This window comes from Papilio machaon, chromosome 17 (genome assembly GCF_912999745.1).
Source record: "Papilio machaon chromosome 17, ilPapMach1.1, whole genome shotgun sequence".
Classification (NCBI taxonomy): domain Eukaryota; kingdom Metazoa; phylum Arthropoda; class Insecta; order Lepidoptera; family Papilionidae; genus Papilio; species Papilio machaon.
In genome coordinates, this window is record NC_060002.1 from 5,289,187 (window position 1) to 5,410,249 (window position 121,063).

At 34.8% G+C, this 121,063-nt stretch overlaps 6 protein-coding genes and 1 non-coding gene across 13 annotated transcripts; 3 read left to right on the forward strand and 4 right to left on the reverse strand.

Moving 5' to 3' along the window:
* The first annotated feature begins 50,712 nt into the window (after window positions 1-50,712).
* Window positions 50,713-51,548, forward strand: LOC123721884 (bombyxin C-1-like). Its single transcript, XM_045681957.1, has 2 exons — window positions 50,713-50,904; window positions 51,382-51,548. The coding sequence occupies exons 1-2, from the start codon at window positions 50,739-50,741 to the stop codon at window positions 51,546-51,548; spliced, it is 333 nt and encodes a 110-aa protein (XP_045537913.1). The 5' UTR covers window positions 50,713-50,738.
* Window positions 51,549-53,928: 2,380 nt separating this feature from the next.
* LOC106721490 lies at window positions 53,929-57,917 on the reverse strand. 2 transcript variants are annotated; one of them, XM_045681784.1, is made up of 4 exons: window positions 56,519-57,917; window positions 55,222-56,350; window positions 54,652-54,861; window positions 53,930-54,141 (listed from the first exon to the last, which is right to left on the reverse strand). In XM_045681784.1, the coding sequence occupies exons 1-4, from the start codon at window positions 57,733-57,735 to the stop codon at window positions 54,061-54,063; spliced, it is 2,637 nt and encodes an 878-aa protein (XP_045537740.1). In that variant the 5' UTR covers window positions 57,736-57,917; the 3' UTR covers window positions 53,930-54,060. The 2 variants fall into 2 exon arrangements, with proteins under 2 accessions (XP_045537739.1, XP_045537740.1); XM_045681783.1 differs by having other exon boundaries at window positions 53,929-54,141; window positions 55,222-57,917.
* Window positions 57,918-58,436: 519 nt separating this feature from the next.
* LOC106721696 (chromosome-associated kinesin KIF4) lies at window positions 58,437-64,665 on the forward strand. The gene is made up of 16 exons (XM_014516727.2): window positions 58,437-58,881; window positions 59,520-59,618; window positions 59,715-59,906; window positions 60,322-60,481; window positions 60,563-60,774; window positions 60,854-61,016; window positions 61,100-61,625; window positions 61,698-61,886; window positions 62,050-62,223; window positions 62,380-62,583; window positions 62,712-62,866; window positions 63,007-63,155; window positions 63,319-63,563; window positions 63,642-63,767; window positions 63,837-63,992; window positions 64,314-64,665. The coding sequence occupies exons 1-16, from the start codon at window positions 58,641-58,643 to the stop codon at window positions 64,569-64,571; spliced, it is 3,249 nt and encodes a 1,082-aa protein (XP_014372213.2). The 5' UTR covers window positions 58,437-58,640; the 3' UTR covers window positions 64,572-64,665.
* Window positions 64,649-68,478, reverse strand: LOC123721906 (uncharacterized PE-PGRS family protein PE_PGRS54-like). The gene is made up of 20 exons (XM_045682009.1): window positions 68,471-68,478; window positions 68,164-68,366; window positions 67,974-68,105; window positions 67,784-67,915; window positions 67,594-67,725; window positions 67,404-67,535; window positions 67,214-67,345; window positions 67,024-67,155; window positions 66,834-66,965; window positions 66,644-66,775; window positions 66,454-66,585; window positions 66,264-66,395; window positions 66,074-66,205; window positions 65,884-66,015; window positions 65,694-65,825; window positions 65,504-65,635; window positions 65,314-65,445; window positions 65,124-65,255; window positions 64,934-65,065; window positions 64,649-64,875 (listed from the first exon to the last, which is right to left on the reverse strand). The coding sequence occupies exons 1-20, from the start codon at window positions 68,476-68,478 to the stop codon at window positions 64,649-64,651; spliced, it is 2,682 nt and encodes an 893-aa protein (XP_045537965.1).
* Window positions 68,479-69,468: 990 nt separating this feature from the next.
* LOC106716315 (chromosome-associated kinesin KIF4) lies at window positions 69,469-81,371 on the reverse strand. Of its 4 annotated transcripts, none has more exons than XM_045681824.1 (19): window positions 80,847-81,371; window positions 80,663-80,764; window positions 80,226-80,417; window positions 79,751-79,910; window positions 79,450-79,661; window positions 79,198-79,360; window positions 78,593-79,118; window positions 78,312-78,500; window positions 78,056-78,229; window positions 77,609-77,812; window positions 76,814-76,968; window positions 76,280-76,428; window positions 75,680-75,924; window positions 75,298-75,423; window positions 74,500-74,688; window positions 73,636-73,866; window positions 71,258-71,313; window positions 69,880-69,961; window positions 69,469-69,514 (listed from the first exon to the last, which is right to left on the reverse strand). In XM_045681824.1, the coding sequence occupies exons 1-18, from the start codon at window positions 81,091-81,093 to the stop codon at window positions 69,886-69,888; spliced, it is 3,396 nt and encodes a 1,131-aa protein (XP_045537780.1). In that variant the 5' UTR covers window positions 81,094-81,371; the 3' UTR covers window positions 69,469-69,514; window positions 69,880-69,885. The 4 variants fall into 4 exon arrangements, 2 of the variants coding, with proteins under 2 accessions (XP_045537780.1, XP_045537779.1); XM_045681823.1 differs by lacking the exon at window positions 69,469-69,514 and adding an exon at window positions 70,902-71,184 and having other exon boundaries at window positions 69,918-69,961; XR_006756323.1 differs by lacking the exon at window positions 69,469-69,514 and adding an exon at window positions 72,113-73,594 and having other exon boundaries at window positions 69,943-69,961; window positions 73,788-73,866.
* Window positions 81,372-83,643: 2,272 nt separating this feature from the next.
* LOC106707277 (putative epidermal cell surface receptor) lies at window positions 83,644-119,857 on the forward strand. Of its 3 annotated transcripts, none has more exons than XM_045681814.1 (19): window positions 83,644-83,840; window positions 94,837-94,971; window positions 108,446-108,969; window positions 109,449-109,635; window positions 109,797-109,917; window positions 110,093-110,324; window positions 111,085-111,469; window positions 111,578-111,794; window positions 112,025-112,233; window positions 112,502-113,668; window positions 114,226-114,529; window positions 114,684-114,882; window positions 114,997-115,133; window positions 115,434-115,624; window positions 116,329-116,548; window positions 116,724-116,827; window positions 117,118-117,285; window positions 117,594-117,705; window positions 119,478-119,857. In XM_045681814.1, coding segments are annotated over exons 2-19 (4,599 nt in total). In that variant the 5' UTR covers window positions 83,644-83,840; window positions 94,837-94,850; the 3' UTR covers window positions 119,479-119,857. The 3 variants fall into 3 exon arrangements, with proteins under 3 accessions (XP_045537770.1, XP_045537771.1, XP_045537772.1); XM_045681815.1 differs by lacking the exons at window positions 83,644-83,840; window positions 94,837-94,971 and adding exons at window positions 104,512-104,581; window positions 105,594-105,662; XM_045681816.1 differs by lacking the exons at window positions 83,644-83,840; window positions 94,837-94,971 and adding an exon at window positions 106,482-106,566.
* On the reverse strand, window positions 116,041-116,111 carry Trnag-gcc. Its single transcript has one exon. It is a non-coding gene; the product is annotated as a tRNA-Gly (tRNA).
* Window positions 119,858-121,063: the final 1,206 nt, after the last annotated feature.

A 121,063-nucleotide genomic window follows, 5' to 3' on the forward strand; every position in this document is an offset into this window, starting at 1 on the left:
ATTTTTCTTATATTTATTTATCTTTATTTTTTTCGTAGAACTTTTGTAAATATCTTTGTTCTATTTGGTTTACTAACAATATTTTAAAGTTTGTGTCACGTTGGTAATTTTTTTTACCATTAATTGTTTGCAGCAAACTAAACTATAATTAAAGCAAAGCATTTAACTTGATTGATAAACGGCAAGGTGTGTCAATAGCGGCCTGTGTCACGTCGAGTGGTATCACAAACATGCCCTCTTGCCTTTGATCTGAGCCGCCGCTATATACGCCTATAGTCTTCCTTTGATGAAATTGTCTCGGATGCACTTTCGCCCGTAACATCGCTTTTCATGTTCAGCCTTTTATGTATTATTCATGAAACGGTTACCTCACCACGTAGATAGGTTTTTGTTTTCTTTTTATAGCTTTATATATTTTTCACGTTATGTTCACTTATTTTACTGCAATCTTTTAAAGATAACTAGTCTAACTTTGATGATGATTTTTTATCAAATTTTTTTAAAAATGAATAAATAAATTTTAATAATTATTGTTATAATAAGAAAAAAATATACATTTATAAATTATATACGTAATTCATAATATGGTCAATAACGTTCATTAATAGTTATTAATTAAAAATCAAAACTTCAAAAATATACTATAAAATCTATCTCCGTAGAAAACAACGCCATATTGCAATAACAGCAAATACCAAAGTACTCGTGGCGATTTTGGCATTTATTAAAGTGCACACAATGCGAGCCACTACAGCGCTGCGCTTCGCTTTTATTTTATTTTTAATATTAAACCCCCCGGCGGTCGATCTGAGCCACAGAGTATTGAACAATAGTAATTTATATATTTTTTTCTATGATAAGGAGGCAAACGAGCAGCGGGATCACCGACGAAGTGTTCAACGACGCCCATGGACATCTGCAATACCAGAGGAACTACAGATGCATTGCCTGCCTCAAAGGCCCTTATTACTTAAATGAATTAAACATACCGCAATAATTGTATGGCTTTCCGTGATTAATAACTGTCGCTTTCTATAAAAGCAGTATTTAATTGTGGACATAAATATTTTTAAATTATATTGGCAGAAGTTACGGATCTTCAATAAATAGAACCATGTCACATTTATCACCTAGAAAAATAATGTGGGGATTTATACCATCTTTCTTTCATACCAAGGTTTTGGAATCTTAGAAAGTCTTAAACGATAAGATTAAAAACATTTCTTACACCTACTACATACATGCTTTGATCTACATATGTTTTCACTCTATCTACATAAGTTTTTGTTTTTATCAAACTATAAAGGTAAATTAGTTCGTTAATTGTAAGGGCTCGATTTCCGCAACCCCACGACTAGCGCGTATTTAGCATGAATTTTAAATTAATTACTTGTCCTTGTGTCGCCTCTATCGATAGCTAGTCTGTGCGCTCAGTTACCGCGGAGCCTGCTAAAGTGCTCTCGACAGCTATTATTGAGATTCAGATGGCGGACTCTTCATCATGTCTTCTCTCAACAATCTGCTTACGTACGTTCCACTTTGACATTATAACCTGAAATACTTTATTTACGTATATACTATATCAAATATCGATGCCGTTGTCCCAGAGTCGTTATATGGTCACTAAAGAAGTCCTGTAGTGTAGATTATAATTATGCTTACTTCTCAATGACCTTATTTTGAATGTCACTCTTCTAGTTTTTTAACTATGTAAGCTTGCCCTACCGAACCCTTTAATAAGTGGGTGAAGACCCAGTGCGCTGGTGTACTTGGCAAACATTAGGTCACGTACAAATTGTTGGCTTTTGACAAGTTTTCCACGTGACACGATTGTTATCTGAGCGGTGCGGGGCGATTTCAACGATCGCGTGCGACCTGTATTGTTAATAGTGGTACAAGAGAGAAGCGATAAGCGGATGCTGAAAAAAAAATGCAATTTCTTAAGTAATATTTTAAAAAAAAATTTAACATCAATTCCTTTAATACGAATTGCCGTAATTACAAGATTTTAATAGTAGGTTACCGAATTATCTACTCAAAGTACTAACTAAAACTATATCTGAAAGCCATAAAGTCGAATTTAGTATACACATGTTCTCGCGGTTTCCACCAATGCATGATACTTCGTATTTACTTAATAAAAAAGTTGTGATACTAATAATAAAGGTGTAATTATTCATTAGGACTTGTCTAAATTAACGATGGTTTTTGAGGAATAGAAATAAGAGAAGAAAAATAAAAGCATATGATTAAGTCAATTATATTTCCATTTAAATAGTGTCAGATTGTTTCGTGTAACATTATGTATGTATTAATCAGTCCGTTAATATATTATATGCTCAATAATACATATATTTCTATGTAATACTCTAAAATGTTATAACTTGGACATCAGTCGATACTATCTAATAGCGCAAGCAATTATAAAGGTTGTGTAAAGTTTAATAGGGGCTAATGTCGTGCTTTACGTTGATTTATTCACGGAAAGCTTTTAATTTTTAAACGATTTGTAGTTAATGTGGACATAATGCTAACAAATAAAAATGTCATTCGTTTTCTGTTATTTACAATTCTAACGTCATTAAATTGTCGTTTCTAATAATTAGAAATTGTAAAAATTTAAAGTGTTAGTTCAACAGCTACAAGATCACTTAATCTCGTAGGAAATATACCTATATATATTATATTATAATTTCACTATTACAGTGGTATTAACAGTTGTAGATCCCGCAACAACAATTTTTGTTAGGTGAACGAATGGGCAGGGTCAACCGGTGCAATACCACGACCACACAGAACACAGGCGTGAAGTGAGAGCAATTCCGCGTTTCGTCTGATGAGTGTGGTGTCGGAGCCCTTATTTTAGTCCACGTTCCCTTCCCAACCTTTTCTTAAAAGGAAAGGATGGGAAGGTGGAGTGGATTTGACGGAGGAGGGGACGCACAGGATATATGTCGTTTTTTTGTGCGTCCGCTTCTCTGTCGATTAAAGGTAGGCAACGCATCTGCAATTGCGGATGTCTATGGGCAGCGGTCGCTTCGCTGTTTAGGCGGCCTCAGGTGACCGCTTGCTCGTTTGGCACCTTATGATATAAAAAAAAACAATGACTCATTTAACTATTACCGAATAGGAGGTACATACATTTTTTCACAGATAAAAAACTCTCATTAAATATTTTAAATCAACTTAAAAGACTATCTTTATGATACTTTATTACTTATATTCTGCGTGAAAAAGAGCTGAATAATTCTAAGAAATTAGCGAACTAAAAACTAATATCTATTTAGTTTTTAATTTAAAATTTTCCTAATGCTTTAAGAAAACTTTATAAGCTTTCGAAGCTTTATTGAAGACTACATTTTAACTTCAGATTGATATTCACATTTAAAATGTGCCAATTCCGTTCGGTGCAAAACATTAACTCCAGTATCGTAGTAAACATGGACAGGTGCCGGGTGCCAACAGTTTGGGGAGTAGTGCAACGGCTAATAGTTGAAAATTCAAAGTTGTGCTCAAACACGCCGAGCAAACACTACGCCATCTGGCGACGTTTGCCCAATACTTGCGCCATTCGCACCCCCGATTGTAACGCGACACACTCAATTACATCACCCGGTCTTGTCAATTCACGATTTTATAAATTGTATTACGGCACTTTGTGCTCAGTAACATAATTGTGAAATTTACTCAATTACGAAATATGTATCAAATACAAAAACCCGATCATTAAAATAAAAAAATAAATAATTGTTATGAATTAAATGTTTTACCACATTATTCAATCACAATTTTATCTAATATTTAAATTATAAAATTAATAAATTTTATCCATATTTATATAAATAACTCTAAATTTTATATCAATTGTCCTAATTTTGTAATCAATACGCGTAGTGCCCGGTTTAACTCGACCGTGTTACAGCAGTGCGTGTTTGGTTGCTTTACTTAACTTGCAAGGGAGAGAAGTAATTGACAGGTCCAAGGAGAGCCCGGTGCAAAAACATGGCGAATTTTTATTGCTGTCAAACCACTTGCGATTATCTAACAATGCTTATATAAATTAGTCATTCATTTGAGGCCACAATATTCAAAGTATAAACGCCCTATTATCATTATTGTATACTATAAGTCGTGATTATTTTCTAAATTTTTTAAACTATTTTCTCTGTTATGGTACTGTCAAGATTCAACACTTATTATTATACTCCAAAATGTTAGAGTTACATTAGTTAAAAAATTGTTGTTAAACGTCCAGAAGACTTTCTTATCGAAAGAATCGAAGAAAAACTTGCTTTTGGTCTGATGTCATGAAGTTAAAAGGTACAGACTATCACGAACTATCACTAACTTGAGACACTTTTTCATTAGACACTTCAGGAAAATTAAAAATAACTTACAGGTCAAGTGATTTATATATGTTAGGTTACTTTACCGTTTATTCTGGGTTAAAAACAAGTCATATTGTCAAAAGTGAAATAATTAAAAGCAGTGTAAATAGACCTTTCAATAAGCCGGTGTTTCGAGTGGCCCCAGGAGAAACGCGTGCGCCCCCTGGCGTGACTCGCGGCTCGCGGTGGACCCTTGAGTATACAGTTTGCTGCAACTACGCCCTCTACAACTAAATTGAATACTGAATTATTTAAAAGACTTTTTGGAGGCATATGTTTATGTTCTACAATAGTATAAATTGTATTTTGAGGCCAGTATTAGAATTTAAGTAAAATATTTAACTATAACACTAGCTGTCGCCCACGACTCCATCCGCTATGAATTAAAAAAACGTAATAAGTATATGTAATAAGTAATAAGCCTATGTGTTCTTTCAGACTATTTAATTGATCAACAAATTTAATCAAGATTCATTCAGCCGTTCCGGAGATACCTTCAAACAAACATCCATCCATCCATCCATCCATCTAAACTTTCGCATGTATATTATTACGAGTAGTAAGATTACAGAACAGTCTGACTGCTCAGTTAAAACTGGGGTGTGAAGCAGGCTTTGAGCTTTATTTTATAAAACTTCTATTACATACTGGTTTTACAAAATATTACCGTCATTTTTGAAGTCTTGGCTTAATTTTTATTTTCTTAAGTAGGCAAACAAATACATTAACCTTCGTAACTCAGAGTCGTGAATGGTAAATTGAGCATTTCTTAGTGTTGATATCGCATATTAAATTTCCATTAGAATTCCCTTAGTGGCTATTTCAAAACTTTGAATATCGCATTTTGTAGGCGTATCAACTCTTCCAAAATTATTTACTCGTATATACATTCAGAAAAAATATAAAATTATATGACATAAACAAAGTATTTTATAAATCAATGCATAATACTAATAAAGATCTTATTAACGATTCGTGGGGGCCGACATATGGCTGAAATAGCAGCTTGCATTTATTAAGTCTGTCTGTCAGTCAATTTGCAGTATTAGCCGTGTCCACGCTCGGGGCGACCTCTCTACGGAGGGATGAAAATCGGGTTACAGTCGTAATAAAAATCACTGCGTTATAAACGTCACTCATACTTATATTAATATAAATTTATTTTTCATAATTTTTTTGACAATATTTGCAACACTGTTAATCGTTTTGAATTAAATGAAGGTGAATTATTCTGAATCAAGACAAAAGACTATATTAGCTGTGACGTCAGACAACACAAAAATTCTTAATCGCTATGTTTTCTTCGGTTAAACAATTCCAAATTTAACTATGTTAGCAAATATTAACTCTTTAACTATTTATAGAGGGAGCAATTTTTCATTCATTTAAAATAATAGTACTAGTTATTTTTAATGAGTATTAAAAATCACAGTATTAGAATGAATCGTATGAAATTGAGTATGGTAAAATACGGTAAATATGAACGTGCATAGAGTATTTTCCAATTGTACGCTGACAGGCACCCCCAGGGTTGGTAAGCCGTAATACCGCGGGCGTTTAGGCGTCCATTGTTCCCGCCCCAATGTTTAGCGGCATTTGTGCACTCGAGCGGGCTTGTATGCGCCCGCGCACTGTTGTGATATAGATCATAATCGATTAAGTTATGCGTGAAATTCCGCTGTGTATTTTGAATTATACGCTCTAATTGATCTTTATAAAGATGAATGTTTAAATGATAGCAATTGATGTAAGAGTAAGACTTAAGTTATCACTCGAACGTTATAAATTTTAAGCACTAAAATCCTTTGTAACTTAAATTTTTAGCGGGAAAAAATATTATCACAACGCTTAAAGTTGCTTAGCGAATATAAGGAAGGAAACTACGTACTTTCGCTACAAAACTCTCGCAAAATAACTCACATGTTTCTTTTTATTTGATTCAATCGAACCTACACTCAACCAAAACATGTACTTTAACCACATTAAATACCACTTTACTTTTTTTGACCTGGTTTTAAGGTTATCTGCTTTTATCAAGGTAATCATTTTTCCGAGATACCTTTGCTATAATTAAGCCATCGATTACTTGATTAAAGTTTCCTTTATATTTCTTCCAAATATAAAATTCTCGTGTCAACAATGTTAGTTAACATACTCCTCCGAAACGGCCCGACTGATTTTTATGAAATTTAGTATGCATATTCAGTAGGTCTGAGAATCGGCTACTATCTAATATACTATATAATAAGTTTTTTTTAATTGCGTGGGTGACAGCTAGTATTCTATAACTTTATCATTATCAATTTCACAGCATCCAAACGAATCTATTCCAGAAAATAATTATTTCTTTTGTATCGAATTCATAGACACACATTAGTTGTCACACCCTCGCAACAAAATGTGTGTTAAACAGAAATACCCCAATAAAATGGCAATAATTTATTCAGCCGGATTGCAATAATCCGCGCCGCGTCGCCCCGTGCTCGATCCTGTGCGGACAATAAAAATCTCACCACTCGCGCCCTCAATGAGGGATATAAAGGTGCTTTTACAGTAGTATAATAAGGTATTTATAAAGAAATAATTAATAGTGAAAAAGTTCTTTAATTGTCATATTCAATCTTACTAATATTATAAATGCGAATATTTAGATGGATGGATGTTGTCTTGAAGAAATTTGACTCAGATTTAGGCCTAATTTTTGTCCTCTTTTCCTTCCCATCCTTTTCTTTATAGGAAATGATGGGAAGGGGAAGTGGATTTGGCGGAAGATGGGACGCATAGGAAGGAGAAATATCCTCTTTCTGTGCGTCCCCTTCTCCGTTAATTAAGGTAGGCAACGCATCTGCATTTGCGGATGTCTATGGGCAGCGGTCGCCTCGCTATTGCGGCGAATCAAGGTGGCCGTTTGCTCGTTTGCCACCTTATAATATAAAAAAAAAAAAAAAAACATAGTCTGGAAGAACACATAGGCTATTTATTTTAGTAAGTTTTCTAAAATTTTTTTAACTCAACGCGGCGACAGCTAGTTTGTAATATTAATAAGTGTGTGGGTTCGGATATGGCTACTTATTGGTTCTAACTTTTAAATGGTTAGACGTTTCTTTTTCCGTTCGATTGACCTAGGTCTGTAGGGCATCTGTCAGCAACATTTAGCAATATAGTCTAATGTTGGGAGGATTCTTCGTTATAAAAAACACTTTTAGTGTAGTGAAATATTTTTAACGTAGCACAATATCTTGTAATGGTTACATCTGACAAAAAGTTAAATAAAAATAAAGCATACATGTTAGTGTACAAGGATCTTTAAATCAGTGAGGGCGCCCTCTGGGGCGTCGCCGCGGACCGAAAACAACACGGTTTGTATTTATATGTAAACCATCACTTTGTCGAGCGATTAGTAGAGCATTGTGCAAGTGTTATAGTAATGTGGGGGTGCAGATCTACTCTTATATTGAGAAAATAGATTACTCCTTCAATAATAGAAAAAAATATCTGAATAAACAAATTACGGTAGCCGTTTTTTGGATTAACGTATTTTATGTTCAAAAAATTAACTCATTTTATTTTACCCGACTGAGTAGGAGGGTAATGTTTTTTTAACATCCCAATCAGAAACCATCAATCAAAACTACGGTTTCAAATAACGTGATCAATAATAAATGCGGTTAATTCATATTATACTTTAAATTTTTCGCTACCGATTGATCATAAACCTCTACGATGGTTCTACAAAACGCACTATTGCAAGCTGTAACCCTGTTCCCGTGACATTACGCACGACTGCGCCCACCTCGCAGCCTGCTAATGAGAGATAATCCCCTACCCTCACTTCCCCTTCCCCGTCGCATGTCCCCCACGCGTCCTCTCGCTGTGATTTCTGTCCCGCGATCTGCTGATTCCCCGTTTAATAATGGGGAAGGCGTTGGATACAATCATAACGTCATACAGATAAACTGTGCAATATATATCGTAGCATAATTATTCATTTTTGTTGATAAAAATTATTTGCCTACCTTCTACCAATTCATTCATTCAATTCAAGCATTCTTCTAACCAATAAACCAACAACCTTTACAATCTATCCCAGTTTATATCCGAATGAACTTGGATAGAATTTTGTTTTCAATTCTAAAACATTAAAAGATATATTTACGAATACAATGCATTATAAAATTTCTAACATGCATTCACATTAACTTAAATGCAAAAACTCTAGCATCTTTATTAATATACAGAGCATTGCATATTAAGTAGGTAGAACAAGCACGGAAGTAGCTTCTCTCGCGAAATTAACTTTCAAATATTAAAGTCGTCTTATGAAAAAGACTCCTTATGCTTGGATACCTAAAGGACTTAGATACCTACTTACGGCGCCGTCGCAATTTTTAATAGAAGGGAACATTTTATTTCAAAGAACCAAAATAGCTTGTGATACAAAAAACTAATAATGAACGTTAATCTATAAGACATAAGGTTGATTTTTCCATTTAGTAACTGTTCCTTGAACACAACAGTGTTTACAAATTTCTATAAATATATTTGCTTTCTATATACAAGTATTACGAGACGAATTATAAAATAGATGACTATCTTTTGCCGGCGTCTCCGTCTGCGCGTAATAAACAAAAAAAATTAATTAGTAGCCTATGTGTTCTTCCAAACTATGCTCTACATCTATGACATGTTCCAACAAGATGCGTTTAGTTGTTCTGAAGATTTTCACATTTATAATATTAGTAAGGTATGGAATGAAAAAGGAACATAAAAGCGATAACACACCGCATCAAAACTTTCTGTAACCATAAAATATCTTTCGATAATTTTCTTCAATCTAAATATTTACAGTATGTGGTCAAGTACCTACCCAAATTAGGGTGACTAGACTTTAATCAACCACGCTGGCCCAGTGCGGTTCGGTTAACTTCTCGCGTATCTTTGAATTTTATCGTAAATATGTGGAGGTTACCTTGAATAATATAATAATAATATGTGTTGAAGTTGTGTTCTATTTACAATTTTTTACAACTAACTTTTATTTTTGGTGTATTTGAAATATTTAGCTATTATATTATATTTAATTTTAAAATTATTCCTCCCGAGTAGGCTAGGCGACAGGCACGTGGCCGGTCTTAAAAAAATAAGCCAAAACTTTATGGTTTATAAAAACCATGTGTGCCGACCCCACGTAGGTGGGTTAAAGCCAGGGAGATGATGAGGAGGTTACCTTCACCTTAAGAACGTTGGATAAATCTACATATGAAATTCGAAAATTACATTAAAACATTACGTGGAACAAACCTGAACGAAACTAAGACGATAAGTGGACGTCAGCCCTGTCAGTTTGCCACAATGAAATACATATGTATGTATGTTTATTTGTCCGTACGTGTAACAGATGGGCGCGACAATATCAAGCAAACACAGACGCAAGTCGCTAGCTAGCCCGTGTCACGAGCGGGCCGACGGTTCGCGAATAAACTTTGTAAGTGTAACTAAAGACTAACTGTTACTCGCACAAACATACATTACCATATGTAATCGGAGAATACATTGAAAAAGTCAACATTCAATGGAACGCTTGTCTATATAATTTCACCTGAATACCTACGTCTAAATAGCGAAGCGATCCCTGCCCTTAGATATCCGCAATTGCAGATGCGCTGCCTACCTTTAATCGACAAAAGAGAGGACATATAGAAAGAAGATATATACCCTCCTATGCGTCCCCTCATCCGACTAACTGAAAACTTTTACACAACAAATTATAATTTCAGAAGATTCATCAGAGTTGTCAGTATTGAAAAATAAAAAGTAGAGAAACTAATGTGGAGCTAGATGCATCCCATAATATACAAAGCATACAATCTTGAATTGGTATTTGGCAACTCGCGAGATTTTAGATAAAGTTAATTGTTTTTTTTTTCAGATTGATATAGCTTCTCGTAGCTAGGTCACTCTACTAATCAATTACATTAAATAAAATCCTCAAAGTAATTTATATGCAACAACAACATAACTCACGTCCATAACCCAGAAGGGTAGGCAGAAAACATAGACCTCAATTGCTCTTAATACAACCCTTCTTGAGTACTACCTATATTACCAATGTGGACGGCATAAGTCTGTCTTGGACAACTTTATATGCAATGTATAATAATTATGGTGCAATACCAATACCATTATCAAATTGGGAAAAGATTGTTTTCGAATATTTCTTCACAATAGCATTTATCATGACCATAACTTATACCTCATTAATATCAGCTAAACCACAATTAATCATGGAAACAAGCCCATTGTGGTCTGTCGCGGCCGGTATTTAGGACGCACGTACACCTATACAAACATTTCTCGATGAATAATTTTAAAAAAATTTCACCCGAGTGATATATGAACGTTCGCGCGTGTGTGATGGCACAAGCGTTATACGAATCTAACTTTGTACACTGTGATCTCTAAACAGTTACATTGTATACATTGCTAAAGGTGTAAGAAACTATATAGACAAGTATACAATATAGTATACAATACAGACAAACAGAACTGCATCATTTAAACCAGTCTGTATAATTAATATTAAGTTTTATAAATACGAATAATTTTACGAGCAATTACCGCCCTAGGTTCAAGTGAAACGGTTTAATTTAAATACAACTCTACTTTTGTATAACAAGATTAATTAATTTATACAAAAAAAATATTTTACTATTGCTAAGATATCGATTATGCAATAAAGATAATCTTTCAGCAAATGATTTGCAAAACAATTTCATTGTAGCAAAACGTATATAGGAAGAGGGTCTTGTCGAATCAAAAAACGAAGCAATCGAGATTAAGGGAGGTCTCAGAGGAATACTGCGTTGTTTACACCGCATTTCATTACGTGAACGCCCCCAACTCTATCTTTGCGAATTTGTTAGACCATAAAAAATAAATAAACCTTTCTATAGCCCTAAAGTATTGAGCTTTGTTACAAGGATTGCAAATAATTAAAAAAAAAGTTACTTTCGTATCATTAGATACAAGATCGTTTTGGAGTAGCAACCTCAAAAGATCACCATGTATATTTATATCCAAAAATTAACAGATTAAAATAAATATCTCACACAGATATAGGTATAAATAAAATGCTAACATGTTCAAACTTCCCTTTTCATCTAGCCATTAAAGCTGTGAAACACAACATTACATACGTCACTAGATCAAAGATCAACTAATTATGGGAACATAATTTACGACAAAATTGCAACATTTCAATTACCATTTCCCATACAAACCATCACATTATCCACCCACGTACTGCAATTGAATGAAACAAATGACGTGCTAAACGCTACAATACGACAAACGCAACCTTCGACCGTTCCTAACATAAATCTCTCCAAATCCCGCGCGACGAATCTGTCGGAATCAACGAATCCACATATAAATATCCCCTTAATAAATACAAACGTGTAGGGGTGAGGCTGCATTCGAAATTCGCACAGAAACGAAATGACACAAGTTCCTTCCAAACTATTAAACTTTGTGCTGTTCTTGTGCTAGTTGTGTTGTTGCAATTTAACAGTTAAATGTGCGATTGTTATAATTTGTACGTTGGCACAATAGAGTTGGGCATTTGTCGCGTATGTCACCGGATTATTTTAGTGTTCATGTGGATTTTAAACACGGGTCTCCGCTGCGCCGGCGCGGTACTATTCTACTTTATTACACGCATTTAACAATGTAATTTATAATTTTATTACTTTGTTTTCGTATAATTACAGATGTTTATGTTGAAAATGAGTTAAATATTCAAATATTAATGCAACATCTAACAAACATTGCAAAATTGTAACATCAGTTAACATTAATATTTTAGTATAAAAGTTTTAATTTGTATTCAAAGATGGTTAATAAAATAAGAAATAATGACGATCATTGGGTACGTCATCATCTTAAACAAACCAGAGAAAATCATCTTAATGCAAACGGCAGACTTATACAAACAAAACAAATTAGATAATCTTTTTTCTTTTCTCATAGAAAAAGGTGGGAAGGGAAGAACTTGAATTTGGTCTGCGACTCACACAAACCCGAATTGAAAACGACGATAACTGGGTACAGTCAAGTGTTACACTAGATTGTTATGTCTATATGTACTATATGCCGCTCTATATACATATAATATATACTTCAATACATATATATTGAGTTTCTAATTGCGTTGGAATTGTGGTCGGCGGCCGCTCGATGCGGACGTAATTAATTGGAAACGGCCAGCGACTAGCGCGTGGACGTCACTTAATGTCATTAAATGCAATTATTATATTATCATTGAATTATTTATTAGTATATAGCAAGTATGTAGTCAACATAGGTAAAGACTAATTCACTAATCAATGAATACTAAGGAGGAAGTAATGACTGCACTATTAGAGTCGTTAAATAGTTAAGCAGTCCCTTAACGTAGATTACTCTCACTAAATCAATACTCAGAGACTACTAGTAATTACTAGACAACTTCGAATACAGCAGTAAATGTAGTAAAGCATTGACAGTGAATATTGAACGCCTTAATTTTAATCAAGCTTGACTTATCTAATAAAACATTTAAAGAAAGCGAAAAAATACGAATATTAAAAGACCATTATCTTATGCAGCGTTTTATTATTAAGTAAAAATGAAACATAAAAAGGCAAGGAATTCATTAAACGTATTTGTACAGAAGGACAAGCAATTATGGAGAAACGAGAACTGAACTAACACGACGCTAGATGGCGTTTTATTTCCCTCCCTTGTATTATTACAGGCATTAGTCCCATTTTATGTAATTAACCGTAAATTTCCTTTCTGTTGGTACGATTTTTTTTTCAGGGTTGGTAAAAATGTACCAAACGATAGTCGCAATTGCCACCAGCAGTTGTCTTTGTTTTGTTTGACCAATAAAGTGACGTAGAGTAATTATTTTATAGTTCTTTGATTCATTTATTGAATTGTCTCAATCTCTATCTGTTTTCTATCTCCGATAGACAGAAGGCGTAAAAGGAATCGAAATAAATACATTTTTAAATTAGTCGGGAATTTAGTGAGTACCTAAGCAATGTTAACCTTTTTTGAAATACTTTCTAACGTGATGTTTCATCATTGCATCTTGCTATTTAAATATTATAAATTTAAACATTTTAATAGATGGATGGATGTATGGATGTATAAATTTTTGTTACCACGTAACTCCAGAACAGCTGAAAGGCGGATCTATATCTGATATAGATAGACGATTATTATTATTATACTAGGACGCTAATTCAATTTCTTCTATACTCTCAATTCCACGCGGACAACGTCGCGGACAACTAATAGTTAATAGTTATATTATAACTTAGAAATAAAGAGGTTCCCGCGTGCGCTTTGAGATAGCGGAGACCTCGTGCCTATTGCTGCGGCCTACGGATTACAGCCCTTCTCTGAGGACCCTAAATTCACCAAGAATCCCTCACTTCGAGATACCGTTGCCTCGAAGAATTTAATTGTACATAGTTAAGAACTTTGCCATGAGAGAGGAAGTATTATATAACGTCATTACTACTATGTTAATCACAGTTATATATGTGTTTATTATATACGCGGGTGAAAATGAGTCTAAGTTTTTTTAATAAACAAATAGGTGGTCTTGAACTACATATATTATTAGATCTTTAAATCTAAGTTAAAACAAGTGAATTTACCAAAGCAAAGCAAAGTATATATACCAAAAATATTTATTTATAACTTAATACATAACATCTTCTAAAATGTCATTACTTTTATGTATTTATGTGACTCTTAAATATAATTTTAAATCTAGAATATTGATATCGACTTCCAAACTCTATAACAATGGATACTCGTAGTTAACATTATTGTAACGGTGTTTTTTTATCAGGACTGGCAGTGGTCTGTGACATTGAGTGTTTCAATCTAACACGTCGAAGTAAAGCGCACGTTTCCACGGGCGTCGGCACGCGCCTGCTCTATACCAAGCTAGTAATATCGCGCGGGTTTGCACGCGCACGCGCCTGTGTTTGTGACACGCGGCGCCTCGAGGGCGCAACCAGCGCTAATTCTGACGGAAATAAACAATCATAATGAGGGTGCGTGTATTGTTCAGTTCCGAAATCGTTTGCTCATTTTGTTTTTTTTATTATTATTTTAATCTAGGGTATGATGGTTAACTAGCCCAATAATTTTTATCCATTTTTGCTTATTCATAGTATTCTTAAGTAATTTGGCTCAAATTTAAGGATTGTAAAAGCAAACGAAAGATCTGATCTATCGTTTAGTGGGTGACCGTTCTGATTTTTGTAACGTAATTGAAAAAAAAGATTGGAAATTAAACAAATAATCATATTTGCGGATCAAACTTGAGGGTTTATTGGGTACGGCCTTTAATAATTGGATTGACTAATTCGTTTTTATCGGTTTAGCTTAAGTAAGATTGGCTTCGCACAAATAAGACAGAGTAATTGTTAAACATTCATATTTCACAAATATGAGATGATAAAAAAGCATGGTTCAAATTTCATCTGATAATAAATACGATAAAAAAAACAATTAAGTCATCGGACCCTTCACCATAAACATTCGCGCGCTTTTCCGTGTCTATGGTCCCTCCCCGATGTTTGCGCGGGAAGACTATCGACCATCGCTGATTGATACGGGCCGCAACAATTCTTGTTTGTTTTCAATTACACACGCCGCGATACCCAGTCTATCTACAAAGATATCTAAACAACCCTACAAATAGATAAAACAAAAAAGTAACGTTTAAATAAAAAGAAAAATATATAAATCCGTCATCAAGTTTTTGTATAAAATTGACATAGAATAAAAATAGACTCAAGAGTTCAAGATGAGTAATACTGTATGTAGTAAATTCTGTAATGATTCTCCTATTTTATAAATTGTAAAAAAGATTTAGCTATTGAAATATCCAATAAATAAAAACATTTTGAATCATATATTATTTTTGTTAATCGATATTGAAATTAATGTAAACGATACCTGACAAAAAACTGTTAAAAATAAATTAGTTTGTTTGTAATAAAATGTAAAAAAAAACACTTCCATATTCTTAATAACTTTGAAACACTAAACGTTGCCAAAAAGAACACTCTTACTTCGTTGTAATATATGAAATACAAGATCAGATTCAAGATATTGCATTGGTTAGAATTAACACCCTTCATACCCAAACTGTTGGCCTTCGGATTTCGATGTTGACTAAACGTATTGCCGAATTTGAATTTCGAATTTAGTTTTAAATGTGAAAATCTATATCTACGAGTATATATATAAAAGAAAGTCGTGTTAGTTACACTATTTATAACTCAAGAACGGCTGAATCGATTTGACTGAAAATTGGTAGGCAGGTAGCTTAGAACCAGGAAACGGACATAGGATAATTTTTACCCTGTTTTCTAGGTTGTTGTTGGTCTGTTAGTGTATTTTTTACTCCGCGCGGACGGAGTCGCGGGTAAAAGCTAGTATTATATAAAAGAAAGTCGTGTTAGTTACACTGTTTGTAACTCAAGATCTGTCGAACTGATTTAGCTGAAAATTGATGGCGAGGTAGCTTAGAACTAGGAGACGGACGTAGGAACTTTTTTATTTTGTGTGCATTTTTTTTTATTCTGCGCGGACGAAATCGCGGGTAAAAGCTAGTATAATATAAAAATAAAAACTATATAATATAAAAATAAAAACTATATTAATAAAACTCGTATCTAAAGACATGTAAAAGTATAACTTATATGAAAGATGTACCACGTCACTATATCAAAGAATACTATAAAAAAAATAGTGCGTATTGTCTTAGTATAGTAAATAACAACAAAGAAACTTTAAACTATTGGTGAAACTTTACAATATGATTATTTTAAAACTTTGTAATTCAAGCTATTGAACATTTGTCCGCTGACGAAAAAGCTCTCGAACAATCGACTGAAATGCAAAGAGGGAATTTTAACAAGTTACCCGAAGCTTTATTTGATTTATTTTCGCAGTACGCCCGCGGCACACCAACCAACTATTTTAATATTTTATTATGACCAGCCACTCGCTTCTAATAGCTTTCAATGGAAGGTTTTTATTTTAGTTAGTCGGTTCTCCTACTCTGATATTTTGGTTTATTTAAATCCTATAAGTTTTTTTTTGTTTTATAAAACAACATGTAAACAGTACAGGTAACTTTTATCAGACGAAAAAATTGAATAAGTTTGTAAAAAGTTTACTGGTTACTTTACAATTATTTTTTAATCTGTAACTCATTTGATTGTTATGCGTAACCCTGGGCAACCATTGACTTCACAATTTTAAGTTACTGTTTTTTTCGTCTACTCGTATTATAATGAGATGAAAGAGCTTTTATATAAGACGTATGCAATATATATTTTCACGTAGTTTCCAATTAAAGTAATTAAGGCGGGCGGCGTAAGGCGGGCGGGGTTCGTAGTCCGGACGGGGCGGCGTATCGCGAGCGCCTTATTTGAAACACAAATATTTGCGCTCGATGAAACTTTTCCAACGTCTCCGGGCCTTTATTAATATTTTATTATTTTGTCTTGTACCAACGTTTCGGGAGAATTTTCCCAACTTCCCTTGTTAGCGACTGCCGGTTCTAAAGCGATTATATTTTAAATTATTTTAATTAAAACATTGTGCAAACGTCTAACAACGGCCCGATTGCTACGAGTTTCATGGAATTTATAAAATATTTTAGTTTGGAAATTCTACAATTCAGAGTTGGTAGTTATTCGTGTTTGCTCATGAGGAATATTAATTAAGTAGTTCTATTTTAATTTCTGTTATTTTTTATAAGATTTCGAAGTGCTGATTTGCCCACATCTTGCTGAGACTGAAAGTTGAGAATGAAAAAAAACATTTGTAAAACTTTGAGGAATTCATTCTTTGAATGTTCTTCGTGGCACCAATCTGTACGATGTCAATGTTTCTAGGATAACCTATAAAATAATTTAAATTGTAAATAGCCTATTTGTTCGATCATAAACTCAATATAATTGTTGGTCTGCAAATATTTTGTCGCACTTAAGAGCCATCCAGGAAAAACAAGAAAATATTGACTCATTGAGCCGATGTTGTCCTTACAAATTTCTCCTTCAGATCGTTTTTATACTAAGGTGAGTTTCGTTTAGTGTATGTTGCCCATGATTTTAAATCTTTTAGGATACCTAAATATTTTTTTTTATTTTCTTCCCTAAAAATACCACTGCAATAAATAGTTTTTAGACGTAAGATTTAATAGTAATCGTCTTACTAGGTCTTTTGAATACTCAAATTAAGAGTTAAGATTATTGATGGACCGTTGCTTTAATTTTTTTTTATAAAAGCATTTGATAGCAATAGAATAGTTGTCAGAAAAATTATTCAATTTTGTAATTTGTTAAAAAATTTACAAAATATATTTTTTTAGAATATATTGTAGCTTTTTAAATTAGTTTTTTTTCCTTAATATTGTCCTTAAGAACCTGATCACTATGGTATACATATTTAAATGTAACCAACACCGTTTGTTCAGTCGATTAAAAATTGTTTACAGCTGTTGTCGCAAAACAGCGACACTGTGCTTTGAAATATTGCAAATATTGACTTCCTTGCTATTCTTAAGTCTAAAGAAAGGAAAACGTCGGAACTGTTATAGTTATGGATATTAAAAAAGGATTGCAAGATAAATGTAGTTGATTAAATTCTCTCTAACTAGAGTTTACAGATTTACAAATATTTTTTTACATGCCACAGATGTTCATCGATAGCGGAAACTCCTTGTATCACCCTATATCTCCATATTATATCTACAAGTCATATATTTCGTCGACGTAGAAGGAGACGCACAAAAAGATAATTTTCCTTTTGCTATGCGTCCTCTCCTCCATCAAATCCACTTCTTCCCATCCTTCCTTTATAAGAAATGTGTGGGAACGGAAAGAGGACTAAAATTAAGCTTCCAGCATAACACTCACAAGACGAAACGTGGAATTACTACCACTTCACGCCTGTCTTCTGTGTGGGCGTGGTTTTGCACCGGTCGAGCCAACACACTGGTGCACCAGATGTTGTTGTTACTGGCGTCTACCACACCTATGTTAATGTGATGAAATGACATATTATTCAACTTGAATATTTTTAGTAAAAAACTGAAAAATTATATATTAAAATATCTCAATCAAATATTCGAACTAAAATCTTATTATAACTTTTACCATTCAAACTATTAACTGATTCATGGAAACAAGTTTTCGTGATTTTAAAACAAATTTGAAGATTAAGTCGACAGCTTTAAAAGTTTCTCGTAGGGTGAAAATTTTCAGCAAAATTGACGAGAGATTTTATAGGTTCATATAAAATACATTGCATGTTTGATGCTGCTGCTGCAATTTAGCTTTACAAAATCCAAAAATATTATTTGTATAGATTATTACTTAACTGCTATTAATAGATAATTCCTCTTACAAAAAATACAGAATGATTTTACAAACTTCTAACGAAAAAATGCGCAAGGATTAACGTCAAACGCAACCATTTTAAGAGCAAAAAAAAATCGGCAATATTTGAACGACACGAATGTTGCTTTTATACAAATATATTACTGTTATAGAATATTAAATCCATATAAAATGTAGGCCATAATACCAAGTAATAAAGCCTAAAATCGCTTCATAGTTTCATAATACAGTAATTTAGCGGGCTGTCATTTTGCGCGCTTATTTTCGAGAGCACTCGATGTTGGTAACACTGACGTGGCAAAGACATCAAGTGATGCGGCCAGAATGCCAGATTTTCTTATAGAAGCTTTGTTGATATTCTGTTTGTTGTTGTTGATATGTGGATGACATAAATATAAAAAATATACATTTGTATCACAAAAAAAAATTAAATGGATTATTTTTTTTAGCCAATACCGTACTACAAGAGTAATTTTGTTAACGGTGTTATCATTTCTCTACGTCTAGTATTTATCTGGTTTGTTCTTTATTTACCTACAAATTTTCGATCCCTTCTAAATCTTTGACAATGTTATTACCTGAGATAGATTTACAGTTTGTTGACATTTCACAACCTAAGAAGTAAATTTATCTAATAAAGCTAAGGCACTTGGACAATGACAAAGTAAGAAAATAAAACTTAAAAATGGCGTTCCATAATAAGGGGCAGAAAATTAAAACGTGTCAAAATTGTATTTTTTTATAAATGAGATACGTACAAGTTCTCAATGGGAAGAGCGTTGTAATGATAACATGGCCTAATCTCCGAATAAATCAAATGCGTATAAATTTATGAGCCCGCTGAGCACATGAGCATATACGTAAATTATTATCAGCCAGCAACATGCGCTTTATAATCTGTGTATTTTTATATTACAAATTAATTACTTTTACAAATATTAATATAAAAAAATTAATCGTGAAACGTATAAATTTAGAATAAATTAAAATAAAAAGATTTTTATAACGAACTGGCAGCATACAAATTTAAAAAAGTATAAAAAATGTGTTTCATAGTTTGTATTGTGCTAGGAACACGTGACGTCGTGTCATATCACTGTACAATTTTTTTTCTTCTATTTATTAATCACAATTCTTGCTACCGGGCGACACATGTGTTATTATTCCATAGCCCATTCACCTTTCTTAGCGTGGACAATGGGACGGTCCACGGAACTATGGGACACGTATAATAGAAGACATTATGTTAGAAGTCGAATAACATGGAATGTTGTAAGAAATGTTCCGCGTTTATTCAATGCACTATTTCTGATGTAAAACAAACTGACATCGAATGTAAATACTATTGTTGGCCGTTGTCATCCGAAAAATGACATTCGAAATGGCTTTTTAATGGGGGACCTTTCTTTTTGTAGCACCGTGGAATTGAAACAAACATTTCCGTAGACTGTTCCTTTTTTTTTTCTTATGGTAATGTTGATAGTGATGGTAACATACAATTTTCATATTAATATTTGTTTATCTTGAATGAGATAAGAAATTTATCTTTAAAAAAAATAGCAATAAGGTTTATTGTGGATTTAAGTATGTTGAAATTATCCTGACCTTATCATCATCATCATCAACCTGCCCTTATCCCTATGGATGGTCGGCACAGTATGTACTACTCCTCCATTCATTTCTATCAGCTGTCATCTGAATTTACCTTCTTACGCATATCCCTTTTCACACAATCCATACATACTTTCTTTGGTCTTCTTCTACCTTTATAGCCATCCACATTCAATCTCATTACTTTTTTGTTTATATGAACATCATCCCTCCGCATATGTCCAAACCACGCTAACCTTCTGCTCCTCAATTTCTTAATAACTGGCGCTACTTTAAAACTTCCTCTGATATACTCATTCTTAACTTTATCTTTTTTTGTTACACCACACATCTTAGCATACGCATCTCAGCGACATGCAATCTTCTTTCATCCGAAACCTTGGTGGCCCAACATTCAGATCCGTACAATACGACATCCGTAACCTTATGATTTTCGTTTTAATTCTATAACTCTTCAGATTAGGAAAATTAGATTTAGTATATTTCTTTATACTTTAATATGTAAATATTTTTTCTATTTTACCTCAGTCCAAGTATGTTTAATGCAAGCAGAACCGTCTGTATGTCCGTTTATTCATGGTAGCACAAAATATGTCACGGTCTTTTGACCAACAAAGTTATGCGTGGAAGTATTTAAAGGAAACAACAATAATCCTTATGTTGTCAGTGTTAGAGTTCAAATTAATGTTAACAATATTTTTTTAATTTATTAGTGATTTGCATTAAGTATAAAAACGAAGCACGGTTTTGTCATAAGATGCTATGCTAATAAATTTTCATGTAATATTTACTAAGAATTTGAGGTAATCCTGTCTGAATCATAAGAAACGAAAATTTGACCAAAGTGACATAAAAGGACTTTATACTTCAATATTTCGTTAAACTTAACATATAGCCGGCATATAGCGTTTACCTGTGGATACGTCTGTACTTATTTACTGCTTTATGATTAAATATTGTAGTATTATGATATATATTATTACTTTATAACATTAGGTAACAGTGGTAGAGCCTACAATAAACGTCAGCCTGCTTTTACACGAATGAGCCGAGCCGGCTCGCCCGGTGCAACACCATGCCCACACAGAAGACTGATGAGTGTCCGTAGCGGAGGCCATATTTTAGTCCTCTTCCCTTTCCACCCGTTTAGTTCTTCGGATCGCAGGAATGAATAGGTATAGGAAATATTTCTGTGAGTCCTCTCCTCTATAGATTAAAGGTCGACAACGCATCTGCTAATGCGGATGTCTACTGGCAGCGTTCAATTTCCAATTTAGGAAATTTCTATGTCACATCTTTTACTTGCTCGTCTGTCACCTTATACTGCAAAAAATAATAAGGGAAAATTTTTATTAGAAGTGAAAAATGCAGCTTACTAAAAATTAGTTAGTTAAAGTTGCCCCTCCACCATTTAAATGCACAGATAAAAAGGGATAGAGCATTGCTATGAGAATTGTCATGCTTTATTATCAAATTAAAATTCATTGCATCAACAAAACCCACTTTTTCTACAAATAGAATGAGCCGTGACGCAAATACAAGTGCAGTAAACAAATTTCTAACATTACTTCAAACGTATTTGTATCATTTCCTTAAACTTCCTGTACCTTTAAAGCGTAACTGGGGAATTGGACACGCCCTAATCAAAATATATTACTCCGCAAAAACTGCCAATACGGATTTATGAAAAAAAAAGTGGTTTTGCGTGAAAGGTAATGGCATGATATGGTTCCGTACATTATCAGAAATAAAGTCTCTGAAATTATTAATGGACAAATTGCACAGAACTAAATCTTAGAGTATACTTCAGACAAAATATAAAAAATAATGTGCACATTTCTAAGCGTATGGATTATAGAAAAAAGTGAAAGTAATAGAATCGAGAATTTTCAAAACACTTAACTACTACTTCTACGCAACTACTTCTAAATACAGAAATAAATAATGGTTAATTCTTTATTACTAAAATATGAATAGTTACGACAGTAAACCTAAAAACAGGCCGTTCTCTAGACGTCACTGTTTTTTTTTAATTAATATATTATTCGCAAATCTATCTCTGGTCTAAAAGTTTTCCATTGCGGGACCCCAAAAATGGTATCGCAATTCGCACAATCAATCAAGCGATAAGCCAATAAACCTCAACGATGCGCTTTTGAATTGAAAATTCGATTTTTGAATTGAGCTATTGTTACTATGGCCAGCGGCGACGCGCGAATCTGCCTTGTCGGATTGCGCAATGAAAGGGCAAGCGGAAGTGATCGTACCCTGTCTCCTTGTCAATGGGCCGGGATGCGTTCAGGAACTATTGAGGTTGCCCGTCGCTGCACTGACTGTACGGTTGACAAAAGATTCAAAATTGTATACTTTCGCAAATCTTTTAACACGATAGTGATAGGTTTAGGAGCAAGATTTAAATCATTTTTACTCAGTGTTTCAGAGATAATAATTGTGTCTGTTAATTCCGTAATGTTTTTATATAAAAATAACCTAACTTAAATGATATGCCTACGGGTAGTTATATGCATTTTATAAAATTGTCTAATTCAAGATCACTGTCGATTTCTTTTACCGACCGTACATTTGCTAATGTCCACAAAGTATGAAACTGTATAAAAAGTTGAAAAGAATATATTGTACAACAATACAACGCCCCCTATTGAACAGAGGAAGCGGCGTGGTATCTTTGCGCCCGTATAAAAAAAAACGGGATCGTCAGAGCTATAAAATTAAACATACAATAAAAGGTGGATAGTAATAATGAAATATGTATTACACGGGTATAATGTTGTTAGCCCCCGTTTAGTGAATGAATGGATTCTTTGATGGTCCGTTTGACGTGTCCCTTTTGAAGGGAATTGTCCGTAAAATTGTTTGAGATAAGTGATTGATTTAAAATGTATCCTGAGTTCCTTTTATCATATTGATAATGATTATTTTACTAATTAAGAAAAATAAACGTTTAGGGCATTACCATAAAAAATCTTAAAATATATTTTATAGCTTAAACATACGTCAACCCTTTCATACCGTGACTCTAGCGCTCGGCGCGGATTTTTGACAAATCCTATTGAAACATTATTATGCGTAGACTTGCGAAATATGATCTTTAGCAATTAATAAATGAACATTTACCAAAAGCAGTGTGGTGATACATTTTTATGGTGAAACATAAACGTTATTGCAGGGGTTTACTTAACATTGTCTAACTATATTTTTGGAGTAAAACAGTTATAGTGTAATTATTAGTGTAATACCAATCTTCTCAAAAACAATTTTTTTTTTGTTATAACAAATATTAGGAAATGTCTAAAAGTTTTAAGGATATAAGTACGTCAAACCGTTGACTTCTACTAAGAAAATAAGGAGTGTTTCAGGAAGCGAAACTTAACACAACACAACACTTAAAAAGAATGAGTTTTATCTGAGAATTACACACAATAACTTTAATTTTAAAACCCTTCAAAATTAGAAAGCGGCTGCTTTCACCTTCAAAGTTCAAGTATTTACACAATATTGTCTTATACTAATTTATGTATAACTAAAGCATTTTCAACCTTATTTACTTTGAATAAGAACTTCGGATATGAGATGGAAAAGCATTAACTAATTTTAAAAAACGTATACGCTAAGAAGTAAAGCCGGTTCGTACTAATTAGTGTTAATCAAATAATGTCCTATCCGAATTAGAAACTAGTCGTTTCCGGCGTTTTATACGCAACTTATAATCATATTTCCTCTCAAGAATGTGTAACGTTGTTTTCTGGAATTAAATAAGCTTACTATTTAGGTTTTAAAGATAAACTCTAATACGATTTTGCATAAGTTCATTGATGAAAATTTTATCGTAAAATCGTACTATAATAAATTCGAATGTTTAGATGGATGTTTGTTTGAAGGTATCTCCGGAACGGCTCAACGGATCTTGGTGAAATTTGGCACAGATGTAGAACATAGTCTGGAAGAACACATAGGCAAGTTATTGCGTTTTCTATTAAATCCGTGCGATTATAAATTTTGATATCAACGGAAATTAATTAAGGATGTTTCTTTAAATTTGTAGACTAGCGATAACTCGCGACTTTGCCTTTATGTAATTTTTAATTAGCTATTTTTAAGGAATATTTTTTATGCGGTATTTACTTATCTGCTGCTCCTGCGCACAGGAAATCACAGACTTAGCGCTGACATTAATTTATGATTGATTGACGAGACTTAAAAAGATGAAAGATGTCCTCCGATAATACTTATAAAGTCTTGTACTGAGGGTGACCATTGTTCACAAAAATCACGGATTTTATAATTTCAATGGTAACAAACTTGGGAAACTAATATTTTAAACAATCTAACCAGGTTTTTTAGCTTTTAGTAGAATATATGTCACAACATTAAGAACACATTACTACTAGCTAACTAAGAATTAAATCTCGTCCACTCAGTTATCTAGTGTTTCACACGGAATTGTTCTTGAGTTTAGATTTTTGTCACTAAATCTGTACTAACTCTCCTCTATTGATGACTCTGATGGTAATTACTTTAAATTATCCCTTAACAAAAATAAGATGGCTACCTTCGCTTACCACTAACAACAAGGTAAATAGTGAAGCAACTGTTATCATTTGATAATGTCTCAGAGGCTGACAAGTTCTTGGAATATTTCCACTAATTACTCACACTCACATATCATATGCCACAAGCAGTCACACTGTATTTAATCTCTCTATTTATCCTTAAAAATGACAAATAATTTGTCATTTGCAATTAGAATCTAAATGTAATAATGTAAAGGTCTAAATTCACTTGCTAATACTAATTTCTATTAATAGAATTGAGTAATAAATTAGATTTTTATCTTCAAACAATTGAATAAGAAAATTCTTTATATCGCCCATTAATTAGTTTACAATTAACTCAACAATTTCACAATAAACAAAAATCTCTTCGCATTTAATTATGAGACATTTATTCGTAACAAATATTTACTTCTATAAACGTCGAGAAGTCAATGTTTGCCGGCAAAATAATGTCTAAGACTCGACAAATTAATTTAGATTGTTGTCTCAATTGACTGCTGATAAAGAATGACATCAGAGTAACGACAGACCATTAGTTTTCTTACCGTGGGCTTCTGAGACAAAAATCTCCGTTTAAAACATAATGTTATCACAGTTTTGTCAAAGACACACAGTGATGAGGATATGTTTTATACGAGTACAAAGATTTTGGTCTCAAAAACCCACGGTTAATAGTTACATGAAAATCTCACACGTCATTATTACTTATCGTGTACGAGTACCTCTAGTATGTATGCAAATATACAATTTAGAAGACTACCTAAACCGTATTAGACACCATTAATACAGTCCCTGAGACATTATACATCAGTACAATAAGAACAAAGGTACAGTAGGCCTAATGCACTCACTAACTGGAAAATAAATAAACACTAGATAACTATATTTAGTTAACTTAGCAATGGTGAAACAAAAATTATTTCACCACGCTAGTACAAACGTGGACGACTCATTAGTAGTTGATCCTGAAGACACGGCTTACAATCGACCATTAAGGAGGCTTAAACAAGCGCTAACCATTGGCGAAGTTTATTTCAATATGTAATTTTCCATAACATAATGTCCATGAGGTACGTTCGTGGAGTCTCGTAATGCGCTAACATTTCCAGCAAACATAATTATTGAAAGTCGCACGTTGAGGCACTGTTTGATCTAGCTCACGACCAATTACAGCCTCGTGGTGAAATTATGCCTTGCGTTATTGCCGTGAACATACATCCTGAGGACAGTGCGCTTACTGCATGGACATTCGCCTTGAGCTACGCAATTTGATTTCTACCTTCAATGACACAACAGCAAACGAACAAGCGAATCGCCTATTGAATACGACGATACATCAACACAGTAACTGTAAATAAGAACAGATGAGTTACGCTTAAATAATTTCCTTCAGCATAAGAACGTCAATCAATCATCAAAGAATGTTTGAACACAGAGACCCGCAGATTACTAGACGAGTGCCTAACCCTTGAGCCACCGACTTTTACGACTTTTTAATATATAGGTACATTTTTAATTCAGAACCTTGTGAAAATGCCTATGCTTTAAGAATACAGTCAGAAAACAAATGAACCTGCCTAACATTCCGTAAAAAAATAATCGAACGACGCTTCACTCTTCTGAAGTTACGAGTACATTGAAGCAAATACTAATTTTGTAAAAATACATTATTTTTACGACCATTTTAGTAGAGAACAAAAACAACATTTTCACAGTAAGTCTAATATAATATTCGACGACAAGACCGATCAATTACACGTATATCGCTAAACAAATATGTGTTAGGTTCGGTGTGTTACACGAATCTTTGCGGACACCAATTGAAAACTCAAACAGTGGACTCGCGCCTTTTGAAGATAATGCCTCGTTTGACTCGACTCGACCAACCACTGGACTATGATATTTGCTGAGCAGAAATGAAAAGTAAATACTCTTCTATTTTTTAAAACTGTTCAAATTTTTAAAAAAAAACTTTTTTTAATGTCACATGTTTTTGAACTCATCTAAATTTATTAACAATTGTTGTGATTTATCAACAAAGAAAACGAAATTAAATATTGTTCATTTTGAACATTCTCGCATTAGATTTTATTTGTTATACTCTTTTTAAAAATTATCATAAAAATTTTAGTTCATTCATTGGTTTTTAATGTTTAGATTAACATACATGAATAGATTTAAAATAGACATTTATGCTAGAAACTTGAATTATAAAAAAAAAACATTTCAATTATGTTTGCCGTATCGACAGCTATGGGTTAGTGTTTTATCCAGTTTGTGAACAAAGTAAACGCACCTTCACAAAAAAGGGTATCAGAGGGTCACATCACGGGCGAACTGATAATTTGTGCAGTCGTCTCACTCCGCTCATTAACACTTACCATGTCATCCGACTACATGTTATCGACTCTACCGAAAACTGATTCATGGATGTCATAAAAATGTAATTCAGTCAAAAAAAAGTAATTTAGTCAAACGTGAAATTCAATCAAGTCGATATATTTCATTTTAGTTAACATCACTACTGTGCTTGGTACATATGACCTAAGGAAGACTTTTTATAAATAACATCGTTTAATAGACTCTAATATTGATACTCTTACTCATTGACTATCCATTACTACGTTCTTTGCAGAGCAATTACAAATGTCAATTCAAAAACGGCAATGAATTACACATTCAAGTTTAACCGCAAACAATTCAGTCACAAAGTAAATACATCGTCTAGTTTTTGTAAATAAACACCTTACACAACACAATATTACCTAAAAGTCCTAGACGGTGCGAAACAAACATACAATTTCCCCTACCGCCCTAGTATAAACAGAACCGGCTAAGGATTATCAATTTCAGTGACAAATTACATAAGTAGCGTTTGTTAGTGAACCGAAAGCGCTTCAAATATAAATATTATGTTTATATATTGATAGAGTTGAGCGTTCGTCAAACACAGCCGTGTGCGGTGCCAATATTAACTCTAGTTATCAGGCCTCCGCTGAACCTGACTGCCAAGGTCATTGCCAGGGTTAACCGTTTACATTTACGGTGTCAATATTGAAAATCCTTTTTACGGAAACTGGCCACCTGTGAAATTGTGTAAGCCTCTAATGGACGCGTATATAGACACGATAGAAAAAAAACATTTAGCAAAAACAAACCGAAGATACTCTGTTCCGAGACACTTTAGTTTAGAGTATTATACGAGTATATACGCAGCATAAGTTTCAAATCAGATATATCCTGAAAGTTTGCTTATGCAAAACGCTGACAGTATGAAATACCATGACTTATCCGTTTTGTCTTCTAAATGTATTTTTATTGCATGTATAATATATGTCCTTCCAATCATTCCTCCTATTTATACCTCGTCTATTCTCCCTTCAATCTCATAAAAGGACTCGCATACTCGAATCTGTTTGTCTCTATTGAAAATAATATGATATTTTTGTGTCAAAATTTCTGCTCTGCGAATTTACTATAGTTAAACTATTGTCACATGTTGTTACTCAACCAGGTGATGTCAGCGGTGAACATATTTGGTCAGCGGGATTCCATAGTGCGCTGGCAGCTCACTCTATCTTGGGCTGTGCGTTCAGTCTCGGACGAACGCCGCGTCTATGTTTAGGACAGCCACGTCTTCTTATTCCTAACGGAATCTACTCCAGGGCTTAATAGATACTCAACTTTTAATAAACCTACCAATATTTCACTGTCCTAGAAATGACTTTTATGACATTTCATTAAAAAAAAAATTGATAAGCAATCAATAAGAAAATCCCAAATGTCGTCATCACGGCAAAAAAAATGATTGTAATCACGCAGTCTTCATACAGTTGTTCAAACAAGACACAGTTTTTTCATACGTTATTGCAGCAAGCGTTGGTCTATAATCATTGAGGTAACCGTAATTTAATTCCAATGAAATACCTTAAGTACTTTATAGCGAAAAATAGCGTCGTCAACTTATCTTGATATCAAATGACGCGAGGTACAAGACAATTTATAAATTAATGAAGTTAACAATCTTAAAGAGAGAAGTAACAAATAGATGGAGTTTGGAGTAACAAATGTTTTTTAAACCTTAAGCCTTAATATTAAAATTTTTAATAAAAACTTATAATTATTAAATATTATCCCAAATTATAAGAAGAAACATTTTAGCTGTTTTTAATCTGTTTTAGAGACAGTCTATCGGCAATCTGTGTGTTTAATACATTAAGGCAAACTCCTTGGATTACATTGGCGGTGTTACCAAATATTTTGTGTGCAAGCGGCGTGTGTGCGCTGTGTACATATTATATGTGTGTGTTCGCCTGTGTATTGAGTATACATTTAGCTAGGCCTAATACAACTCCTTTTAGATTTTATAATGATAAAACGAAAAATATTACAATCTTGAGATGATATTAGATAATTCATTAGTGTAACAATCGGATTGGTTAACCGTTAAGCATACCTAATACCATTTATCTTCGAAGGAATTAGTGAAGAAATATATAAGGTAGATTGAAGTATTCAATTGGGACTGGTTCTTTAAAAAAATGTTAACGTTAAAGTTCCTAATTATAATGAGTAATCTATTTTAGTAATTAAGATTTCCATATCAAATTTGCGAGGTATGCAAAAATATTATGAGATGAGATATAGTCTCTATGTTGTAGTTAATGAAACCATTTTCTTTTTTTTCTTTTATACAATATTTATAAAATAGTAAATATTGTACAGTCGAAATGTATCATGCTGTTGCTAACTGATCGTCTAAACACATTGTGATCGTTATCTATCCTGTCTTCATGTGTTTTCCCACCGCATTAACAGTAATATTCATTAACGTATCCATGCTAGATTGTGTGCCTTATCGTTATACACTAATTATGATTCACTGCAAAAGATAAATAAACGTCTAAATTACGCAAACTATATTAATCCTTAAGTCCTCATTTGCGTTGTTAGAGTACATTGTGGTCGAGACCTTTATAAAACAGGTCTCAGAAGAACAAACTCTTGCGCAGTGCGACTCCGCGTGCGCCGACCGCTCCGCAAACAAGATGGCGGCGATAACGCAACGGCCATCTTGGCTTTACGCAGATCGAGGTTACGACGCCACGTTGTAAATGTAAATTATGATTTTATGGTCTTGAAGTTTAATACTACACATTAGCAAGTTATTTATGGAAGGTTTAATTAATACTTTTGACGTGAGACAAATAACTTAGGCAATTCCATCAAGGTAGTCTATACTACCTACGATAATTAATTTCATGTTGTTCTCAACACACGTTAGAAAGATAAGATGGAATTGAAACTTCTTTCCAAGGGTGTCTGCTGCACTGGCGAATAGCACATCCTGTGTCGTAACTTTTTTGACTTTGTACAGTTATATCCGCAATCTAAACCGACGGTTTTAGTACTTTTTTATGGGCACCTACGAAGGTTCGTTCTATACTATATGATCTACTATATTCGAAGGAACAAGAAGTCCCTCTTTGTTGCTTTTTTACTCTCCCCGTGTACGCTTAAAATATTTTTAGCTGACATCGTCTCAAAAGAAATCTTCACTCTAAATTTACATACTAAAGGAATTTCTAAAAATGTTCTTTTACGATGCTGTTACACAATATATATCAATATATATATTGTGAGAGATATAAATACAGTAAGATATAGTCACGATAGGATCTTCGAACTTTCGAACTATAATATTATCTATAGCTTAATATTCTTACAACAGTCATCAGATGATTCAGGAAAGATTAGGGTAAAGTCTGTTTTTCTTTCAATGTAACAAAGTATAAAAATTGCAAAGGACAAACCGTGACTCAGAAAAGGCAAAGAAAAGCGTCACTATAGCAAAGATTTCGCAACACAAACAACTACAATTAATATTCAACATGATAACAATTGCTATCTTTAGTAGAAAAACAGGCTAATCCCGGCGTTGAGTGAGACAGAGAGTAAATTTGCTGTATCAACAATCAACTGCCACCTAACATTGGTACGTATGAGATAGGTTGGGAACATACGTAGCGATTGACATTAAGCTAGCATTTTTTTTCGAATAAAAGCATTTCTTGTGCTTGTTGATTACAAAATATTTTAATGTATTTGAGAATTTCACTAATTTTGTCGGAATTTGAATCTTAAAAATATAGAAAATAGCTATTCAAAAGAGGAACGCTGCCAGTATCTTCGGAACCTTGCCTAAAGGGATTCCTTTTAATAATATATTTTTAAGGATTTTACTTATTATATCGCATTAATATCAAATTTATTTTTAAATATATTTAGTGTACGTGTAAAATACAGAAAGACAAATGTGCTAATTAATCAAAATTATTATAAACACTGAATTCATTTTTATTTTTGTGCTTCCTTTAAATCTCACCCGCTGCGTGTGTCCCTGCCCTTATGGATAGTCACCCACCGCTTACACAGCAAATATTTCAACAAAGATACAGGGGCGCTCAACTCTAACTTTAACTACCCTAGTGTACACAGGGCTTTATGAGAGAAAGCGAATGATGCTTACTAATGTGTATTCTTATTGTTTTCAGGTAACTGGGATATTTGCATGCATCATACATTTCAAACACCTTACGCACTTATTTATATACAGTCAAACCAGGATAAGCGAGAATCCAAAGGACCGTGATATTTTTCTTGCTTGTTTCTCTCTTACCCGAGGTTCTCGTTTATGGAAGGCGTCCATCGAGACCTCTGACTCTCGCTTATCCAGGTTCGCCTGTATACACAATTTACAATTTAATAGTTTTTGAAAGCTACATAGCATTGTTCTTAGTAACTTAAATTCTCGCAAGTGATTACTTAGAGTCGGAAAAATATATAAGTATTTACTAATTTATTTATTTCTTATCTAGCACAATATAAGTAAATAAAAATTTAATAAAATGTTTTTCGTAACATATATGAAAATCGTCGGTCGGTGCCTCAGGGGTTAGGCACTTGATTTGTAATCTGCAGTAGGTACCTGGGTTCAAAACCCGCTATGTACCAATGTGATTTCGATTTACATATGTACATTTATCCGACAATTGTGATTCAACCTTCACATAGCGAAGAAATTCAAAGATGTGTAAAGTTTACGAACCTGCACCGAGCCAGCGTGGTTCACTACGGCCTAGTCAATCCCAACTTTGGGTAGCATACGAGTCCCTCAGTGGGGACTGTAGTGTGCTGATATGTTGTACTTCTTCCTAAGTGTAGGAGTACAGTTAAGGACTACCTACACTACGCCGACGGAGTGATTCTTTTATTTATGTACAAAAATTTAAATGAATAATATTACAGTATGTGTATTTAACAGTTTTATTTGTCTGTGGGCCGCTAGCAGACTAAAGTAAACACCGACGCTACCTGTGGCCGTTACACCAAAACAAAATTACATTTGCATACACTTTTAAGTTTGTACAATGGCGAATTTGCATATATTTACACAAGTGGGAAATTCGCCCGAATTCCAGTCGATAATCTATTTTAGCGTTATAATTTTAACGTTAAAATCTTACTAATATTATAAACTAGCTTTTACCCGCGACTCCGTTCGCGCGGAATAATAAATAGAAAACGGGGCAAAAATTATCCTATGTCCGTTTCCTGGTTGTAAGCTACCTGCCCACCAATTTTCAGTCAAATCGATTCAGCCGTTCTTGAGTTATAAATAGTGTAACTAACACAACTTTCTTTTATATATATAGATGCGAATGTTCAAATGTTTGTTACAAGCTTCCTCCAGAACTGCTGCATGAATCTCGCTGAAATTTGGTATAGATGAAGAACATAGTCTGAAAGAACACATATGATACAAATAAAGTTTTTTTTTTTTAATATCGCGCGATCGCAGTCGCAAACGGCTAGTTATATATAATTGAAAATTATGCGTGATGGAGGTCTTAATTCCTTCCCATCCTAATCTTATTAGGAAACGAATGCAAGAAGATATGGATTTGGTATAGGGTATAGGGTCTTTCTGTGCATCCCCACCTCCGTCGATTAAAAGTTGGCAACGCATCTTTAATTGTGGATATCTGTGGGCAACGGTCGCCTCGCTATTTAAGCGAATGTAGGTGGCAGCTTGCTCATTTGACACCTTATAATATTAAAAAAAAAGATAATTCTTATCTCCAGGAGACGAACATAAGATTATTTTATCCCGTTTCCTTTTGTTTCATTCCGGACGGAGTCGCAGACAAAAGCTAGTATAGATATAAGGTTCCCTGTATTCCCTAAACACACTAAGTCCAAATATGAATAACGTTTTCCTTAAAATATTAACTAGATGGTGGTGATGACGAAAATGGTGTTATCCATTTTCCCCCATGAATAAACAATGTTTAACCTTCTGTAGAGTTCTGTTCATTCGTTAATTCATTCAGTTCTGGCAAAATAACAAATTAAGATAAAACGGCCTCGTTTATCCGGACGTGTGTGATAGAAAACAAAAAGTGGGAACGTTGGTGCGGTGTGGCGTGGCCGTATGCCGTATTCGAGGCGACGGCACGAAGATTGCACTCTAATCGTGTCGAGCGTTGGTTTTCAAATATTAGTGTTTGTCAAAGAAATGAAGCCGCCGGAGCTCGCACTGTTTGTCCGTTTGTCCGGACCCCAGCGGATGGCTTTTAACTGGGACTCGACTATTTTTATACGCATATTAACCGAAGACTCTGAACACTTTTGCCAAAAATTGACACAATGTCTTCTTTTATCTATTTTTTTTTTTTTTTTAGATAGACAAGGTTAGTTTATATTTCGAAAGAAAGCATTTTAAATGAATTTATCTTGATTTAATAGAACAATACACAAATATACGATATTAAGTGTGGCCAAAATCGAAAAGTAACTACATAAATTGTTAAATGTAAAGAGATCAGAATAAAAAACATGATTATATCATGTAATCATGTTTTAACGTGTTTTTCAGGAAGTTTTTTTAATTAGAATGCAACTACTTATGCTTAAAGTTAAATTATTTGTGTTTTACAGTTAAGTGAACATAACTTAGGTAAACGGAGCAATCATAGCCCCATAAGGCAATTACTATCAGTTATTAACATTGTTTTTGTAAAAATTAAAATAAAATATAAAACTAAATTTCAATCCTACACATTCATATCATTTAAAAGTAATTAATTTAACAAAAATGTGCTCTATTAAGTTTTCTACAAACATTTGTCGAAGTTTAACAAACATTTTATTGCAAATGTTATTTCATCATGCAAGCTACACCAAAAATATATCTGAAACTTTCAACTACACGGAACAAGGCGGGCCAATTTCCCCGTAGCTCAAACCAGTCCCCCAATTAATCCGTTTGAAGGCAAGTTAAAAATCGTTTAAACGCTACCTGAGCGGGCGAGCGACCAATTGAATTATTAATGCAGCCTCCACAAACGGCGCGGGTACATATTTACTTGTCGCGTAAATAGATGCGCACACACCCAACACGCGTATTTTATACAGTACAATCAAAACTATTAGAGTATGCACAATAAAAACAAAACTACATAAAAATGTTTTGATTAATTTAACATAAGCAATGCAGTAAACTTTCTAAAAGTACATTTTAAATTGTGAAATTCGAAAATATTTTATTCTATGTGTATTCTATTCTACATATAATTCTGCACATTTATTAATTTTCATTAGAAGTAAATTGTAACTTTGGTCAAACATGAAATTACAATACAATTTAATTGTCTTTGATTTTTATTTTTTATTCGTAAGCCTAGTTAGTTCTTATGCTACGTCCACTACGTAGACGTCTACGACATAAGTCTACATTAGCTTTGAAATGTATTGAGATCTATATAATCTAAAGATAAAACGTGTAGTAAGTTCCATAAGAATCACAATATTTAATTGTGATACTTAAGTATCAAAATATTTAACTGCGATACTTATGTCAATAAAATATTTGAACTTTACCGATAAAAATATTCAAAAATGGAACAAAGAAACATGTCTATTTTTTGTTTATACACAACCTCGTTGCTGTACACAATACGTACAGTCAGCTTCATAAATATAGTGGCAGTCAAGATATCCAAATATATAGGAACACCTAAAGTGATCAATTATATAAGTACAACCAAAGTCATCAAATTAATTGAAGCATCCACTCTACTCAAAAACACCGGAGCGTTCACATCGTCATATATATGAGTACATTCAAAGTGCCCATAATTATAGTAACAGACATTGCGTCAATAGTAACGAAGCATCGAAAGTATGCAAAAATATCGTAACATTTGACAAAATTGAACTCTATCTCTATTTACTTAAAATACACTTTGAAATATACTACTTCTGTTAAATTCATTTGACATTTTATATCAAAACATTTTTTTGCTATTTACTTCAAGTTTACGTCCCGCATGACAGATAGGTACGAGATAGATAAGCAATATCAAATTTTAATTTGTCACCATATATGCCAGTTTGGCCTTACGGCTTAACTGCTCGCTGTAATACGCAGTTTTGGCGATTCGAATCCCAAAGTTATTTTTACATTTTTAAGGTTTTTAATTTTATTATCAAAGCGTTATATAAAATTGAACTTTATCGCAACAATTATTGGTTACTATTCGACATCTTTAAAAATTAAGGAACCACAATATTCCTTGTCCCTTTTTTTAACCGAGACGTCATTAGCATGTTTTTTTATTGTTCACGTTTATTATTGTAAGTTTCGTCATTAAATTCCGCGCGGACTAAGTCACTGGCGACATCGAATACGTGTAATAAATCTATGCTTGGAAAATTCTACTGCAACCGGACTGAAGATACCTAACAGTAAGAGAAAAATATTTTGATACAAATTGTCAATTAATTTAACAGAAGTTGTATAGATGGCCGAACCTAATCGTTATTAATTTTATTTAAATATTTAATACCCCAAAAATAAAAATTTAAAATTGTTTTTGTTAAGTAAAAAATATATTCTAAGTAAATTACTAGATTTTTCCTTTTCATTAAAAATAAATCAAGCCCTATACATATATTGATAATATTGAAAAATAAAAACCTTGTAAGCCTGGGATTCGAACCATTAAACTTACGTACTGCGGCGAAAATAGTAAAACACTGAAACTAGCACATATTGTGACAGAATAAAATTTGATATTACTTACTAGCTTTTACCCGCGACTTCGTCCGCGCGGAATAAAAAAAATGCTCACAAGATAAAAAGTTCCTATGTCCGTCTCCTAGTTCTAAGCTACCTCCCATCAATTTTCAGCTAAATCAGTTCGACCGAACTTGAGTTATAAACAGTGTAACTAACACGACTTTCTTTTATATATATAGATAGGTAGATTAGGTATCTGTCATGTATCGTAAATTTATAAATTTTAAGCGTTATAATAATAAGAAGAAAAATGTTGGGTTGTCCGATAAGTTCGTGCCCATTTTTAAGGGAAATTTTAAAGGCCCTTAAGTTTTGGCATACGCCTTTTAAATTATATTTGTTCGATTTTATAGCAAAAAGTCTTATGTATTTCGGCAAAAATTAAGTTAATCAGTTTTTATAAAACTGATAGAAAAGAACGAATCGTGTCCTATATGGCATTTGTCAAAATATGGCTGAAGTTAAACTTTTCAGTATGTATGTGTTATGTAAACATGTCATATGTTTTCAATAATTGTAATATATTCGGGTCTATTCTAAGATACCTACTGAAAATTGGAACGAACTTATTGGACAACCTATTATGTTGATACAAAGCGTCAAATGAATTTAACAGATGTAGTATATTTCAAAGTGTATCTTAAGTAAATAGAGATAGAGTTCAATTTTGTCAAATGTTACGATATTTTTGCATACTTTCGATGCTTCGTTACTATTGACGCTATGTCTGTTACTATAATTATGGGCACTTTGAATGTACTCATATATATGACGACGTGAACGCTTCGATCTTTTTGAGCAGAGTGGATGCTTCAATTAATTTGATGACTTTGGTTGTACTTATATAATTGATCACTTTAGGTGTTCCTATATATTTGGATATCTTGACTGCCACTATATTTATGAAGCTGACTGTACGTAAAAGGCCGTAGTTTTCCCGCTTGCGCGCGCCTCCCGTATCTGTGTGCGTTTGCTTGTATGTGTTCAGGGTTGGCCTTTTGCGACGAGGGGCCTGGGATTGTGGGGGAAGGGGGAACACCTTACTAGGAACCGTGGAGTCGCTCTCTCCAAGCGATGTATTTGCCAACATGTGCAATTAACAGCTCTTTATGAATATTCAACAAGACTATGACTAGAGATTTTTATATTATTCCCATGTGTTATTATACACGTAAAATTATTTTACCATCGATATTTTTTTTATTATGAATGTAAAAATACATAACAAGTCCCAAGTATCAGATGTAACTACGGATAGAGGGAAAAAGAAAAATTAAATGTCTTCTTACTGTAAATTTTTTTTTATTTCAACGGACGTTTAGCTTAAATGGCCAGTATTTTTTAATTTTAAAGAAAATTATATATCAGTGATGTTTATGTATTTAAATAACTAAAGCCAGTCCGATACTCTACGTATCCCGCGGAAAACTTTGATGGAAAGAGACGACATTGCGTTTAAAGAGAAAGCAACAACGGGGATGAGTCTTGCGCTTTCAATTTCGAAAAGTCTTTTATACCATCAATCGTATTTCAGACATTTTAAGTTCTATAATGTTGGAGATATAGTTGATAATCGTTTGGTATTTAGAGTACATGAGCATTGTGCGTGTTGTATTAAGGCAGAAGAGAGCGGACAACAAATATTGATTCCGCTCATGGTGTGAGAGGGGAGTGCGAGGTGCGCGGGCGGTGAGCGGCGGGCGGCGGGGGGCCCATAATTTGGACTAATTCCTGCGATGTTGACACAGGCTTGTCTGGCCGCCGCCGCACGGCTACGAACAACCTACTACCTTTCTTGTACCAACTTTTTAATAGTTGCCAAGTATACTGTTGAATATTTATTAGCGATGATGGCTTTTTAAATGCCTCGTTGTGCAATCTACAGCATTAATTATTACTCAAGTCGAGTACAAACACTTTAATCAAGTGTGCTCTTAATAAACTTGATATATGAATAAGTCAATGTGCAACAAGAATTGTTACAAATATTACATTCAAATAAAATTACAGGCTTAAAAATTTAGATGACAACATGTTCTTTTGTTTTAATTCAAACTTATTGTAGCTGTATCGTTACAGTACCTACTAGAAGTAATATTTGATATACTATTCGTTAACATAATATATATAAAAATACACAACAAGTCCCAATAGAGATATAAAATTTTTATTAAACATTGACAATATCCTGTTATGTGTAACATTTTTGGTATATACTTTAGTAAATATGCTTGTAAGTATATAAGAGAGACACGCCTTTAGAGTACCTTCACACGATCTGAAATGTTCTTTATAAAACTTAATTATTAATCATCTAGAAAATCAAACGTAAAATCGATATTAATATTAAATACAGAAGTAAATATGTCATAATGCAGTAAATCTTCCATTAACTATAGATTTGTAATAGATATGTACATCTCATATTAATGTTAAAAATGTAGTAAAAAAATTTAACAAAAAACAACACAAGTACGATTTGTGACTCGGAAATTGGAACTGGCCACATCACAGGAAAAAAATATAGAATAAAATTAAAAAACCAAAATATGTATGGATTTCTATTTATTTCTTTTGAGTGAGAATAGCATAAGGATTGTGTGAATCCGCTTTATTCGATCGAAGATTAGAAAACGAGACATCAGTAGCACCTTACGTGTGCTCACGAGTATGAATTATTCATGTATCTGAACATACATAGATTTAACATGAACAGTTTTATATGGTAAATAACTAAGTGTGATTCTTATGTTCGCCACGCCTCAGTAAATATTACAGTCAATAATTGTTATACTCACTCTAGTAGACCTTAGATTTTTTTATATCAGAAGGTGGAAAACGAATAGTGAAACGAACGCTGCCCATAGACATCCGCAATTGTAAATGGTCTACCATAGGCCTACCTTTAATCAACGGAGAAGGGAAAGAACAGAAAGAGGATATTTGCCCTTCATATCCCGTCCCCTCTTCCGCCAAATCCACTTTCCCTTCCCGTTTTTGCAAATTAATAGCTCCATATGTTTCTTGTCTCAAGTAACTTAAGTAAGATTTGAAGTCGGATAATAAATATATAAAGTAAAATAGTTTGCCGTCGTCCAATAGACAATCTGATTCCCAGAACATTGCGTTTCGTGACGACATACTGCTCAAACACGGTATAAGCGCTAGATCCGCGCCTACTATTACCAGGTCTCTGTTATTAACAAAATTATAAAAATATATTCAAAGTTATACAAGATACCTGCATGGTACAGGGTGGGTAGGTATAAAGCAAACAACGAGCATCCGCCACGTCGCTTATCTCACTGTACAAACTTGGTGCGGTCGTATCTTAAAATATTTCCATATACGTGGCTTAACGCAACCAATTTCTGAGAACACGATAACTGCTAAGGAAATTATTGTATACCAAATTTCCGTCATTATAACAAAAAACTTGAGAGGTGTCAAGGGACACTCGGATGGAACGAAGTTCCTTTCGATTAATTAGTGAAGGAACCAATGTTTATTCTATGAATAAAAAAATTAAGTCTTCACAAGAAGTACATTTTATTTCTATGAATTTTCGTTATATATTGTCACGTCGTTGCCATGGTGAAGTAGCGCTCATTCGTCGTTAACATACTTACTATAGCAAAAAGTGTCGTGACAACTTTTCGTAAGAATTTTTTCCGTCTAGCCCCCTTTCACAACGCGCGATAAGGAACTTCGTTCCAAATATTTGTAAAAAAAACAAAGGAAATTAACATAACCAATACGTACTCAGTCGCTGTCAGCTCATGATAGGTTCCCACCGAGGAGCTCAGAGTCTATCCAATTTAGGGATGACTAGGACATAGTCAACCATGCTATCCTAATGCGGGTTAGTTGACTTCACACGTATCTTTGAATTTCTTTGCCGATTTTTAAAACAAATTGGTCGAACCTGGACATTTTAGAGTTGAGATAGAACATTCTTAAATATCAAAAACCGAAAAAATCTGTTTCCGAAACTTACTGTGGATATAAAAAAGAACTTTCGAAAGTATATTTTTGATAACCATACACATATTTAACAAATTAAAAAATAATAAAATCCATTGTTTTAAATCCACATCTTAAATTTCAAGTCTTTATAATTCTTGTTATAAATATTTTAAAAAGTACAATAGTAAGGCCAGTTTAAAGTCACCTCTGAGCGTAGGCTATTGCACTTCAAAGATAGCCAAGTTTACTCAGCGATTAAATTATAAATAGCTACATATATGTTATATTTTTTATTTGTCCTATCGTCTTACGAGACTTCAAAGAGTTTCTGAGAAATACAATTATTCTTTGCAAAATAAAAATCCTTTTACGCAATATTCTTGTTAAAGAACGTTTTAAAAATGAATTAAATCAATGATAAGAATAGATTATGAATATTGTAAAGTTCATGTCGACCTAAACGATTTTTTTTTTTAAATAACGTCACAAAATTTCTTAAGCAAGCAATCTATCTTTAAATATTTAGCAGACATAACCAAACGTAAAACATAACATAAAAATAAACAAAACAAATCGCTTCAAAGGTTGTTATTGTTTTTAAATGACACATTTTACCGCGAAATACTTAAAGATTGTTGTGATTAACGTTGATTTGAACAACCAGAAAGAAATGTACCTAAACGTGAGACCAGTAAAAACGCCCCAAGCGGGACCCTACAGCCCCAACGAAATCGGCCCCTTACCGAGGATCATCCGAGATCTTCTGCAATATTAGCACCGCGGGCGATTCATTGCTATAAATAAAAAAAAAACTCACAACCTATAGGGCGTGTCAGTATAAATATGTAATGACTTTTTTCACAAAGCATTCGCCGCAAAATAGGGAATTCAACGTTTAATATGAAGAAAAAGTTAGGAAAGATATTATGAGATTACTCTAGCCATCTCTATAACCAGTATAATTTTTAAGTTTGAATTATTTAACCGGTTAGTTAACCTCAAAATAACTTTAGGTAAATATTATCTAACTTATAAAAATAAAGATTACCAGCGAGCAAATTTGACATTTTGGCAATTAAAGTATTTTATAAAAGTCGTAACACAAACTTATAAGAACACATAATTTAAATGCACGTTTTCATTATAATCTTGTAACCTACCACTATTATATAACAATTTATACTTTTCACTTACCCGAAACGTTCGATGTTAAATCAAAAGGCAAATTCGATGGAATTTCTTTTAAATGAACGCCGAAAGCGATGTATTTTCGACAATCGTAGGGCCGGGGCGGAACGCACTTCACCTTTATTTACTTTAATCACCCGTCGGCTCGCAAACACGGCCCGAATATCTGCTATATCCGCTCGACTCTCAATATTTTCCATCCACCTTTGTACCACATTTCAATCGCGTTTGCCCTATATACGTATTCCAATTTTGAAAAATTTAAAATGTTTCAAATTCCACACGAAAACTAGGCCGAAAAGAAACGAAAAAATTCACACAGACTACGTGAGTGCGTTTTAAAATTTAATGACATTTGTCGAATTCTACCAAACATTTTTTATATAAAATAATTGAACGCTTAATGTGGGTAGTAGAAATACATTTGAACAAAGATTACAAATAAAAAGAAGGGGAATTTCTAATTAATTTAATGTTAGAAACCTTTTCTGCTACCTCAAATATGAACATTGTCAGAGCTGGGCATTAACTCGTTAATCCGTTAATCGTTAATTAACGAAGTTAACATTTTCCTTAACGGATTAACTTTTAAGTTAAATTCAAAAAGTGTTAACGCTCTTGTTAACTTCCGTTAAATTCTACTTCCGTTAATTTAGTCCGTTAATTGTTACAATAGACACTTATTGACATGTTGTCATTTTATTTAAATTATGCAACAGGCTACATTCGTAAGTTCGGCTATGTTCGGCGATCGGCGGCGAGTCGAATGGTGAACGAGAACGAGAGAGAACGAGAACGAGCGAGTGTGATGCATGTTATACAAATACAATACACCGAGCGGCCGGGATAGACGTGATCAAAAGAGTACCACAGAATCCTTGTTAGAAAATAGTGACGATTTAAACAAACTTACCTCTATCAAATATTGCGAAGTTTAGGCGCTAGACACCTTCAAAGTTTATTAATTATTTCACATTTACACAAATATCTCGAAAAGTCTTTATTACATTTTATTCACATTCAAACTGGTTTTCATTTATTTAACATCACTTTTTTTAGAACAAGACTTTGTTATAAAATCAACATAAGGTTCGAAAACACTTTACTCTTAAAACAATAATTGTCATACGTGAGACGCAAAATCTATTAAAAAAAAAACTCTGCGTTGAATAGCAATCAAAATAATCGAGTGTGCATTACTCTTCAACATCGTACCTAAAATACAACTAAACTTTGTTGCAGACAAAAATATTTATTTTAATGTTGGAGTTTAAATACAACGAAAAATATAAAAAAAAATAGTTTATGGTTCATTTGAAAAAGCGTACAAATAGGATTTTTTTGTCATTGCGTAGATAAGAAACAAACAATGAAAAATAAATTTAAAAATTCGAAAGACGAAATGTGCACGCAATAAACGTTCCTCAAAAACAAAAGGGATTTAGGTGTTTATTACCGTCGTTTGTTTTTTTGGGGCTTCTTCATAGTCAACGAAAAATAATTTTAACAACAACAAAAATATGAACAAAGGATCAAATGGACAGCCGCACAGAGAATGCGATAACGAACTCGATGGATTTATGGCCCCAACCCTTCTGATGGTCGGGGATGCACGTGCGCTGCGCAAAGACAATAGCGAAGATAATTTGTTTGTTTACAAAAAAAAAAAGTATACGACAAAACGAGAAAGAATGAGGAATAAGATAAAATAATTATGTTAGTGAAATAATGTTAAACTGTGTTATACTAAATTTAATATATGAAATGTCGCCACAAGTGACCTTTACAAAAAGACATCGATTTTTTTACGTATATCAAAAGTTTATTTTAAAATTAATCGAATGTCGTTGAAAATAATTCAAAAAATATTCTTACTAATTAACTATAACGATTTTATAGGTGATAAGAAAGAGAGAAGACATCACCCGCGATCGGTTGTTTTCGTTATGTCGTGTAACTTATGCTCAATACACTGAGAGTAATTTAACTTGTTTTAACATATAACAATAGATCGGACGATAAATCATTAGATGATAGAAGTTATCGAAGGCATCTCAGTTGTATAGTCGATGCGTTGAGATGTATCACTGGATTGGTTATATAGTTTATTTATCAATGTTATAATAAGTTTCCTCTGATGTTAGAAGTTTTATTAATAAATCTATATTAATAAACAAAAAGTACGTAAAAAATGATGTCTGTTCGTGGGTCCTTAGCTAAAATAAAATAAAAAAATATTACCAAATTATACATAAAATTAAATGTCCAGTTGTTGGAGTATGAGCAAATGAATATCCGGGTGCTAATAGTAACAGATAAATGTAAATACTGCACAAAAGTTTTGATTGTTTTCTTTTCAATATTATCACATGTCTTCTTACAGTTTAATAGAAAATTTATGTTGTCTAAATTTAGTTAGCTCTCTAATTCCGTGACGTCGGATTGTCGATAAAAAATTGACTGAAAAAGTCAATTGTCCATCATTGTCAGTGTAGTATATAAGTATGTGTAACTAGTGCATGCTAATTTATGCACTAGTTACACATATTTCCTATTGTCTAAATTATATTTTAGTATATTATATAACTAAACTATAGATAGGATTAGCGATCGCCCGAGATTTCGTAAGCGCAGTAAAAAATAGCCTAAGTTCTATTGAAATTCTCGACAAAATCGGTCCATACGATTCGGAGATTATTCGTATGGCCATTTCCCGCTTGCGCCTTATACTCGTAATATAAACAAAAATTAACTTTAACTGTTAACTTTAACTTGCGTTAAATTTTCGTAAATTGAACGCTTTAACGATTAACGAAGTTAAATTTTTATTTAACGAATTAACGATTAACGAAGTTAACTTTTTGATTAACTGTGCCCACCTATGAACATTGTATTAAAAATGAAATATTTTTTAGTAAACAAGTTAGAAAATATCATAAAACAACCCTAGTTCCCAAATTACTTACTTGCTTCATAATACTTCCTATTAAATCGGTCGTTCGCGTCCGATACTAGCTTTGTTATAAGACTTAATTAAACTCGTTAAAAGTGACCAACCGGATCTATATTCGGGTAAAGCCGAAAATGAAATCGCCTTTAATTCCCCTGGCCCGGTATCACCGAAGTAATTCCGGAACGTTCCCACCGGCCATAAATAAAGGCCGCGACTGTGCAAACAAGACGGAAAGTGTGCAAACAACATAAAACACGGAATGATTGCAATTAAAAACGCATCGCGCGGTCACGTGGCACGACGCCATCTTGCCGCGTTCGCAGAACTGACATTAATGGTTCTCGCAAATTATACCTAGTTTTTTTTTTCTTTTCCACGTATGTATGAATTAAATCAGACTTTTTCATTTTATATTGATATATTAGAAGCATATTCCAAAAATTGCATCTTAATAGCACTTTATATAAACTGTACAGTGACAGTAAACAATCAGTATAGATTCACTTAGGCTCATACTGTCTACACTAAGGGGCGCCATTAGCGATCACCTTGAGAACTTCATTAACTGTCTCGATTTGAAATTAGAATTATTTGTAAAACTTAAACTCCTATAGTAATCAAACAAGGATATCTGGCTCGATGAGAGAGTCTTTGCTATGGCAGTTAGTTCCGTCAGATATATAAAACCTACATGGGCCATAAAATGGCATAAAAGAAAAAACATGTCATAACAGATACAGTGCGAAAAAGACCTTGTGACACTTTTTTGACATTGACAGGAGAGCGTTATATCTAGAAAGTTCTATGCAACAAAATATCGCGGCACATTTTGATCTTGTTTCTAACCGCGTATGTTTACATTACAAGGTTCGCCTGCTATTTTACTTAAGTATCGCTCGGGCACGTGCTGAGTTGGTACAAACTTAATCTGCTTACTGAACACTGAATAGTTACCGAGTACCCGCAACTAGTGTGTTTGTATATCGACTATGTTTTACATAAATCTTACAACTACCCTTAAGTTATTTTACCTTCGTCTTTGTTCTATGAAGTTAACCTATCTTGTTATACATATTTCTTATAAGAATTGACCATTTTATTCTTTCTTTAGTCTCTACCATAGCCTGACAACATAATCTATAATTACTTGTAGTTACGAGTATTGTTTATAATTTAAATTTATCACAATTAGTGAAGTGTACCGCATTTGTTTTCTTTTCTATATGATACCGAGGGATAGGCAAAAGTAAACGATGACCTACGCCCATGGACATCAGCAAAAAAAGAAAAACTGCAGATACGCTGTCGACTAAGGTGCGTGCTTACCTTCTACTTTGTATTAAAATTGAATCTTATATAAAGCTTTCTTAGATTCTATTTGTACTTTTCATTGATGACCGTAACAAAAATAACTAGTTAAATAACTTCAAAACTAGAAAGTTTCTTAAACGATTAGAGATTTCAATGAAATTGATACCGTGCTATATCTACGTATAAAATGTGTTACAAGCCCTCATATCGCGTTCCGATCATGTTAGGTACAAGGGCTCAGGGCTAAGGGCCGGGCGGAGGCAGATGCGTTCAACTCTTATTTACTTAGGCTGCGTTCGGTTTTATCGCCGCTATGCACGTCTAGGGGACGCCGTTTGATCGTTCCTTGACAGAATAATTGAATAGTCCGCAAATAAATTCAGCCAGTATTATCTTTTTATTTTATTTAAAATTATTCATTCTTAAAAAAAGTTTTTAGTAGTATTACTTTGTATATAACACCAAATAATAGAGCTGTAAACTATTTAATATCAAATCACTTTTTTGCACTTAATTTAGTTATCGACGTGTATATAACATTTTAAGCCTCTTATTTATTTAATAGCTATTGCCCGCGACTCCGTACTAACGGAATTAAAACAAATATTATAAGTAACCTATGTGCTCTTTTACACTATGTTCTACATCTATGCCAAAATTGCAAGGAGCAAGGGTGGACTTACCTATTGCCAACAGGGATCTTCAGGCAACCTAGTGATACAGGAAAAGCTAACATATCAATTTCTTTCTCTACAATTTTCCTACGTAACAGTAACGTTTTGGCTTCTTTCGAACGTTAAGGGCAGTCGTTGGCAGTGGTCACAACAACAGTAGTTAAGATACTTTCAGGAACGGATACTTTCTATCCGATAATTTTGTAGGGCATAAAATATTCTTCGCTGCTTTATCCAACTCTATAAAACTTAAATAAATCATTTTAAACCAACCACGACATCTGCCGTCAAATAAAGGAAAAGTTTAACTATGTGGTAGTAAAATTCGGTTTAAAGAAAAATTACCTAATTAATAGTAACAAATTAAAACATTCCATCACTTATGAATTGTTTAGCATTTTCAAACTGACAAAGCGCATGGCCAAATAACAATCCGAAAAAAGTTAGCCTACGCGGAGTTGTCCACAATTCTATTTGCGAAAGCAATTTCGCGAAATGCCACAATTTATTTAAAAATTACGCCCTTGTTTGTGTGGGCAAATATTGACGTGTTTGGCTTATGATAATGGCAACACTGAGCGGCAGGTAGACCAGCCGGCTAGCGACTGTATTATTTACCTGTACACATATTATTTAATGTTTACCGTCGCAATGTAAAGTTTACAATAATATAATATTTGTCAAGTATGCTCCTCTTTTAAAGTTAATGTTTACACCTAACATGTGTCTTTAATCAAAGGTAAATTTGGTGACTAAATATAAACAGCCTATCTAGATCATCTGGGTAATAATTTGGATAACGCGGAATCAACTTTCACTTTGCTGTTTTGACGAACAATTTAGGTAATTGAAAGAGTAATAAGTAAATAGTGGCGAGTCGTCTTAATCGATGCGAAGTGTTGACTCGTTACATTACTGAGAGCCGTCGGCAGCGAACCAAACAAACTCCTCAATCGAACGCAAAGACAAACTGCAAACAATATCATCATAGCATTTGTACTGAAACAACAAATTTGTAGCCAGCTTTAAATGCAAGCCCGACACGCGAGCACCGAGCAACGAGCACACACTCACTCTGTGTACAAAGACAATATGTAGGAGACTACTACGATCTTAAGCAAGGCGACAAAATGAATCTCCGCTCGCGACTGATACGGCCCAATTCAAACACAGTCAGCGCCATTTTGTTTTGACAAGCGGCTATCTCATTCCCGTCGCTCCACACAAATTTACACCCAATGTTCACCAGTTAAAATCTAAATTGGCGCAAATACGAGCGCTTGTAGGAACATCGGAAATTAAGGGAGGACCAGACACGATTTTGTTTGCAGTCTAACGTGGTCCCAGGACGAAGTTACAAATATTTGACGTGTCAATTTTGTTAATATTGACCGAGAATTGCGGTTAATATTCCCGGCCCGACCAAACTGACTGCGTGCTCAGTCACCCTTTAATTAAATGACTAAAACAGTCCCACTGTTAATTTATTAAGCGCGGTTCTCGAACATAACTTTACTTGAAGAGAAGAGTAGATCTCATTGTCATTTCGTAAAATTATTTATATACAATAAAATGAACTAAAAGAATCAAACAATTAATTGTGGATATACTTTTTGCAAACAATTGCAAATCGATAAAAAAGAAACAATGTAACAGCTTGTTAGGGCATATTGCTCGTTACCGCGCAGCTATTTATTTTCGAGTGGCAACATCGAAGAGTTCATAAACAAAAAAACACTTGGGCGACTGTTTTGAGAGACAACAATGCCGCGGCGCACTCCACGCGGAGTGTTAAGAGTGAGGTTTGGAGTAGGTGCTTACTTTTCGCGACGTAGGTATCTAGTAGGGGCTCTCGGCTCAGTATTTTCATTGTGTGCATTTAATTTTGAGTGCGCGAACTAGCTCGCTCTCCCGGGACGTATGTTTGCGAGGGTAATATTTGCTTCCGCTGTATAATTCAGCCGGCCGCCATATTTGCCAAAGAGCAATCATTTTAATATCGTCAGCTATCACATTAGGGCCGAGTGGGATACTCACTTTGTTGGATGGATTAATTTTTCAATTTTAATTAGATAGCTTTGAGGAAAAATTATTCTCGTATAATTCTACTCCATTCGTTTATTTGATTGAGTTCAACCAATGAATACATTATGACTTCTAAAGTAAATTAATGACTTTTCCCTTTAATCATACTATTTTTTTTACTTCCATTCAAGTTATAACAAACAAAATTGTTCTGATGCTTTCTTTATTATATAAAACGTTTTATTTCTTCACATGACGAGAAAAGAAATGGTTAGATTAAATCAAAGCACCTGACCTATTAGTTTACGGCTATTAAATGATTGCTTGCCCCCAAAACAGAAAGATTCATCATATTACCGTTTTATTTATTTTACAAAAATTTAGAAAACATAAGTAAAATTTTGTTAAATCAGTAGAATAAAAACCTGCAAGGTTTAAGTATACCCGTTGGACGCTTAGCTATTTTAAAATAAACAATTTACAGACTTCTTTTACTAAAGTTAATTTAAATAATTTCATATAATATGAACATAATGATGCCATGAAACAAAGGCCGATGTAGTTTTATACACGAAACAGTCGAGGAAAATGGATTAGATGAGGGAGAATGAGATAAGAATCGACAGACAACAGTGTCTCTATAGCATCTGTCATCAAAGTGCGTAATGTAAACGGCCAGACACGGTGGTATCGTAGATTCGTAGCACAGCAACCAACGGCTATGGTTTGTCAGTCAGTAACCGTGTCGTAGTCGTAGTGCGAAAGCAAAGTCCTGTTTTAGCTTGGTTCTTAGAACATGGGAAGTATCTGGCTATATTACTTATGGGAACTTATTCTTCCATTCAATTTAATAAAAATATTATTCCTGGAAATTAAGGTAACTAATATTTTTAGTACGTAACATAGCTAGATATTAAACAATCCATGTAAAACCAATAGTCTCTAATCTCTATCTTCCCCTTTGGTTTACTTTTATTTGAATATCAATTTGAGATTTCTTTCTAGTAACGCCATCTACATTTTAGCTTGCTAGTTGGTCTAGGTGTAATGTAGTGTTTTAATGAAAAGCATCACTAGATGTCAGGGCTGGTCACAAACAAAAACTTGAGAATATCACATCCTTGTTACATAGATGGCGCTTTTCCATATTGTTTATAATTTATTTCCGAAGAGCGCAAAAGCTCTGCCACTTTACATAACGAACATCTCATAAAAAATGCACTGATACGAAATAACAGGACTAACTTGGATGAATGGATAGATACAATCTAGATATAAAAAATTAAAAAAAATGCAAGCAACGGACAACAGTTAGAGACGGATTCAAAATATAAAAAAAGATCTAAATTGATAACTTCCGTATACTAAATGAGAGATTTGTTTGATGGACAGAAAATTATAAGAAATAAAACTATGCATTTATGAAATGTATTTTAATTTTCCTATTTATGAAAACGCTCACCTTATTAGAAGCTTGTTTATACCGAATGAGCTTTAGCCTGAAGACACACTGAGAGATGTTAAAGTTATAATAAACTAAATAAATTTTACGAAATGAAAAAAAAGATACAATATTTATGAATAAAGTCGCTTTCCGATTATTAACCTAACAATGTCTATAGTTTTTAAATTGTTAAAAATAAAACTTACCATAAACGGAAGGTCGTTTAAAGATTATGAAGATTTATAGAGTTTATATGAGATGTAATTTTAAGTGTCATATAGTTTTGCCTTACCAAAAATAAAACCTATATTTGTGAGAGTAAAAATCTTCCAAAATTAGTCCAAACTCTCGCTTACATGAAAGTATTGAAAACAAATCTTATAGCATACCATTCCTTATATGAATATATTCATTATCATATTTAGTTCCTGGAAGATTATCTTTGGAATCAAGGTCACATATCAGGTCGCATTAATCAAATACATGTTAAGAGCAGTGTTGAATATTTATCAGCACCCTCGCACATTCTCAGAGGGTATAAAAACAGTTGGGTTCACATCTCTAGACACATTTGATGAGGGTGAAGCTCAGAGAAAAGCTCAAAGGTAAGTTATATTAGTTTAATTACTAAATTAATTTCATTTTTAAATTTTTTTTTCGTTCTCTATTTTCTATAAGCGTGTTCATTGTATTTTATTGGTAGCCATACACGTACAAGCAGCTTTCGGTTGGATGCTTTTTAGCTGCGACTGAAACAGCGGTCCGTGTTTGGCGAAAGTTCGATCACCCATCACAGTCGGCAGCGGATACCGACCGCTTGATGCGGTCTATGTATTACGAGATATTTATTTAACTATTGTTTTCACTTAAAAAAATTGCTTATGGAAAAGCTTCTCTCTCGCTTGCTTAAAATACTAATCATATTTTCTTTGACAGATGATTAAGGTATTTATCGCGATAATCGCTACATCCTTGACGATGTCGTCATCATGGGGACATATTGGAGGTCAGATGTCCATGCAGGACATCAGAGATATGAAACCTCAGAAGTACTGCGGACCAGTCCTGTCGAAAGCTTTGGCGTTACTGTGCTACGCCGACAATGAAAAAGTTGGCAAACGTGCCGACCGCAATTCCATCTACAGTAAGTAGTGAAATTTTCATAAAAGCTTACTTAACAAATTGCTACTGAGATTTTTTCGTATGAACGTGAACTGTCCAAGCACAGGTAGCAGTGAATGTGTTAAAAGGGATAAAATGCATATCAAATTAAATAGGGAATCTGTTCTAATCTATAACCCGTCATAGAAATTTGAGGGGTAAAACAAAAACTTTAACAAAAGCTAAACTCATTCATCATTCACCGACTTGCCCGGCGAGTTTTCCTTCATTCGAAAATATCGCAGTGGCATGAAACATGTTAAATAATATGACCACACTCTGTGTCCTTTAATTCTTACAAACACAGTTCCTTAATGCAAATTTAATAAGAGAAATCTACACTAAGCCTATGTAAGTAGATAAGTAATCTTCGTTGGCAAGTTCTTTCTTTAAAAATTAATTTTTATTGGATTAAATCGAATAACCATTGGAAAATAAATTACAATTTTTACCTTTTCAGATGCAATTTTGCCTCCACTTTACAAAGAGGAAGACATACCTTACTGGCCCTGGCTGTCAGCTGAAAAGGCTAGAAGTATGGGATTAGCGTCGCGCGGGAAACGTTTCGTAGTCGACGAATGTTGCTTCAAAGCTTGCAGTATCGATGAACTCATGTCATATTGTTAAATTAAATACATTTTGATATTTAAAATGCAAATCGATATTTACACGAGCTAACTGTGGGTTTTAACTGTAATGCCACATTTATTGACGCATATAAAAAATATAGTTATCCCTTACATTATCATTGAAAGAAAAGAGACAGTATATGTTACAAATGTCATGTGATTCGTAACCCCCAGTAACACGTTCACTGCTACAGACTCGCCTTGTGTTTATGTTCGAGTGGCATTGAATGTGTTATATGCTTTTCACATTGTTATTGATCTTTATTTAATTTTAATTACTGTGAAAATAAAATGTAAATATAATCAATTACATATTTAGAAATAAAATCTTTTAATATATTTATTTGCAATTTATTCTTTTTTTCGAAATATAACCCAAAAATATATCTCCATTTATCGAAATTATAGATTATCACACCAAGGGTTGTTAAATTGCAACCCATTTTGGGGGTAAATTTACCTCTTAATTACATATCTAATGGTACTTCACTCATAAACTAACGTACATATCTGTCTGGTGGCGGCACCGACTATTTAGATTTTTGATTATTTGTTTCTCCTTGTGGTAACATCATGTCTTACACAGTCGGTGCCGACATTACATCAGACGTGAGGTATATTAATTAGTTCATAATCTTTAATGAATGTTGAAACAATTTATGGTACTTAAGTCTTTAAACAGTTTTGTTTTTGGACAAAGGAAGTAAAGAAAACAATATTTTTCATACAAAAATTTATTAATAAAATGAGAATTATGGCAAAAGTCATGATCAAATAAATCGTAAATTAAATAATTATTTATTGCATATTAATCATATAATTAAATATACATTAATATATACAGTTTAAAAAAAATCTTAATTATCAGACCTGACGATCAAAACACAATTTCACGAAAATTATAAAACACGTGCACAATAACTAGACCTGAGACCGATGACGTCACAGGCTTAATGGAGTTGAGATATTGTACCAAAGATTGGCTGTCAAAATAAAAAAACTTTAATAACACTATTAAAAATCAGTTCGTCCAGCGATATTTAAAAGCTATTTTTATTGAGTACAATAATATTTAAAAAAATTATACAGAAAAAATTAAAATGTCCGCTTTAGCAAGAACTTAACCTATATACCAATTTTACATAATATAATCTTGATCATCTTGTCAATAAAAAATATTAGATCAAATATAGAGAAAAAGCATAGCTTAAGTCAATAAATCAGATTAAAATCCGAAGTACAGCCTATTTTTTTCGGTCTCTAATAATAAAAACGAATTTCTATTCCGTGCCTTAAAATCATCCTTAAAATTAAAATCTTAACGCTAAGAAAAGTAGACAAAAACTTAATTTATTTTCTTATGGCAACACATTTTAATATTTAAGCACTAACGGCCAAAAGGACTAGTATCCAGGCCAGAAAATATAAAAAATAAGCACTTATTTACTACTTCTTTTATAAATAAATTATATTAAATTAAATAGAAATGTAATATATTTATTTGTTAGTATTTTAAATGAAAACTTTTAAAGTTAAATCTTTTTTTCATTGCATGCATTTTTTACTAAAGGCTCAGAAAAATACTTAACCTTTAAAGAAACCTCTATAATTAATTTAATTATAATTAAAATAAATATCTGTTTTCGATTTAAGCCTAAAGAAAATAAAGATTGTACCGAAATCTATTATTTCTTTAGTTTTATAATTTAAGAGAATTTTAAATCCCATGGCAATAGGCCATACATTTGATAATGAGAGGGGGGCGCTAAAGAGCTAATAATTTAGTTTGACTTAGACTGTCTGAAATTTGCAGTATCATGTCAAATATGGCCGATCTTTTTTATCTTTGATTATTTTTGGAACGAAGTTCCTTATCGCGCGTTGTGAAAGGGGGCTAGACGGAAAAATTCTTACGAAAAGTTGTCACGACACTTTTTGCTATAGTAAGTATGTTAACGACGAATGAGCGCTACTTCACCATGGCAACGACGTGACAATATATAACGAAAATTCATAGAAATAAAATGTACTTCTTGTGAAGACTTAAGTTTTTTATTCATAGAATAAACATTGGTTCCTTCACTAATGAATAGAAAGGAACTTCGTTCCATCCGGGTGTCCCTTGACACCTCACAAGATTTTTTTACAACTATTATGGCCAATCCATCAAAGCAGGCTTCGAACATAAAAATTAATACTAGAACAATATCAACTCACAAATCTAGAATATATCGGTCAAGTTAAAAGTTTCAACTGAAAACTTCTTTCCTATAATTAATTCAACTTAATAATAATTGCCTTAAAATAAAAATAATATGAATATACAATACTAACATCAAATGTCTTTAAAATTATAAGAAGTCCCAAGAAAATTCAAAATGCAATATGAAAATGTTTCATACGGTATTTCTTAAAAAAACCCAGAGATAACAATGATTTTTATACATGTTTCGCAAATGGAAACTCACAGTTAAGTTTATATTTACCTTTTAAAATGGCATCTGTTTTAATTATTCCACAATTAAATCAAAATGATCAATATCTTCGCACATTGAGTTGAAACCAGCCGCCCATTCTTCTGCTTCTTTGTCCTGAAATTAAAAAAATCTTTGTATATATATATATATATATATATATATAACTAGCTGTCGCCCGCGACTCCGTCCGCGCGCAGTTAATAAGCTTATATGACACGTTCGTAGATTTACCATAGCAGCGCCATCAATTGATTACTTACTCAACCCAGTCGAAAGGTATCGACATCTGTTAGAATCATTTGGAGTTAACAGATAATTGTGACCGTCAAATAATAACAGACAAATAATTAGCAATAAATTAAAATTGCGACTATAATTTGAGATTTAAACTATCCTATCTCTCAAGTTGGATCGAACTGCACATGGTGTGCGAATTTTATTATAATCGGTTAAGTGGTTTAGGAGTCCATTGAGGACAAACATTGTGACACGAGATTTATATATATATAATAGGTAAGGAATTTGATGTTCTATACTTGCACGCAATATAGCGAGATTTTTTATTTTCCTGGTCTAGCTGTAATTTAGGTATTGGATTGAAACAGAATAAATAAATTCGTTTACCTCTTTTCTTGTACGCTGTTTGGCCGTCTTTTTCTTTTTCCTTAATCTTTTAGTTTGTGCTGTCGGTATTTCGAAAGTAAGGTCCTCTAGGTTGTCTTCCTCTCCGCTGGACCCTCCTTGATTATCCTGGATCTCCTCCTGTGTGTCACTGGATTCGGAATGATGTCGGAATGCAACTTTTTTAGCTTTACCATAGCTCTTTCTTGGTGGCTGTAAAATATAATAAGGTCATATCATAAATTAATTATCTTGTATTCTCAGTTACTGTAAAATTCAGTCATTAAGTCGTCATCATCAGCCTTTTTCTGCCCACTATAAGGCATTGGGGAAGAGATCGGCAATCCCCAATGCCTTCCACAGTACGCAGTTCACCGCCTTCTGCATCCAACGATTCGCATATGACTTGCAGTTAGAATTTTACGAAATTCCATAACAATAAAACACTTTACTACTGTACAAAATGTAGTTTTATCGTTCCTTGTTTTCAATTCTTTTTTATTTTTGGTAATCTGATTTTCTAATCTCACTGATTGTATGAGAAATTATAACTTGGAAATAAAAAAATCTTACCTTGGAATGTACAACTTCAAGATCTTCAAATAAATGCACAGACTGGGAATCTTCCGGACTTATATTAACATTACTTTCAACTGGATTATTTGTTTCTTCAGTAATTTCTTTAGCTTTTTCTTGGAAAAGATTCTCTTCTATGTCTACTACTTCATCAAAAACTTTATTTATTGCATTTCTATCTTTTTTATTTCTAGCCCCCAATGGCATCCGTATTGGACCTTTTTGTACATTAAATTCTTGTAATACAGCTCTGGATCGAGGTCTTAATGCATTTATTTTACCTTTATCTTTTTTAATTGGTGAAACATTTTCTTGTTCCTCACTTTCATCAAATCCAAAGAATGTAACATCTTTATTAATTTCATTTTGACGAGATTTTTTTGTTCTAGATTTCGTTGGTGAGTTTTGTACAAGTTCTGTTGAATTTTCTTTATTATCTGATAAATCAGTACTCCTTTTGGATGACGTTTTCTGTGGTGTTTTATATATAGAATTAGATGCAACTGGTTCTTCGGTAGGCAATACATCAGTGTTATGATCGTCAAATACCGGATCTTTAACTGGAGTTGTTTTCGTTTTTAATTTTTTTCGCGTTTGTTTCTCTACAACTTCTTTGAAGAATGAAATTATGCTTGTTTGTTTCAACTTAGATGGTGTTTCTGTTTCGATTATTTCTGGTAATGGTTCAGGATCTTCTGGTACCATATTTGTATAGACGTGTTTTTTCTTATCATTAAAATTTATAAATGAACATTCGAAAGCTGGTGTCATATTTGGTTTAACATATGTATTTACTTGCCATTTTATTGGTAATTGTTCATATTCAGCTCTCCAAGGAGTAGCTGATGGGTTTCTTGTAGACACATTCATACTGCTACTGGCTACTGGAATATCATCAAAGAAACTAATATCCTCTTGTATATTTAAGGGATCGTTATTTGTAACTGTTTCTGTTGCACATACGTCTCGAGGTTCAGATGCTTGTCTTACATGATCAGGGGAATTTACAGGGGAATAATTTAAGTCATTATAATCATTAGCAATTGATACATCATTTAAAACAATGTCTTCTACATTGAAAGAGTTGAAATTTGCCTGTAAACCATTTTCTACCGTGTGAGTTACAGTTTTGGCTAAAGTATTATTTGTATTTTGAAGTACATTTTCAGTTACAGCATTATTTGTATTTTGAAGTACATTTCCAGTTACAGCATTATTTGTATTTTGAGGTAAATTTTCAGTTACAGCATTATTTGTATTTTGAGGTACATTTTCAGTTACAGCATTATTGGTATTTTGAGGTACATTTTTAAATTTATTATCAACACTAGGTGTGAATTTGGTTTGAGATGGTACTGGTGTTTCAGTTTGCTGTTTAGCATCAGTTTTTTTAGATAGCATATTTTTTAAATCTGCTAATGATTTTGCAATATTCTTATCATAGTTGGTTTTAAGAACATGTTTAGGCTTTTCTTGGTTTTTCTTAACTACTCTTTTGCGTTTTTTCTTCGGTGGCGGAGGCTCCTGAGCAGGATCGTAAGTGAATTCATACACATCAAGATTATTTGCGCTTCTTTTCTTAGCATCTTTTTTCTCATCAAAGAGTCTGAATGAGTAATCTTTTTTTATAATTCTATTCCTAGTTATTTTATTTACATCTCTACAAGGTGATGTATTGCAAAAACTTTGTTTGGGATTCGTATCTTTTGCGTTATTATTGGTATCAGCTTGTTTTTTGTTTGTATTAGGGATTTTCTTGCTAGCTTTTTGTTTTTCCGGTACAGGCTTAATTAATTTACGTTTTGTTGATCTTGTGTTTCTTTTTGGTTTTTCCGTAGATGAATTGTAACTGCTGCTACTATTTTCAATACTACTACTACCTTTAGAGCTATCTGTTGATATAGTCTGCTGTTTTTTTTTAGTGAAACTTTTATTCATTTCATCATCAAATTTAGCAGATATTTTTTTATCTTTGATTTGCACTATTGGGGTACTTGCCTGTATTGGTTGAACTGGAATACATTTACTTGGGCTTATAAAATGATCATCAAATTTGGATGGAAGACGGCATATCCTTTTGGGGCGACTGTCAGCAATACGTTTCTCAACAACTTTCTCACTTACTTGTTGCATTGATTCAAGAATAACAACTGGTGTCTTTTGTAATACCGTATGAGTTTCTGGTTCAATTGGTTTATTGCTTTTAATGTTTAAAACTTGATTTTCAGTAGAGATATCTCTCAACTTTTTATTTCGTTTCGGCCTAATTTTGTCGTTTTCTTTTAATTTAGCAGTATTTACATTTATTGCTTTCATTTTTCTTGTTTGTATCCTAATTTTAGGAGAAGTCACGGGGTCATTGTCATCTGACGCCGAATTGGTTTTATCGGCTAAAGCTTTTCTGGGAACCTTAGCATTTTTAACAACACTTTTTTGGATTGCCTTAGTTGCATCGATAGTGTTTTCCTTCGACGTTGTAATGTTTTTAATCCTTTTAGATTTTGGCGGCATGATGTACAACAGTTGACACAAGCACAAATTCACAAATGCAGTAAATGAAATCAGTAACAAATATGGCTTACATGATTTTACACAACATACACTTTTAATGTGAAAGGTAATTATAAAATCAATGTTTTATTACAAGCTGAAGTTAATCTAAACTTTGTTTTCTAAACTTTCGCTCGTTTTTTGCATTTGACAAATAAGCTGTTTGACAACTGTATGATGTTGTAGTAAATTTTTTTATGGCAAAGAGTACACACAGAAATCAATAATGCGTACCGCGCCTCAGCGTACCAAGTCATCAAGTTCCCTAGTATGTAAGTTATTTTAACAAGATCAAGTAAAAGAAAAACATTTTTATTAAAGAATACCTATCATTCTGCATAACGATAAATTGTATTTGATCAAGTATTACTATTTTTTTTTCAAATTGTTCATTTGTTATTTGTAGGCAAAGAGCTTTAAGTGCCCCACTCTTTGCTTCTTCTATTTTGACTTTGTCATCTCAATATTTGACTTCGATCCGTTAAGATTTTAAAAGTTTTAAAGTTTGATTTTAGTATTACGAGTGAAGATCCATGTATTTGATAAGTTGTAATGTGTTTCAATTAAGAACCATTGTGATAAAATCTTAGGCGAAAAGAGATTTAACTACTTTTTTAGTACCTTTTTTGTATCATTACAGAAATGGCTTTTTATAGAACGTGATTGCTTACTATTTGTTCAAACGTAATGAGAATTAATTAATTATCCTAGCTCGTATGTACGCTCATATCCGAATAGTACATGATACTGAACCGATATCCATGAAATCCAGCCTAATGGAGCTATTTGAGTGCAAAAAGAAAATTGTATTTAAATTTTGAAAAATTACGAAAAATACTTCTACTAAGTGACTTGAACTTACAAAGATGGACTGTGAGAATAATAAAGGAACTGTTGATACGGTGCAAGTGGCTTTACGAATTAGGCCCCTAATGCCTGAAGAAATAAAACGTGGGTGTGATGAATGTATATCTGTAGTCCCTGGGGAGCCTCAAGTTCAAATAAAAGACCTTGCATTCACGTACAATTATGTATTTCCACAACATATCACACAACAAGAGTTTTATGACACTGCAGTCAAAGCCCTCATAGAAAAATTATTTCAAGGTATGTGTTTAATGTTATATAAATATTTTTGCACTTTTCTTGTGTATACCAGATGAAAAAACTAAACTATGAAATCTTTACTTCATTCTCTAAACTTGAACGATTGACATCAATTAATTTTGCAATTGTTTTATTAATCCCTCCCTTAATATATTATAAACGAGGTGTGATAAAATTTTAGATGTCCATGGGCATCGCTGAATACATCTGTGTTCCCGCTGCTTGTTTGCCTCCCTATCTTAGAAAAAAATGTGTTAATTTAGGTTTATTTAATTAAATTTTTAAGTCAAAAAATTTTATCATAAAACAAAAAATATAGTATACTAGCTGACGCCCGCGACTCCGTCCGCGCACAGTTAAAAAAAAATGGGGGGGGGGGTTATGAAAAATAGATGTTAGCCGATTCTCAGACCTACTGAATATGATCACAAAATTTAATGAGAATCGGTCAAGCCGTTTCGGAGGAGTACGGTGACGAAAACTGTGACACGAGAATTTTATATATTAGATTAAGAAAAAAATGCTTATGGCTTTTCTATAATTATTTTATAAAAAAGAATGAACTATAATGAACCCATAAATGGCTTTGTATGTGGTAAAGATTTTAACTTTTTTTTTCTTAATGTGTTACAATTTAGGATACAATGTTACAATACTTGCTTATGGACAAACTGGATCAGGAAAAACATACACAATGGGTACAAATTATTCAGGTGAAGGAGATACAACAAAATTAGGTAAAGTACAAACTTTAAAAGATTGTTTAATAAAAAAAAAATTATATGTGATTTCAGCCAGTCATGTTTATCTCAATTTTTTTTTAATATTTTTAGGAATAATACCACTGGCTGTTGCTGATATATTTGACTTCATAGATGTCAATGAGAACAAGTTTACTTTCAAAGTAACAGTTTCGTTCATGGAACTGTATCAGGAGCAGTGCTATGACCTTCTCTCCGGCAAGGAGCGTGGACACAGTGTCATAGACATTAGAGAGGATATCAATAAAGGTGTACATTTGCCAGGTAAATTATGAAATTGGTCCTCCAGATTTGGAGTATCTAAGTGTCTATTAAATGTCTGTATTTTATAATAAAAACGTCGAGAAAATAAGAATTGAATACCTCAGACTACTTTCCATACATTACCTACACAAATATAATAAAGGGAAAGATTTTTAGTCTTTGTATGTAATGAATAAATTCAAAAACAGATACACAGGTACAGATGTTAAAAAGTCTTTTGCCATTTGAAATCTTCATTATCACTAAAAACATAGGCTGCGTTTATTAATAGAAGTTTTTTTAATACATATTTAATTGCTTGGACATGCTTGCAGGCAAAAGCTATATCAGTTACTTAATACTGCCACTAATACTAATAAAAAATGGCAAACATTAAAGCAGTGTAAGTCTAATGAAATTTCAAATTTTTCTATAGGCATCACAGAACTGCCAGTAACATCCACTGCGGAGACAATGCTGGTGCTGGAGAAGGGTTCCATTGGCCGAGTGACAGGATCCACAGCCATGAACCAAGCATCCAGCCGAAGTCATGCTGTCTTCACCATAATGGTTGCTAAAGAGAGTAAGACTGACAAGTAAGTTAATTAGCATTTAAATCAGATTAACAACTCTATTTCTTTATATGCTCATTAAGTAGTTAACTCAATTGATTCCAGAAACCTTGCAACTACCTCAAAATTTCACTTTGTGGATTTAGCTGGGTCGGAGAGAGTTAAAAAGACAAAAGCAAGCGGTGAAAGACTTAAAGAAGGTGTAAAGATAAATCAAGGTCTCTTAGCACTAGGGAATGTGATATCTGCACTGGGTGACGGCACCAACAGAAGCTTCATCAGCTACAGAGACAGCAAGCTGACGAGGTTGTTGCAAGGTAAGTGGTGTGTGTGTGTCAGTGTGAGGTTGTATGACTGTTGTGTGACATTGTGTGATGTTGTATGGACGTTGTGCAGACAGTCTGGGTGGCAACTCGCTGACGATGATGGTGGCGTGCGTGAGTCCCGCAGACTACAACTTGGACGAGACGGTGTCGACGTTGCGGTACGCGGACCGCGCGCGTCGCATCCGCAATAAGCCCGTCATCAACCAGGACGCCAAGGCCGCTGAGATCATCAGGTCATACATACATACATACACTCCTAATTCATACTAATATAGTACAAGTCCTTCATGTCTGTTATAACACATTTCTATTACAGATTAAACAACTTGGTGAATGAACTGAGACTTCAGTTAGTAGGAAAACTGCCAACCATCAATGAAAATGGTGATGAGCATTTAAGAGAAGAATTAGAAATAGAAAAAGCAAAATATGCCGATCTCATGAAGAAACACAAGCAAATGACTGAACATCTTAGCAATGTTCTGATAGAAAATACAAATTTATGTGAGAAGGCACTACTAGCGGAGACAGCCAAGGATAAGATTGAAAGAAAACTGAATGAATTGACAGAACAGTGCAATCAAACTATTGATAATTTGAATACAACTGACAAAGTTTCTGATGAAGAACAAAAGAACAGTGTTGTTGACTATCTTAAAGAAATTAAAGGAAGGCTAGAGGATTTGCAATTTGTTAACATGAAGACCAATGAAGAATTAATTGATCATGAAATTAAACTGTCGTATGTTAAAGAAGAAAATGACAGTGAAAAAGTTGATGATGGAATTCCTCTTAATGAAGATCAAGCTGTTATGGAGGAAGAGAAAAGAGCCATGGGTCAGGTATGTGTAGTTTTACTAAAATATTGTACTTATTAATGTCCTATATTATAATGACTATGTTTTTGTTGGTAGGTTGCATTGAATCAAGAATTGCAAGAGTTAAATCGAGCTATGGCTATCAAAGCTTCAGTTGTACAAGCTATACTTGCTAGTAATAAAGATGTTATAGATAGCCACCATAATCTAAAAGAAAATGAAGAGAAGATTGCTCATTTGGAGAAGGAGAGAGATGAGCTCATGCAGCAGTTGAAACAAACTAAGGTAATGTGTAACAAAATAGTCTAAACTATGTGACATTTGCTTAAAGAACTTGAAGATTGAATGAATTCTTATGAACTTATATTTTGCTATAAAACTAAGTGATTGTCTTATTACTTTTTATAAATTTGTTACTAAGTACAATTTGAAAAAAAAAATTTAACAGACTAGAAACTCGACACACGATGAACTTCGTACCAAGCTATCCACATTGGAGTCGGAGATATCTGATCTGAAGAAGAAATGCCAACAACTTGCCAACATTATCAAAATAAAAGAAAAGAATGAAGCTAAGATCGCTATACTCAACGCCGAATTGCAAGCTATGAAAGTGAATAAGGTGGGTTTTATTTAATTTTTGCGGTTCTACCAAATAGATTTGATAACCTTAAAATGTCCAAAGATTTATTATACAGTCAATATTTTGAATTGAATTTAAGACAGAAAGAGACTATCAAATCATCTACGCAAAGTTTTACTATTAATAATTTTTCAGGTGAAAATAATCAAACAAATGCGTGAAGAAAGTGAGAAGTTCCGCAAATGGAAGGCAGATAATGAACGAACTATGCTGCGACTGCGCAATGAAGACAGGAAACGTGCGAATGCGATGGCCAAGATGGAGTCTCTACACGCAAAGCAGCGTAATGTGCTCAAGCGCAAGATGGAGGAAGCCGTCGCCGTCAACAAACGTCTCAAGGTAACATATTGCCACAACTAACTATACTGCGCCTGCGCATTGACAACAAGCGTAAAATAAACAGTATTTTTTCCATAAAATGTAACATGTCCTTGGCATTAATCTATATAAATTGTTTTTGTTACCAGGAAGCTCTAGATAGACAGAAGCAGTCCAACATGAAACGCAACGCTAAAGGTGTTGTCAAAACTGGTGCCATTCAGCAGTACATTGAGCAGGAACTTGAAGTACATCTCAGTATTGTGGAGGCTGAGAAATCGCTGAACGAACTAATGGAATACAGGTAACAAATATTTTTTTGACTTTTTACATATATAATTTTAAAATGGCAACACACAGTATAGCCAAAAACTTTGCTAAAAAATATTAATTTTAATAGTCTTAAACGTTTACGAAAATTTGTTGTCATTACTACATTTTCAGAGCGTGGGTGACAGAACAGATAGCGATACTCAAGAACAGTCCAGATGATGAGGCCAATAGAGAGAAGTTGGCTGAACTGGAAAATGACCTCGCGCTGCGGAAGGCGCAGATATCCGATCTGCAGCAGAAGATGTTAATAGCAGACCAAGGTAACGGAATTTTTCATACTTAATAGTATGTATTTTATAAAAAAAAGTTGTAAATATTTCTTTTTTGTAATTCTAGCTATCCGCTAGTACGGATATGTTATATTTAATTTTACTTTTGACAATGAATTATTTGAAAATTACCTTAATTATTTAATTATTACAGAGAACAAAACTCGCACTCAATGGGATAATATTCAGACAATGATAGAAGCTAAGGCGGCGCTTAAATGTCTATTCGAGTTTTTAGTGGATACAAAGAAAGAGCTGCAGAACAAGAGTGAGAACGGCTACCAGTCGAGATACGAGGAAGTGAAGGAGAAGTACGACAGACTGGTTGTGGAGTTTGAGAACCGGAAGACCGAACTCGAAGCACAATTAGTTAAGGTGAAACAGCAATGTGAAGAGAAGGTAAGGAAAGCTCTCTCTATCTGGTCCTGTTACTAAAAACTATATTTCTCGCTTAATTTTGCATTTTTTATTTTCCAGGTGAGTTTCTTGCTGGCGTTACAACGTGGTGTGACTGTAAGAGGTGAGAAGAACGAGGCGTGCAAGCAGCTGCAGGCTGTCATACAGTACCAGCAGGACCGCCTCGAACAGTTGGAGATTGAAAATGTATGGATTATTACTTTATGTGTGATTTAATATAAGGAGGACAATAAATAAAGAGTTAACCATTTTCAGAAAAAGTTATCTGATGAGCTGGAGGAGTTGCAATCGTTCTATGCTAACGCAAAGAGGCAGAAGAAACAACATGTTTACCCCGTTACTGACGAGGAGGATGTAGACTCTGAGAAAGACCCCGACTGGGTTGCCACACCTTTGTTCAAACGGATACAGGTCAGTAAAGATTTATACTGTTTAATAAATATTAAACATTTAAATATTAAAATGGCAACTTAGCTAGGAGCTATTTTTATTTATTTATTTTTTTGTTATTGCAACACTTGCCTTATAAAATTTAATTTTCATGCATGTCATTTTCTTGTTATATCTTAAAATAAATATGAATTAATATGTTTAAGCTGCATTTTTATTGTACATGCGAGCAATTGGTCCTTCGAGCCGGATATGAACCAGCGACCTATGGATCCTAAAACCTAGTAAAAGAAAATCGTTTGATGTCATCAGAAAGATTTGAAATTCATAATCTATTAACAGGCTCAACGTTCTCGCCTTAAAATGAATTGGTCTGTGAACGATGCGGACTCAGCGCGAGCGACAAAACGTAACTATGAAGGTGTTCCGCACTGCACCTGTCGCGGCTCCTGCTCCACCAAGATCTGTGGCTGCGTGAAGACCAGCGTCAGCTGCGGCACCGCCTGCCGCTGTCAGCACGCGCTCTGCAAGAACCGCAACCACGCAGCGCAACACCACGACAAGGAGAACCAAGTAAGTTACCTCCGACACCTACAATAGACGTAACGAAGGTGTCCCGCACTGCACCTGTCGCGGCTCCTGCTCCACCAAGATCTGTGGCTGCGTGAAGACCAGCGTCAGCTGCGGCACCGCCTGCCGCTGTCAGCACGCGCTCTGCAAGAACCGCAACCACGCAGCGCAACACCACGACAAGGAGAACCAAGTAAGTTACCTCCGACACCTACAATAGACGTAACGAAGGTGTCCCGCACTGCACCTGTCGCGGCTCCTGCTCCACCAAGATCTGTGGCTGCGTGAAGACCAGCGTCAGCTGCGGCACCGCCTGCCGCTGTCAGCACGCGCTCTGCAAGAACCGCAACCACGCAGCGCAACACCACGACAAGGAGAACCAAGTAAGTTACCTCCGACACCTACAATAGACGTAACGAAGGTGTCCCGCACTGCACCTGTCGCGGCTCCTGCTCCACCAAGATCTGTGGCTGCGTGAAGACCAGCGTCAGCTGCGGCACCGCCTGCCGCTGTCAGCACGCGCTCTGCAAGAACCGCAACCACGCAGCGCAACACCACGACAAGGAGAACCAAGTAAGTTACCTCCGACACCTACAATAGACGTAACGAAGGTGTCCCGCACTGCACCTGTCGCGGCTCCTGCTCCACCAAGATCTGTGGCTGCGTGAAGACCAGCGTCAGCTGCGGCACCGCCTGCCGCTGTCAGCACGCGCTCTGCAAGAACCGCAACCACGCAGCGCAACACCACGACAAGGAGAACCAAGTAAGTTACCTCCGACACCTACAATAGACGTAACGAAGGTGTCCCGCACTGCACCTGTCGCGGCTCCTGCTCCACCAAGATCTGTGGCTGCGTGAAGACCAGCGTCAGCTGCGGCACCGCCTGCCGCTGTCAGCACGCGCTCTGCAAGAACCGCAACCACGCAGCGCAACACCACGACAAGGAGAACCAAGTAAGTTACCTCCGACACCTACAATAGACGTAACGAAGGTGTCCCGCACTGCACCTGTCGCGGCTCCTGCTCCACCAAGATCTGTGGCTGCGTGAAGACCAGCGTCAGCTGCGGCACCGCCTGCCGCTGTCAGCACGCGCTCTGCAAGAACCGCAACCACGCAGCGCAACACCACGACAAGGAGAACCAAGTAAGTTACCTCCGACACCTACAATAGACGTAACGAAGGTGTCCCGCACTGCACCTGTCGCGGCTCCTGCTCCACCAAGATCTGTGGCTGCGTGAAGACCAGCGTCAGCTGCGGCACCGCCTGCCGCTGTCAGCACGCGCTCTGCAAGAACCGCAACCACGCAGCGCAACACCACGACAAGGAGAACCAAGTAAGTTACCTCCGACACCTACAATAGACGTAACGAAGGTGTCCCGCACTGCACCTGTCGCGGCTCCTGCTCCACCAAGATCTGTGGCTGCGTGAAGACCAGCGTCAGCTGCGGCACCGCCTGCCGCTGTCAGCACGCGCTCTGCAAGAACCGCAACCACGCAGCGCAACACCACGACAAGGAGAACCAAGTAAGTTACCTCCGACACCTACAATAGACGTAACGAAGGTGTCCCGCACTGCACCTGTCGCGGCTCCTGCTCCACCAAGATCTGTGGCTGCGTGAAGACCAGCGTCAGCTGCGGCACCGCCTGCCGCTGTCAGCACGCGCTCTGCAAGAACCGCAACCACGCAGCGCAACACCACGACAAGGAGAACCAAGTAAGTTACCTCCGACACCTACAATAGACGTAACGAAGGTGTCCCGCACTGCACCTGTCGCGGCTCCTGCTCCACCAAGATCTGTGGCTGCGTGAAGACCAGCGTCAGCTGCGGCACCGCCTGCCGCTGTCAGCACGCGCTCTGCAAGAACCGCAACCACGCAGCGCAACACCACGACAAGGAGAACCAAGTAAGTTACCTCCGACACCTACAATAGACGTAACGAAGGTGTCCCGCACTGCACCTGTCGCGGCTCCTGCTCCACCAAGATCTGTGGCTGCGTGAAGACCAGCGTCAGCTGCGGCACCGCCTGCCGCTGTCAGCACGCGCTCTGCAAGAACCGCAACCACGCAGCGCAACACCACGACAAGGAGAACCAAGTAAGTTACCTCCGACACCTACAATAGACGTAACGAAGGTGTCCCGCACTGCACCTGTCGCGGCTCCTGCTCCACCAAGATCTGTGGCTGCGTGAAGACCAGCGTCAGCTGCGGCACCGCCTGCCGCTGTCAGCACGCGCTCTGCAAGAACCGCAACCACGCAGCGCAACACCACGACAAGGAGAACCAAGTAAGTTACCTCCGACACCTACAATAGACGTAACGAAGGTGTCCCGCACTGCACCTGTCGCGGCTCCTGCTCCACCAAGATCTGTGGCTGCGTGAAGACCAGCGTCAGCTGCGGCACCGCCTGCCGCTGTCAGCACGCGCTCTGCAAGAACCGCAACCACGCAGCGCAACACCACGACAAGGAGAACCAAGTAAGTTACCTCCGACACCTACAATAGACGTAACGAAGGTGTCCCGCACTGCACCTGTCGCGGCTCCTGCTCCACCAAGATCTGTGGCTGCGTGAAGACCAGCGTCAGCTGCGGCACCGCCTGCCGCTGTCAGCACGCGCTCTGCAAGAACCGCAACCACGCAGCGCAACACCACGACAAGGAGAACCAAGTAAGTTACCTCCGACACCTACAATAGACGTAACGAAGGTGTCCCGCACTGCACCTGTCGCGGCTCCTGCTCCACCAAGATCTGTGGCTGCGTGAAGACCAGCGTCAGCTGCGGCACCGCCTGCCGCTGTCAGCACGCGCTCTGCAAGAACCGCAACCACGCAGCGCAACACCACGACAAGGAGAACCAAGTAAGTTACCTCCGACACCTACAATAGACGTAACGAAGGTGTCCCGCACTGCACCTGTCGCGGCTCCTGCTCCACCAAGATCTGTGGCTGCGTGAAGACCAGCGTCAGCTGCGGCACCGCCTGCCGCTGTCAGCACGCGCTCTGCAAGAACCGCAACCACGCAGCGCAACACCACGACAAGGAGAACCAAGTAAGTTACCTCCGACACCTACAATAGACGTAACGAAGGTGTCCCGCACTGCACCTGTCGCGGCTCCTGCTCCACCAAGATCTGTGGCTGCGTGAAGACCAGCGTCAGCTGCGGCACCGCCTGCCGCTGTCAGCACGCGCTCTGCAAGAACCGCAACCACGCAGCGCAACACCACGACAAGGAGAACCAAGTAAGTTACCTCCGACACCTACAATAGACGTAACGAAGGTGTCCCGCACTGCACCTGTCGCGGCTCCTGCTCCACCAAGATCTGTGGCTGCGTGAAGACCAGCGTCAGCTGCGGCACCGCCTGCCGCTGTCAGCACGCGCTCTGCAAGAACCGCAACCACGCAGCGCAACACCACGACAAGGAGAACCAAGTAAGTTACCTCCGACACCTACAATAGACGTAACGAAGGTGTCCCGCACTGCACCTGTCGCGGCTCCTGCTCCACCAAGATCTGTGGCTGCGTGAAGACCAGCGTCAGCTGCGGCACCGCCTGCCGCTGTCAGCACGCGCTCTGCAAGAACCGCAACCACGCAGCGCAACACCACGACAAGGAGAACCAAGTAAGTTACCTCCGACACCTACAATAGACGTAACGAAGGTGTCCCGCACTGCACCTGTCGCGGCTCCTGCTCCACCAAGATCTGTGGCTGCGTGAAGACCAGCGTCAGCTGCGGCACCGCCTGCCGCTGTCAGCACGCGCTCTGCAAGAACCGCAACCACGCAGCGCAACACCACGACAAGGAGAACCAAGTAAGACTCGCCAGAGATAAAACTAGTAGTAAATTTAAAGAATTATTTAAAAGGCAATGTGACATTTTCAAATTTATTTTTTCTTTCCCAGCACTCGAGTCCTGAAAACACCGATATGAACATCACCCCGCCATCTTACTTTGTTAACCGGTGAGTAGAATATAAGAGCCACCTTACGCACTTAAAAACCGTAAAACAATCCTAATATTCGGATTTTTTACTCTGTACTACCAAGTTTAATATAATTTACTTTGTAATTAATTTAATTTTCGTTTACAGGGATAACCTTGAAGCAACATATGTCAAGAAAAAGAAGTGTTTTTTCTTCCCCGAAGAACAGACAAACGAAATTAATAAAGGTGAGTCTAGGTCTTCTGTAGTATTAACATAAATTTCAATTAGTTTATTTATAATTTGAAATATCTGTCAATATATGTTACGCTAATTAATTTTAGTTAATTTATTTTTCAGACTGAATGACAAGAAGACTGTAATCAAACTATTAATTTATTATTTAATTATTATTAATTTAAGCACTAATATTTAATATTTATGTAAAAATATAATTGTGGTTTTATTTTGATTGACTTATATCCAGTATTGAGTGTTTAACATTCTATTCAATATGCATTAATTTCGGAATATTAAATAATTTTATTAAACTATTATTTTGTAAATAAAAATAAATCGTGATTTTTTTGTTACTTTAAAAAATAAAAACAGTAAAATAGGCTTTCACTGTTAATTTTACAACAAACACACTTTTGTTTGTAATGTTTAATTCACCACCGAATTGAGACGACTTTGAATAATAAAAAGGCTATTTATCTACATAATTGTTTTATTTACCGGATCTATATTGACGAAGGCTGTAAAAAAAAAACAACGAACATATAATAATATATTTAAAATTTATTCACAGTTTCACTCGAAAATTTTATAAAATAAGTCCACATCGTATATGCTGTTGCATCTTTATATACGTAATTTATTTACTATGTTAAACATATTGTACGGAATAAATTTCATCATCTATATTATATTTCTACGGTTAATTTATTAGGATTAACATATTTATAAGTTACTTAAGACTAGATAAGTTCATAGTCAAGAAACAAAATATAAACTTATAAATCAACATCTTGAATTCACTTGACGGCATCGTTCAGTCTGGAAAAATCATAAAATAATAACCTATCACTACAATACATTCCAAATCAAGCTTTAAACTTTATCAACATAATTTTAAAAATCTGTAAAATATAATTAAATGAAAATATACATACTTTTATTGGAAAAAGAAAAAAAATCTTCGTGTAATTGATTAGGGGGCGTTTATAAATTACGTGAGGTGTTTTTTTGAAATTTCAGAAATTTTTTTTTGCTTCATTCAGAAAAAAAATTACGTGATATTTGCCAAGACCCTCCTCCCTCCAACGTAAGATTAGGTGAGATTTGACTCGACCCCCCCCCCCCCCTTAAACATCTCACGTATTTTATGAACGCCCCCTTATCCTTCGACTATGAAATCTTACCTTTATTTATAAGTCATTTGACTGTTCATCAGGAAAGAAGAAACATTTCTTTTTCTTGATGTACGTGGCATCGAAATTATCTCTGAAAGAAATTCAATATGATATTTATAATGATTAAGCCTAATACTATACAATCTACGGTTTACTATTATGAAATCTATTTTATCTTACATTCTGCACTAATTGATTAATATTTTAAGTGATTTGGTACTGTCCAAAACACACATTAAATCATTGTCTTTATCTTCCTAATTCAACAAGTTTAATGTGAATCAATAGACAGTAAGGACTCATAGTTATAAATATGTATATTGTCCAGTACAAATCTTACTAATATTATAAATGCGAATGCTTAGATGGATGGATGTTTGTTTGAAGGTATCTCCGGAACGACTCAACATATCTTGATGAAATTTGAAACAGATGTAGAACATAGTATGGAAGAACACATAGGCTACACATTACATTTTTTTTTTAATTCTGCGCGGACGGAGTCGCGGGGGAAAGCCAGTCTTATTATTTTTGTATATTTATTCGGCATCATTGCAGATTACAGTTGGTATTGATGTAGTTTATGGGTACAGATAAAAACACGTCTGAACAAAGTTCACAAGCATCGGGCATAGTTCTGCAGACCAGATCTTGCCACAAACTACATAACTTTAGTAATAATTTGTAGTACATGAGCTACATTACGTATGGATTAGACAATGTATGTGATAAGAAATGCTTTGCAGAACTATGCACTTACAGCACGAACTTGCTCTAAAACGTCTTTTGAAAGACATGCCAAGCGCCCGATAGCTTTTTACATATTGTGTCATTGTCGTTATTCCTTAAATTAGAAAATAGAATAGTTTAATACATTTAAAAACAACATATTTTCGCGGTAAAAGTAAAATGAAGTGCCTCTTGATTATTTATATCTGCACCACACCGCTTTGGCTTCAAACAAATCATTTAAAAAAATTGAAGCAGTAAATGCATAGTTCGACAATCGTAAATATAAAATTACATTTAACCTGCCAAATTAATAATTTCAAAATGTTGCCGACGACATTATAATTGGCCAAATCCAATCCATACTGTACTATATTATCAGCGCAGTACGTCGACACGGGAGTTACACAAGCTTGATAAAGTAACAATGCGAGCATCCATCGCTGCTTCTGTTTGACACTCTTCATTCTCGGCTCAGACAAAAGAGGCAACAGACCATTCCGACGTCCACTATGTACTGGACTTTTATCGTTCGTTATCTTTTGCTTTTGTGAAATCTCGCTCAATTCCTGTGACGATTCAAATCTAAACACGTTCAAAGTCTTAGAGCTAAAGTAGTATAGTGTAAGTTAACATATGAGAAAGTAACAAAACTCACCTTTTATCAAAGAACGATGGAAAGGTTGTATCCTGCGCACTTTCAGAACTTGACGGCTGAAAAGAAAACGAACAATAATGGTTAAAAATTCTATTTTGAATCGAATCAAGGCAATATTATTGTCTTAATTCTATGTTCATAAAAATTTAACTACGCTTGACAATGCTTTTTTTAAACAATGAAAATTTTATTTGAGTTAAAGCGACAGAATAGTAGATATTATCTTCGAACTGTTAGTATGGCAAACAAGCAAACGACCACCTGAATTCGCCAAAATAGCGAGGCGACCGTTGCCCATAGACATCCGCAAATACAGATGCCTATGCCTACCTTCAATCAACGGAGAAGGCGACGCATAGAAAGGGGATATTTGCCCTTCCTATGCGTCCCCTCCTCCGCCATACACACTTTCCCTTTCCATCCTTTATTAATAAGAAAAGTGTGGGAATTAGGCCTATGGCACCACACTCATCAGACTGTATGAGGAATCACTTCCACTTGACGCCTGTCTTCTGTGTGGTCGTGGTATTTCACTGGTCAAGGCCCATTCGTGCACCCAACAAATATTGTTGTTGTGGGATCTACCACTGTTACATACCATAGTTAATTGTTCATAACAGAACGCAAAGGTTACGTCTATTGTAGGTGTCGGAGGTAAAACTGACTTGGTTCTCCTTATCGTGGTGTTGCGCTGCGTGGTTGCGGTTCTTGCAGAGCGCGTGCTGACAGCGGCAGGCGGTGCCGCAGCTGACGCTGGTCTTCACGCAGCCACAGATCTTGGTGGAGCAGGAGCCGCGACAGGTGCAGTGCGGGACACCTTCGTTACGTCTATTGTAGGTGTCGGAGGTAACTTACTTGGTTCTCCTTGTCGTGGTGTTGCGCTGCGTGGTTGCGGTTCTTGCAGAGCGCGTGCTGACAGCGGCAGGCGGTGCCGCAGCTGACGCTGGTCTTCACGCAGCCACAGATCTTGGTGGAGCAGGAGCCGCGACAGGTGCAGTGCGGGACACCTTCGTTACGTCTATTGTAGGTGTCGGAGGTAACTTACTTGGTTCTCCTTGTCGTGGTGTTGCGCTGCGTGGTTGCGGTTCTTGCAGAGCGCGTGCTGACAGCGGCAGGCGGTGCCGCAGCTGACGCTGGTCTTCACGCAGCCACAGATCTTGGTGGAGCAGGAGCCGCGACAGGTGCAGTGCGGGACACCTTCGTTACGTCTATTGTAGGTGTCGGAGGTAACTTACTTGGTTCTCCTTGTCGTGGTGTTGCGCTGCGTGGTTGCGGTTCTTGCAGAGCGCGTGCTGACAGCGGCAGGCGGTGCCGCAGCTGACGCTGGTCTTCACGCAGCCACAGATCTTGGTGGAGCAGGAGCCGCGACAGGTGCAGTGCGGGACACCTTCGTTACGTCTATTGTAGGTGTCGGAGGTAACTTACTTGGTTCTCCTTGTCGTGGTGTTGCGCTGCGTGGTTGCGGTTCTTGCAGAGCGCGTGCTGACAGCGGCAGGCGGTGCCGCAGCTGACGCTGGTCTTCACGCAGCCACAGATCTTGGTGGAGCAGGAGCCGCGACAGGTGCAGTGCGGGACACCTTCGTTACGTCTATTGTAGGTGTCGGAGGTAACTTACTTGGTTCTCCTTGTCGTGGTGTTGCGCTGCGTGGTTGCGGTTCTTGCAGAGCGCGTGCTGACAGCGGCAGGCGGTGCCGCAGCTGACGCTGGTCTTCACGCAGCCACAGATCTTGGTGGAGCAGGAGCCGCGACAGGTGCAGTGCGGGACACCTTCGTTACGTCTATTGTAGGTGTCGGAGGTAACTTACTTGGTTCTCCTTGTCGTGGTGTTGCGCTGCGTGGTTGCGGTTCTTGCAGAGCGCGTGCTGACAGCGGCAGGCGGTGCCGCAGCTGACGCTGGTCTTCACGCAGCCACAGATCTTGGTGGAGCAGGAGCCGCGACAGGTGCAGTGCGGGACACCTTCGTTACGTCTATTGTAGGTGTCGGAGGTAACTTACTTGGTTCTCCTTGTCGTGGTGTTGCGCTGCGTGGTTGCGGTTCTTGCAGAGCGCGTGCTGACAGCGGCAGGCGGTGCCGCAGCTGACGCTGGTCTTCACGCAGCCACAGATCTTGGTGGAGCAGGAGCCGCGACAGGTGCAGTGCGGGACACCTTCGTTACGTCTATTGTAGGTGTCGGAGGTAACTTACTTGGTTCTCCTTGTCGTGGTGTTGCGCTGCGTGGTTGCGGTTCTTGCAGAGCGCGTGCTGACAGCGGCAGGCGGTGCCGCAGCTGACGCTGGTCTTCACGCAGCCACAGATCTTGGTGGAGCAGGAGCCGCGACAGGTGCAGTGCGGGACACCTTCATAGTTACGTCTATTGTAGGTGTCGGAGGTAACTTACTTGGTTCTCCTTGTCGTGGTGTTGCGCTGCGTGGTTGCGGTTCTTGCAGAGCGCGTGCTGACAGCGGCAGGCGGTGCCGCAGCTGACGCTGGTCTTCACGCAGCCACAGATCTTGGTGGAGCAGGAGCCGCGACAGGTGCAGTGCGGGACACCTTCGTTACTACGTTTCGTAGCTCGAGACGTATCACCCTCGTTAGCGGTTAAATTCATCTTAAGACGAGTGCGTTGAGCCTGTGAGAAAACATCATGATGAAAATAACAATCTTATTACCCAGGTAGGGTTGCCAGGTCGCCAAACCTACTAGCCGGACAGACCAGCCAGTTTGGCTGGACATTTGGGGAGAAAGGTCGGACACCTGTATTCTTTAACATTTTGTCTCAGTATTAATAGGTACACTCTCGTTTGGGAAATGTAAAAAGCCTAACAAAAGCAGGACAACTCGGACACCGTTTATTTTGGCCGGACATGCAATCAAAAAGCCTACCTATGTCCGGCTTTATCCGGAAGCTTGGCAATGCTATAACCAGGATATATTAAACTAGCAAAGGGAAATAAAAAAAAGAGCTCAAAAATTATTTATTACATTCATTATCATAATATTCTTTTCTTATTACTTATTTAATTTATACTTTCCTTAAATTTATTTTAATTCAAATTAACTTAATTTTTTTTTTATTTTATATTAATTTAAATTTAAAAATTATTGTTGATCCTACGGTCAAATTATTTTAAATAGTTTCGTAAGACGTAGTTGTATTTCCAAGGTTAACTTACTAAAAATAAATAAATAAAATAAATAAATTATATCACGTATTAAGGCAAACTATCGACTCACAAAGACAGTTAGTTTAAATTATACAGACCTGTATACGTTTAAACAATGGCGTAGCTCTCCAGTCGGGGTCCTTCTCCGAGTCCTCGTCATCATCTTCCTCATCAGTGACAGGAATAGGTGTATGCTCAATCCTCTTCTGTTCTGTGTTGCTCTTGTTCTGTTTCCTGCCTCTTCTACTGTTGGATTGATATTCTTCTAGTTCATCCGCTAACTTTTTCTGAAAGTAACCAAAGTAGGACCAGAATTATATCTCAGACTTGATAACTACATAACATATGTCTATAAATTTCATCAAAGCTTATGGACTTAGGTGTTGGTGGTGAATTTTTTTTAAAATTTCATACACTCATTCTTCCCAATGGGAAAAAAATCACATAAAACCGATCAGACCCAACAAGAAACAACCTAGGAATATACAAACACATATCGACAGTAAGTTACGTTACTTAATACTATCAACAAACAGTTACTTTGTTTTTACATTACAAGGTGGCAAACGAGCAAGCGGCCACATGAATTCGCCGAAATAGCGAAGCGACAGCTGCCCATAGACATTCGCAATTGCAGATGCGTTGCCTACCCTCAATCGACAAAGGAGGAGACGCACAAAAATAGAATATTTCCCCTTCCCATCCTTTCCTTATAAGAAGTGTGAGAAAGGAAAGAGGACTAAAATTAGGCCTCCAGCACCATACTCATCAGACTGTACTTGGAATTACTTCCACTTGACGCCTGTCTTCTGTGTGGTCGTGGTATTTCACTGGTCAAGGCCAATTCGTGTATCTAATGTTGTTGCTGGTGTCTACCAACAATGTTTAATCCATACATTTTCAATCTCCAATTGTTCGAGGCGGTCCTGCTGGTACTGTATGACAGCCTGCAGCTGCTTGCACGCCTCGTTCTTCTCACCTCTTACAGTCACACCGCGTTGTATTGCCAGTAATACTCGTAACTGAAAAATTAAGTTATTTTTGTTTATTATAACGTGACAAATCAGCAATCGGCCAACTGATTCGCCAAAATAGCGAAGCAACCGCCCAAAAACATCTGCAGTTACTGTTAATTTTTTTATTGTATTACTAAAGTAAGCTCTTCTGCTATATCTACTTAGTTTACTAAAATGCTTTGCCTCCGCAATTTCAAATTTTCATCAAAAAATAATCTAAATAATATTTTAATTACATTTGAAATTGTGTTTGAAAACTAACCTTTTCCTCACTCTGTTGTTTAACTTTAGCTAATTCCCAATCAAATTCAGTCTTACTGTTTTCAAATTCCACTTTCAGTCTATCGTAGGCCTCCTTCACCTCCTCGTATCTGGACTGATAGCCTTTCTCACTCTGGTTCTGTAGATCTCTCTTTGTATCCACCAATAACTCGAAAAGACATTTAAGAGCGACTTTAGCTTCCAACATTGATTGTATATTGTCCCATTGAGTTCTTGCTTTGTTCTCTGTAAAGAATAGGGTCATATTTTGAAAACGAAACACTTCATTGAACTCTCATTTCTGTTGAAAAAATATGTTTTGTGCAGGTATTTCGTAAAGGAAAATGCACAGTATTTTATCCTAGTTAGCTAACAACATCAACATAATGCGCCCAAAAAAAAAAAAAAAAGATTTCAGATTTAAAAAAAACATATTAATTCATCCATGGGAAGCCTTAATTCTCAAATTCTTAATTCTTATCACCTAAATTCTACCAACTAAGCCCCATTTGAAGTTATTTACGAAGGCTGACTTTAACAATACAGATTAATACAGACAGACAATTCAAATAGATTGATTTCATGAGTTTTATTAGCATACCTTGATCTACAGTTACTATCTTTTGCTGCAGATCAGATATCTGCGCTTTACGCAGCACCAGGTCGTTCTCCAGCTCCGCCATCTTCTTCCTGTTGGCCTCATCGTCTGTGCTGTTGCGGAGGTTCTCTATTTGTTCTGTTATCCATGCTCTGGAAGGTTACAAGCAATAAATTATTATACTGTACATAAAAGTGCAAATGTCCATATATGACAAAGTCTCTAAGTGAGAATTAAACAACCCTGAGGATGTGTTTTGTATCAAAATCTGATATGAATTAAAATTGTATTCTTTCTTATTTAAGTCAATCAAAATGCCATACATTATACTAATACAGTAGAACAGTAGCGCTGCCCTGGCATGGACTGTTTGGCTCACTGGAGCTAGTTAGTGTTTACAATATGCCAGTGATGATTTTAAGCGCTACTGTACTAATGTAAATAACATAAAGGAATCAATCTCGTTATTAGTAAAGATATCGATCATCTGCTAAAATTAAATTTGATAATATTATGATTAAAACGAAATAAAAATACCTGTACTCCATAAGTTCTTCTAATGATTTCTCAGCTTCCACAATACTGAGATGTACTTCGAGTTCCTGCTCAATGTACTGCTGAATGGCACCAGTTTTGACAACACCTTTAGCGTTGCGTTTCAATTGTGATTGCTTCTGTCTGTCTAGAGCTTCCTAGTAACAAAAATAATTAACACATATTATTAAGGCTAAGGTAAAATGACCCTTAGAGAAAGAACGTTTAACAATGTTTAACAGTGGTAGATCCCACAACAACAATATTTGTTGGGTGCACGAATGGACCTCGCCCGGTGAAATACCACGACCACACAGAAGACAGGCGTCAAGTGGGAGCAATACGCGTTTCGTCTGATGAATGTGGTGCCGAAGGCCTAATTTTTGTCCATGTTACCTTCCCACCCTTTCCTTATAATTAAAGGATGGGAAGTGGATTTGACGGAGGATAAATCCTCTTTCTGTGCGTCTCCTCCTCTGTCGATTAAAGGTAAGAAACGCATCTGCAATTGCGGATGTCTATGGGCAGCGGTCACTTCGCTGTTTAGGCGGACTCAGGTAACCACTTGCTCATTTGCCACTTTAATATTTTAAAAAAAATGTGAAAAAGATATTGTTCACACTTTTTTACTCATACTTACACGTATAGTACGGTATTTGTAGAGACTAGTTTCAGTCTCATTGGAGGTCCTTTGTCAGTAATAATTACTGCATGAAAATATTATAAAATTTAGGATATTTGTTTTACGCTTGTTTTCATTGCGCAGGTGCAGTATAGTTAGTTGTGGCAATATGTTACCTTGAGACGTTTGTTAACAGCGACAGCTTCCTCCATCTTGCGCTTGAGCACATTACGCTGCTTGACGTGTAGAGACTCCATCTTGGCCATCGCATTCGCGCGTTTTTTATCTTCATTGCGCAGTCGCAGCATCGCACGTTCATTATCAGCCTTCCATTTACGGAACTTCTCACTTTCTTCACGCATTTGTCTGATGATTTTCACCTGTAATTATTATTAAAACAGATTATATAAAAAAGTTGTGGTTTAAGATCTTTATTTCTCTAAGAATTAACAAAATTCACTGTATGAGAAACAAATTATAACATACAATTCAAATTACACCAGTTTTTCTACATTTCAAGGTTTAATACTTTAAATATTTTATATTAGGTTATAGGAGGTTAGGTCTGACTAAAAAATATAATTGTAAGTAGATATATGACTGTGTTAGTAATCTTAATATACCTTATTAGCTTTCATAGCATGTAACTCGGCGTTGAGTGTAGCTATTTTGGCTTCGTTCTTTTCTTTAGTCTTGATGATGTTGGCAAGTTGTTGACATTTCTTCTTCAAGTCAGTTATCTCCGTCTCCAAGGAAGATACCTTCGTGCGGCGCTCCTCGTGCGAAGGATCTTTACTCTGTATAATTTGATAACATAGTGAATAACTAAAGAAAAATTAGAAATAATAATTAACAATAGTTTAAAGTATTCAGTGTTACCTTAGTTTGCTTCAGCTGCTGCATGAGCTCATCTCTTTCCTTCTCCAGGTGGGCAATCTTCTCCTCATTTTCTTTCAGGTTATTATGACTCTCTATAATATCTTTGTTACTAGCCAATATCGCTTGTACAACTGAAGCTTTGATAGCCATAGCACTGTTTAATTCTTGTAATTCTTGATTCAATGCAACCTAAAAAAAAAGGTAAATATTTGTAGCAACATTACGAAATTAATAATTTGCCTTAGTGTTTATATATTTTGATATATTGTTATTTATCTTACCTGACCCATAGCTCGTTTCTGCTCCTCCATGACAGCTTGATCTTCATTAAGAGGGATTCCGTCATCAACTTTTTCACTGTCATTTTCCTCTTTGATGTAAGACAGTTTAATTTCATGATCAATTAGCTCTTCATTGGTCTTCATGTTAACAGATTGCAAATCTTCTAATCTACTCTTTATTTCTTTAAGATAGTCAACAACACTGTTCTTACAATCTTCATCGGGAACTTTGTCAGTTGTACTCAAATTATCTATAGTTTGATTGCACTGTTCTGTTAGTTCATTTAGCTTTCTTTCTATCTTATCCTTTGCAGCTTCCGCTAGTAGTGCTTTCTCACATAAATTTGTGTTCTCTATTAATATATTGGTTAGATGTTCCGTCATTTGCTTATGTTTCTTCAAGAGATCAGCATATTTTGCTTTCTCCATTTCTAACTCTTCCTTTAATTGCTCATTGTTGTTTTCACTGACTGTAGGTAATTTTCCTACTAATTGAAGTCTCAGTTCATTCACCAAGTTGTTTAATCTGTAATAGAAATGTGTTGTAACAGACATGAAGGACTTGTACTATATAAGTATGATTTATGAGTGTATGTATGTATGACCTGATGATCTCAGCGGCCTTGGCGTCCTGGTTGATGACGGGCTTATTGCGGATGCGACGCGCGCGGTCCGCGTACCGCAACGTCGACACCGTCTCGTCCAAGTTGTAGTCTGCGGGACTCACGCACGCCACCATCATCGTCAGCGAGTTGCCACCCAGACTGTCTGCACAACGTCCATACAACATCACACAATGTCACACAATGTCACACAACAGTCATACAACGTCACACTGACACACACACGGCACTTACCTTGCAACAACCTCGTCAGCTTGCTGTCTCTGTAGCTGATGAAGCTTCTGTTGGTGCCGTCACCCAGTGCAGATATCACATTCCCTAGTGCTAAGAGACCTTGATTTATCTTTACGCCTTCTCTAAGTCTCTCACCACTTGCCTTTGTCTTTTTAATTCTCTCTGATCCAGCTAAATCTACAAAGTGGAACTTTGATGTGGTTGCAAGGTTTCTGAAGGAAAAAAAAATTAGAAGCAATATTACTTAAGTTTTAAAATACTAAATTTCAATTCCATCAAAAACAATTTTTAATCCACTCACTTGTCAGTCTTACTTTCTTTAGCAACCATTATGGTGAAGACAGCATGACTTCTACTGGATGCTTGGTTCATGGCTGTGGATCCTGTCACTCTGCCAATGGAACCCTTCTCCAGCACCATCATTGTCTCCGCAGTGGATGTTACTGGTAGCTCTGTGATACCTACACATAATTTTGTCATACTTAGAATAAGGTATCCAAAGATACTGTCTACATAAACATTAACAGATTCTTGTATTCAATATTTTATAAATATGATTAACGGCATTGGTGGCATTGGCAATATTTAAGTCAGAGCCCAAAACCCACTATAGGTTGCTGTGCTAGCGGAGTGAGTTTTAGAATCAGCAAATTTAAATTACCTGAGCTTTACTTAATTTTCTATAGGATTATAAATAAAAAATTTAAAAAGTACTTCAATGAAGTAAATTTGTAGAAATCCATAACATTTGAATAATTAGATAATTATTAGTTTACCTGGCAAATGTACACCTTTATTGATATCCTCTCTGATGTCTATGACACTGTGTCCACGCTCCTTGCCGGAGAGCAGGTCGTAGCATTGCTCCTGATACAGTTCCATGAATGAAACTGTCACTTTGAAAGTAAACTTGTTCTCATTGACATCTATGAAGTCAAATATATCAGCAACTGCTTGTGGTATAACACCTAAAATTCAGAATTAAATGATTGCTTATATTTAGAAAAGACCAAGAAAGCTCATACAATCTTTTCTCTTAATTGTTCCATGTTGGATAAATTATTGCATAGTATGCAATTTTAGCACTTTTATCTATATTTATAATGTCTTATAAATCTTAATAAAACAAATATCACAAAAAATAACTAACAATTTCCTGAAGACTTAATTTATAGCATATTCAAGCAAACTAAAGTCAACAACGATTATGTACCTAAATTTGTTGAATCTCCTTCGGAACCTGAATAATTTGTACCCATTGTGTATGTTTTCCCTGAGCCAGTTTGTCCATAAGCAAGTATTGTAACATTATATCCTGTTAACAAAACAATTATAAATTTATTAAAGTTAACTACATCTGTTTTGCACTAAATAAGTCTATATTTGAACATTCTTACCTTGAAATAATTTTCTAATAAGACCCTTGACTGCAGTGTCATAGAATTCTTGTTGTGTGATGTGTTGTGGAAAAACATAATTGTATGTAAATGCCAGGTCCTTTATCTGTACTTGTGGTTCACCAGGAACAACGTCAATGCATTCATCGCAACCTCTTTCTATTTCCTGCTGCATAAGGGGCCTAATCCTTAGTGCCACCTGAACCGTATCGATGGTATCTCTATTACTCTCACCATTCTCCATCATTTATTTTGTAGATTTTGCTGTAATGAGCTAAAAATTCCTGGATGTTCATACACCTTTTCTTCCTTTTTTTTGTGATGTCCGGTCTACTGGTTTACATGCTTTACATTTACAACTGTTCACTTTCCTCTTATTAGAAACACAATGTTATGAAATTTGCATACAATTGCCAAAATGATATGAAAAAGAAACAAAAGAAGTACAATAAAACAAGATACGAAATAAAGCAAAGATCAATAACTGAAAACAAGAAATAAGTTTTAAAAATTTAACGGATCAGTGTAATAAGGATAGTTTTGAAAAATTATTGAACGTTATCAAGGTTTTGTGTTGCCATTATTTAATTTATCTATGGTAAATCTACGTCAAAGTATTGGTTAATTCATAATGTCTATGATATTTATTTTTATAAAATCACACGCGTCCAGAATTATCTTGTTATTTTGTGTTATAACCAAACATCTTAATTATTATGTAGGTATAGTTATGTCATTGAAATAAACAGTTTTATAGACTAACAATAACACGACTAATTGTATATTTCATTTTTTATTACCATTAATTTTCAGTAGTATAATAATATATTAATTTACGAATAACTATCAATAAAAATATTTATTAGGGTGAAAATACCTAGCCAGCTTGAAAATTCAAAATGTTTGTTTCCTTTAGTTGTTTTGGAATTTTCCATCAAAGTCGACCGGTTCCGTCGATTGTTGAACGGCGGAGGAATCTCCATTGATTTTGTAAAGCCAAAACAGAAGTCTATACTGAAATATCTATCATACCGTTTGAAAGTTTGTTGTTTTTAGAACAATAGAGTAATTAGGGCTGCCACCACTTCGGATTTGATCCGAATTCTTTGTATTTGAATGGTGCTAAATGCTACAGATTTGACATTGATGTTGATGACATGTTCGGGTCAAAGTGGTTAGTTAACCGGCGTAAGACAAGTCACTGGATTAGTTTGTCCTTCGCTAGTGATAAAAGATGTCTTTTTTGTCACTTGGCAGGATTTTCTTTTCGTCGTTCGCCAAGAAGTCAAGTGTTGTTGATATTGGATGAGGTAGATTTTTTCGCCTCCAGTATTCGTATCTACGATTATCGGAAGTTGACAACCTCAAAGGAAATGCCGATTTTAGTATGAGACCTTTAAAAAATAAATAATTATCATCATATTTTCATTAAATAACGTTGCACCCACGGCCGTTTAAATCATGAACTTGAAAAATCTCTATTTATATGATATACTTAGTGTAAACGCACACTTTATAACGCAGTATCGTAGCACACGATCGATCACGGCATATTTTTGAATAATTATTTTTGTAATAAAAAAGCCTTATATTTACGACATCCTTGAAGCCATATATTTTAACGCTATTTTATTTACAGAATCAGTAAATGAAAAAAAAAATATGCAAGATTGGGGCAGAAATTGCAAACCAATAGTAAAGATGGATGGTTGCCATGGTAACGGTAATTTTACGCATGTAAACAATAAAACAAGGTTTTTCCGTGTAACAAAAATGAATGGAATTTCATGCGGATGAAGTCTCTCGGAAACAGCTAGCATTTGTCATAAAGAAGATACTACGTTTTTACATAACGTAAACGTAAATATAATAAGTAAGTGTAACGTAAACGCGGTAAATTGGGTAGTACGTCCATATTGCTTTGGAGATATGTTCCAGGTAGTGCCTTCGAGAAATGCGGTGGATCCATGCTTGTCATGGCGTCATACTGGAATTTACAAGGGTCGTGGTATTGTTAAGAATTCTATAATGCAACAGTTTGACAGAAATAATTGAATCATGCGACCTCAGCTCCCGGAGTTTGCCGAACCTTGGCCGACTTCGTCCAGACGCGACGCACATCATGCAAATGTTGTATGAGCTGAAAGAAAGCCTTTGATTGAAACCCCTACCGTTGGCTCTAGTAATACAATTTGATTGTTTAATTTTTAATTAATTTTACAAGTTACTAAATATAAATATGTATTTGTATTCTTTGGATCTGATTAGAACCAAGCATATCTCAAAACCAAGACAACTTATTATAAATTTAAAATATATATCTGATATCTGTAAACATGAGTTCTTACAAGCATTGTAGACATACAAAAGTCCGTCCAAGACCTGATCTCAGGAAATTTAAAAAATATAGAAGATTCTGTTGTTCATCTCGTGAAAGATCTAATAGGATAGTAATCTTACCATTAACTGGTTCATTGAAGATTTAAAGTTGGTGGCTCCTATGTCTAATATCCTACTTGTACACACTTATTTTTTCATTCTCCTTACTACTGTTCTATCTCAATCAGTCGTCATGTCTGATACTTCTTACGTCATTATTTAACTTTTCAAATTATCAAACACTCTCGATATTGACTCGTGTTAAACACTTGAACGAGTTTGAATCGAAAATGTTTAGTAACGCTACGTTACGCCACGAGCGAAGAAAGGCTCGGAAGCGCGCTTTCGATGTTTACGGGGAGAAATCTCGGACCGGTTGCGGCTTCAGCGAGTTCGTCAGTGTTGTTCGGTGCGTCGGTCTTACGTTACGTGTGTTCTTTTCATGTAAAATTTCTAACGAATACGTTTTAACATATAAAATAATTAGTACACATCAACCGGTAGATTTTTGTATTACTCATGTTTTAATCTGTGCCAAAAACTGTTGACAGTTTTATTTTGAATTTGACTTTTCTGTTAGAAAGTGCGTTCAGAGTGTTTTTCTGCCAGCTACCGGTATGTTTTTAAGTGTTATAACATTTTCATTTCGTTCTTTAAAGATGTTTAAAGTCCAATGCATCGTTTCATCTTCATTCAATTACGTTGTAGAAAGGTTTCTCTCGGCTTGCATTTCACCTAGTTTCCTGCGTTGATGTCTGTAATATTGTATAGTTAGCCCACTGGCATCTGCGTGTTTTGGGGGCAATTTCACTTGTGCCCGATGCCGATGATGATTAAAAAGTTTATTACAACGGTCCTTTTATTTCATACAAATATCATATATATTGGGAATCTTAGATTAGAATTATAGATTAGATATTAAGTACTGTTATTTTTTATTTCGTCTAGTGTTGCGGTTTCCCCCCGCGTATTCTTGCCGATCGTTTGCCTCCTTCTCTTTTGAAAAAAAAAATATAATTCCAAGGATTGAGTATTTAATACCCATGTGCTGGATTGTATTTATCTATTAATACCTATTAATTAACCGTGATCACATATTACGCTTATTTTTACGAAACAGTTTCGTAATAGGTTTTTTACTTAGCATAATTTTAATAGAAGATCATAACAATAAATAACATAAAATCACATACATATTAGTGAGATATATTTATAGATAACATATCCCAATATTCAAATACGCATAATAAATAACAGATCCATACAATATCTGCTGGTAATTATTATTCTACATGATATAACGGTTGTGTTCTTTACTAAAGGAAATGAACATATGACTTATCAATATTTTAACAGTCTTTGAGATCGAATCATATGAATAACATTTCATGTCCACATTTTTCCTTTTGACCAGAATTGATTTTGAATGCAAGCAAATACCTTATGATTATATTTTTCTGCTTATAATAATAATATAATTCAGACTTTACCATTACATTATCTTTTTTATTTAGCCGAATCCAGTTATTGACCATTATATCGATCGGAAGATTTTAATGAGATGGACAACAAACACGGATCAATCGCCCTATAAACGGACGATAGTCTATTGACGATAATGAACCACAATCCTGCTTAATTTATTGATGAATAACAGTTTAGCCACAGTAAAAAAACGTATAATAAACACAATAAACGTAAAAAAATAATGATTAATGGTTTTGAAAACAGTCCATGCCAGGCCTCGCATGGACTGTTTTGGATCACTGGCTCCAGTTAGAGTTTACATTATGCCAGCGTTGACTTTGAACGCTACTCTCCTACGGTACTGGTATAATTTAAACCGGGTTAACCATGCATTATATTTATTTGTATGTCATATATGCTCTTGCTATGTTTTCTTCAAAAAACTTATGTGCATCATAATAGTATGATTGCGTAATGTTATAAAAAAGTTAAATCGTTAAATTACGCTGTGTTATGAGAAAAAGAATCACGCGTGTCATCTATTGGATATTTCAACGCACGTTCGGTGATTTACATAACACTACTGTTTACGCACCAAAAAAACTGTTCTACACCCGACCGGCCTGAGATCGGATTGTTTTACGAACTCAATGTCTTGTCGTCTGGGAAATAAAAATAAATTTCAACGAACTCGGTGGATAATGAAGTGCGTACAGTTTACAATTTTTAACAAAATTTTATTAAAGTTGTTTGTCTTATTCTAATTGTGGGTTTCGATTACATTGTCTCTGAATTTTTTAACAAGAACCTGAGTGATGACAATAATGTATTACAAGAGTCATTGCAGTCGAAATCAATACAACAACTATTCACACAGTAAAATTAGACTAGAGACACTTTTCACATGTAAAATTAGAACATTAAATAGAAGACAAGTAAATAAATAAATAATAATTTTCTTTGTAAGCTAATCTGAATAAAAGGCTATTTTATAAAAAGAAAACAAGTAGCACAAATAAAATTGCTCTCGTGTCTTACGGACAACTATAACTACTGCAATTTGTTTAACTTTATTTTTACTCGTAATCAAACGTTGTCATCAAAATCAATTTGAAAAGATATGGATAGGTTTTTTCAGTTTTGAAAGATTGTTTTGTTTGTCGATTCATTTTTTTTTTAAATCAGGTTCTCCACCGACACAGAATTGATGCACGTTCGTTTTTACAAATTTGCATGAACATTTCGATAAAATCTACACACAGGGACGAACTTACTTAATGTTATGCTGCAGTAAGTTGGGTGCATTGTCCGCTTAGCAGCCGGTGTACAGTGTGTACAATACAATGTCGATAAGTTATGTAAGTTACAGTAAGTAAGCTACTCTATATGGTAAGAAGAACTTTGGTGCTGTTGCGCATATAAAGTTAGCTTGGTCAGTAAACTTTTCACACGCAGTATTATTTATGTAGGAATTATATTATAAAATTAAACAATTGACGACTAGCTTTTGAATGCGACGTCGTCTGCGTGGAATTAAAATAAAACTAAGTAAGAATCCTATGTGTTCTTCCACACTATATTCTATATCTGTGTCAAAATTCCTCGAGATCCGTTAGCCGTAAGCCGTTTAAGAGTTACGAAGAAACAAACTACCTAACTTTTGTATTAGTATAAGGTATGGTAAGAAGATAGTGACAACAATAAGATTAAATACATTTAGATTTTGTTAAGACTTTTTGCTTTCATGTATCACAGCGTTAATTCTCAGAATATTTCTGGTGTTAACTTCATATCCATAATAATCTCACAGATTTTATTTTGTTCTCACAAAGTTTGTTTTTTCAAGTTGTAAAATTTAAAATATTTAGGTCGTATTAAATCGACAATTTAAAACGTAAAGGTGAAGGTCAACATATGCAAATCATGTTGAGTCAAAACTTTTTTACAGTTAAATTTGAAACAATGAATTTTGAGTTATAAAATAAATTGTGTGAACACAACAGTTCTTTACACACTGAAATGGAAAAAACTATTTTGTACAGTTTTAAACGAGATTTTATGAAACAGAAAGCGTGCGAACTAGAAAACGAGATATGATTTTTAACTTTCTAGATGCAAATATATCGCTGGCAGTCACTAGTGGAATTACAACGCTCATTAAAGTCTAAAATATATTGAATTTCAAATTGTAAAAAATTTACATATGACAAGAAAATATCATGAACAGTATTTAATGGATTTTATATAAAACATATCGTCGTCCATATTACAAAACGGAGATAACAATATGTTTTAAAAGGAAATTTTGGTCTCAGAAACCATCGGCTAATGCAATGGAATGTCACGGTTGGTGTAAAAGTACTTTATCAAAGTACGAAACAACAGTATATAATTTGTTTTCAACTGTCACTTATTTTTGTCCTTATTTCCTCAAAGAGAACAAGAGAGATAGTAGTAGTATCAATACAAGCGCCACGCCAGTCGATACCCATAGTTATCATGCACACAGTATATCAGTACACCGGACACGTGCGTTTTCAATAGCCGTTCACAGTTCGAGCCGTCAACTGAGGGTTCGCGAATTTATATGCTAATGGTGTACGCCGTCAAGCCGAGACTAGCCTAAATGGGGATCCAGTCGATCCCACGATGCCCATATCCAGACTTTGGTCAAAGTCGTGACCCATGTATCTTTCTATTGCCAAAGCTGACACTGTACATGAAGTAACACTTGAGAGTTTACTTGATTAATATGGTCGCTTTTTTACAATTTTCTGCAAAAAACAATGCATTTTTAAATTAAATTATACTAAATTGGAATGGCATAAAATAACGAACGTAAATTAGAATTTTTTACAATCTTTATTTCGGGAATAAGTTTATAAAAAACATGATTGATTACGTACACATCGGGTTGGTAGCATCTGACAAAAATTCAAGTAAAAACACCTCATCAGTATTCAGTTAAAAATTAAAACAGTACGCAACAATTTATATACCTACATATCTTGATTCGCAGAGATTTTTGATGACAACTAAATATAAAATATATATACGCTCAGGACTTGTATAACTTTTTTCATATACCAAATTTTAGTGCAAAGGTAAAACTCGTAAAACGTAGCATAGAGTAGGACAGACAAAGAATAGAGGTAGAAAGAAAAAAGAAAAGAACGGAAGAAAAAAATCATGCTCACTTCAACTAGCATTGCCAAAACAATGACATGGAATTTTTAAGATATAAAATAATAAATTCATTTCAAAGTATCGCTAATTAAGTCGTATTTAAAGCTCGATTTCACAAATCGTTTCCTCACTGTATCCGCAGCCTACGCACTAAAACCAAAAAAGGTTATTTTGTAATACTATTCTCCTTTTACGTAAGCCATTGAAATTTAATGTTTGTTAATTTGATAGCTTACAATGTCTTCGTATACTTGAACTATCAATAGCTGTGTGGGTGGCATAGGTGTCATAGTGGTTCAAATTTTTGTTTCTGTATTATATATTTAAAAACTTTAGATTTTCTTGTAACATACTTAATATTAAGTACGCATCGTGTTTAGCAAACGTTGTTCAACTTTCAATTAAAAAACATTCATTTATAATAATTAAATAAAAAAATATAATGGATATTAATTAACCATCCTGTATAATACTTTGAGGAGATCAAACGTCTTTATCATTTAGTTTTTAACTCTTAATATCCACGTGTTAATTTCTCTACGTGATTCATTGCCTGTTTATAAAAAAACGAAAGTCTTTCACGTCCGTGTTTATGGCACCGACATCTGACAAAGGAAAAATGCATTTGTTTTTTTCCATTGCAATGAACCTGGCCGAAGCAAGAAATTTTTTGATTTGATTTCGAACAAATGCAACTGGTCAGTATCTTTTGAAAATATGCGTGTTCAGTATTTTTACCTCCTGTTTGTAGTTTTACAAAAGCATTTAAGTTATAAAATAAGGTACTACAGAAGTTATGAAAAGAATTTTACTGTTTAATAAGATCAAATAAATATAACTGCACTCAGAGTAGTGTAATCATTTCTTAAACATTATTCTAAGGGACTCCTTTTAGGTGAGTATTTTGCAGGATGAGATAGACGAAGTCGCGGGAAACTGCTACTAAAATTATAATATAACTATATTAGAATTTTCCATATGTGGATAATAAATGTTCTTCTTGAGTAAGTCTTGAATTGTAAAAGTGAGATGCACTTAAATAGCTTCAGCTTAGAATGTCTGCTTATTGTAATATAATTAGCATTCATTTGTACAACTGGTTTTCTAGATCTCAGCTATGAAAAAACTTTGGAATGTATAGATGGTGTGCATTTTATTTTGACTTATTTAAATACTAGCTTATGCCCGCGACTCCGTCCGCGCGGAATTATAAAAAAAAACTTAGTAGCCTATGTGTACTTCCAGACTATATTCTACATCTGTGCCAAATTTTATCGAGATCCGTTGAGCCTTTTTTGACGATACCTTCAAACAAACATCCATCCATCCATCTAAACATTCGCATTTATAATATAAGAAAGATGTAAGAGCGTCGGTGGCTCAGGGGTTAAGCACTTGACATGCAATCTGCTGGTCCTGGGTTCGAATCCCGCCATGCACCAATGTGTTTTTCGATTTACATATGTACATTTATCCGACGTTTTTACGGTGAAGGAAAAAACATCGTGATGCAACCTGCACATATCTGAGAATAAATTCAAATATATGTGAAGTCAATCAAACCCGCACTGGGCCAGCGTGGTTGACTATGGCCTAGTCACCCCTAACTTGGGGTAGGCTCCGAGCATGTAAGAAGTAAAATGAGTTACGTATTTTATCATCTACATATCTATTAAATATATTCCTTTCAACATACCAGGTGAACGAATGAATTTAATAAAAATTGTTACTAATACAACCCTTATTAAATAACTTGGCAGCCCAAGGTTGTGTGCGCGCAGTGCAGTGCCCTCTTCCCGCTTCCCGATTCGCCACGCTATACCAAAAATTGTGTTCTGCACGGAGACTCGCGCGAAGTTAGGAACCGCCAAGATATCTGAAAACACTTACCTTACTAAGTTTATAAATGAGTATCTCCAGAACGTCTCAACGGATCTCGATAAAATTTGGCGTATATGTAGATCCATATTCTGGAAGAACACATGAGGTGCTAATCAAGTTTTTTTTTCTTTCACGCGGACGGAGTCGTGGGCGACAGCTAGTACTTAAATAATTTATTATCAAGAGCAGGAAAACTAAGTAGAGATTCTTTCGGGCTAATACCTGAAATAATGGAAAAAATTCTCTTTATTAATAGACTTAAAAAAGAAAAATACGAGTACTAGTTTATTCGTCTGTTGGCTATACCAGTATGTGAACAATACTCGTTTCTTTAGCGGAACACAATAAGTTACGAAACGATGTGGTCGACGATTAGACGCGAAAAACCGCGGGAGAGACCAACGATTGTGACACGTGGGAACATACGGGCCAATGTTGTGTGGAAATCTTAGGCAAATACATGGTAATTACGAGAGAATTACCTCTGTTTGTGCAAGCGAAATTAGGTTTTATTTGTAGGATAAATCGTTGTACTAAGATTAATGACGGCAAAACATTTGATTAGATTTGTGTGGAAAAGATAATCGAGTTAGATGCCGGATTACAACTAGAAGTGGGCACAAAACAATGTATAATGAAGTAGAAACTTAAAATAGTGTTACTACGAAAATAACTTAAGAAAAAATTTAAAAAGATAACTTAAAGAATGTAATATAGAATAATAGAGTATTTAGATATAAAGAAAATAATTAAAGAAATCAAAGACGAAAATACTTTTAAATTTTTATCACAATCTATTTTATTTAATAAGACGATGATTGTTTTGAAAACTGTTTGGTGAATAAATATTAATGTATTATCCCTATATGCTAATTCATATGCAATCAATAAAAACAATAACCCAGTTCCCCGTGTCTATGGGAAGATGATATGAAGAAATCGGCCTAGTTATAATGTATGGCCTATATGTTTAAATCACGTTCAAAGTAATCCATGACCCTGACTTGTGTAGTGAAGAATTGTAGGAACATAAGCTTTAGCTACCTTTATATATGGATACAAAGTAAAGGCTATTAGGCAAAAATTTCTAGAAAAATAGTAATGTAGAAAAACCTTACTCTTTAAAATGCAGACGAGCTACAGTTGGCCATAATGGAAATTTTATAGTAAACATCGTCTTTTAGTCACCTTTTTACTGATAGCCTAGCTTTTCCACGCGACTTCGTCCGCGCGAAATAAAAAAAACATATAACCTACTTTACTCTTAGCACGAATAACTCGCGACTCCGAGAGCGCAGAATTAAAAATCACTTCATTCATAGCCTATGTGTTCTTCTAGACTAGGTATTCCCAAAGGGGTCGATGTCGAACTTAAAGCATTGCTTATTCTCACTCTGTCTCCTTCTATTGACCTAAGTCAGAATGAAAAATAATACTAACAATAATTGATCTTAAAAGTAGATAATTTGGTCATTAGGGTCTGTGGTAACGGTTCATTTTGGAAATGGGGGTCACTTGTCCAAAATAGTTTGGGGATCCCTGTTCTATTCTATGTTCTACATCTATGTCAATTTTCAGTGAGACCCGATCAGCCATTCTGAAGATACTTTCTAAAAAATATCTATCCATCCATCTAAACATTCGCATTTCTAGTATTAGTAAGTTTGTCTCAAATATTCGTGCTAGGCCCACTGAATTGTCGATAAACGAAAGTGACATTGAATTTTAGAAGAAGGTTAAAACAATTTCAAAGAACAATGATTAAGAAGCATACGGTGCTAAAATTTCTATTCACTTTCATTCAAATTCAATATTTATCCTTTGATATGACGAAAATGTTTACGATTAATTAAAACAACACGCAATACAATAAAAATAACAATAGTATAAATTAAAATTTGTTATTACTATTAAAGAATCAGTTATGTCAAGCCTTTTATAATAAAATCACTTGCTTTTATAGTCATAACAATCTAAGATGTCAAGAGTACGTACGCTTCATTGACTAGAAAAACTCGTATTGGTCAAGTGTCATGTCTGTAGTGCTTCGTAATTTAATGGAACGATTTATAGGTAAGGTATTTCAATTAATTTTAAATATAAAATTGATAATAGATGAGTAAATATATATATTTTTTTGTTGAATAAAATTCAATTACAATTTGTTTGCGGTCAAACTTTATAACTTTTTAAAACGGTTTTTCGTATTCTACGTCTGTGATGAATGCAAGCTTACTCGTCGGTTGCTGAAATAATTCTTCGAAATTACTGTCTGTAAAATAGTATTGATGGCACGATGGAAAGATTTTACCGTTTTTTATTTGAGACATACAAGTGAACAGTTTGTCGTTTATATCTTTTCCTTTTTCAATCATTTTTTTTTTCAATTTTCTAATTTCATTTATAATTTAACTCATATGAAAATAATTAATCTAAAATTTTAACAAAACTATTTAACTAAAAATTGATTGATTATATCGGGCCTATTTCCCTAAATGGTTGAAACTTTGAAAGCCTCTCCTGAACAGTCGTCAACCATTTTTAGCCGACTTCAAAAAGAAGGAGGTTATCAATTCGACTGTTTTTTTTTTATGTGTGTTACCGCGAATCTCCACCCCTGGTGGTCCGATTTTGATAAAAATTATTTTAATCGAAAGGAAGTGCTTGCCGATGGGTCCCATTTTATTATCGTAAGCTTATATTAAACATTACCAGAAATTATGATTATTGAAATATGATCATGTGCAGGATTCTGAAATGCGATCCTGATATTTATCATTACTTATTTATTCATTACTTATTTAAGTAACAAAGTATTTATAGCGAAAGCAATTATGGTGATACATACCTATTTAAGAGTAAAACTTACTCTTTTATTGACTCTTACGTTGACGTCCATAATATCAATCATTGTTTGTCAAAGAGTTACAACACGTGTTTAACTAAAGAGGTTCTGACTATATTTTTTGGAGTAATACAAACAGTTTTAGCGTGAACATAAATGTCTCTATGATTTAGTATTTGGTTTGGAGTCAGGTATATGTTAGCAGTACTCATCTGTGGTCGACATATTCAGACTCTATTGTATTATTGAAGGTCAGGTAAAAGCAGTCAAACGCGACGTGTTTTACGTCCGCACTTTCTTTCGCCTTAATAACTTTACGACTCTTTGTTTGTTGTGTGTAAAACTGTTCAAGGGATTTACAATAACATACAAAAATTACATTTTCTCACTAAAATTTCTCTTTCATTTTATAAATTATCACAATTACTATATTGCTAAGATCTATTAAGTTTTCTCCACAACAGTTACTTTAATAAGAGCTTGTCTTACTCTTAAACTAAGCAGTTGGTCTCCTTTAGATTTAATGTGAGAAATACACTAAGGGACTCTGTGACCAGTTAACGATTCTTAAGATGGTAATTATAAGGAAAATTCCCGATGTATTCCCGGTGTAAGCTTGAACCACGTAAATGGTTTGGCGGAAAGCTAGATGTGATAATGATGTGAGGTTTGAAATTAAAAAAAAAAATAACAAGTGGAGTGATTGGCAACTTTTCTATAACACTTTGTGTTTCACAACATTTAGAAGTGTTATTCTTATTGACGTACAAAGAAACCCTGCAAATGTCACACTGTGCGTTATTCGCTCGTTCGATTTCGCACCGCTGCTGTTGCGTAAGAGTGTTTTTTATTATGGCTTTGATCTGTAATGTAATAATAATTGAATATCGTAATACCCATATTCATTGTATGTGTATATATGGTTTAATTACATAGATGAATTCCTCCTAGTTCATAGTTGTAATATTTTATTACAGTAATAAAAACAAAGGTTTTTGAATTTAATTACTTTTAACACTTCAAGTTACGAATTACAAACCCATGGTGCTTTGGAGGTAAAAGTAGGAACGTTCGAAGGAAATATAAGGAACGGAGGAAGTATTTGCTCCTTCGAGTTGTTTAAAAGTCCCCAGTCTAGGTTTCTATTGTACCTTTGGTAATCCCAGCACTCATCCCTATTGTGGGCAAGTTTCAATGTCACCTTTGATGTCGTTCATAATGTGAATTTTTTTCTTATATTTTATACTATTGGTACCACACGACTGTAGAAAGTGAATGCATATTAACATGATTCATAAACAGTTACAAAAATGACGCCGTTTGCCATTGTTGTCTTCTTACGTTACGTAAGTGAAACTAAATTTGATGACCTAATCGTACGCTGGCTGCTTTTTATGCTGGGAATAAAAAAGGACTTGACACATTTATATCGTACGAAAAAGAAAAAACGTTTTGGCAGATCGTAGCTTTATCGAGATTTTAGTGCAATATTATTATATTAATACGTGAAGCGAATAAATTGCACATCAAGAATTTTTATACAAAATCTTATATTATAGAGGTTTGGCCGTTGACAACAGAACCATAATAGAGTTCGAACTTAAATGAATTATTTTGTCGAATTTATAATAATAGAAGACAAATAATATATATAAAAATGTCTTCTTCAATTAAAGTTTAATATCGTTGAATAATACCACAATTCATTTTTTCTATTGTCACGAAACGAAGTAGCAAAAATAAAACTAACATCGGAGCCCCATAGATTCAATTACATCGTGCAGTGCAACGACCCCTACAGGTGGTAATGGTGAATTGCGGAACGGTAAATTTAAATTTGGAATAAAAAATACGCTTGTCAAATATGACATTGAAAGTTGCTAGTTACAGACTAAGAAACTTATTTGACCCGTGATAAGTGAAACTAAATTACAGACGCGATTAACCGTTACCGTTAAAGTTGTTTTATTTCTAACTGATACGTTTATTTTAAATCTTAAACTTTATAATATTATTATAACTTCAAGAGCTTTGAAGAGTGAGGTCTCGATTCGTATTCTTTCCAGTAGTCATAGTGTCATCAGTTTTATTGCCTTACCCAGAGTCGTGTTCTTCCTTAGTATAGAGCATCCAATAGGGGCTGAGTAAGGGCCTTGGTTACGGCAAATATTATTTATTAAATTAATTCAATTTATTAGCAGATATTAAAACACTTATGTCTTCTTGTCACAGATGGCGACGCGGTGATGGCGTGGACCGTCCGCGCAGTGGCGCTCTGGTGCGCCGTGGTCCTGGCGCTGCTGACTACGACCGCCGCTTACACCGTCGACTGTAACCACGAATATACTGACTGCGACACTGAACTCAGTAAGCAATAACTCCTTATACCTTGAAAACCAATCCAAACGATTTAAACGATAACCATTAAGTACTACTGCTGGTGTATCAAACCAAACGATTTACACAAAAAATACATCAAAACGATTGACACGAATTTATCAAACATCTTCATTTCTAATTAAATTTGGATGAAGTTACCAAAAAAAAAAGACGACGATGACTATGCCAGAGTTCCAGTATACTGCTGTTAATTTTAGTTATTTTTTTTATTCACTGATTTCAGGTAGTTTTATTAAATCAATATTAAACTAATTAAAATAGTAATAGGCAATGGCCATTGGTCTTAATTATAACAAGGTTAAAGCCATATAAGTCGTGTTCACTAAACTGAAACCGCTTCGAAGGTTCTAATTAGTTTTAAAAGAATTTTGTAGGGGTTTATCCATGCTAATCGTGTTAACATGGAATTAACAGTGTGCAGTATGCCTACATTCACGTAAATAAGTAATTACTGATTTTAAAGTAAAAAGTATTGTTACCCTATATTGTTGAAGTCTTTGCATTTGCAAGACGACATTACCATGAGTTTTTTTCTAGAAACAAATGAATAAACGGTCAAAACATCGATAATAATTGTTAATAATCTGACAGCTGGTTTCCACTTATACCAAAATATATTATTGTGTCTCTCTTTTAAAGCGAAAGAAATAGACGACGTTATTTAAGGGCAATGCAAGCAATGGAAGTCAACTATTGGAAAGTTTTACTTAGTAATATTGTTGAAAAGCATCTATTTTGTAATTAACTTTGATTAGGATGTAAATAGTACTGTATAAATAAGATATGACAGAGTCAATGTTTTGAAACAATCTAGTCTAGACAGACAGCCGTCTATCATCGATACATTCGTCTCTATTGTGTCCGTTGTTTTGATAACAACAAATGAAGTCAATTTAAACATAACACTGTTTTAACTAGTTATTAGCGCTATTTCTTTTCCATTACCAATATTGACATGTGAAAAAGAATAATTATTACGGTAATTTGTAATAAATATGTTGGTAATAAACAACAATCATCTTTCTGGCTGTACCCCACTCACAGGGGGTGGTTGCACAAGTTCTTACAAAACTTAATGTTTTAGCTTTTTTACGGCCGCATGCCTGCCGCTGACTCTACTTAGAAATAAATTGAATTAAAATATTTATTTTTTAAATATGAATAAACATGAATATTCTAATCCAGTTAGAATATTCATCACCAATCTATGTCATGACATGACAATCGTCCCCTTTGACATCAAGTTACGTCCAAAACTGAATATGACATATATTCAGTCTCTCCCAAAAATTGTCACAAATAAGGATCCCAGAATTTGACTTTGTGAATCCAACCTTATCTGTAAAATTAAAATTATTCATATAAAATAATGAAAGCTTATATTTTCTTTCCAAATGCAAGTTTTTCTGTTATAAAAAATATAAAATATTTATTATAGTCGAAACAGTATATGAAAAAAGGATGTAAAATACATAAGAGTGGTTTTTATTATGTAATAAACATAAGATAGAAATCAAGTTTCAATTAAATAATAACAAGTTTTAGCACATATAAGTATTCACTAAAGGTCAACGGGTCAATGGCAAAAACACAAGAAAAACAAGACTTCTTTACAGTTAGCACTCATACACAGCTATCGATAATTTTACACTTTGATAACACTGTTTTTTTATCATGTTATGTTTATTACTGTACTACTATTTGAGTGTTTAATTAGCCCAATGGTTTTTGCTATTGTTACATTGCGTCCTGTCAAAAATAATTTTACATTAGAGATGGGATCTAACCCTTACAAAATATTTAAAACGTGTTATAGTAGTCATTGCCATGAACTTTTAAAAATGCTTAACCGTCTTAATAAGACTTTTTTAATTTGATGTTAAAGAAAAACAAACTAAAAGCCAAAACTTTAAGGTTTATAAAACCTTGAGCGCCGACCCCACGTGAGTAGGATAATGCCAGGGAGATGAAAATGATGTACAAAAAAAACAATCGTGGATTTGGTTAAGTAAATATTCGCATAAATAAAAAAAATCCCCTCGCATTGAGACATCCTGTATACGACCTTATTAAACGACTGTCATTCTTCCACTGCAAAGAAAGAATAAAAACAAACTTCATAAACGACGAATCAGGTTAGGGGGACATACAGAATGCTCGATTATGGCACGAAACAAGTGGCATTAACCCTGAAGCATCAAAATACCGCACCGTCCCACCGTTATTATCACTAATTCAATCTCTCATTTCAAAGATGAACGGTCACATTACCGGAACGCCGGGCTTTGGCTCATTATTTTTTTTATCGCGCCACGCCGCGGCCGAGACCGTCGCATTTTTGGCCGGTGATTTTCTCTTAGACCGTAGTTAATACGAGGTTAGAGCTTAAAGTTTTTTTTAGCAGACAAAACTACGATCGCGTAATATGGACATGCCTTGAAGGATTTTTTTTCATATTTTGATGGTCAAATACGTGTTATTAGTACCGTTTAATATACTTGTTTATGTTAATGATTTAATTTCAGCTCATAGTATGACTAGTTAATATGTAAATTCATTTGTTCACCTTTGCCATATAAACATTTATATCACCAACGCTTTATCTGGGTAGTCCATCTGAAATTAATAGCACTGTCCACCTTAGTATAAATAGGTCGTGTGTGATTTATTACATGCAAATTAATTTAATAATAAGAAGATTGTTTGACATTTTCGTCTATCTATTGCTATGTATGCCGTTTTTTCCTGTTATTTTTTACACATTTTAAGACCGTTCCGCTTGACAATATAACGGATATTATGGATGACTGTCAAAATGCAAATTTTAATTACTTAGAATCTCAGATTCTTCTAAGGTTCTCGCATACGTATTTCATAGGTAAGCTACAAAATACTAACATTTAAAGTTGTCAATACATCCAAAGACTTGTAATGAAATATCTGATAACTTGTTTAATAACATTGTGGATACGTTATTTTATTATTGATAAGACCATATGAAGCAGATAGATTCGACTCTCGCGCGGCCTTTACGGTCGTTAAATTACCAACCAGTTATTAAACGACGAATGTCCGTTTTTCGGTACAGATATAACTAGTCAATACTCATAGTGGTTAACATTATAAAGGTCGATTTAGACATAATCCGGTATTGTACGAACAATGTTTGGCAGTCGCATCAAAGCGAGACAAAAATATGTATTCCCCATACGTTTGTTTCACTCTGAAGCGACTGCCGAGCGTTGTTCGTACAATACTGGATTATGTTTAAACGAGCCCTAACACCAATTTGAAATCCTTGTATTAGCTTTACCTTTACAAATTCCAGATTAGATTTTAACTTATTTCTATTATCCTAAGTACTTCAATCAATTGCGCGTATCATTAATATTTTTACAATAATTAGTTTGCAATAGCTTTATATGAACTTTAAATGTATCGAGTTTAAAATAATTTAACACAAAAAATAGATAGACAGTTGCACAACAGGTGGAAAAATAAAAAGCTTACTATAGTGTTAGTTGAAAACTTTATGTTGCAAAAAAAACACTAAAAAGTAAGCTTTCACCTGTTCCCATGCAATCAGAACTACATTCGTACGAACGGATTTTTTTATGTTCACTTATATGTAAAAATAACAACTTTAAATATCTAAATCACACCCCAAATTGACTTAAATTTTTGAAAAAAAAAATATCAACTGACTATTTTTTACCATAAAATGTTATTGGCTGGCATATCTATATTATACCAAAGTCTAACACAACAAAAGGTAAAAAACTAAAATATGACGGAACCTCCAAATAGTTACGCCGTGACTTCATTGACGCCTTTTTCGGAAGAAGGTTCAAAGCGTTCCTTTTTCATTTGTTATAGCATTAATAATTGAAGTTTATGTTTTTTATGCGAAAAAAAAACAAGATTGTGCTTAGATTTAATTTCGGGAAAAATTAGGATTAAATAGTTTTTGCTACGGAAATATTACATACAGAACCAATATAGTACGGACACAAATTTCTAAAGTAATAAATATATCTCTTACGAACACTGACTACCCGTGGGTCTGAAACCAAAATCTCCGTTTAATACATAATAATTGTTATCTCTGTTTTGACAAAGCTAATGACAGAGATGACGATATGTTTTAATAGACTAATAGACTAAAAAAAATAATTTTAAGCCAGACTTCCTTTCAGCCAGAATTCCTTTGCCTTGGAAACAATTTTAATCGAAAGTCATAATTTATATGGCAATGAGTCGCACGAAAGTGACTGGGTTTAGTCTAAGTATATTGTTTGTTGACCTTGTGCCGCTTAGACCCCATTGAATGACTACTCATGCGGAGTGAAAGTTGACGGCCATGTGTGAAGATGGATGGGTGTCGAATCACTGAGATTAAAAATAAACAACTTACTTAACCGTATTATTGAGATTGAGGTGACCATAGAGACGGTACTATTTGTGTAAATTTAAAAAGAAGCAGAGTAGTAGAGCAAGTATCAATGGATCTTTCATTGATATTTGCTCTACCTAGTACCTAGAAATACCTTTTATTCTCATTTTGGGGTTAAAAGAATATTTTGTCATTTTATTATTATTATAGAAGAGGCAATAAAATACGCTGTGTTATAACATTTATAAGACTGAAACTAAGACTTATATGGTACTTTATCGTTCTAATTCGTTAACCTTTATCATGAAACGATGACCGTGAATTACGAATATAACAGTCAACCTGTTCAACAAGCAGGAAGTTCGCCTTCGAGCGCATGTTAACGGATTTCCTTGCAGCGCTCGTGGCGGATTCTAGCTTGCGTCTTCCGTTGCGACATGGGCCAACCGTAATATTGTTCGATTTATGCGGATGTTTGCTTACTTACGCAACTGTTGTCTGAATCATTGGATTTCTCGGTGATTTACAAGTTTCAGTAACACACTCTTTCGTGTTGTTCACACTATTTGCAATTATTTTTCGCTGTCTAAATTACATAATTAAAACAGCAGTACTTTTGGAATTGGTTATCAAAGATGCCGTTAAATATCATTCAATCTTTTCCCCTTAGATGTATGATTTTATATCTTCCCTCATCAACCATCATCTCACCGCTATTTTATAAATTTTGTTGGTTACATTTGTTGACAGTTGGATAATTGAGTAAGATTTGTGAACCGGTCGTGTCGATAAACGTCCTTTATCTAACCTAGTTATTACATAGAGGCTGAGGTCGCTTACTTCGTGTTAGAGTGTGTGTTTGTTTAGGCTTCAAAGTTAAAAGCAGGTGAATATTTGTACATATTCCTCAGCTGTTATATTTTAAAAATTCTGAAGTGTTTTGATTTTTCTTTGTAATATTTTAACTTGTAAAATATGTATATTTTAGGTTATTATTGACGACGATTAATAGGTAACGATAATTAAGATTTTATTCCGACATAAAAGTGCGTTGATAATTAATTGAAATTTTATATTCACTTTAAATATTCATTTGTCGTATTTATAATATGCCATAGTAACGTAGAGTGTTAGGTAGAGTTACGCATCTGGAGGGGCACTGTCGCGCCCCTAGTATCACCAATATTAATATTCGTGCTCTATTCCATGCAAACATTTAATTCAAATTGCAAATGGATTTAGACGTTATGGACATCAGGTGGGATTGAGGTCAAGCGCTAGCTTATTCAATATAAAAAAAATATCAACGAAACAAAACGCATTAGTTCTCTGTTAATTAAGACGTATTAACATGTTGTATTTATAAAGTTCACAATAACCAACATTAAAGCCTTGACATGTCTTATAAGGTTTTACTAACAATAGTATAATGGTGGGACTACACAATACAAAGACTGTGAACTTACTACACGAGACTTGTGTGTACTCAACTTATTGTCATTTTCTAAAACGTTGCTATTAGGGTTCAGTACGAGTCCCGGTGCTTTGAAGATCCCGGGACTCTCACCCGGAACTCGCACTCGATGGCCCTCCAGGAGTTTTAATGATACGAGTTTCACACAATCCTGTCTCCCCCCAGAAGGCAGGGTATTTTTGAAATTTTCCGCCGAAACATAAATAAAATCTAGTAAAAGAAAAAGATTGTTATTAAATAGTAAAAGATTATTTTGTAAAAAAACATAAGATTGCATCGTTTTTAAAACGTTTGATATTTCTGTGTCATCGTTCAGTCCGCAACACGGTTTTCCACTAATAAATAATTCATGATTTGACACAAAAATGGAAACTAACAGGTTCGTAATGTTAAACTGATGCGATATTGTTACTGAATCATAAAGATCTTGGTAAGATGAGTTCACACATGTACTAAAACTGGATTTGTTTAAAATGTCATTTTCCGTTTAGCTTATTTTTATTTTGTGTATAGTTTCGTGCATCAATTATATTGATTGATTTAAGCGTTATCTATACTTGTATTCTAATATTTTAAAGTGGGAAAATCTTTATTTTTTCAGCCATTACAAAGCTACTTTATCAATCAGTAACACATAGGCTACATTTATTACTAGTATATTATTTTTAATTCCGCGCAGAAGTCGCGTTAAAAGCTAGTTACAGATAATTTTGAACGTTTAATTTGAATTATTGGCCACATATAGAAAAAATCAATGCAGCAACTGGTCCAAAAATACTAATCATGTTAGCCAACTTCATGTCCTTCTCGTATAAGCTTGTTTAGATAAAAGCACGAGTGTTATGAATTTACATAACCTTGCTTTGAACATTTGAACAAGATGTAGAAAGCCTCTTACGAGTGTTATAATTTACATCATTTTTCGACAACAAAACATATATTTTTCATACGAAATCACCAACAAGAAAATTCCTTAATGTCTACTTAATGAAATAAAGTTTGTCGGAGAATACTAAGATGACTTTTCAATTCCCTTAGGTGCATTCACTGAAGGGTCAGGGATATCGACTGAATTGTTTCCTTCGGTAACCACTCCAGATCCTTTAGGTATTCAAAATAGAATTTCTGCTTGTTTTTATGTAGTTTCTATACTATTATTGTATTTGCTACAAATATTGTGAACCAGTATCAAGTATTCACGCTTCTTGAATAATTTCTTTGAACTTGAATGGAGGAACCGTTTTTTTTTTGCGATTTTATTTAAATTATTATATCATAGTTGCACAATGCACTTACGTCATTATTGTTACAGACATTAGTATTGTCTTATGTAATAGATTATTACTTTCTTCGATGTTATTTTGATAACATTGTTATTAGACAGATTGCTTTGGATGTTATAACCTCAATTTATTATCATTAGAGCTTACTTTAAATATCTAGATACACCAAAAGGCATTATACGAAATGTTTCCGTTTTTTTACACATTGCCTAGATTCATATATCTTTAGATTTTTACTGTAGTAAAATTTATTACAATTGTTGTATTCGTTTTAACGGTTCGCTAATTTAGTTACAGTAACTGAAGAATATGTAACTACAGAAACGGTTTCGACTACCCCAAATCCAGAATCATCTACAGGTATCAAATCACGTATTTTAGTTAAAGTTTCTAATTTTCTGTCTTCTAAAAATATTCTTTTGTTTCTTTTATAATCAAAGAACACTTTATTTTGCACATTTGTTTTAAGTTTTCTATGTTGATTGTTTTAATGATGTTAGTTTGAATTGATGATGAAGTATTAGTAGAAGTTGCTAGAAAAGTAGCAGTGTCTTAACAATAGTAGATTCCAGCAACAACACTGTTGCACAAATTTTCCGGCTCGCCCGGTGAAATACTACGACCACAAATAAGACATGCCTAAAGTGGAAGCAATTACGAGTTTCGACTGTTGAGGTTGGTGCCAGAGGCCTAATTGTAGTCCTCTTTCCCTTTCCACACTTTTCTTATAAGGAGAGGATGTAAAGAGGAAGTGGATTTGATGGAGGTGGCGTTGATTAGAGGTAGGCAATAGATCTGAAATTACGGATGTCTATGGGCAGCGGTCACTTTGCAATTTCGGCGAATTAAGGTGGTCGCACGCGCGTTTGCCACCCTATGATACAAAAAAAAGTAAAAGCACGTTGTATATTGTTTTCTATTGTTAATCAATATTTAAATAGTATTTGCTAGTGATTGTTAATGCTATTTGTAAATATTCCCGCACATTTAATAATTTTAGTTTTAATAAATTACTGTAGTAGCTTATTAGAATACGTTAATCGAAGTACATTTTATACTGCGCTAGCAAAAAATTTCTTTTCAGATATATTTACATTCCTGCTAAATATGTTATAAAACTCAACAACACTCCAGCTAAGTTAATTTACGCTAGGAGATTCGTGAGAGGTTATGACAAAATGAAAATTAACAATGGACAATAATATAATTAAACTAATAATACTAACATTTGTGGATGTGAAAATATAAAAAGAAAATTTGCGAAGAATATTATGGATAAGCTTGGTACAAGAAAAACAAAGGCCAAGTTAAGTGTTCCCGTAACCATCGCGTATGGAAGAGTGGATGTATGGCCGAAGACATGATAGGGGGTGTGTCTGAAATATGAATAAGTTGAACTATCAGTCAGTTTTCAATCTATCGGATTTAGTTACAGACACTGAAGAAACAAATGAATCAATAACAACGCTTTCCAATCAAAACTCATCTACAGGTATGAATTATATCTTTCGCTAGGTTAGAAGCATTTAATAAAATCAATTTTATAAATCGGAGGAAAGAGACGTATTCATTTATAGTTATTGATAAATTTTCAGTGACAGGCGTTGATGTAACATCAGAAGGGATAGAATGGCAGAATGTTAATACAGAAACATCTACAGGTACTTCGGCTTTAGAACGAACCTAAATTAAACTGTTTGAATTCATCAAGTTTGAGGTCTACTGTTGAACGTAAGCCATCTAATGTCACGATGCTCGGTCCTATGCCGCCCGCATTCAATGAACTTTGACCAGGCTGTATCAAATATTTTCATCAAAGATTTTTGTTTATTCCAAAAAAAAAACTAAAACATTGTAAACGTATTTAGATACGCATCGTACAGCGTTTTGAATCTTTACTTACTTACTCGTAGATTTATAAATTACAATATTGTGTTTGCAAACATATTTTAGTGAAATGAATTTATAGTTTCAGGAAGTGACATAAAACTAAAAGCCACTGAAGATACTACGTTACATAATATAGAACCTAATTCAGATACATTGAAAGATTTGAAGTAGTCTATATAGTTATTTTTCTTCTAATTAAACAGAAGCTTTAGAAACAAACATAATAGAAAAAATATTTACCTAAATTATATTCACTTACCGTGGGATTCTGAGACCACAAATTCTGTATAAGTAAAAAAATATTATCATCTCTATCATTATTTTAATATAGCCAAAATAGAGATAACAATAATTTTAAAAGGGAGATTTTGGTCTCAGAAACCAACGGTTTTATTATTATTTTTGTACGTTTATAAATTAGTATATTATTACTTAATAGTCATGCATTTATATCCATAGTTACAGATACGGAAATAACGGAAAATACCAAAGATTACACAACAATGATAAATATTGAAGTACTTTCAGATACTCCAGGTATTTCAGAATATATAAATGAGCCTTACATAGTGGTTTTAGTACATACACCCTTTGTTGATAAAGTAGCATTAGTATTTTACGATAAATTTTGAACGTTTAAAGTTTCGTCACCTTATGAACTACGTGACTGGTTACAAAGCACAACTTATTTTATTTTTAGTTGCATAATGTCTAATTCTAATCTATGATGTATTTCTTTATTTATTTATTAAATTAAATTTTGAATTCATATTTAGAAATAGATACTTCCACTTTGATATTCATACAAGCTGTCAATGAATGCATTTCTACGACAATGCTCATACGCGTCACTTACGTCAACTCTCTTGGGTCAGAGATTGCCTTTCCAATGAGTGTGAACCTGGCTATCTCTCCCGTTTGTTCTAAATCCACTCTGCGTAGACCGTGCTCTTTGGTTATACATACTCGTTGGTTACGGGTACCTCTTTACTGTGAGTTATTATTCCAGATAAGCTTGTACAAAATTATATTAAAAAGCAAAAATTACAAAAAGAAGCAATGTTTTTGTACAAGTATTGCTGCATTGAAAATTCACAGATTATATATCGCCTTCATTTGTTCTCTTCGCCTTCGACGTTTTTCTATTTTTATCGATTATGTAATATGTTTATTTTAGTATAAGTTAGTAATAAGTTAATATGTTATTAGAGATTAATTCTGCAGCTTCCCACGCTTGCTTACATCTGATAAGTTTACCTATATATTGTAGATCTTATCTTACTAATATTATAAATGCGAATGTTTAGATGAATGGATGGGTGTTTGTTGGAAGGTATCTTGAAAAAATCTCAACGGATCTCGATGGATTTTTGCATAAATGTGGAGATTATTCTGAAATAACACATAGAGTACTAATTAAGTTTTTTTTTAAATTACAGTATGACAGTAAATAATAATTTAGTTTTGTTACTCACGGGGCTTTATTCACTACACTTATTTTTGACAAATTACAACAATTAAATCATATTCAATCTAATTATTATTTCAGACAATGACGTGAAGTCGAACATGACGGAAATATCTCGGACTATTCAAAGTGAAAATATTACTACAACAGGTACAGGACTAAATATCATGTTTTGTAGATTGTTGAAGTTATACTACAGTTGTAAATAAAGTACACGTTTACCTCGAGTTTCGACCGCCGAAACGCTTGTAAAATAATCTTTTTGTCGTCATTATAATTGGAAGAATCGAACATAATAATGGATGCATAACATTTTTGCGGATGGAAATTAATAACAAAACTAATCTAAAAATAAATTTGTAAATTTGTAAACAATTTTATTTTTATAATAATAATAATCGCATTTATAACCAACGTAAATAAAACTCTTAATTTTTGGATGTAAAGGAAGAAAAAAAAACTACAGATTTTAGTTAACAATAAAAGCATTTGCGTTAGTTATATGTTGAAGTATTAATCATTGGTTAATTAAAAGTTTATAGTTTTAATTTAACTAAAATAGATATTATATATTTGAAATGTTTGTTTTTACTGTAGGTGTTGATACAAAACAAGTTAACACTTTAGAGATGACAGAGCCGTATTTGGTTGTAACCAAACACGAAACAGGTATTATTGAATTTGAATAGTAGTTATTAAACGTAATTAGTAATTTTAGTAGATTCCTGCTAACATATAATTTTAACCAAAATTCTGAAAATGTTATCGTTTATTTATATATGATCGTTGCATTGTTAGCTTTATGTAAGTAGCTGTAGTTATTTTAACAAGTGAGCGTCAAATTTTTAGTATTTACATAATGAGAGTATAATGGTGACCAAACAGTTCTGTTTGTAAGAACAATTACTTGTTTACATTATTTACTGAAGCATATAATTTAATTCAGTATCATTAGGTGCTGACACTACTGTTACTGAATGGATGACGTCATTAGAAACATCAACAGTGATCAGTATTGAATCATATACAGTGCCCAGTACTGAACCATCTACAGGTATAAGATCCGTTTTTATTGTTTACATTTGCTATTATTATTAGTAAACGAATTTAGATTTCGCAAAACTGACTTGCAATTAAAGGCGTGATTTAACACGTTCAATGCTACTGCAATTTTCATGTCATGATAAAATCACCGGTTGAGTTGGCACTGAACGTATTAACAGAAATTGTACATAGTACTATGATGTTTTTACCTTACCTTAGATACCATAAGTACTGTGGTTTTAATCTTGCTAACAGTAAAATAACAAATGCACAAAGTAATTTTAATTTTTTAGAAAACTATACTTTGTTTTATTTTAGTTCTCTTAGATTGCGTGTACAACTTGTGTACAAATAACATGACACCTAAGATTCATATAGCACCGTTTTGTAGTTTTTAATTTCATCGTAGCAAAAACGCACATAGAGAGATCATACAATAGTCTCTCCGATTATTATAAACAAATAAATTTAACTATGAGGAAGGAGCAAAAAAATTTCGCTTTCGATTCCATTCAATAGGTTAAATGTAAATGTAATGCAATAGGTTAATGTTTTAAAATAAGTATTTTAAGTTAACTTTGCTATTTATAAATTGAACTAATAATTATTCTATGAAGAAAGGAAGAGAAAATGATGTGTCTCCAATTATCCATTTAAATTTACACCACAACCTAAAAGATATTCCAAAAATTAATAGCTGGTTTGTTAACGCCGTGTCGGTTAGTTTTTTTAACAAATCTCTGAATATCAATTTTTATCGTATGGTTGAAAACGTATTCTTTTTTTTTTGTAAAAATGCCATTTATCTTTCAAGTTGCTTCGCGTTAGAGAAATTTCCGACCGACGTATATTTTCGATTATACCCGTGTGATTTAAATTGTCCCAACCATCTGAAAGCCCCACAGCGGGGGACTATCCTTTTACAGCATCATCTTTTGGACCAAGCATTTTACTTCATCTTTATTTATTAGTTCAACAAGCTTTTCTTTTTGATCAAGAAACAAACTGATCGTTTTAACAAACACGTTTTACCAAAAGACATCGTATCGCTAAGTATTAAAATCTGCTTAAGTTTTTTTACCAATTTTTTTAATTACTTAATGAAGGGTCTTCATCACCGACCATCATTACGCTATAGAACATAATTAAGTAACATCAAAGTATTTTTATATTTCTTAGACAAATATTGGCTAACATAAACATCCCGACCATCTCAAAGATGGTCATTTCAAAACAGTGTTAAACAAATGAAGATTGTTAATTTAAAAGTATAAGATTCTTAATTTAAAAGTTATTTTTTTTTGTTGCTGAATGAAAAGGAATTTAATTTACAGACATCTACAGTACAGTTAAATCTTCGATGTTCTTGAAGCAAACAAATATTCCAACAACTTCAGGTATATGAAAATGTAATAATGAGCTGATGTATCTCTTATAGTAATAATTGTTATGAAATTGTGTTTAAAAAATACAACAAAACACATTAACATTAGTAAAAGTGTATAACTGATTAACGACTTTTGATTAAACCCATCCTAGTTCTTAATATTCCACAATTCCTTATCCTATAGCAAGTAGACTGTACCTAAAATTAGACATTTTAAATATCCCATTTTGTATTATGTCTGTAGAAATTTATTCGTAATGTAATTATTAAAAAAAAAGGTACTTCAGATATTTCTCGTTAACCAATTGTTGCTACATTAACAGAATTTTTAAATTTTTCTGTAGTTTTAATATCTAAAATGTATTTAATTTAACCATAAACGTTGTTAAAACCTTATTTATCAAATTTAATTTAGCGCCGTTATTGTTTTTGGATTGTGATGTTTGTAAATTATCAAAAATTAATTCAATTAATGTTAATAAACTTCACTTTCTATTTAAAGGTAAAATGACGACCGACGAGGAAGAAGTCACCCAACATCAGCCGTCGCATCTCACAATACCACCATTCGTCTTCACAACAACGCCACAACCGAAGAAGATATTTACAGAAACACCAACAACAACCACAACAATAACGCCATCGCCACCAAAATCTACAGTAGTGACACCTACCACAGATTCCAAAATAGATTTAGAAACAACAGAAATGACATATCTGACAGATTCAATATTAAAGGCTAAACCTAGATTACTAGATTTAAGTGTAGATGAGTTGCAGAGCTTCGCAAATGCATTACACAATCAAACAAATCAAGGTATGAACAGAAAACTTTCAGATATAAGCGAAGTATCTTTAGACGTAGATGAAGATGATGAACCGCCAAGATTGATTACGAGCGTGCCTAAGAATAAGGACATAACTGATAAATTTTATTCAAACCTTCAAGTTCCCTTTAATCCATTACTGTCGATCGATAAATCAGATGAAGTGGAAATATGTAAGGAAAATGAAATCATATATAAGGTACGTAATTTTAACCTTTCTTTACGGTATTTTAATAGGATTTTAAGTACAGTAAGAGTATCGTGACCATTATAAAGGTGAATCGTTTGTTTGGTTATGTTGCCGACTTGTAACCAGGACATTTTAGATTCGGCTTGATATGTAGTTGTAAAATAAGACAGCCGTGACTCCGAATATGATTCGATAAGCGAATTTATTAAATGTAACGTTTTAGTGGTCATAGCCGAACCTTGGTTTAATTCCCACCTTAGAAAAATATATTTAATTAACTATTGTTTACCGTACTGTTGATATTGTCTTTATGACAGAAGTCATGTTTATCAGATAAGGCAATAGCGTGTGACTTACAATGATTTGTCACATAAAACAAAAGCAAAGCTACCATTATAACCTGATGGCTAGATCAGACGTATAATGTCTAAAACTTTTCCTAGCAGTTTTTAAATTTTATTCGATTTACAAGTACTTTATAATTCCAGGTAGGTGATCGAATAGACAGAGGATGTGATGAGACATGTGAATGTACTACGTCTGGTATATTCGAGTGCTCACCGCGTTGCAAGCATCCTTACACACGACGGGGAAGACGACTGAATGATCCACTTTGCTTTGAGTCGCCAGTAGACGAATGTTGCTCGATTATTGCTTGTTCCACCGGCACTGGAGGTAAAGATAACTCGATACAAAGAAAGATCGTAAATATTGGCAGTTTATAACTTGAAAAGAGTTATACCATACCAAATAACGATTCTTAAAAATTTTAGCGTTATTTGTCTTTTACTATCCTGTATTATTATTGTTTAATATTTGAAACATATAATTTTCAGCAACCAAGGCAGACGCGTGTAAATTCAAAAATGAAAGCTATGCTATAGGGTCAAGCTGGAATATAGGATGTCAACAGACGTGTGTATGCGAAGAGCATTCTGTGGTATCCTGCAGACCAAGGTAAACCACTTTTCTACTTATAATAATGCTACGAAACAGATTGATACGATATTTATCAAAAGCCAGATTTATTGACAGGAGAAAAATAAGTTTTACAGACATGTAAGTAATTTTATGCATATAGGATTGTATAAATTTCAAAATTAGTATAGCGTTTTAAAATTATGAATTTCAGATGCAATCGACTACAAACATCGGAGAAGTGTATAAACGTGCAAGATCCTAATGACGATTGCTGTGAGATACAAGTATGCGACGTATCGTCTGACGCGCATGAGGAGCCTGAGAACATCACAATGACAACAACTTCCACCATCACAACATCCCCAACAACCACACCGATGACAACAACTACATCAACGACAACCACTACTTCAACTATGATTTCATCTTTTCTGGCGTCAGAGGTAGGCTATTCTATTTGCTAAAACAGAAGAATATTATCAATAACTAGCTGTCGCCCGCGACTCCGTCCGCGCGCAGTTAAAAAATGGGGGGGGGGGTATGAAAAATAGATGTTGGCCGATTCTCAGACCTACTGAATATGCTCACAAAATTTCATGAGAATCGGTCAAGCCGTTTCGGAGGAGTACGGGAACGAAAACTGTGACACGAGAATTTTATATATTAAGATATCACTGACCTCTATTCATGGACTGGCTATGAACCGTGCTATTTTGTGCCTATTTGATTTTCGCCATTGGCGCTGACGGTTGCTATTGGTGGCAGTGGTGAGGATTCGAACTAATAATTATTAGTTCTCAATTATAATTGAGATTGTACTGTCAGTAACAATAGGTCATCAGGCGTGTTTAAATCGGAATGAAGCAAAACTGTTTTTTTCAACCTATCCATCTATAGAGAGTAATGTATAATGTAAAGTACTCGGCATTTTTTTTGGCACGTCGGAAACAAGCGTCAACCCATTCTGCCTGATGTTCCAAATTAAGCGTGGCGTAAAAAAAGGCGTGATAGCTTATTTATTTAGTAATTATATTGCTAGCATATGTATTATCTAAATTAAAATCCAGCTTTTTTCGATTTATATAAAATATTTCTTAGATTCTGCTAATAAAAGAATGTATAATTATATTGAGGACATTCTTGTAATTCCTAAATAGATTGATTTAATTTTTATATCTCACAATTATTATTTTTATTCTCCAGACTGGAAGATCATTGGACGATGTGAATGATTCCTTCAGACCGACGATGAGGCCGCTAGTGTTAACTGAACCGATCGGATCAGTAACAGTACTACAAAACAATAGCGTGCAAGTTAACTTAATGCATATGAACAACAGCGAAGATCCAATACATCTGTTACTTAGCAGCGATGGCGGCCGTACATTCCGAGATGTGGAACTAAGATATACCAATCTTATACTCAATCTCGAAGGTGGCAAGGATTATATTTTAAAAACAAAAGAAACAGGCACTAAATTCAACTTCACAATAACAACAACGGATTCGACTTCCAATGAAGTTCCAGTGGAAGAAAGTAATACGTATAAAATAGGATGTCATCAAGATGGGAAATTTTATGCTGTCGGTTTGTAGAAATTATTATTAAAAAAAGAGCCCGTGCAAATGGGAGCTTGGAGTGTCTGTTTTTCTGTGATTTGTTAATAAAATACATCTCCAAATTTTATCTTAATAGGTGAGGAGTTCCACATTGGGTGTTCAGAGCTATGTGAATGTACCGGAGATGAGAAACGCGAGTGCGCGGCGCTAGTGTGCCCGTCCCATGTTGGTCTGGAATTGGTGAGCAAGGGCTGCGTGCGCTGGGCCGCCAACCCGCCCGCGCACCCGCCTAACTGCTGCCCTAGAACTGCGAGATGTCTAAGTGATGGGACTTGTCATTATAAAGGAGTTGCGTAAGTATTTGCAAAAATAAAATAAATGGAAAGTTAATAAAATTATACTATACAGACGATAAATGTCTGAAATGGAGAACGAAGCGAAGTAATCGTTATTATCCAAACAATTTAACTAAATTTACTTCTATGTGTTACTTAATCTGGACACTGTGAAGCTCGGAAAATGTCCAACGGTTCCAAATAAAAAAACCATTGATTAACTTATATGGTTATTGCAATGTCATCAGAGTACCGAACTGGAGCGAAGTGCCGTTAACTCTGACTGGGTGCGAACAGCGATGCTTCTGTGAGAATGGTGAACTGGACTGTCAAGAGGTGTGCTCACCATTGCCGTCGTTGCCACCGCAGAATCTGCGTTGTCCGCCAAACCACCGCCCCGCCGCGGTCAATATATCAGATGAGGATTGCTGCAAGCAGTGGGGGTGTATGCCTAATGGTAAGAGTTACTAACATTGTTTAATCAATTGGCTTTTACTAGACAATGGTGGAATATTGCATGGTATTTTTTTAATGGATCATCACTCATAACAGACCAAAGAGTTTGTTGTACATAAAATCATACTCAATTCACTTAACAATTGACACTGAATTAGTCACAATGCAATTGATATTCAGATCATTCATAACTAATAACTAAATTAAAAGAAAACTGTCAAACATTGCATGCTCACTATCTTCATTCATAATCATATTATTGCTTGCAGCTGCATACAAGAATGGATCCAAATATTCGCATGTTTTTTCATCGCATGACGCATCACAGAATCACGTGACTCCGGTCGCGCCCGTCCTACCGACTGTCACGACACCAGTACTGCCAACACCACTAGCCATGACTGAGACCAATGACTACTTTCGACACATGAACTCCGCCAAGACTAGACAAAAAACCAACAAACTTGTACAACCGCCCGACCCAGGTCCCATTGCCGACGACTCACTGTACCATTACGTACACGAGACAAAGAATAACACCTTCGCCATATACAGCCCGAATGAATTTCACAGACCGTTCAAACTACTACAGCCTATACCGCCCGTGACAAGTATAAATGTCAACTGGAAATCTTTAGAGCCACCGAATAATTCTGTCCTTGTCGCACCTGTGCCAGTCTCTATTCAGTCAAATATACCGATCGCCTCACATCATTCTGATACAGGAACAAATACCCGGAACCATTTAACTTACGTCCTACCGGACAACAAAATACAGGACTTGTTCGAAAAGTACAAACACAACCAAATGATGGAAGCAAAATCTATATCAGACCACGATGAGTACGTGCAACAAATGCACGAGTCTGTCAGCAAAGTACCGCTCTTACAGATGCATAATTTAAACTATTTCTTACCGGTTTATGATAAAAAGATACCGAGTCACGTTCCGTTTAGTTTTGGCGAAACAAAAACCACACCGGGCAGCACGAAACCGACAAAAACATATTTCGAACCCATGTTCAATCAGTCGGCGGATTATTATAGAAAACATCAGAACCCACAGACTTATAAAAATGGCCGCCATGACGTTCACGGATTACATGGCAAACATGTCACAATATTACGTAGCAAAGACTTGAAACCTATACGACCTTCCGACTCAGGAAACAATGATAAATCCTGGCCGCCGAATAACATACACGTTTTAGCGAAAGTCCCGAACCCTTACGAGACCGTTTTGTTTCGAGTGTTGCCTGAACCTATAACAGATATGCAGAAAGTGCCCAGCAATAGTGTTAAGCTTAATAAGGTTTCAGGTAAAAGCTATTCAACATTAGACCTGGAGCACATGCTCTCCCAAATGGAGGTGGAATCGGAGGTGAATAGGAATCTCGGACGTTCGGCTGACAAAGACATAGGAGAACACGCGGCAGGTCAGTGACCTGGCCTACGTTAAATTTGTGTTTGTAGTTCGATTCTAAACGAGCAAATGACTTTAGACATGTGACTTCCGGACCTTTTTAAATGTGTTGTGTACAACGAGCCGCAAATATTCACCGTATTTTGGACGACTTATATTTGCTGCTCGCTGTTATACTAAATACTAATATTCTCTTACCTGACAGTATTTTTATGTACACATTTCTACTACGTTTGTGCCTATTAGGAATATTTTTAAATGTTACCTGTTTTTACAGATTTTACGTGTCAATTGTAAATACGTCATTTTTAATACATAGTTAATTTTGATTTAATTTATAGTTTTGTTATAGGTTGTAGAATTTGCTTAATACATTTAAGTGTGTTATAAAAAAATTAATATCATAATAATGTCATGATCTAATGCTTTTCATTTACTTACCAGTCTCACATTTCATTTAAATTCCTTCCTAATTTAATTAACATCCTAACCTATTCTATGTATTCTGTGTTCTTATGTTCATTTATATAAAATTTATTAAATTTCGCTTGTAACAATTCAAACTTTCAGGTCCAATGCCAGGTTTTCCAGGTAAACCACATCCACCGGAGTTCATACCAACTATACCTCCCGACGTCCGATACCCACAAGAAGAGATAGTAGATTATGAACAAAACAATATACATCGACCACTTAATCTTGATCCGACGCTCAACGGCATACCGATGCCACCTTCGTATTCAGATGACAACAAAAAACTGTCCGTTATATTATTACAATCGGATACTCCGACTAGTGTTAAGATGATTTTCGGCCTACCCCCAGTTTTGGTCGGGTTACGAGGTAGCGTTGACCTTCGATACACTGATACGGCGTAAGTATTACTTAAAACAATTATTATTAAGTTTGTATTCATGTTTTGGTTGAAAATAATGTGGAATTAAGCGACTGATTTTTACAGATATTCGTGGCATAGAAAATTATTTATTTTTTATTTATAAATATTAACCGGTTATATTTATTATTAGGGACGAGGACATATCTCATTGGTATTCCCAAATATTTGCACCGGCGGATGAAATTCTCGGCACACAGAGGTTGGACTTCAGACTGACTGGCTTAAAGCCTTCGACCACGTACAAAATACGAGGCAAACTCTACTTACACAATCTGCCCGCCGAGCCAGAGAGTGATGTATTTAATGTACGCACTCTAGATTTACCAGCGGTGAGTTAAAATCTAAGCTAATGTATTTAGTATTAGCATGCCTTCCCATCTTTTCTTATTGTATTACTATTCAAAGTTGGTAGTGTAAGTAAAAAATAATGGTTTTTAATTCAGGTTCAGGCGGAGGAAGAGAAACGACGAGAGATCAATAGCAGACTGACAGTGGTTGATGTTAACGACACCACCGCGCGCCTCAGCTGGCGTCACTTCACTGACGATGAACTGCAGTTTATTGATGGCATTCAAGTTCGGTACGTAATATGCATACACAATTGCAGGACGAATAGGCTATAGGCCCGAAAATTACTTTATTGGTGACCATAGATGGACTTAGTCAAGGTTGCCACAGTTGAAAGATCTCGTTAACTTCTACCAAACCTTTACCACGCTAAGATTCAATACTACTAATTTATACTTTGAGGTGATTTTTACATAGCTTTACAATTGAACCATTAAATTACATACGGATATTTTGTGAAAAAAGTACCAATTGGTAACTTTTACGTGACTCCACTTTTGGGTTCCTGCTAAAAGATAAGTTTTGTGATCAGGTACCGTCCGGTGGGCACGCCGATATACAGCATGACGGAGGTACTGCACCATGCGCGCGCACAGGCCGAGCTGAGCGCGCTTCGTCCCGCAGCGCGCTACGAGGCCGAGCTGGTGCTAATCCCGCCGCCGCGCGCGCTCACTGAGCTGTATGACGCAACTAAAGTAGAGTTCACGACCTCGCCTTTTGTCGGTATGTAAACACTTGCATTGTGCAAACTCACACTTAACCACCACAAACGGACTTTTAGTGATCACTTGGGATCCATTCGTACAAACCGGGGTAGAGAGCAGTGTAGTTTTTTTTTTTTTAAATTAGCATTATACGATTGAAACACGGTTTGATTTTACTTTTAATGTATTTTTTTCCATTTGTTCTTGATAAGAAAACACGTGAAAAGTAAAATTAAAGCTTGTTCCAACAATATACAGTTCAATTTTATTTGCGATAAAAAATCTCAATTATGAGATCGATTCGATTTTCATTTCCGATACAATAAATAACATATAACATATTGTCTTTAGAGAACAATATTATGTTTTAGTTAAACCTACATACAGTAAGAAGAAAAGTGTGAAGGAAAATTCCATATTAATTGATAAAAGATTTGCATCGACCGGGAATCGAACCCGGGCCGCCCGCGTGGCAGGCGAGCATTCTACCACTGAACCATCGATGCTTGATATATGAATATAAATGTAAAATATACATTGATAGTACGAATCACGAGAATAAATGACGTTATTTAATTTAAAAATAAAACGAAATATTATTTCTTTGTGTATTATTACAAAATTTTCACCAATAGACGCGGAATCGTCCTTAGAATGTTATATGTTAATTCCATTGATACTTGCTGTCTATAAAGGTAATGTGGATACAATCGAATGTTCTAGATCCCTACAACTGGTCGGTGACAGTGGAAGTGCATACAGTGGGCTCGGTAGCCGCCGAGCTGATGTGGCACGGTGTGCCCGCGCCCGCCGAACGCTGGGTCAGGATATACCGGGCGGCGCACGCCTGCGGCTCCTCGCGCAAGGAGCACGACGACTTCAGACTAGCCACACGAGACCTCCCGCCCACTGTCACACTTAATGGACTCACTCCTAACTCTAAGTACGGTCCCGGTTTCTCCTATTGCTTTTACTGCAAATATTTTTATGTTTTTCTATTTTTTTGTACAAGTAGCATTGAAGATATCTCCATATTCCAGTTTTGGATTACACTGCGGTTCACAAGTTATATGATTAGCGTTGACAAACTTTTTATATTTACATTATATGATTTTCAGATGCCGAGTATGGCTGGAACTGTACCTGACGAACGGCAAAGTGAAAACAAGTAACGTTGTGGAGATTCACACAAAGTCTGAGAACTCTCCGGAGACTGTGGACAGTAAGTAATTTGTATTTTACGGACACTATAATTACGATAAGCCTAGTATCCAGTATCAATACACTTTCAGGTCTTTAATAGCATTTATAAAACTACAAACTACCAATACTATTTGGATGAAAGTTTGTAACCACGTTACTCCAATATGACTTAATTGATATGAATGAAATTTAGATCAGAGATAGATTACAGACTGAAATAAGTTTTGCGCTAGCATCCGCAATATTAACTAGGTTTTTTTTTTTAAATTACACTTGAACGTAAGCTGATATGATACAAAATCTTTACAGATATAATAGAGGCATCAGTATCTGGTGGTCGTGGCGGGCCACCGCGAGGCGACTACTACGGCGCGCTGGTGGCTGTAGGTGTGGTGGCTGCGCTGGGAGCGCTCACATCGCTGCTGTTATTGCTGGTGGTGGTCAGACGACATCGGCCACGCTCCGTGCCCATCACGCGTGAGTAACTGTCTCGCAAACAAACTGCAATGCGGTAACCTTTTTTATCTTTTTTTTCATACTTATGCCTTTTACTAAACCAAAGTTTGTTGTCAACAATAAACAAACCGTACACCTTTACTAAAATTAGTTACTTTATTACACAATTTCCGTTTAACAATATTATCGATGTAACATAATAGCCGCCATTTTGTGTGATTTGTCATTTCTCTGTTATAAATGTTGTCAACTTTGAACTTGATAGCGTATTTGTATCCATAATAATGCCTGAACGTTGCCAAAATTAAAATGCAAAGTAAATTTTTCAGCGGTGCCATCAGCACCACGCGAGTCCTCCCTCCCGCCATACGACAATCCGGCGTACAAACTGGAGCTGCAGCAGGAAACTATGGGTAATGGAAATTATAAGTTTAGCATGTGGTAAATATAATACTTCATTTGTTACCAACTAACAATTTAATTGTACAACTAACAATATAATTGTACAACTAACAATATAATTATACAACTAACAAGAGAATTGTACAACTAACAATATAATTGTACAACTAACAAGAGAATTGTACAATTAATTCGCTCTCTCTACAGTGTTGCAACACACTTCTATGAAAACATAACTTGATTTTTTCTACCAGTGGGACAGAAATTAAGATGTAAAAGGTTAGCATTGTATGTATGTTATAAAGAGAGAAGAATGGCATAAGATAAAGAGAACTTAAGTTATGAATGTGGAGGGTGTACACAAGAAGGGAGTGACGACTGGGATAATGGAAGATAGATCGATTTGGAGAATGAAAACCTAGTGCGCCTACCCTACCTGAGTGGGATAAGGACAGCGAGATGATTATCTAACCTAATCATTAACTTTTGTAGTAACAAAGACGGCAGTGGAATTTCGCATTAAAATAATTAATAAAATTGTAATGAATTTTTTAAATGTTTTCATATAATTTACTAACCCATTAAGCATGATACGTTATATTTCTTTAGCTGTGAATAACAAATGAATTTGATATAATTTGCTTCTTTCTTTTAATTCTATTTGGTGACTAGTCTATACAGTCAAAATCTGTTATTACGACATCGAAGGGACTACTCATATTGAGTCGTAAAAACCGATAGTTGTAACAACCGGTGACAGGTATTAATAGGAAAGATATGTATTCATGTAGGAAATTAAACCGCATTTTGTTTACTTCAATACAAACTTCAATATAAAAGAACAATATCATTTTTCCATCATTTTTGTATGCATAAAATCTGTAATTTTAGTTTGTTTGAAACACTTCTGTCGTGCATACACATTTTGTAATTCACGTTGGATTTTAATCAGCGTATCGTCACAATTTCCCTGCATGTGGAACTCTTCATTAAAAAGAACAATCTTTCGTAATACACTAACAGCATTAAGACCGTCAATCAAAGTTGGCACTGTAAATTGTTCTTCCGAGTCTTCCTGTTCATTTTCATTTTCCTCTTGAACTTCACGTTCAATATCATCCTCCGTAGCTGGTGCAATTACAAAATACCCTAAGCTTTGTTTACTTTTACGATAATAGCCATTGACTATTATACTGTGCCAGATGTGGATACTGTTACCTATTCAAATTGTTTACAATATAGCTGAGCCGGTCGTTCTATAGATATAATTCTCCGAAAACATTAACCAAATGTGGTCGCTTAATGCGGTATGTCGTAGTAAACAATGTCGTAAAAACCAATGTTTTCGATAAAGCGGTCATTTAACATTCAGCCAGGACCTTTGATTTTGGTTAATTTAACCGGTATGTTGTTCTAAACGATGTCGCCATAAACGGTTTTGACTGTATTTTATTTAAGTTTTAAAATTGCGTTATTAGAAGAAATATACATCTAATATATAAAATTCTCGTGTCACAGTTTTCGTTCCCGCACTCCTCCGAAACGACTTGACCGATTCTCATGAAATTTTGTGAGCATATTGAGTAGGTCTGAGAATCGGCCAACATCTATTTTTCATACCCTACAGCTAGTTATATATACATATAGATATGAACAAATTATGAATCCGATCGTAACACAGATTCTAATCTCGAAATTATAAAAGATTCGACACATACGAAGAAAAAAGTAACATGTCTTATGGGACCTCTGAAGAGATGAAACTCTTTTCTTTGTATCGGTCGAATTTATATAATTTTGTGTGTTTACAGATCTCTGACAGTTAAGTTCCCGTGGGCACCAGGGCAATGGGCTCAACGGGATCGCAGCCAACGACCCGCAAGCAAGGCGCAGGCCGTACAACGAAATGGCCGTGTAAATACGTCTAATTGAAAAATATACACCAAAAGTATACAATCAAGAGATCAAAGTATACATTTTATACAAGTGATAAAGTGGAAAAACTATGCGAACTGAAAATTATTCACTAATGTGAATTTAATGCATTGCGAAAAGGAAAAATTATTATTGTAAGGTTGGTACACACTATAGCACTTGTAAGTGTAAGTGTGCCGTAGTGTATATGTGCCTTTATAATTTTACTTTTTTTTATACACCGTAAAAATACTCATTTCATTTTAAATCAATTGTAAAGTGCATATTAAAAAGTCGACTTTGCTAATTAAGCATTTGTTACTTAAAGTTAAACTGAATTATTAATTAAAAATATTAAATATTAATATTCTTTAATACTTATCAAATAAATTATAGGAAAATTATGATTTTCTTAAGAACCAAATTTTAAATTATGTGACTTGATAATTATTAAATGCTATATTGTTTTATAATTTAGTGTTACTTGTTACTTGCAATTATTATTTTTAACAGTAAGGAAAAGTGAACTTTTAACTATTTAAATACAGACTATAAAACTACACGAGATAAATGTTCTTTTTATTGACCTTGTCTGGTTCACGTGACGTAATATGAGCTGTACTGATCACTTATAAATAAGGAGCGTCGGAACAAAAACCGATCACATTGTTTTTTTTTTCACCTGGTACATCGACGTAAATGGGACAAGGTCAGGGAGATGATGATGATTGTTTTTTTCTTTTTTTAATTGTAAAAATATGGCCAAGGTCACAACCAATTGACATGATTAAAAAAATATAAAAATATGAATTATCGGTTTTTGTTCCGACTCTCCTCAAATATACTCTTTTATTAAATGTTCAATACTTATCAATTATAATTTATTAAACATAGATAGGTTATTTAATTAAAAAAAAGGATAAAGAAGTGCCTTTTTTGTACCTTTATTGTAAATAGTGTTAATAAATTTTATATAAAAAATATTTTTAACAAAAAATATTTTTTTCAAAGATATAATTTGACAATTTTTTACGAATGATGTATGTATTATTGTGAATGTATTTCCACTGCCGAAAAATATAAACAAAAACATTTCTCTCATTGTCTAAAAAATTGAGACAACATGTTTTTGAACACGTTTCGCTAGTGGAAACTGAGATTAAAGTGTTAAGTGAAATAAATTATTATTAAATGTACCAGCAAAAGAACTCGGCAATTTTAATGCTATTTGATAATATAGTAGCTCTGATTAAAATGCTCTATTCATTTTATTTCTTTAACGCGAATTTGAAATATTTGCATTACAAGATGTCGAAAAAAAGGCATTCCCTCAACTGAACCCTCAAATACTCAGTATCTCGAATTATTTAGACTTTGTAATTCGAAAAAATATTTCCGTGCTTAGGTATTTTTATAGTATACATCGAATAAATAGTATTTCAAAAAACAGGCTAAGCCGAACTTTAATTACGTCTTACTAAGA

Excerpts from the sequence above, each read along its gene's own strand:
- LOC123721884 (XM_045681957.1), top strand. The coding sequence starts at position 50,739 with ATGTCGTCATCATGGGGACATATTGGAGGTCAGATGTCCATGCAGGAC. Across the intron at positions 50,905-51,381 it reads CGACCGCAATTCCATCTACA|ATGCAATTTTGCCTCCACTT; the intron begins GTAAGTAGTGAA and ends TTACCTTTTCAG.
- LOC106707277 (XM_045681814.1), top strand. The coding sequence starts at position 94,851 with ATGGCGTGGACCGTCCGCGCAGTGGCGCTCTGGTGCGCCGTGGTCCTG. Across the intron at positions 113,669-114,225 it reads CATAGGAGAACACGCGGCAG|GTCCAATGCCAGGTTTTCCA; the intron begins GTCAGTGACCTG and ends TCAAACTTTCAG. Across the intron at positions 117,286-117,593 it reads ACGCTCCGTGCCCATCACGC|CGGTGCCATCAGCACCACGC; the intron begins GTGAGTAACTGT and ends TAAATTTTTCAG.
- LOC106721696 (XM_014516727.2), top strand. The coding sequence starts at position 58,641 with ATGGACTGTGAGAATAATAAAGGAACTGTTGATACGGTGCAAGTGGCT. Across the intron at positions 62,584-62,711 it reads CCGTCAACAAACGTCTCAAG|GAAGCTCTAGATAGACAGAA; the intron begins GTAACATATTGC and ends TTTTGTTACCAG. Across the intron at positions 63,768-63,836 it reads AACAGTTGGAGATTGAAAAT|AAAAAGTTATCTGATGAGCT; the intron begins GTATGGATTATT and ends AACCATTTTCAG.
- LOC106716315 (XM_045681823.1), bottom strand. The coding sequence starts at position 81,093 with ATGATGGAGAATGGTGAGAGTAATAGAGATACCATCGATACGGTTCAG. Across the intron at positions 80,765-80,846 it reads TATTAGAAAATTATTTCAAG|GATATAATGTTACAATACTT; the intron begins GTAAGAATGTTC and ends TTTTGTTAACAG. Across the intron at positions 78,501-78,592 it reads AGAAACGAGCTATGGGTCAG|GTTGCATTGAATCAAGAATT; the intron begins GTAAGATAAATA and ends CTTTTTTTTTAG.
- LOC123721906 (XM_045682009.1), bottom strand. Across the intron at positions 66,396-66,453 it reads GTCTATTGTAGGTGTCGGAG|AGCGCGTGCTGACAGCGGCA; the intron begins GTAACTTACTTG and ends CGGTTCTTGCAG. Across the intron at positions 66,206-66,263 it reads GTCTATTGTAGGTGTCGGAG|AGCGCGTGCTGACAGCGGCA; the intron begins GTAACTTACTTG and ends CGGTTCTTGCAG.
- LOC106721490 (XM_045681783.1), bottom strand. The coding sequence starts at position 57,735 with ATGCCGCCAAAATCTAAAAGGATTAAAAACATTACAACGTCGAAGGAA. Across the intron at positions 54,862-55,221 it reads TTGAAGTTGTACATTCCAAG|CCACCAAGAAAGAGCTATGG; the intron begins GTAAGATTTTTT and ends TATATTTTACAG. Across the intron at positions 54,142-54,651 it reads AACAGCGTACAAGAAAAGAG|GACAAAGAAGCAGAAGAATG; the intron begins GTAAACGAATTT and ends TTTTAATTTCAG.